Source organism: Cavia porcellus, unplaced genomic scaffold (genome assembly GCF_034190915.1).
Source record: "Cavia porcellus strain 051 isolate PalLab524CR breed Dunkin Hartley unplaced genomic scaffold, mCavPor4.1 scaffold_50, whole genome shotgun sequence".
Taxonomy (NCBI): Eukaryota; Metazoa; Chordata; class Mammalia; order Rodentia; family Caviidae; genus Cavia; species Cavia porcellus.
In genome coordinates, this window is record NW_026947533.1 from 3,671,457 (window position 1) to 3,815,635 (window position 144,179).

General features: G+C 38.2%; 3 protein-coding genes and 2 pseudogenes across 3 annotated transcripts; 3 read left to right on the plus strand and 2 right to left on the minus strand.

Moving 5' to 3' along the window:
- The first annotated feature begins 5,678 nt into the window (after positions 1-5,678).
- LOC134475052 (olfactory receptor 9G19-like) lies at positions 5,679-6,539 on the plus strand. The gene has a single exon (XM_063244421.1). The coding sequence runs from the start codon at positions 5,679-5,681 to the stop codon at positions 6,537-6,539; it is 861 nt and encodes a 286-aa protein (XP_063100491.1).
- A 17,657-nt stretch (positions 6,540-24,196) lies between these two features.
- On the plus strand, positions 24,197-25,132 carry LOC134475053 (olfactory receptor 9G19-like). The gene has a single exon (XM_063244422.1). The coding sequence runs from the start codon at positions 24,197-24,199 to the stop codon at positions 25,130-25,132; it is 936 nt and encodes a 311-aa protein (XP_063100492.1).
- A 9,003-nt stretch (positions 25,133-34,135) lies between these two features.
- Positions 34,136-36,364, plus strand: LOC134475031 (olfactory receptor 9G19-like; annotated as a pseudogene).
- Positions 36,365-42,540: 6,176 nt separating this feature from the next.
- LOC134475032 (olfactory receptor 9G19-like) lies at positions 42,541-92,470 on the minus strand (annotated as a pseudogene).
- A 46,690-nt stretch (positions 92,471-139,160) lies between these two features.
- LOC134475061 (zinc finger protein 431-like) lies at positions 139,161-139,937 on the minus strand (the record flags this gene model as incomplete). Its single annotated transcript, XM_063244441.1, has 1 exon — positions 139,161-139,937. A coding segment is annotated over one exon (777 nt), but the record flags the coding sequence as incomplete, so codon positions are not given.
- Between the last annotated feature and the right edge of the window lie 4,242 nt (positions 139,938-144,179).

The window sequence follows — 144,179 nt, forward strand, 5'->3', positions numbered from 1 at the left end:
ACCTATTTCTGTACCAGAAGTAAAACAGTAACTAAGAAATCATGAGGACCACCTGTATTTCCTGGGTTATATGAGTAGCGGCTTCCTTCCTGTCTGTTACCTCCAAATGTTGTATTCCCATTACTCTGGGAATCTCCTTGTGCTGCAGCTTTGCTTACCGCCCTCTATGACCAACTTCTGGGGACTCTGCAGATCTCTCTAAAGACTTCAAGGACATCCACAGCAACATATTTCCCATGTCTTTGGAGACGTCTTTGTCCCTGTAGTGCCAGGATGAGCACATGAGAGGATAGGGGAGGTGCTTTTCTGGTAGTGGAGAGCATATTCCACACACAGTGGATGCTGGGCATTTCCTCTGTCTTCTAGTTGTTCCGGGCTTCTTCAGTAATATCACAATTTCGTTTGATGTTTCAGTGTTAAAGATGAGGACTAGGCTCTTTGAGTTTAATATTTAATTAAGCAGTTTAGAAAATCTTTGCTATTTTCCCAGGATTTGAACTATCACATTAAATACCAAATCCTTGCTGATGGGAAACAATGAATGAATTTGGTCATTTAAGACTTATTCTTCCATTCTCCTGAACTCGTTTATAAGAATCCATTCCTATACATGTTCCCCACAAACAGACTGAGGAGGGCCTTTCATTTTATCAGGACCCTATAGGCTTTGTTGATTTTGCAATTGTGTCTGGAACCCAGAAGCACTGTTAGTGGACATTAAGAAGAGCTCTACCAGCAGGTGAGGAGTCTCCCCAGGTGTAGTCAGTGAAGGATCATGCCCCAGGGACGTGTTCACTTTCTCAGACAGGAGGAAGGACCTGGACCGGGATGCAGCTCAGTGCTAGCATGCTTACTTAGCATGTGGGTCGCTGGATTCAATCTTTACTACAGCGGGATAAAAGAAATTACTCGGTTTTGACAAGTGGCTCAGGATGACTTGAGATCCAGAATTCTCCAACTTCATTTTCCGCCCAATTCCCCTTCTTCTGTCTGTATCTTATGATCGTTTCTCTGTTCTTCTGTGAGGGTTCTTATCTTCCTATTAAATACTTACTTGAACTATGATTCTGAAGTGCTAGCAATCAGGCAATGAGACTGGTTTGCAGTGACATTTTCTCAAGATTATAGGAGATGATGCTTTCAAACTCGCAATTCATGCTTTCATCATAAGCCAGCATGATGCATGGATTTATAATCTCTCAATGCACACTCCTGTGCCAGCAAATTAATTTATCAGTTCCTGGGCATCTACTTTTCCTGCCCACCACATTACCATGAGTTATAGCTTAAACTGGATGGCACCTATACTATGTCGTCCCATTTCTTCTTACTACAGATTCTTCACCTCATCTTCATATATGTAAAAATCTGTATCCCTCTTGTGTATTTCTGTCCTGGGGCCAGTTCCATGGTCAACATTGGTTATCCATTTGGTAAGTAACATATGACTCCACATTGGTCAGTTTAACTTGAAGAGACAGCTACAGAGTAATTTGTGTGACGTAGAAGGAAGCCTGTGGTGTGCACAACCAGCACATGTGGGTTGCTGGATTCAATCTTTACTAAAGCAGGGAAAAGAGGAGTTATATGATTTTGACAAGTGGTTCAGGGTGACTTGAGATTTAGAATTTTCTGGTGCAACAGCAAGCAGAAACACCAAAACAGCATTCAGGATTTGGAGGCAGATTTGTTTTATCTTGATGGAACTCATGCAGGTCACTCCCAAAATATCAGGCCCTGATACTTGGTAGTTTGGGGCTTACTTGGGATAAGTGGAAGGAAGTTCAGAAGCAGAGTATTTGACAGTTATTAACTGGTTCTTATAATAAGCATCATAATGCCCAGTTATGCAACTGTCCTTTCTAGGTGATAGAGGTAACAGGAACTTGTAACAGGCATGGTCACCTGGATAACTAACAGACTGGCAAGGTGGGGGCATTTTCTTTTACACAATGACTTCTAGGAGCTGCCATATCTATTTCTGAAGAAAGGAGAAGAGGTGAGGGGCTCTGAGACTGGAGGGACAACTTCAAAGTGGGTCCTTTGCCAAGTCCCAGCCCTGCCATCTCTGCCGGGGTGAAGCTGGGGGACCCTCTTGCTTCACTCTCCTCCTGCCCTTGATAATCATGGCATAAACCCTCTGAGCGGACCGCAAAGAGCCCACTGATGCAGTTGACAAGCATCCAGGAGAAATAGCTGTTTAGAAGGCCATAGAACATATTCGAACAAGTGAAAGAAATACAACACACAACAGAAGTGTTATTACTGATGAAACATATCCTTCCATGTGCAAATAGACTCATCTGATTTTATACATACAGCGTATTTAAAATGTATGTATACACCAGTTTATGATAACCCCTATACACATAGAGCACGAGAAGGAAAATCATGACTGTGTATGTGTTCACCAGGGAATGACAGTTTTAAAAATGTTTTTCCATCTTGTAAAATAGTTGTCAGTTTGTGAACACAATGCTGTATTTCGTTACTTGCTTTGTTAGTTACTTCCCAAGGTATGAAGTCCTGAGGGGTTTCAGAACTCTAAACCCTGGGGGTTTCAAAACTGAATTAAAAGGCTATGGGGAAGATAGGTCTCAATTCTACAGCAACAGTGGTGCTGCTGAAAGTTTAGGTAAGTTTTCAAATTCAAGTATCATAAGTCGATGGAAAATTCTAATTAGTCCACGCAATCTGTCCAACAGCTTCTTACAAGCTAAGGGATGCTGAATGCTGAAGACAGAATCACAGAGGACCTAGGAATCCTCTTCCCATCTTCCTACTACACTTAGAAACTGCTGAGAGGTCATAAAGAGAAGTAGAGTCCCTCACTGCTGGTCAAAAACAGAGAAAAATATGGAAAAATATATGCAGGGAGTGAAAGTTAATTTAGAAGCAAATAAGAAGGCAATCAATAAAATCACTATTGATTTAATAACATTATAAAACCAGGAAATATAAGTATAAAAACAGATGAAAGGAGCAGAGATTATTAGTTTTAGGACCAGAAAAGACTGATAAAGTTTAACTTTCTTGCATGTGAATATTCTTTAAGAATATGCAAATGCACATGATATTTTTGAGAAAATTTCCAGAAAACACAAGCTTATTTTTAGACACAACAGTTATTATTTAATTATTTTGTATGAAAAATGCAGTGTTTTTCCTTGTAGTTAGAAAGCCAAGAAGCACACACAACCAGCCTGAAAAGTCTGCTTTCTCTGATGAGCAAGCTCACCAGGCAGCCCCCAAGGCACTTCTCCTCCCGGTGCAATTAAATGGGCTTCAAGGGAGAGAAAAATGTAAAGTGTGTTCTGTCTGCCCATATGTCTCAGGCTGAATTATGAGCACTTTGCTAGTAAAAAACATTGTACATTTAAAAAATTTGAAAGGGACTGGAACCCACTAAAGTGAATCTAGTCTAAAATAAAAAACTAAGCGCAGAAAAATTAAATGGAAGCATGACCAAGTAAAAGTAATGCACTATTGTACAAATTTAATGATTGCAATGCATTACTTTAAAAAGCAATAGCACTAATTTCCCAAGTGTATAACCTTTTTACTTATTTGGGGTATCTATTTATAAACAGGTAATGTATTAAGCTTTTTAAAAACATTGTCTTCCTTAAATTTCCCCTCAATTGGATAAGGAAATTATTATCCCCCTAAATGGGCAAGAAAGCTGAGATTAATGTAATTTAAGTAAGTTTTCTATAATCAAATTGTGAAAGCTGGCAACAGAATTGAAATCAGATCTGATCTTTTCTTAGGTCATCTTTTAATTTATGTAGCATTGTGTATCATGACTTTACATTACAGAACTGCTTTTTGGAAGCTGGAACATAAAGAGGAATCATACAATAAATAACAGCATTACTAATAAAACTGGAGTCTATTTCAGTAGTTTGCAAACATGATCTTCCTAAACTTTCCTTACAGAGCTTGGACCTCCTTAAGCAAAGCGAGTTCCTGATCACTGCCCCCAACCTGCTGAGCTAGAAACCTTGAGGCAAAACAGAGTTATTTGTATTTTCAAAGTGGTGGTAAGAATCAGTTGTTCGTGGGGTTTTACACCATGCACACACAGGGTGTGGTCCTTACTTCTGTGACTTAGCTTTAAGGAGAGATAAATTATCCTTATCTAACACATGAGGAAACTGAGGCTTTATACTGTAGACTACTGAGGGAGAATTCAGGCTGGTAAGTTGCCTAAAAGTAAAATGCCTTTTCAGTTCTTTATAGTTTAAGCAGAGCTTAGATTTCTAAGGCAACTTTCTGTCCAACGTGCGGCACTCTGGTGCAGACATAGGTTGACAACTTAACTGCATTGCAGAAAGCGACATCTTCAAGCACTGATTTGTCTGATACTCCAACTAGAAGAATCCTATGAAGAATCACAATGTAAAAGGCCGAATTTTGGGATAAAGTTTTCCTAGCCTAAGGTAACATCCTTAAAGAGAGGACAAATCTTTAACTGTGATTTTATCTATTATGATCACAGGGGTAGGTATGACTCCTTAGTTAATATGTAGTAAAATCAGAGGAAAATTCTCTAATGCCATGGAACAATCCTATGTAAAGAAAAGCATTGCATCTCTTATGCAGAACTTTGACAGATGTTTGTGCACTGAGATATTCTTAAATAATGTGAACTATAATTGTATGTTTTACTTAAGTGCATGGTCATGTGTTAAATGTTTCACATATTTATAATTCTACATGGTAAATATATAATTTACATTTATAGAGGCTACATATTAAAAACAGTCTTTGAAAATGCATTGTCTTAGCAAACAAAAATACTGTGTTTTCCAAGGTCAGCAGTATACTATGATATGGAAGAGTAGCATAGTAGTATTCATTTTACTTGGTATAACTTCATGAATTAATTGGTTCATCTCCACTCAGCTGTCACCACAATATACAAGATGATTCTCAGCCTGACACTATGGAATTATGTGACTGAAACCCATGAAGAATAACTGAGGGTCAAACTTCCAATGTTGTGAAGGTAAAATATCACCCCTAGCCAAAGGAGAGGGCTCTCCCCGTGCTTTTAGACTGTGAGCTAGCTGTCCTTTCTAGCTGGAAAATGGAAAGGGGTTTTATTCTCAGTGTCTACAGTTGACCAGTTTCACTTTAAATCAAGCTTTATCCCAAAACATAGTTTTATTACCTACCAGGTTCTAAAATTAACTGAGACCCCGCATCTCTAACTTGGTGATTTATTGGGTATCGGGGTGTCTCTGCCTTCAGGAATGAAGCCTTCACACTGTTAAGGTTTGTTCTATCATTTCTTTATTTTTTTTTTTTGTCTTTTTCGTTTTTATCAGTACCAGGGATTGAACTCACGACTGCCTGCTTGTAAGGCAGGCGTTTATGCCGCTGAGCTAAATCCCAGCCGCTGTTCTAGCATTTCCACTGCTTCAGTACATACTGGGCACTGGAAACATTAGAAATGAATACATCTCTTTATAGAATTACAGCTTTCTGATTAATGAGTTCATTTTACTGAAATAAAAGAGCAGAGCTTTAAAAAATACACATTACTTACAACAGGGAAGTAGGTTTTGTGCTTAGTGTGTTGATCACAGTTCAGGGGCTCAGCTACAGAGTGTCCTCACTTGGTGTCCATTGGTGTACTAAACTGCTCCATCCATAGGGGAACTCTGGGAGCCATGGAGAGGAGCAACCTCACAGTGACCAAGTTCATCTTGCTGGGCTTCACGACAGACCCCGTGATGCAGCTGGTCTTGTTTGTAGTGTTCCTGGGTGTGTACTCTGTGACACTCCTGGGAAACAACATACTCATCAAGCTGATCTGTAACGATGCCCGGCTCCACACACCCATGTACTTTTTCATTGGAAATCTGTCCTTCCTGGACCTTTGGTATTCCTCAGTCTACACTCCAAAGATCCTAGTGATCTGTATCTCTGAAGACAAAAGCATCTCCTTTGCAGGCTGTGTGGCCCAGTCCTTCTTCTCTGCAGGGCTGGGATCCAGTGAGTGCTACCTTCTGGCTGCCATGGCCTATGACCGCTACGTGGCCATCGCCAACCCCTTGCTCTATGCTCAGGCCATGCCCAGGAGACTGTGCGTCTGTCTCGTGGTATTCTCCTATACTGGAGGCTTCCTCAGTGCAATAATCCTAACCAGCAACACATTCACTTTGGATTTCTGTAGTGACAACTTCATTGATGACTTTTTCTGTGATATCCCACCCCTGGTGAAGTTGGCATGTGATGTGAGAGACAGCTACCAGTGTGTGTTGTACTTCCTGTTGGCCATCAATGTAATTGCCCCCACCCTGCTCATCCTGGCCTCCTACCTCTTCATCATCGCAGTCATCTTGAGAATCCATTCCACCCAGGGCCGCCTCAAGGCCTTCTCCACATGCTCCTCCCATCTCGTCTCTGTTACCTTGTACTATGGCTCCATCCTCTACATCTACTCTCGTCCCAGTTCAAGCTACTCCCTTGTGGGGGACAAGATGGTTTCCATCTTTTATACGGTGCTATTCCCCATGTTGAACCCCTGATCTACAGTCTGAGGAATAAAGATGTGAAAGAAGCTCTGAAGAAACTCTTCAGGCTAGCACAATCTGGTGCCTGATTTGATATACATTCCCCAAACCAGTGCTGACTAATAAAAATAAGCATCAAGGGATGGTTGGGGAAATGGTTTAAATTTTTTTCAGTTGAATTAAATCAATAGAAAAATCCTGTTTCTTTGTTCACCTTTAATCATTGGACTAGAGACATCATTCCAATCACAGACTTGATGCAATGGGAGTAATATCTTTTAAAAAATGTATCCAGGCTTAAAACATTTGAGATAAAAAATTAAATATCATTTTGATTTCTGACCTAATATTGGCCTTTACAGCTGCTCCTCAATTTAAAGTTAGATTTATGCAGATAAGAAGAATACAATATAAGGAATACATCCTAAATCCTTCTAGTTAGTATAAGCAAAGCTTGATTGGTGATATGAAAAAGGAATATTCAGAATTTTTTTGAAAAAAGAGATTATATCATTGCATGAGAAAATAAATTTAAGTGAAAGGAAGCAAAAAAATCTCAAAGATAACACTAACAGTGAAATGTGTACTGCTTTTTCTCCTATACTTTTAAGTGTGCAGTTTAAGAGCGATTATTCCAGAAATAACTATAATAATTTAGTAACAAAGTTCTTAACAGTAAGAAGCAAAATACTGGTTTGTACAATGTAATTTTGAATCCTTAAATCTTGGTGTTGTAGAGTTATTAAATAAATCTGCCATGTGCTGAAACATGAACAGTAGGTTTCATTGTAGTTCGAATATTTTACAAAAGGAAATGCTATTTGTTCTAGAACATCCTGAGGTTTCATTCTACTCTACTTTGTGTGATCTTTGCCTCTTGGTGTTTATATTGTGTAATCTGAGACAGAAAAGAATGGTGTACTCACTTTTTGTGAGAGAGAAAACTTTTATGTTAACATCCTAAAACACATCCATCTTCATGAATTTAGAAAGTAAGATTTTTTAATCTGAACAAGTGGAACATGTTGCCTATGATTAATTAATACATAAATCAAAATATTTACAAAAACATTTTCTGTATACCTCACTCAATCTTTATAAATGAATCTGGAGGACATACCCTATGGAAATAAATATTATTAATATTGTGTGCAAATTTTTAAAGATCATCTAATCATTGCACATCATTCCCTCATCCAATAAAGATGACTTGTCAAATTTCAAAGTCAAATTATCCACCAAAAAACTACTATTCACTCTTTTCATATTAAGACCTCCCTAAAACAAGAAATAAAATGAGTTCTATAAAAAACCTAGTATTGTGACTTGAGCAACTATCTCTAAGATGATAATGTGTAATATATTAACTGGTAATTTCTTACTTTTTTTTGTAGTTCTGTATTACTTGTACCCTTACACCGCTTTGTTTTGTTTTGTTTTTTCTCTTTTTCCTTTTAAATAAAATTAAAAAAAAACCTAGTATCGCAAAAAAGCAAAATACTAAATTATAGAACTGGTGAAAACTCAGTATTATAGGAATGTGTTTGTCTTACACCAAAATAGAAATAGTAGTTCCAGTGTGGTTTGATGAAAATCGTATTGTTTTATGTATAACTTGGAGAATTCAGTTGAAATCTAGAATTGCATGAAAATTGCATACGAGTATGACCATAATCCAAAAACTTGGAAAATGGAACAACAATACTCAGCAAAACCCTCATGCTGTGTCTGTATACTCTGTGTCACTTTCCTGACATACACTTTGACATCTTCAGTAATACAGTGGTGCTTTGGCTGATGAACTCAGTCTCTGATGCTGGGGAAGATGGCTGTGATCCTGTTCATCACTTGTTGCAGTTTGCAAAGGGAAGCAGAATTTGCGAATTCAGCTCACAAACAGAAGACTTCACAAAGTTTGACTCGGTGATGGGTGACACACACAAACACGGCCAGATTACCCTAATTCATAGAAAGAATTCAATTCTTGAAACCAGGAACTACTGTATGTTCCTTAAATACCAGATGAGATGGTTGAGCAGCAGGTTTGGGACCATGTTGAGTAGGACAGCCTCTTTGCCTCTCTTCTGCCATAGAAAAGAAGCAAAATATTCAAAAAATGATTTTCTTTATTTTGCTGTAATAGAAATTATTTTATGCCTACAATATTTGATGGTTTACATTTCTCCAGTCAGGTTTCTGACTCTTTGCACTACTAGATTTTTTTCATAGGATTCATCTTTTTTGTTGACTGGGGAGGTGTCAAAAGAGAAAAAAATTAATAGGATGTTTTTCAAAATACAATTTGATTTTGACATTTTATGGCCAAACTTATTGGATCATGAAATGAGAGAGGTGACATCAAAGCAAATTTGTGCAAGATACAAACAAATATTCATTGCAGGAAAACATTTTTGCTCTAAAAAATTAATATGTGTAAATATATATAAAGTTATATAGGTAAAGATCATGTCTTCTGTGTTAACTTAGTAACAGGTTAAAGTATTCAGGAATCTAACTTTTAAAAAAATCTTTACTTACATAAAAAGAAGTGTACTTTTAACCCAAAAAGCATTCTATCCCACAAAAATTACATACTCAGCCTTCTTGCTTAGGTTAATTTAAACTCCACAAAGGGAATACAATATAAAGTAGAAACATTGTGAAAGGAACAAAAAAAATATCACTAGCATGCCCAGTGACCTTCTTTCAATCCAGGAAATTATGCTGCCAGAGGAGGTGAGTTCCTGCACCCCATCCCAAACCCTAGGGGAGTTTAAGATCATTGCTGCCAGTGGTCAAGGACCTGCCCAGCTTCCAGCCACTCTAGACTGAGCTCTACAGGAATCAGGCCTGCCTGGGTCATGCCCAGTGACCTTCTTTCAATCCGGGGAACTGAGCTACTGGAGGAGGTGAGTTCCTGCACACTGGCAGGGCTCCTGGGAGAGTTTTAAATCATTGTCCCCAGTGGGCAAGGACCCTCCCAGCTGCCAGCCACACTAGAGTAGGCTTGGGAGGTTCTTTGGCTGACTACATTATTCCCAGGGACCTTCTTTTTTTTTTTATTTAAAGAAAAGGAAACGAAAAGAAAAAAAATACATGGAGATAAAAAAAAAAGGGGTAGAAATAATACAAAATTACAGACAAACAAAAGGTAAGAAATTGCTGGTTGATAAGTTACGAATTGTCATCTTCGAAATGGGTGTTCAGGTTATAGAATTAAAGTATTTAGAATGACATTCAAAAAAGTGACCCTACAAACCATTCTGCTCTATGATCGAACAAAAGCTCCGTAATATGATTATCAGTCCCACCTATTTGTTTTACATCTCTAAGAGGGTAAGGTTAACCATATCAAAACAGAACAGAACATTTAAAAAAAAAACAATTTAAAGAAATACAGATTTCAAAGCAAGTCCACTGGAGATCTTCCTTATCTGTCTCTAGCTTCTTACAAATAGTTGTCCCTAACTTCACCCACTTTATATACTTATTGCATATTATAGAACTAATCAAATCATTACAGGATGATGATGTCTTTTAGGTCCTCAAGTTCCAAATTAGGGAAGACAATAGCAGCTACCATCGCATCTCTCATTCTCTTTGTGATAGCCGTCCCCATCTCTGCATATGCTGAAGTTGAGCTGAAGAAACCAGTCCAATGTCATTCTAATCAGCAAACAATAGATTGCTAGAATTTATATTATAATGCTACAAAATAAGCCTCGGGTTTTTCAGGTCTCTTCCTCAGAGTATTTGTTCCTATCCTCTCTGTATTATAGGGAAAACCAAGTCATAACAAGACAGCGAAACAATTTCCTAGAAAAACATGCAATGGATAAGACATATAAAACTATAATATAAATGATCTTCCGTAGCTACTATGTTTTCTCTTGTTATTTTCAATAGATTTGTCCACAACACTGGCTTATTATAGTTAAACATACTATCACCTATTTTTATAAAAACTAAACTTTGACTGCATTGTAGTATTTGAGAGCTGTTACTGATTCATACCAGTATGGATATCCTTTGCATCTTGTCATGCTCAGAGTAGTTTCCTCTACTTTTAGGGTTGATTCTAACATGCATACCGATTTCAAATAGGATCAGTCAAGGCCAACCAATAGTCTTATGATTCAGATACAATTAAGATCAGTCATAGTAAGACAAAGTAAGTAATACAGGATTTCAGCCTAAGTCAATAGGAAAGTAAGGCTAGTTACCATGCTATAACCTGCTATTTTTGGTTCTAGAGGTCTGTGTCCTCAAATCTGACATGAGTGGACAGAACAGAACAAATTTAATTCAATCTAAATATGGCACTAGGACTACTGTGTCTTTTAAATCGTTATACACCATTAGCAATGACCTCTGCTTTTTTTTTTTTTAATATAGTTTCGGAGCTGTCTCTACCAAAGACTAGCTTACCGTCTCTGCCTCATGTCTGCTACTCCACTTTTCTGCTATAATTTGTCCACCTTATTCCCTCATTCCATTGTCTGCCCCGTTCACTGAGGCCTGCCACTGTTGCTGGAATCCTGATATCTCTTCCTCTCTTTCTCTGTAATGTCCTTCAGCGCTCTCTGTAGGGTTGGATTGGTGGCCACGAACTCCCACAGTTCCTCCTTGTCTTGAAAGTATCTTATTTCTTCATTAATTTTTAGAGAGAGTTTTGACGGATATATGAACTTCGGTTGCATATTTTTTTCCTTCAGGACTTGGAATATTTCTCCCCACTCCCTTCTTGACTTAAGAGTTTGTGTTGATAAGTCTGCTGTTATTTTGATAGATTTCCCATTATAGGTAACCTGCATCTTTTCTCTGGCTGCTTTTAATATTCTGTTTTTTTGGTGGATTTCTGGGATCTCGATTATTATATGCCTAGGCGTAGATCTGTTTTGGTTGTAGGTAGCTGGCGTTCTGTATGCTTCTTTTATCTGGATATCATTTCTTTTTGCTATACGTGGAAAATTTTGCTTTAATATTTCTGTGAATATTTTTTGTATTTCATTTTTGGATATTCTTGCTTCCTCACTCACATTCTTTATTCTTAGGTTATGTATCTTTTTGTCATCTTCCAGTTTTAGAATTGCTTCTTTCTGGTTATTATTGTTAAGAGGCTTTTTCTTTCACGTTCATAAGCCCTAAATCTCTCTTCAAGTTTCAGAAGGTTGTCTTTAGTTTCTGTCAAGGCATTTTGCCGATATTCAATGGAGTTTTTAGTGTCCTGATATTCTTTTTGGATCTGTTTCATGTATTCTAAGTTATGCTTAAATTCTTCTTCAGATGCTTCTCTTTCTTTTCTGATTTCCTCAGTTCTTCCGTCTGTGTTCTCTTGGGCGGGGCTTGTCATTTCTTTAATTAATCTCTTTATATCTTGCCTCACTTGGATCAGGAGTACATCTTTAAATTCCTCTATGAGATCATGTAGGTACTTTTTAATTTCGGCTGATGCTGTGTCGCGTAGAGGATGGTTACTGTGTTTGTTCTCTTCAGTGTTTAGTACTCTTGGGCTTATTTTCTCCTGTTGAACAGCTGGAGATTTTTTTTTTTATTTTTATCTCTTGTCATGTTTCTGGTTTCTTTCAGACTGTCCTGGAGTTCTCTGGCCCTCTCCGAATTGCTTAGGGCCTTTCAGGAGCATGCTGGCTTGAGTTTTTGCTGTCCTCCCCAATTTGCTGTTATCTGGGGTAGGCTGGGATGCAGGCGCGGTACAGTTTAGTCTCTAGCCTCTGTGTCAGTTAGTTCATAAATTAGGCTGTACTTTCTGGTTGTCACTGAGTTGTGACTATTTTGTATCCGCTTATTGGGCCTCAAGCAGAGGCTTGGTTTAGCCCCAGTAGCTCCTGCCAGTTCTCTTTGTATCAGAAGCAGCTGAGTAATATCACTATGGCACAGGATTCTGCCCAAGTCCCAGCCGTTCTCTTCCAAACCTCTCTGTAACAGGAGTACCAGAATAGCAGATCTGCCCAAAACTAAGATGGCTCCCACTAAGTTCTCTGTGTGGAGCTGAAGCCAGCAAGTAATCAGGCTCTGCCAGGACTCAAGATGTCTTCCACCAGCCCTCCCTACAAGGGGACCTGGTGATGTCACCAAGCTGCAGTTTCTGCCGCCAGGCTAATATGTCTGCACCAGACTCTGTGTTATTGATTTCCCCGTGGTGGCAGGCCAGCTGTCCTCTGGCCAAACCCAAAAGCCGCGGGGTTCTCGGTACTCACCTGAGTCCGGTGCAAGTCCTTGTTCCAGGGCCGCCGCACACCAAGCTGTCCACTTTTCCCACATTCCCGGCTCAGCGCTGACCGGTCAGTTATCTGTGCACCGTTTAGATTTGAAACGCCAGAGCTTTGTACATCCACTCTGGTGCAACGGTGCAGAGCTGGCTGCTGCTTGGAGTCCCGGGCCGAGTCTCAGTTTCCCGCAGCCCCCAAAAGCAATTCAGCTTTTCGTGCTGGGTCCACGAGTCAGTTTGTTGATTTAAAGGCGCGGGATTTGCAGCCTCCCGTTATCGGCGTTGAAGGTCACAGCACGGCTTTAAATCCTCCAGCTGTACTGTCTTGGTTAATAAGAATCACTATCGATTTGTCTGGACCTCTCCATGCTGTCTTTTTTTAGCTTCGCGTATGAATTCTCTGGAGAGACTCTTCACTCGATCCCCTAGCCCGCCGCCATTTTTCCCCCAGGGACCTTCTTAAGTCAGGGGAGTTGAGGGCACGTCAAGTGAGTTCCAGTGCACTGTTCATTACCCGGGGAGAGCTTTGGGCCATCATCCACAGTAGTTAGGTGTCTGTCCAGCTTCACGGATCGCTGGAGGTGGCATGGGAAGTACTCTGGTCCTGACTGGACCACACTCAATGACTTCCATTAGTTCCCAGGAGCTGAGGTCATAGGAGAAGATCCCCAGAGAAGACTTGGAGCAAAATTTGAAACATAGGAAAATAGGAAATATAGGAAAAAAAGAAATATAGGAAAATGACAAAACAAAAGATCAAAATGCAGTATCAAACCTCTAGCCCATGCAAAGAAAGCCTAGAAACAATGTACATCAAAGAAAATATATGCCATACACCTGAAACACTTGAAATAATAGAAACTGAAATAAAAAAAAAACAACTCTGGGAAGCTTTAAAGGAAGTCAAACTAGAAATAATCTCCCACATAAAAGAAGAAAAAGTAAAGTAATGAAAGAGATGCTGAACACATATAAAGAAGACACAGTTAAAAAATTAGAGGAGCAAAACAGAAAGGTAGAATCTCTGGATGAATGATATAAGAAACAAACAGAATACAAGAAGCAGATTCAAAGAGATATACAGGAAATCAAAAATTCCATTGAAAGTTGTCAAAACCACATCATCGAAAGTGAAGATATAAAACCACATCATCAAAAGTGAAGATAGAAATTCAGACCTAGAGGACAAGATGTCAAGTGAACAGGAAAGGAAAGATCTTTAAAAATAACAATAAATCAGGAAATAACAATTCAACAGCATCAAAATGATGCAAAGAAAACAACGTAAGTTTGATAGGGATAACTGAAAAAGAAGGGGGCAAAGCAAACGATATCAAGAGGCTATTTACAGAAGTAATAGCTGAAAATTTCCCAAACATATGAGTGGAAACTGACATTAGGATTAGTGAAGCATATAGAACTCCAAATAGCCATAACCAAAATAAAATTATACCCAGACATATAGTAATCACCATTTCAGAAATCCAGCATAAGAATAGAATATTAAAAGCTGCTAGAGACAAAAGACAGATCACCAATAGAGGAAAACCTATCAGAATCACAGCAGGCTTCTCAGCACAATGAAGTCAAGAAGAGCATAGAATGAAGTGTTTCAGATCCTAAAGAAAAATGATTTCCAACCTAGACTGATGTACCCTGTAAAACGGTCCTTCAAAATGAATGGAGAAATAATGCACTTCCATGATAACGAACAGTTGAACTTCATGATCACCAAGAAAAAGTGTAGAAATAACACATAATTTCAAAAAAACAGTAAGAAATCACTAGTTGATAAATTACATATTGTCCTCTTGGAAATAGTTGTTCAAGTTACAAAAGTAAAGCATACAAAGTGAACATTCAAACAGTCCTGTTCAATGATCCAAAAAAAAAAAAAACACTTAGTAATATGGTTATCAAACCTACGCACCTCAACATACATGCAGTTATATCCTTTAGAGCACGTATTCTTCCTCTCTTTTTTACAATAGCAATTACACATTTTGGGCTTTATTACTCCTACAGTTCTCAGTACTTTTTATACTAGTGACACAATGTGATGTTTATAAATATGAATCTTATATATTTCACTTATGAGTGTAGATTCAAGTTGTCTCTATATACCTATGAAGGCCTCAAGATCATACTTTTATAGCTGAGTAATATTCCATTATATAAAATACCACATCTTTTCATCCACTCTATGGTTGATGGGCATCTTGATTGTTTCCAAGATTTAGCTATCACAAATTCTGATGCTATGAACATGGATGCACATATATCATTGTGATATGATTTTTCAGGTTTTCTGGGAAAATACCAAGGAAGAGGATAGCTGGATTAAATGGAACTTCTAATCCTAGTCTTCTGAGAATCCTCCATACTGATTTCCAAGGTGGTTGCACCAGCTTACACTGCCACCAACAGTGGGACAGTGTTCCTTTTTCCCCGTGGCCTCACCAACATTTGTTATCAGTTGATTTCTTGATGGCAGCTATTCTTTCTGGAGTGACATGAAATCTCAAAGCTGTTTTAATTTGCATTCTCAAATGAACAATGATGGTGAACATTTCTTCACATATTTATTTTCCACTTGCATATCTTTATCTGAGAACTGTGTGTTTCATCTCAGATGCCCATTTTTGGAGAGGGTCTTAGAATATGGGGGGCTTGATGTTTTTCAATTCTTTATATGTTCTAGATATAAGTTCTCTGTCTGAAGGGTTACTGGCTAAAATTCTTTTCTATTCTGTGGGTTTTCTTTTCACTCTGTTGGTGATTTCTTTTGAAGTGCAGAAACTTTTCAATAATATGAGATCCCAGTTGTTGATTCTTTCAAGTGTTTCCTGTAGAGTTTGAATTTTCTTCATGAATTCTCTGCCTATCCTTAGCTAGGCAGAGATTTAGAAACACTAAGGTAGTCCACCTACCTTGTCTTGAGTAGATTCAATTTTTCTGTTTTAATGTTTACATATTTGATTCATTTAAAATTTAGTTTGTGCATGGTAATAAGCATGGATGTAGTTTCAGTCTTTGGCATGTGGATAGCCAATTTTTCAACCCTGTTTATTAAGGAGGCTGTTCTTCTTCCAGTGAACATGTTTAGCCCCTTTGTCAAATATCATCAGGTGGCTGAGTGTCTTTGTAGTTGTGGTTGCATATTCTAATCTGTTCCATGGATCCTCAGGTCTATTTCTTTGCCATTACCATGCTGATTTTACCCCTGTGGCTTTGTGGTATGGTTTTTTTCTTAAGGAGAAAAAGGAAAAAAAATCAGAAAAGGGTACAAGTTATACAGAATTTCAGAAAAAAAAAATAAACAGTAGGAAATCACTAGTCAATGGATTACATATTGTCATCTTAGAAATATTTGTTCAAGTTACAAGATTAAAGCATATAAAGTGGACATTCAAACAGTGAGACTGCAAACAGTTCTGTTCAATGATCCAACAAAACTCAGTAATATCATTGTCTATCTTATACACTTAAATTTACATGCAGTTATACCATTTAGAGCACTTTCTTTTCCTCTCTTTTGTACAATGACTATTACACATTTTGGGTTTTATTGCTCCCACAGTTCTTATTACTTTTTTTGGAGGAGAGTAAAACCAAATGTGACTTAACAGAACAGAGTCGGTTAAATCAAAAGGGTGGACATAATCGATAATGTAAAAACATAATACAAGGTGATCAACAATGGTTACCATAATGCCTCCCGCTATTTCTAATAGAATTGCCTATATCATCAGTTATAATAAAATTGAACAAAACAGTAAAGAATGAAACCAATAAAACCAAAACATTGGAGACATTACAGGTCTTCAAAAGTAGATAATAGTCAACCAGAATGGGCATCATAATGAATCCCACTATCTTCACAGATGTTGCCTAAGCTTTCGAACCTGGTACTATCAAGCAAAGCAGAATAGAGGAACATCAGTCAAAACAAGATGGTGAGAGCAATGCAGGGCTTCAAATCAAGTTAATAGAATATCAAAGTGGGTTATAATCGATACTGGGAATTGAACTCACGACCACCTGCTTGCAAGGCAGGTGCTTATGCCACTGAGCTAAATCCCCAGCCTGTGGTATGGTTTTAAGTCAGGATTTGAGATGTCTCCTGCCTTGCCTTTGTTGCCCAGAATTGCCAGGTTTCATCTGTTTCCAAATGAATTTTAGGTATATTTTCTCTAGATATGCAAGGTATGTTAATGGTATTTTGATTGGGATTGTGTTAAATCTGTATAACAGTTTTGAGAGTATGGCCATTTTCACAGTGTTGGTTCTTCCTAGCCAAGAGCAAGGAATATCCTTCCATTTTCTAAAATCCTCTTCAAACTTCCTTTTTTAGTAGCATAATTTTCAGCATATTGGTCTTTTACATTCTTAGTCAGGTTTATTCCTAAGTATTTCATTTTTTTAGATGCTATTGTGAAGGGCAATATTTCCATAATTTCTCTGTTGCTGAGGTTTTTGTTTGTGTACAGGAATGGTATTGATTTTTGTGTACAGGAATGCTATTGATTTTCTGTTTTTAGTTTTTTCTCTTTAAATAGATTTTTCAAAAAATTTATATAATTATCCATGTGTACTTATTACTATATATTTACACACAGAAACTTATATATGTTTATATATAAACACAAAAATATTGATTAGCATTTAGTTTGATATATATCAGAGGAGACTCATACTTTCATTTTCTCTTCATTGATCGCCATTTTTCCCATGTTGCACTCTGACCCAAGAGATGAATCTGTGGGAAATTCACCAAGTAATTTTGTCAATATGAGTGAAAACTGAAAGGAAAGGAAGGACCAAGGTTGGAATTCTCATGCCCTGACTCTGCCCCTGCAGGATCACAGAAAGCCACTTTCATCCTTGCATAGCTATCAATGTCGATGTTATTTTCCAGTGGATCTCACCACAGAATCATTCTCCTTCTGGCTTTTCCTGTTACCTGTTCATTCAGAAAGGGTGCCTTCCACTATTCTCATATGTATGTCACAACATTGTAAGCACTCCCTCTAGGCAGTCTCCAGGTTGACTGTGACACTTGTTTCTAGGCACACCTCTCACTGATACAGTCATTTATGGATCAGGAATAACCTTAGACTCACACCCATCATTGAATGGGGTTCATTCATTGAGTTAGACATTGTAAAAATGTATAGATATGAGTGTCTCCAGGGAAGTGGGGCATGGGTCAGAAGTGATATATGCTGGCTTCTTATTTAATCACCACCAGTGATGCCATGGCTGTGGAACAGGCAGAAGGCAAGGCGCTGAAAGATAAGTTGGTTGTAGCATGATTATACTATCCATCAAAATCATGGTCCTAGAAACCAAGAGGGTCTTTTACTTCAAAAATAGTCCTTATTCTACACAAAAGAACATTTAGAGAAATGGACAGAGTTTCTCATCTCTAGCCCTGAAGGAATGCTATGGGGGAGGTTGTGCCCTGGACCTGTTTCTCAGAACTGCAAAGAATCGACAGCAAATGAAATGTTCCATGTTGGTCATGGGTACAGGGCCAGCTAATGGAAATAATGTGGGCAGATTTAGGACTAAACCACATGGAGCAGAGACAGCAGCTTACAAGGTCAAAGGGAAGATAAAATCCCTGTCTGCAGGGCCTATCTCTCCTGCTTACCAGCCCTGCTCTGCAGGGAACCAACTTTCTTCTGGACCAAAGATTTTTAATGACTGCAGTAGGGAAAACCCCCAGGCCAATGTCCATCTTCCTGGCACTCTACATCCTGCTGCTCACTGCCCCCTCAGTGTCAGCTGGGCCAGGGGATGCACACTTGGCATCCCAAAACTAGAGGCTGATGCAGGACAATGACCATGAGTTCAAGGCCAGCCTGTATTGTATAACAAGAGCCTGACTCCAAAAACAAAAACAAAAACAAAAAACCTAGTGGTCACTGCTCACACATGTGGGTTGGATTTTAAGAGTAGTTTTCTGTAAATATAGTAATGGGAATAAAAACTAAGACTTAATCAAACAGATCAGCACAGGTGCGCCCACATAGGATTCAGGTATTTCTCTTGCTTCGTTAATTATCTGGGAGGACCTTAGCACATGGGCACCTCCACTGACAATCTTAATTTGTTTTTCAGTTTATGGAAAGGTGACTGTGTTCCTGTTCCCGTTGGGAAGATAGCTATAGTCATCTTTGTCACCAGATGCACTTTGCAACTGGAAGGAAAATTTTGCTGAATGCTCAAGCTTGTGAGTGTAACTATTTGTAGACAGAGGTATTGGTGAACCAAGGTTTTGGGGTCTGCCACAAGGATGAAACTGCCTGGATTCCATTACAATCAACGTGAAATGTAAACTTCATACCATGACCTAACACCATGCTACTCATATTGTAGATCAAAAAGCAGAATCATAAGCATCAAGTTCAAAAGGTATCTCCTAGGCCTTTCCACAAACCTACTGACTTAGACTCTGGGCTTCATAGGTTGATAGATGATACTGACCTGGTTCATGAAAAAGTGATTATGTTAGTCTGGACCCTCCAAGAAGGAAGCACACAGGTATAATTCAATTGGAAAAAGTTTCATCAAACAAAACACTATGTCTTTGCCAGAGAAAAAGAGCTTGGCTTCCTACCCACCCGTGGTTTAAGAGGCTGTAATGCTCCTTAGGTCAGACAATTACATGAGATTATTTTCCACACCAGGGCCTCATGAGTTACTTTCATCCAAGTGCAAATGAAATGTCTTTTCTACCTGAAATATGGTAGCCTTTAGTGCTTTCCGTCTCCTTGTTCCAAGATAAATGGCCACTGATTTTTCTTCATTGAAAAGACGGTAGATGTTGAGGTATATGTGGATTGTGTCCTGCTACTTGTCTGTCTCCTGCTTCCCTTGCCAAGAAGGAGCCATTTAAGTATATTTACCAGGGTGCTGTTGACACCAGAGGGTGTCACCTCTCAATCCTGTAGTGAAATTGCTGTTCTTGGATCCTGGGATGAGCAAGATGAGAGGTGGAGGGGTGATGGTAGCCCCAGTAGATCCCATCGTGCCCTTCACTGACTGCAGTATCTCTATTTCCTGAACCTTAGGCACTTACCCAGCAATATACTGGATTCACCTGGCATGTGGCCACAATAATTGTGGCCTTTTCCGATTCAATATTCTGCACATGGGCTTAGAAAATTTTTACAGTTTTTCCAAGAATCCAAGCTAATGAAATACATTCTAAATGTACAAAGAACAATAAATGTGGCCACAAGATATCTAGTATTTCACGGTTCTTAGTCTGAGAATCCATGCCTTTTTCCCAAAATAAATTGCCAATTCAAAGTCTGAGTCCAGTAAATATTACCAGATTGATGGTGCCATCTCACCAGGGTGATTCTGAAGTTTTGCTGTAATGGAAAAAGTACTTTGGGGATGTGGGTCATGGGTGAGCAGTACGGAGAATGGTGTCAACCTGAGAGCAGCACAAGCCCAGGTGCACGGAAGTAAATATGTCCATCCAGAGGAAGTCACATTCCATTGGATAATGGGATGAAAGTATTTGTTTTTGAAAAGACCCTTAGGGTAATTTGAAACTCAAAATTCTCACTCTTGCCCTTCCCTGCCCAAATGTCCCCTCTCAAGCTTCAGGGCCTCACACTTTTTCAGATGTGACACTCATCTGATCACTCAAAAAGCTTCACGCTTTGGGACATCACAGACTCTGAACTTTTAAATTACAGATGTTTAAATTATATATTCCAAGTTAAAGCATTTGTTTGGGCTGTGATGCCATGAATTGAACCACAGCACTGTCTTGTAACTTTTCATCCTCAAGGACCTCAGGAGATGGGCAATATTAGGGTGGCCCACTGGAATCTTCAGTTAGTGAGCAATGGGATTATATTTCAGCAGAATCCACTCATCACGTGATATTTATAGCCTGTGTGCACGTGCTGTTATCACAGCTCACTGGTTTCTTAACACCTTCTGCCAGTACTACCTAATATGATGCTACTAATGATGATTCTGGAAAATTTGATGTCATTGTATTTCCCAAGTCACATTGCTCCTTGCTGTGCCTTTCTCCATCTGTTCCTTAAATATATTAATAATCTAACTCCATTCGAGATTAAATTCCTTAAACTCCTACTAGGACCCTTGCCAGTCGTGGACCTGACAGGTTCCTGTGACAGCCTAACTCACTCACATGAGCAGGATAAAGTACACCAACAGTTGCAAAGGAATGTGTGTGGTGCAGGGAATTCCCAAGAGCTGCATGACAATCCCAGGACCAGAAACCTCTAAGTGCTGTTGCCACCTCTTTTCGAGGAGTACGACAAGTGGGAGCAGCTATGGATCCAGGGAAGACATCTGAAGTAGGGAGACTTTGTGGGAGCCATGGGCTATGTGCAGAGATGCAGCCATCTGGGCCCTAGTGAGGGTGACCTGTCCTCAAGCTTCTCCTGGACATTGACTGTCATCAGATAGATTCTGGATTAATACACAAAGAACAAATGAGCCCACTGATGCAGTTAATACAGCTGAGGATTCTGCAGCAAAAGGAGGTGTTTGAGGCTGTGGGATGGATTTGGAGATGTAAATGACAGCCACCATGTCATAGAAATACTGGTATGGACAGACACGTGTGATTCAATATGAAGATATACACCCAAGAACAAAGTGAGCATAGGTAGTATTCCTGTATGCATCCTTTAGTTTAGGTTCTACACAGGAGAGAATGAGAATGTAATTTATGGTTGTGTACTTTTTTCTCAAGGGAAACAGTCTCCAAATTCTCTTCTCTATATTCCTGAACATCACCTGATTTGTCAATACAGTTTTGTTTAATTATCTTGTTAGTGCTTCTACAAACTGTGAGATTCCCAAGGGGCTCCAGTGATCTATAACTTTGGGAATCTGGAAATTGGTATAAAAGGTTCTGGGCTGGCAGGTCTGAATTCTGTGAAGATGTTCTTCTTGGAAATATTAGGTAAGTAGCTTAAATCAAATGCTAAAGATAGAAAATTTATTTGTTCTTCATAATCAGACCTATCGCCCTTTTCTTATTAATATATGGTAAGTGCTAAATAGTTTTTTTCTGAAACAGCTTTATCATCTTCCTATTTTAATTTCTGACAATACCAAGAGATAACATATCACAGAACATCACACTATCTGTGATGAAAAGAAAGAAATCACAAGGAGAAAATAGTCTACATTTTCCAACAAACAACCATCAAGCAGGACCCATTAACCAAGGCAATATTCTTTGTTAACATCTTGAGTGTACTTGTGAGAGGAAGATGAAAATGCAGATATTGTTAGTATATGAGACAACACATATCAAAAATTGTAAAATTTGTTCAGTTTACCATTGTTTAAGAAAGTGGAGGCCTAGGTAGTTTCCTAGGAGACCTCTGACAGTGAAGCTTACTGCTAAGGAGCCAAAGCATCATAATACTTTGCGTGGAAAATTGCTTTTCAGCAATTGTACGTCAGGAGGCTGAGCATGGTGACTGGTTAACATAAACCACCTGATTTTCTTGTTCTGATTAACAAGTTCAGGACTCAGGACTCAAGGTTCCTCCCTGCATGCAGAAGATTGGGGCAGACACCAAGGAAATGCCCAGTCTGTGTGTGTGGTCCAGCTGAGATACAAGCGCTTTTAAAGGTGAAAGTTATATGGTTTTTTATAAGATTCTCTAAGGTACATCACATCAAAAATGTAATCATTTCTCTAAGATGATCACTTCAGCAAAACTCTTCAGTGGAGGCAAGACAGAGATAAAGGGCCAGAGAGGCACTGTAGGCTCCACAGCAGTGCTGTGCGAAGGTGGTCCTGGCTGGGAAGGGAGATGACGTTGATGAAATAATGAAAGAAAATCAAGGGCCAAAGGGCTGCCTTTACTAGAAGTTACAAGAAGGCAATGTCGATGCTTTACTACTGTGTGACCTCAGTGTGGACACAGGACAGATATGTTCTATAATGCTGGACTGAGTACATTAAGTATAATGTCTTCTGTAAGTTTTCCCTCAATCCCTTAAGGAAATGACTGCTATTTCATTAAATAGATTAAAATAATAAGTTTGGAGGACTTGAACGAAGTGCCAAAAAGGTTATAAACTATAGAAATTGTCCACATCAGGACTGAAACATGGAATGGTTTATAGTTCATCTATTGAAAAGCACAATGTTATGAAGCACTTTTTCACCTGCTAATTCCATGAGTCTTTTACAGTGTTTTAATTCTGTCAGAATTAATATTATTAATAATAGAACAAATACTCATTTCCACATTTTTCTTTGTGACCTAGAGAGAAGGCTGAATTGCAAGCTCATGTGTCCTTTTCATGAAAACAGGTTCTTAATGATGCCCACAACCTATAAACTAGAGACTGCTTGGCTTTTTTTTAGCACAAAACAAAATTGTGCCACTTATTACTCCAGAGGTAATAAAAAGCCAGGCTCTGTGTTTAGTCTTTAGTCAGCTGACTCATTTACATTGACACCAAGGAAATGTAAGTCAGTCTTGTCTTATGTTCGAAGTAATGGAAGTGTCCCATTCTAGTGAACTGTGTAAAAAACAGACTGTTTTTCTGCTTTGTGGACCAAACAGGCATCTCTGAGTTATACAGTGTGCTTGCTGTCCCACTCTGTCCTGATGTTATGATGGCATGTTGCACTTTGAGAAAATATTTTCTTGGCAGACATTTAACTTGGGGAAATAAATATTGGGTGACACTGAGTATTTCACAGACTTTTTCCTCATTTTTATCTTTGATGCAAAGATCTGGTGGAAAACTAATTGGAGGTATAATCACAACAGAAAATTTGACCACTTTTTGATATTTTAAAAATATTTTCTACTTTTCATATAATTTCTAGAAGCAATATCTCTGTTTACAGTGTGGAATGTAGTGCTTTGGCCCTGAGCACTGTATCCCATGGTAACCACGTTGGAGAAGATCATTGCAACTGTGTGTTTTCATATTTAACTGTCACTAAGGTTGGGGCACCACTAGATGAACCCTAAAGGGGACAGAGGGAAAGTTCTCTAGATCCATAGGACAGGTAATTCAGGTGTAAAAATGTCCCTCTAAGTACATCAAGACCTAAAAGATACTTGTACTCCAAAAGATATCTTTACACTGAGTGAGTAAAAGATCAATGAATTTTACAAACACTAAAAAAATTCAGGAGTCTGAGACATCATTTGAGGCTGACACATTGCTTGAAAGGAAATGCAACAAACATCCAGAGTGTATTATCATCTGACTGTTATCAAATGCATACCATTGCAATGAGTTTATTGAAGCACAGGAAAGTCTCATACCAACTGCAGCAGTTAGGATTCTCCTTTACCCTTAACTACATCTCAGGACCTAACACAAAGGATATCCTCACTGATCCCGACTGAAGGAATCAATTCCTGTCTATTCCATGCCTAGGAGGATTTCAGGAGCAATGGAGAGGAGAAATCACACAGTGACCAAGTTCATCTTACTGGGCTTCACGACAGACCCCATGATGCAGTTGGTCCTGTTTGTGGTGTTCCTGGGCGTGTACTCTGTGACGCTGCTGGGAAACAACATACTCATCACCCTGATCTGTAATGATTCCCGGCTCCACACACCCATGTACTTTTTCATTGGAAATTTGTCTTTCCTGGACCTTTGGTATTCCTCAGTCTACACCCCAAAGATCCGAGTGACCTGCCTCTCTGAGGACAAAAGCATTTCTTTTGAAGGCTGTGTGACCCAGTTCTTCTTCTCTGCTGGACTGGCCTACAGTGAGTGCTACCTGCTGGCCGCCATGGCCTATGACCGCTACATGGCCATCGCCAACCCCCTGCTCTATGCTCAAGCCATGCCCAGGAGCCTGTGCATCTGTCTGGTGGTGTTCTCCTATATAGGGGGCTTCCTCAATGCAATAATCCTAACCAGCAACACATTCACTCTGGATTTCTGCGGAGACAACATCATTGATGACTTTTTCTGTGATGTACCACCCCTGGTGAAGTTGGCATGTGATGTGAGAGACAGCTACCAGTGTGTGTTGTATTTCCTGCTGGCCTCCAATGTCATTGCCCCCACCCTGCTCATCCTGGCCTCCTACTTCTTCATCACTGCTGCCATCTTGAGGATCTGCTCCACGGAGGGCCGCCTCAAGGCCTTCTCCACATGTTCCTCCCACCTCGTCTCGGTCACCCTGTACTATGGCTCCATCCTCTACATCTACTCTCGCCCCAGTTCCAGCTACTCCCTTGAAAGAGACAAGATGGTTTCCACCTTTTATACAGTGCTATTCCCCATGTTGAACCCTATGATCTATAGCCTGAGGAATAAAGATGTGAAAGAAGCTCTTAAAAAACTCTTTAACTTATCACAAGCTAGTGTCTAATTAGCACCCATTCCTCCTATCATTGATAAATGTTATTACTTTTCACCTGCTACTTCAAAGAAGGCTGTGGAAGTGTATTATCAAAAAAATTCTATTAAATGAAATTCAACCAAAATATTTCCTTTGTGTCAGCGTCATTGTTTTAGTTTAGTTATTGAGTAGTTATGCCATATAGATTCACTTTAATTTTAATAATCTTTAATAAGTAATATCTTAATTTAATATGAACTTAATTTAATAGGGAACTATGTAATAATTCTAGCATCCCAAAAAATTACATTTCATTTTTTTTCTCTCTCCTCTAATACCGACCAATTTATTTTTTCCTACTGCTCTGATGTGATGGGTACAAGTCCTTTAAGGACTGCACTGGGGTGTGTGTGCCTCTCTCCTCCACCTTACCAAAAAATAATGAGTTAAATCCAAGGACAAGAATGCATTAATAATAAAAAATATATAAAAACCTGACAAACTAAAAATGAAAAAGCTTACTAAGGAGTTACAGGCTCTCATCAATACTTATTGTCAACAATCTACAAAACAAACATGGATTGGACTTTAAGTGCAGTAAACTGAGGAGAATGGAAAGTTAAAGATGACTCAGACCACACTGATTAATGTAAGATTCAGAAATTTTTCCTTTCCTTAATCACTTGAGAGGACCTTAATAGTTGAGTTTTCTAGATTGTCTTTTAGTTCTAATCAATACAAAGAGCTGGCATACACTGGTTTGCTTCACCAGGGTACAGTAGAGCCCTCTGTCATCATTGTTATCCATTCATTCCCATTCTGAGAAGAGCTCTCTATTTTGCTAGGACAGCTTGAAGAACACAGTTGCTTATATTTACTAGGTTTGCTCATATCAATAAAATATGAGCCAGCTATATTTAAGTTTCTGCTTATTTGTATATACAAGATAACCATCACTAGCTTATTTAAACCCACTGATCTGGTGAAGACAGCTGAAGATTCTTCAGCAAAAGGAGGTGTTGGCTGTAGAATGGATTCAGAGATGCAAATGACAGCCACCTTGTCATAGAAATGCTGGTATGGACAGCCACATGTGCTTCCACATGCAGATATGTACCTAGGAACATTGTGAACATGTGTAGTGCTTCTATATACATCCTTTACTTTAGCCTCTACACAAGAGAGAATGAGAAAATAATTTTATAGTTGCTTACTTTTTCCACAAGGGAAGCATAGTCTCCAAATTCTCTTCTCCATCTTCCTGAACAGCACCTGATTTGTCAAAAATAGTTTTAATTGTCCTGTTAGCTCCTCTGCAAACTGTGAGATTCTCAAGGGGCTTCAGTAATCTATAACCCTAGGATTCCGGAAATTGGCATAAAAGGTTCTCGGCCAACAGGTTTGAATTCCATGGAGATGCTCTTCATAGAAATATTAGGTAAATTGCTTAATTCAGATGGTATAGATAGAAAATCTGTTTGCTTCTTGCAATCAATCCTGTATCCTCTTATACACTAATAAATGATAAGTGATAAACAAAGCGTCTTTTTTGAACTATCCTTATCACCTTCCTATTTTAATTTCTGAAAATATTAGAAGTACATATATAGGAGAACGTCACACTATTTTTGATAAAAAGAAAAATATACACACGTAATAAGCAGAAAATAGTCTACATTTTCTAATAAGCAAGCAACCATCAGGCTCCACTAACAAAACCACACACTAGTAATATCTCAAGTGAAACTGAAGCATAAGAATGAAGAAGCAGATATTAGTATAATGGACAAAAAATGTCATGAAAAATGTAAATTTCTTTCAGTTTGCTGTTCTTTAAGAAAGTGTGGAGGCATAATTTTTTTGTTTCTGTTTTTGTTTCTTCAGAAGACTTCTGACAAGAAAGTTTATTTCTAAACAGAAAATGAGGTCTTAAAATTTTTTATGAAAATTTCCTTTTTAGCCTATTAATGTTAGCAAGCTGAGCATGTTGACTGATTAACAAATACAGAGCTCAGTATTTTTCCCAGTAGACACAGTAAGTGTCAAGGCAAACACCAAGGAAATGGACACCCTGACTCTGTGTATGTGTGTGTGTGTGTGTGTGTGTGTGTGTGTGCGCGCGCGCGCGCGTGTGTGCATCCCAAGACAAATTGCAAAGCATTTATTTAAGGGAGAAAATGATGAATTTCGTAAGAATCTCAAAGGCACTGGACTGCAGTAAAATTTAATTAGCTGGATGAAATAGTCCTAAGAGGGAAAACCTTGCATGGAGGTAAGACAGGGTCAAAGTGGTGGAGAGTCACTCTGGGTTCAGTAATAGACCCTGAGAGTAATTGCACCTTGGAAGCTAAGATGAAGGTGGCATTAAACACAAATCACATCCACTTTAAAAGTTTTACATTAAAAGTTATTACCATTGCTTTACTCCTGTGTGACATCAGTAGTTACATAGGACAGATAGTTTCTTGTGGTGCTGTGCTATTTATTTTATACATGACATGCTCTAAGATCCCAACTATAGAAACTGCCCACAAAAGACTGAAACACATGTCTGTTCAGGCTCCTGTAATTAAAAAATGAAAACAAGTCGTAAGAGAATGTATTTCAGTATTTCTTATTGTAATCTAGGAACAAGCACGAATCACAAACATGTGCTGCTCTCACCAAAACAGGTTTCTGAGGCATTACATACAACCTGCCAAATTACAAAAACTTGTCCACTAATATAATACAACAAGAAAAATTGAGACTCACTTGTTATTCAACTGTTAACAATTTGCCTGGCACTCTGCTCATCCTTTAGTAGAGCTGACTCCTTTAGAGCAATGTAAGGGAGATACAAATCATTCTTATTTACACAGAAGGAAATGGAGGCTTTACACTGTTGACTAGTGGTAAGCTTAAATCTTGGTTCACTGCATAAAAATCAATTGCTTTTTCAGCGTTCCCTGCACTATACAGACAGCTCTTATTTGCCATATTCTCGGTCTCTGTCACAGTCAGTTGATGATAGGGAAAACACTATCTTTGCACACCTGTTTCATTCTGATAAACAAATATTTGATGGAGTTGATTATTTTGTGGACTAGTTTCTTCTCATTTTTCTTTCTATAGGATCTGCAACAGAAAAAAAAACCTTAGGTTTAATAGTACCAGGAAAAGCATGTAGATTTTTCAAACAAAATTCTGTAGTAGTTTTGGATTTTAAATGGCACCGTGTGAAGCCACTCAGAACATCAGCCCGGTCAAGTTATTTCTCACCTGAGTGAGGTTCTCATGCATTCACTGATCACTCCTTCTCCATCCTGTGTCATGCTCTGTTGTACACACTGGGAATATAAGATGCATAAAACAAACAAAAATCAGTATACTTGGAGTTAATGCAATTGAGAAAGTAAAAATAATAAGTTCTTTCCTTTCTTTTTTTTATTTAAAGAAAAGGAAACGAAAAAAAAATACATGGAGAAAAAGAAAGGGTAGAAATAATACTAAATTACAGACAAACAAAAGGTAAGAAATTGCCGGTTGATAAGTTACAAATTGTCATCTTCGAAATGGCTGTTCAGGTTATAGAATTAAAGTATTTAGAATGACATTCAAAAAAGTGACCCTACAAACCATTCTGCTCTATGATCGAACAAAAGCTCTGTAATATGATTATCAGTCCCACCTATTTGTTTTACATCTCAAAGAGGGTAAGGTTAACCATATCAAAACAGAACAGAACATTTAAAAAAAAATAAAAAACAGTTTAAAGAAATACAGATTTCAAAGCAAGTCCACTGGAGATCTTCCTTATCTAACTGTCTCTAGCTTCTTACAAATAGTTGTCCCTAACTTCACCCACTTTATATACTTATTGCATATTATAGAACTAATCAAATCATTACAGGATGATGAAGTCTTTTTAGGTCCTCAAGTTCCAAATTAGGGAAGACAATAGCAACTACCATCGCATCTCTCATTCTCTTTGTGATAGCCGTCCCCATCTCTGCATATGCTGAAGTTGAGCTGAAGAAACCAGTCCAATGTCATTCTAATCAGCAAACAATAGATTGCTAGAATTTATATTATAATGCTACAAAATAAGCCTCGGGTTTTTCAGGTCTCTTCCTCAGAGTATTTGTTCCTATCCTCTCTGTATTATAGGGAAAACCAAGTCATAACAAGACAGCGAAACAATTTCCTAGAAAAACATGCAATGGATAAGACTTATAAAACTATAATATAAATGATCTTCCGTAGCTACTATGTTTTCTCTTGTTATTTTCAATAGATTTGTCCACAACACTGGCTTATTATAGTTAAACATACTATCACCTATTTTTATAAAAACTTAACCTTGACTGCACTGTAGTATTTGAGAGCTGTTACTGATTCATACCAGTATGGATATCCTTTACATCTTGTCATGCTCAGAGTAGTTTCCTCTACTTTTAGGGTTGATTCTAACATGCATACCGATTTCAAATAGGATCAGTCAAGGCCAACCAATAGTCTTATGATTCAGATACAATTAAGATCAGTCATAGTAAGACAATGTAAGTAATACAGGATTTCAGCCTAAGTCAATAGGAAAGTAAGGATAGTTACCATGCTATAACCTGCTATTTTTGGTTCTAGAGGTCTGTGTCCTCAAATCTGACATGAGTGGACAGACCAGAACAAATTTAATTCAATCTAAATATGGCGCTAGGACTACTGTGTCTTTTAAATCATTATACACCATTAGCAATGACCTCTGCTTTTTTTTTTAAATATAGTTTCAGAGCTGTCTCTACTAAAGACTAGCTTACCGTCTCTGCCTCATGTCTGCTACTCCACTTTTCTGCTATAATTTGTCCACCTTATTCCCTCATTCCATTGTCTGCCCCGTTCACTGAGGCCTCTCTGCCACTGTAGCTGGAATCCTGATATCTCTTCTTCTCTTTCTCTGTAATGTCCTTCAGCGCTCTCTGTAGTGTTGGATTGGTGGCCACGAACTCCCACAGTTCCTCCTTGTCTTGAAAGTATCTTATTTCTTCATTAATTTTTAGAGAGAGTTTTGATGGATATATGAACTTAGTTTGCATATTTTTTTCCTTCAGGACTTGGAATATTTCTCCCCACTCCCTTCTTGACTTAAGAGTTTGTGTTGATAAGTCTGCTGTTATTTTGATAGATTTCCCATTATAGGTAACCTGCATCTTTTCTCTGGCTGCTTTTAATATTCTGTTTTTTTGGTGGATTTCTGGGATCTCGATTATTATATGCCTAGGCGTAGATCTGTTTTGGTTGTAGGTAGCTGGCGTTCTGTATGCTTCTTTTATCTGGATATCATTTCTTTTTGCTATACGTGGGAAATTTTTGCTTTAATATATCTGTGAATATTTTTTGTATTTCATTTTTGGATATTCCTGCTTCCTCACTCACATTCTTTATTCTTAGGTTATGTATCTTTTTATCATCTTCCAGTTTTAGAATTGCTTCTTTCTGGTTGCTTGTTATTTTTAAGAGGCTTTTTCTTTCATGTTCATAAGCCCTAAATCTCTCTTCAAGTTTCAGAAGGTTGTCTTTAGTTTCTGTCAAGGCATTTTGCCAATATTCAATGGAGTTTTTAGTTTCCTGATATTCTCTTTGGATCTGTTTCATGTATTCTAAGTTATGCTTAAATTCTTCTTCAGATGCTTCTCTTTCTTTTCTGATTTCCTCAGTTCTTCCATCTGTGTTCTCTTGGGCGGGGCTTGTCATTTCTTTAATTAATCTCTTTATATCTTGCCTCACTTGGATCAGGAGTACATCTTTAAATTCCTCTATGAGATCATGTAAGTACTTTTTAATTTCAGCTGATGCTGTGTCGAGTAGAGGATGGTTACTGTGTTTGTTCTCTTCAGTGTTTAGTTCTCTTGGGTTTATTTTCTCCTGTTTAACAGCTGGAGATTTTTTTAAATTTTTATCTCTTGTCATGTTTCTGGTTTCTTTCAGACTGTCCTGGAGTTCTCTGGCCCTCTCCGAATTGCTTAGGGCCTTTCAGAAACATGCTGGCTTGAGTTTTTGCTGTCCTCCCCAATTTGCTGTTATCTGGGGTAGGCTGGGATGCAGGGGAGGTACAGTCTAGTCTCTAGCCTCTGTGTCAGTTCGTTCATAAATTAGGCTGTACTTTCTGGTTGTCATTGAGTTGTGACTATTTTGTATCCGCTTATTGGGCCCCAAGCAGAGGCTTGGTTTAGCCCCAGTAGCTCCTGCCAGTTCTCTTTGTATCAGAAGCAGCTGAGTAATGTCACTATGGCACAGGATTCTGCCCAAGTCCCAGCCGTTCTCTTCCAAACCTCTCTGTGACAGGAGCACCAGAATAGCAGATCTGCCCAAAACTAAGATGGCTCCCACTAAGTTCTCTGTGTGGAGCTGAAGCCAGCAAGTAATCTGCTCTGCCAGGACTCAAGATGTCTTCCACCAGCCCTCCCTACAAGGGGACCTGGTGATGTCACCAAGCTGCGGTTTCTGCCGCCAGGCTAATATGTCTGCATCAGACTCTGTGTTATTGATTTCCCCGTGGTGGCGGGCCAGCTGTTCTCTGGCCAAACCCAGCAGCCCCAGGGTTCTCTGTACTCACCAGAGTCCAGTGCAAGTCCTCGTTCCGGGACCGCCGCACACCAAGCTGTCCACTTTTCCCGCACTCCCGGCACAGCGCTGACCGGTCAGATATCTGTGCACCATTTAGATTTGAAACGCCAGAGCTTTGTACATCCACTCTGGTGCAGTGGTGCAGAACTGGCTGCTACTTGGAGTCCCGGTCCGGGTCTCAGTTTCCCGCAGTCACCAAAAGCAACTCAGCTTTTCGTGCTGGGTCCACAAGTCAGTTTGTTGATTTAAGGGAGCGGGATTTGCAGCCTCCCGTTATCAGCGTTGAAGGTCTCAGCACGACTTTAAATCCTCCGGCTGTACTGTCTTGGTTAATAAGAATCGCTATCGATTTGTCTGGCCCTCTCCATGCTGTCTTTTTTTAGCTTCGAGTATGCATTCTCTGGAGAGACTCTTCGCTCGATCCCCTAGCCCGCCGCCATTTTCAGAATCCCAGTTCTTTCCTTTCTTTGACCCCAAAACCAGTAGAAAAAAATAAATGGAGCATATATCACTATATGTAATTTGACGACTTAGTGATATTCTAATATTATTTCCTATCTTTTCACATAATTCCCAGAAATATCTGTAAATATTCACAAATCACTATAAAGCTTTGGATTAGAACATCTTATCACACAACAACAGCCTTGTTGATCACCTTTTGAGTGCATATTGAGATATTTAATTGTCACAAATTTAGAGCCCTACCAGCTACATGCTATGTAATAGACAAGTATGAAAGTACCCAGGATCCACAGGATAGTCAGCTGTGCGTGAAAAGGTGTCCCTCCACCTACATCAAATCCTGGTAGACACTGTGCTCTGTAAAGGTCTAAAATTACAGTAGTACCTCGGTTCATGAACTTCCTTTGCTCCACAGTTCTTGGGACCATAGCTGCATTTATGTGTTCCTGCTGGGAAGTTGTCCACAATTGTGTTCATCACCTAGTGCAGAGTTCTCTAGGGAAGCAAAACTTTGCTGAACACTTGTGTGTGCAAATCAAATTGTTCACAAATTACAGCATTCATGGACTGAAGCGTTACTCCACATGAGTAACCATTCTAAAAACACCATTCTAAAAACACAGGAAAAAATACATTTTGCAAAGTATTCTATGTGCCAATTTATCTAGGGGTTTTCAATTGAAAAAGGACTGCTGTTTTTCTGCTTGAAAATTTATCAAGAGTTGTCCGCCTTGTCAGTAAAAGCATGTTAACAGTGGAAATTCCTCTCGTGATTCAGTCTCCAATAAAATAACGGTGATTCCTCATGTATTATCTACTTCACTATGTGTATATATTCCACTAAATAATTCTCTTTTGGTATTATAATTTAAAATATTTATAAAGAATCATAAGTATGTTATATTGTTAATGCATGGCATGTAATTTTAATTTTTTTGTAAACTGTGTAAGAATTTTGAAATGTGTTTCTGTGACTTTTATATGTGACAATACTCATAGATGACTGTAGGCATACATGACTGTGCACAACTGAATACACTGACATTAAGTTTCATTTCATGATCATAAAGAAAATATTAAAAAGATTTGTCTTAAAAAGAAGATTTCTCAATGTAATGATTCAGAGCTACTGTTAGAAACAAAATCAACTTAGGATAACTGGTTTTAAGACTAATGTCCATGACTAATTGCAGAGATTGGAAAATACAATTAACTCCCAGAGTTTAGACCTCATATATATATACCATGATGTAACTTTTTAAAATCTGACATAAAAAGAAACATTAACTTCTCAGTCACCAGCAAGCATCACCCTTATCCTCCATCAAGTTTGTTCCCTGAGATTTATGACAAAGATGTTCAAGGTTCCTAGTGGAGGGGACAGTGTCTTCTGTAATTGTGGAAATAGACTTAGTCATCACCTCTCAAACTGCGGGCAACTTCCCAGTTTTCATGGGTTCAGAACAACTTGCCCATTACTAGCTGGAAATGGTAAAAGGGAATTTTTTCTCTGGATTTACATTCAACCGGTCCAGTTAAGCATGAGTCTTTCATCAACTTTTACTTTCCAGCAGCACAGAACATTAATATTAACATTATCTGCTGTTACGGTTTTATTTATTTATTAATAAAGTTCTTCCTTGTAGAATAAAGACTCTATAGAATAAGACTTCATCATGTCATCTTTGAAGCTCTATCTCAAGAGTCTAAAATGACACTGGAAGCAGATGCATGCCTTGAGAAAAAAGATGGCCTCCAAAGCCACTTTAACATGCCTGATATTAAATGTGTGCCATGGTAATGAGAACATTAATGCTTAGGCAAGTCCCACACACCAACCATAGGAGGCAGATTCCCCTTTAGCCTTAACTAAATATCAGAGCCTAACAGAGAGCACAACTGCTCTGGCCCTGGAGGTACAATCAAATTCTTGTCTACTCCATCCCTAGGTGAACTGTAGGAGTGATGGAGAGGGGCAGTCACACAGCGACTGAGTTCATCCTGCTGGGCTTCATGACACCCTGTAATGCAGCTGATCCTGTTCATGGTATTCCAGGATGTTTACTCTGTGACACTGCTGGGAAACAACATACTCATCATGCTGATCTGTAATGATGCCCAGCTCCACACACCCATGCACTTTTTCATTGGAAATAGGTCCTTCCTGGATCTTTTGTCTTCTTCCATCTACACCCCAAACATAATAGTAATGTGCTTCTCTGAGGACAAAAGCATCTCGTTTGCAGGCTGTGTGACCCAGTTCTTCTGTGATGAGCTGTGCTACAGTGAATGTTACCTGCTGGCCTATGACCACTATGTGGCCATCGCCAACCCCTTGCTCTATGCTCAGGCCATGCCCAGGAGCCTGTGCATCTGTCTGGTGGTATTCTCCTATGCTGGGGCCTTCCTCAATGCAATATTCCTAACCAGTAACACATTCACTCTGGATTTCTGTGGAGACAACATCATTGATGACTTTTTCTGTGATGTACCACCCCTGGTGAAGTTGGCATGTGATGTGAGAGACAGCTACCAGTGTGTGTTGTATTTCCTGCTGGCCTCCAATGTCATTGCCCCCACCCTGCTCATCCTGGCCTCCTACCTCTTCATCATCGCCACCATATTGAGGATCTGCTCCACCCAGTGCTGCCTCAAGGCCTTTTCCACATGCCCCTCCCATCTTGTCTCTGTCACCCTGCAGATTGTCTCCATCTTCTTCATCTACACTCACCCCAGCTCCCGCTACTCTCTTGTGAGGGACAAGATGGTTGCCACTTTTGATACTGTGATGTTCCCCGTGTTTAACCCCATTATCTACAGTCTGAGGAATAAAGATATGAAACAAGCTCTGAAAAACTCGTTAGCACAGGCTGTGTCTGATTCATATGCATTCTTCCCATCACTGCTAAGTGATATCACACTACTTCAAGAGAAAGGCTGGAAAGTTTATTGTCAAAAAAAATCAATTTCTATTAAATGTAATTTAACCAAAATATTTCTTTTGTATTATTTTATCTATTTTGTTTTAGTGATTAAACTATCATCTCTGGTATATATTGTAGATTCCCTTAATATTGATATAGTTTTCAAAAAATGATTCTGGGTTTAATGTGTATACTGAGTATTTATTTATTTATATATACTTTCAAATGTTTAAATAACTTTTCCTCTAAATATTAACCCATTTTTTTCTACATAATGATTAATATAAGGATGTGATAAAGTCATATACCACAGATCACTGATATTTGGAAAGTGAATCTTAGCTAATCAATTACTGGTAGGTTTCCTATGTGACAGATGAATAGGGCCTGTCAAGATATTTTTGGTAGAAATAAGCAGAACACTTATATATGATAAAATATGAAATTTGAGAAATCTGCAGATAAGACAAGTGGTTCACTGTCCACTATTCTTCTTATGTGGCTTATTTTAACAAATGTTACTAACATTCACTGGTCATTAATTGTGATATTCTTCCAATAATAAAGTTCTAAACTTTGAGCTAAAAACTCTTGACTTGTAAAACTTAATCTTTCACCTGTATTCTTATAAAGGGCATTGTATAATACATTAAAGATATCAGTTGTACTTTGAAAATTGAACAGTAAGTCCTTTTTTCATAGTTAAAATGTTTTGATTTAAAAAACAGCAGCATGGTTCTAGAATGTGTCCCTTACCCTGGAAAGTGTGGTAGAGATTCCCCAAGAGCCATGGCAGAGAAGTCCCCCAGGCAGTACCATAAATCATCCTACCAGGCCCTATTGGGCCTCCAAGATGTGCTAAATGCCAGGGTGAGCAGCCCACAGGATGTATCAGGTTAGCAGTATGTTACTGCGAAGGATAACAAGGCAAGAGATATCCAACCTTGTTTTGTCTGCACTGTGGGGATAGGGGACCCGACCCAGGGAGTTTAAGTGTCAAGGTATCAGTGCCTGGTGATATCTAAAGCTTTGGTTTAGTTCAAGCCCACAGGGAAAAATGCAACACTTTCTGCCATTTGGCCAGGACAGAGGGACTTGCAGAGGAAACATGGGCTCCTACGATGTGAATTTTTTCTTGCTGTTCATAATCTGTTTTATTCAATTCAGTGGTACTGTTTCTCCTCCTAAGGGTTGCACTGCTGTGCTGCCCAAGGGAAAGGACTTGGAAGACATATTCGCCCTTGAGAATACTCCTTGGGGTGACGCGTAATCCAGAGGCACATATGTTCCATGGATTTAAACCATATTTGGTCTTATTACCAGTTGTCATTTTGCAATCCACACCACTCCTGAGCACTCTCCCTAATATCACAGTGATGCAAGAGACACAGGTCTGCAACAATAGCAGTCTTAGTGTAGAACTAACTTTTCCACTTTATTGGATGAATACCTAAAACAATGATTGTTGGACGGTTTGGCAAAACAACTGAACCCCGCATCCAGACAAGGCAATGCACTTATCTTTAGAAACACAACTGACCAGGATTTGGGGAGTGTACACAGAGGTGTACTAGAAGTTCAAGAATGACAGCCTGCCGATGGAAAAGTACATAGGTGTGTGGAGCCGGGAGTTAACCTGGATTAAAACAACCAGGGTCAATTTTCTGACAAGGTTTCCAAGTAGATAGCTAGAATTATCCCAAGGATGATCAGCTGCCAGCAGGGGTCTGCTAAGATGCCCCAGTATGAATTTGGTGAGGAAAGTGCAAATTCCATGTTCACTGAGAAAAACCTGATTATTATCACCACTAGAAAAAAAGCTAACACTAGTTTTTCTATTGATACAAGAAACTTGGTCTACTGGTTAATTAACAATTACTAAAAAGCTTGGGAAATACTATTTGATATTATTTAGCATTATAGAACTTTAAATTGGAACTTGGGAAGATGACAAGATTTAGAGTGATAATGATTTTAAAATTATGGAATCCATTTATCAGCTTTACTGCAGAAAGTCCCTTTTTCTTGTAAGACTGATGAGAAAAATGAAATGACTAACAATTTCCTGACAGATCGTGTGACTGACTAAAGAGCAGATATTGGAAAACTGTAGGCTATCTTTGATTTGTGGTGAGCACTCAGAAAGTTTCCATATCCTTCCATAAACTGAGCATTTCTTGTCTGAAGCTGTGTATAAAATGTAGCATCTTAAGCTTTCTACTAAAACAGGTAGAGAAAAACAGACCTGTCTGATCATCCGTCAGTCTCTATGCTACCCATATTTAATTAACCCACTTAGAGCTCATTACAACTCTGCACCAGAGGACTGAGGGTTACACACTTTATAACAGTGAACGAGAGTGAAGTACAGAGTTCAAGTAAGCAAAGTCACAGGGCTGTTCAGCTATAGACCTGGTACTGGAACTGACTCTATGTAATTATCAATGTGTGCTTCCAAACGGGGTTATAGACAGGAAAGAGCAGCTTCAGCTGTGCTGTTGCATAAAGAGGTGACTGTAGGTTATGACAATCTACTCTGTAGTTCAAAGGGCAAGAAAAAAGGATCTTCAATGTGTTTTTGTAAAAAAATTACAAATATTTGAGGAGATTGATATAATTTAAACATTATACAACACACACGAATAGAAATATCACATGGTAACCCATAAGTGTGTAAATTTTAACATATATATATAATTTAAATTTTAAAATAAATAAATACGAGACAAAAACCCAAGATGATCATAGTAAAATAAAAGTGTTTTAAAACTGATCCCATTACTTGATAAGTCTGTCATCTTAGAAAAATATCTTAACCTGCAACCATACATGTCTTCACGTGCAAAATGGTAAAAAATTGCAATATTGCATAGGTAAAATGCACAGATAGTATAGGGAACAGGTAGTGTAGCTATTAAATGCTAGCTAATTTAAATCTGAGGAAAAAGGAATTTATAAATTCTGAGTTTACACAAAAATAATAAAGTCAAATTTCTACAAATAAGTAATTAAAGTCAGTACAGTGGTATCATTAAGAAGACTATTAAAATCTAGAACCTTAATATTATGTCACCCACTACCATAATACAAAATTAAGACTGGTTTAGAAGTGCAAAGCTTCACTGGCCTGGGGCCAAAGCATGATGTACTTGTTGATTATGAAATTTATCTTCATTCTCAGGAGCATATTTCCCCCAAAATGGTTAGTCCATTTCCCAGTGGCAATCAGTTATGATTCCAGTTAGTTGGCATCTCTGAAACAATTCAGCAGGACACTATAGAGGAACTTTTCTGTTGTAATAAAATGTTCTATAGCAGAGTAAAAATCTCTCTATACCCATGTAGCTTTGGATACATGAGTGTTGTACTAAGATGCTAAAAAAAATCCTAAAATGCAAAGCTAAAAAGATTGTTATTAGCAAAAAGAGCTTTGTCATTCTGTGCTATGCTTATCACCCTAGTAACCATGTAACTGAGCACCAACCACATAGTTATACGTTAACAGAAGCATTGCCTTACTGTTCTGTATGCATCATCACCTTAGTAACCTGTTTGCTGTGTCAATCTTTGTTCCCTTTGTGAGAAACAAATGTTCCTAGAATTAGCAGGCCAAGGGCTGTAAATTAAAGACAAAAAGGGGTAACCACCAACTGTAAAACATCTCTGACCTCAAGCAAAGTGTAACAAAGGCCTTCCCCATTCCTGCCAGCTTATGTATTTTGTGGTTATGTGATTAATGGGCTATAAAAATCTGTCAAAATTCTAACTCAGTTACACAGCTTTGCAAACTCCATCTGCACTCTGTCGCTGGTGCCAGCTTAGATAAAAGCACTCTTTTTCTTTTTAAAAAAAAATCTTGCCCTATATTCTGGATAACATCTTGGGGACTTGTTTTTGGGGTACAACAATGAGAAGCAGCAAAGACAGCTGCATTAGTATTTTCTCCCATTTTTGTTTCCCTAAAAGACGAATCAGTCACTTCTCTAGCCTCTAATTCCTTAATTTCTTCATGTGAAAATAACTAATGACTGAAAGATAAGAAATTACATAGCTCTGTAGGAACTAGTTAAACATAACTCTCCCCAATATCCACACACAATAAGTACACAAAATTTTAGAGGGTTCAAACATTCTCAGCAATTTATCAGTGGATTTTCTGCTTAGGCTTCTTAGATTGAAAAACTGTCATAGAAGATGTCTATCTTCATTTCCAGTGCTAGCAATGCTATTAAGAGATTACGGACAGGTGCAAGTATTTAAACTTCCTATGCTTGGAGCTAAATTGTTAATGTTCACTTTCAAATTTGATCTATGTATTTCTTCTCCCTATCACTTCATGAGATGCTCGCTTTTCTTTCTGAATTCAAAAATTTAGAATCAATTTATTCACATCCTCTAGTGTATACTGTTCATTCTCTCAGAATCAAAACCCTGATGCCTTTTCCTTCATCCTTCCCATGCCTATTACCTGTACGGCTACCACTGTGGCTCCAGCCACTGCCATTTTCACCAAGAGAATTGCAATCACCAGGTAACTGGTCTACACCCTTGTGCCTCTGGTACATGGTGGACAGAGTAGCCAGTATGGTCCAGTAAATCAATGAAGCACTGTGACTCCTGTACTTAAAACCTTGTAAAGATGCCTAATTTATCACACACACACGCACACACACACACACACACACACACACACAAAATGGCCTTGCAATTATCCACAGCTGAGATCTCTCTGAAACACATTATCTCTTAAAACTCAGCCTGCTCTTCTGTCCCTTCATTCTGCTCTTGTATTGGTGATTTTCCCACCTTTTCAAATATGCATTTGTCTTTTAAGCAGTGTATCCCTTCTCTCTGAAATACTATTCTCCAGAAACTTGCATATTTCACCTCCTCTGGGTCTTTGCATATGTCCTTGCTAGGGCTCATACTAATCACTTATTTTTTAAAAGATTCCATTCCCACTTCTCTCCAATAATCCTCATCCATCTGACTATACACAGATCCTGTTCTGTTATGCTCCATTTCTAGCTCTTGCATTCTAATTTGTATCATATGCTAACTCTTATTTTTCACATTTATGACCCATGTCTCCCTACTAGAACACATCATCCACAAGAAAAAAAGTCTGTTTATTTACTGCTGTACTGCAGTATCCCAACCAATGCTTAGCCAGGTAGTAGTACCTCATGCATATTGAGAGGATATCTAATTAATTACTTCTGTATCGTGGACCTGTTTTTCCTGATGTAGTGTCTACTTCTCACATAGCTTAAATTCTCAGAAAAACAAAGTGCACTTTCCTGACACAGTATAAGGTACTGCAATAAGAAGGATGAATACGGACTCCTGAGATCTCCTCTCCACCTAGAGTTTAAACTGTTGATCATATGTGAATATGATAAAAGGCACAGACAACATCACAACCATGCCTACTAAACCTCTGTACACACAGAGCACTGTGCCCTGGAGCATCTTTGTTCCCTGTAACCTTCACTTGGACTCAAAAACCTGTGCAAAGGATGTGTTTCTCCAGCATCTAAAGATGCGCTCTTAGGAGGGAGTGCAGGGTGGGGTAGTAACATGAACAGACAGATCGCAACTCAGTTCTTTGTCCTCAGCTTCTTCTCATTGCTATTGAATGCATGATCTTTTAGCATAAATATCAGACTGAATTTCAAATTGTGTATTAGGAAAAAATATACCCCTGGATGGAATCTGAGTTAGAGTGGAGCCCATGTGTGTGTGTGCGTGTGTGTGTGTGTGTGTGTGTGTGTGTGTGTGCGCGCACATATCTCTGGTGATGACATCACAGTGATCACCTGACAGCCACACCACACTGCATTCCCCTTCTAAGTCCAGCTGCAGGCACAGCAAGGCCAAACCACTCGACTGCCCTCAGTCTTAGATGCTTACCTCTGGTCAGCAGCAATGGTTCCAGGAAGCAGCACTGTCCATCCTTTGTGGTATTTGCTGTACAGCTTGGAGGACACAATATGCATGTTTCTTCAGTAGCCCTTTGAGATCTCTTCCACACAGCACCCAGAAATATGTATCGCTGTCTCCAGGGACACAATTAAGAGTTTGCGTGGAATATGGAGATGCATAACATATTAACTACAATATGATCAAGTGAGCAAGATCTTATTAAAAGTTGACAGAATTTCTCTGAACTGTGCTACTGAGAATTTTCTATAATTTTTTCTGTTATGTGTGCTCTTCCCTTGCCCTGAATGGCCTTCCCTGGCTCCTTCACTGGACAGACCCTATGCTTCCCTGGTGTTAAAGCTGAATCAAGTCTCACTGCAATGTGTGCCCTGAAATCTGTACTCCAGGACATGCAATGTGACTGCAGATGGAGATCAGGCCTGGGGAGATACGGTTAAGCCAAACCCAGCATTTAGTGGGGGCCTAATCCTGCCCAACTTGCCTATTTGCCAAGAAGAATTCAAAGATACAAAGTGTCACTCAGGGTGTGAGGCCACAGAAGAAAGAGCATGCTGGACCCCTGCAGCCAGGCAGCCATCTGTGAGTCAAAGAGAAAAACCTCGAGAGAAGCAGACCCATCAGAGCTTTGAACTTGGACATCTGGCCTGCAGCTGTGGAAATCGAGAAAACTTTTCTTTTTACACCACCTGCCATGCAGCACTGCATTAGGAAAGACCTGCAAACCGGTGTGCTGGGCTGCAGAGCCTCTTTCTGTTTCACAGACTCGTGTTTTACACGCAAAAAGATGACTGTGATTAAGAAATGTGATACTTCATAATGACATATTCTCTTATTTTAAATTTATGCAAAAGACTGAAAGAAAAGAAACAAACATTTGCAGGTCCTTAGTTATTACCAATCCCTGCTTCACCAAGTAAAGACTTCCATTCTGAGTTTCCCCTGCATGTAAAGTTTTTATTCAAGATCACTCATTCTGCCTCTACTCATGAATCTATTCCTGTGTTCACGGTCATTTACATCTTCCTGCCCTTCTCACATCGCTGACCGACTGTTGCTAGGATCTCCTAATTTTTTTTGTGTGTGGGGAAAAGGGGAAGAATGCTCTTTTATTGGGGGTTCACAGTGACTCTAAGTAATATTTTTTCTCTATTTCATTTATTAGATAGGAAACTTGTTGCACTATACAAGAAGAAGAAAGCAGAATATGATTTTTCTCTTATGAGAAACACAGGATATAAATTAAGGAGCAAAATAAAAGAGAGACTGTAGGGAACAGAGAGGCAGACCTCAGAAAGGGAAGGAAATTTGGGACAAACAAGGCATTGTGACTGAAAAAAAGTCAAGAACTCAGTTCTCCAAAATGTAACTATTATGAATCAAACATACATGCAGACTGCTATCTTCACAAAAGGGATTGTTTTCCTTTCTTTTTGTTTTTTCAGAAAGTCCAGGCTAGTGACAAGGATATAGTGTTAAACTGCTGTAATCAAGAACTTGCATTTAAGGAAACTTCGCTCTAATTGGAATTTTCTGCAGGGCCTCCTTGACGTCTTTATTTCTTAAGCTGCAGATCAAGAGATTCAACATGGGGATGACCATGGTGTAGAACACTGACACCATTTTGTCCCACTTCAGGGCATAGCTAGAGCTGGGCCACTAGTAGATGAAGAGGATGGAACTGTAGTACAGGGTGAGAGCTGCCAGTGGGGAGCCACACGTTGAGAAGACCTTGAGGCGTCCAGGGCAGAATGGATCTCCAGGATGGCCAGGAGGATGGAAATGTAGGAGGCCAGGATGAGTACGGCAGGGGCAGTGATGTTGGAGGTCAGGATGAAGTACATCGCAGCCTGGTAGCTTGCCTCTACGTCACGTGCCAACTTGACAAGTGGGGGCAGGTTGCAGAAGAAATCATCGATGACTGTCACCACAGAAGCTCAGGATGAAAGTCTCACTGCTGCTGATAGTGGAGTTTACAAAGCCACCCAAGTAGGAAGTTGTAACAAGACTGACACGTAATTTTGGGGACATGGCTTGGAAATAAAGCAGGGCGTTGGTGATGGCCACATCGTGTCATAGGCCATGGCAGCTAGTAGTTAGCACACAGTGTAGGCCAGTCCAGCAAAGAAGAACTGGGCCACTCAGCCGGCAAAGGAGAACTGTTTGTTGTCAGAGACACAGGTCATCAGGATTTTAGCGGCATAGACAGAAGCATACCAGAGGTCCAGGAAGGATAGGTTTCCAATAAAGAAGTACATGGGTTGTGGAGTTGAGACTCAGTACAGATCAGGGGGGACATCAGGGTGAGATTCCCCAAGAGGCTGAGAAGATAAATGATAAGATGAAAAAGCATCAGCAGGAGCCCCATTCTGTGAACCCTAAAATGATGAACTCCTGTACCTCGGTGGAATTTCTCTTGCCTCTGATTGTGGTTGTCAGAGATCTTTTCTATGAAGAGATTAGAACACACAGCCTGATTTAAGGTATGGCGGTAGGTTGTCCCCACTTTGTCATTCTGTATAATGGAAAATACCCAGGTGATTCATTGAGGCTGTTTACTATGAGATGTGTCTATGCTGAATTGAGCATAATTCCTTTTTGATAGGCAAGAAGCCAGTCCTGAGTTAACTCAGAAGTGCACTATAAAACACGTAACAGTGAGTGTCACCTATCAGTCCAATTTCTCCTCCATTTTGATGAAATGGAGCCTTGTGCATGATCTAATTTTTAAAAATTCTTTAACATTTGAAGACATTTATTGGCACAATTCAGAAATAACTTCTAGGAAAAATCACTTTAGCTTTTCCTGTTATTTGATTAAGAGATAGTGATCTCTTGACCTAGATGAAAAGTATTCTGGAAATAAGGCCGGCCAAAGCACTGTTAACTCTGAGTCTAATGTACTTTAAATACAGAGGACTTCTGAAATTAAAGCAGTTGATGGCAAAATTTGACAAGAATGCAACTTTCTTTTGGTGGTTTACTCTTCCAAGGCAACCAAGGAATGCTTTACAAGTCTGTGCTAGCAATCTTTCCTCTGTGGTTGCTGACTATCTTCCTTGGGCTTCTGCAGCACTACATCCACACGCAAATATCAGCAGATCTTATCCTGGTAATGCTGAGTGATTTGTACTCTCTTACACAAAACACGTACAGTCTGTCTACAGCCATCAAAGCACACACATCACTAGGTTTTGTTACCCTAAAACAGTAAGCCTGAATGCTGGAAGACTGGGAACATGGCCTCCTGCACTGAACTAGGACAGGCTGAGAAAATTCATTAAACACTAACTGAATTAAAGCAGGTTTATTGGCAAGAGTTATCCTTATTCTGTGCCATTATAGGAGGTATAGTTCTTCCCTGTATATCACACTTACTCAGGGATCTGCTGACTTGAGATCTTTTCCCTTTTATTTTCTCTTTCCTGATATTTATTCTGGTTTTGATGAGTATATATTAAATATACATAGTAAGGAACTTTGTGTAATGTTTCAGCAGATACCTAAAATGTATGCTATTCAAATTCAACCTCCCTCTGTACAACCTGTCTCTCCCCAATCTCTTCAAGTCACTGTATTAAATTCAGGTCAATTTGTTTTTAACTTTCACATATGAGAGAAAATTTGCAATATTTGTGTTTCTGTATTTGGATTATTTCATTTAATGTTGTTATTGCTCTAATTTGTCAATTTTGCTGAAAACTGACAGAATTTCATTTTTTTTAAAGAGAAAAACAAAACTAAACGAAGCAAGACAGTAAAAGGCTAGAAGTAATACAGAATTTCAAGAGAAAAAAATATACAGTAAGAGTTCACCAGTTAATAGATCACACATTGTCATCTTTCAAACAGCTGTCCAGATTACAAAATTAAAGCACACAAAGTGGAGATTAATACAGTGAGATTGCAGTCAGTTCTGTTCAATGATCCAAGAAAAGCTCAGCAATATTGTTCTCCATCCTACACATTTAAATAGACTTGCAGTTATATCCTTTAGATCACTTTCCTTCCTCTCTTTTTTATGCTAACAATCACACATTTTAGTTTCCATTACTTCCACAGTTTTTTTTAACTTTTCTTTGAAGAGGAAAAGAAAAAAGATTTTAAAAAGGCCAAAAACCAAAAAACAAAACAAGACGGACCAAAGAAAACCCCAATGTGACAAAGCAAAACAGAGTCAGTTAGATCAGGAGGATGGACATAGCATAAAATGAAACAAAAGTGGGGGGGATTACTAGGTGATCAACAATGGTTACCATTATGCCTCTTGTTGTCCTAAAAAGAGTAGCCTATATCAGCTAGTATAAAAGAACTGAACAAAACTGTACATAAGACCAATAAAACCACATTGGAGAGCTTACAGGATTCCAAAGAAGATAATAGTCAAATAATAACGGGCATCATAGAATATCTGGTTGCCTTCCAAATGGTGCCTATACCCTCAAACTTGATACTATTAAGCGAAATAGAATATAATAAAATCAGTCAGAACAAGATGTGGAGGACACTACAGGGGTTCAAATCAAGTTAATAGGGAAACAAAAAAATTACTATAATCTATCGCACTATTTTTAATTTAGTTTTCCCTTAATTAAAAGATACTAAGAAATAAATTAATTTTTAAAAAAAGGAAAGAAAAAGGGGGGAGACTGAGATAAAAAAGGACATATCAATAGAACAACACCAGTCAGAACCGAAAAATTTAACCATCATTGTGTTTCACCACCAGATAGCTTGACATTAATAGTAGTTACCATAGTGACTCTTTCCTTGAAATATTTGAGTCTAACTTTGTATATTATAGCATCAATTTTATCAAGACAGTTTGAAACCATTCAAGAGAATAAAATTATTGCAGGGTATTTAGAACCAGCTAGCAGAAACCAAACATCAATTTCTATATTATCTCTTTGTCTATAAAAAGCTTGCTTATACTGTCGCATACATTAAGATATAATAAGATACATGTTAGAACCAATGGAAACAAATGAACAACAACTTGATGGGGTTTGAAAACAGGATGATATTAAATCAGCGCTAGCTATTACGCTCTTATTTTCATCAAAATAGTTATTTGTAGTATCAAAGACAATAAAATACAACCACCCAAATTAAAACCATTCCAATTAATGAGTGAAAACATTATATGGCTTCAAACTAGTGTGACTGGGAATCATGATTACCACGTACTTTCATGTAGTCTTATCATTTCTTACACTAGGGAAACTATTCAGTATTTATACAGATGAGTTTGATTTATTTCACTTACGAGTATGGTCTCGAGCTGTGTCCATTTATTTATAAATGTCTCAATGTGATTATTCTTTATAGCTGAGTAATACTCCATTGTATAAAAATACCACAACTTTTTAATCCATTCCTCAGTTGCTGGACACTTAGGTTGTTTCCAAGATCTGGCTATTACAAATTGTGCTACTATAAACATGGGTGCACATATATCACTGTGGTATGATGCTTTCAGTTCTGGGAATATGCCTAGAAGTAGAATAGCTGGGTCAAATGGAGCTTCTAGTCCCAGCTTTCTGAGAAATCTCCAGACTGACCTACACAATGGTTGCACCAGTCTACACTCCCACCAACAGTGCAGGAGAGTTCCTTTTTCCCCAGAGCCTCTCCAGCATTTGTTGGTGGTGGTTTTCTTGATCTTCGCCATTCTTTCAGGAGTGAGATGAAATCTCAGTGTGGTTCTAATTTGCATTTCTCTAATGGCTAGTGATGCTGAACATTTTTTCATGTATTTATTTGCTGTTTGTATTTCTTCATCTGAAAATTGTTTATTCATCTCCGATGCCCATTTTTGGATGGGGTCTTTGAATTTTGGGGGTCTGATTTTTTTTTAATTCTTTGTATGTTTTAGACAGAAGTCCTTTGTCTGATGGACAGTTCACTAGGATTTTTTCCCAGTTTGTGGGTTTTCTTTTCACTATGTTAGAGATTTCTTTCGATGTGCATAACTTTTTAATAAGACATGATCCCAGTTATTGACTCTGGGAAGTATTTCCTGTGTGGTTTGAGTCTTGTTCATGAATTCTCTACCTACCCCTATGTCTTCAAGATTTTTATCCAATTTGTCTTCCAATAGATTTAGTGTTTCTGTTTTAATATTTAGATCTTTGATACATTTAGATTTTATTCTAGTATATGGTGACAGGCATGGGTCTAGTTTTAGTTTTCAGCATATGGAGAGCCAGTTTTTCCAACACTATTTATTGAAGAGACTGTCATTCTTCCAGTGAACCTGTTTGGCCCCTTTATCAAAGATAAGGTGGTTGAGTGTGTTTGTAGTTGTGGTTGTATCTTCTAATCTATTCCATTGGTCTTCAGCTCTGTTTTGATTCCAGTACTATGTTGATTTTACTACAGTTGCTTTGTAGTATAACTTCAAGTCAGGGATTATGATGCCTCCTGTCTTGCCTTTGCTGCTTAGAACTGTCCTTGCTATTCTAGGTCTCTTCTCACTCCAGATGAATTTTAGGATTGATTTCTTGAGATCTATGAGGTATGTTGATGGTATTTTATTGGGATTGCATTGAATCTGTATAACAGTTTTGGGAGAATGGCCATTTTCACAATATTTATTCTTCCTATCCATGAGCAAGGGATGTCTTTCCATTTTCTGAGACCGTCTTCAATTTCATTTTTCAATGTATTATAATTTTCCCTGTATAAGTCTTTCACTTCTTTCGTGAGAGTAATTCCTAAATATTTCATTTTCTTGGTTGCTAGTGTGAAGGGAGTGGCTTCTCTTATTTCTCTCTCTGTGATTTTGTTGTTAGTGTATAGGAGTGCTATTGATTTTTGAGGATTGATTTTGTATCCAGCCACATTGATGAATTTATTTATTATATTTAGGAGTCTTTCAATGGAGTTTTGGGGGTCTTCTATGTAGAGTATCATATCATCTGCAAATAGTGATAATTTAACTTCTTCTTTTCCTATTTTTGCGCCTTTTATTTTTCTTTCATGTCTAATTGCTCTGGCTAGTATTTCCAGTACTATATTAAATAGGAGCGGTGACAGGGGACATCCTTGTCTTGTGCCTGATTTTAAAGTAAAGGCCTTCAATTTTTGGCCATTTAGTATGATACTGGCTGTTGGTTTGTCATAGATGGCCTTTATTATGTTGAGGTAAAGATCATCTATTCCAATTTTCTGTAAGGTTCTTATCATAAATGAATGTTGTATCCTATCAAAAGCTTTTTCTGCATCTATAGAAATGATCATGTGATTCTTACTTTTGACTCTATTGATATGGTGGATTACATTTATTGATTTATGTATATTGAACCATCCCTGCATGCCTGGAATGAATCCACTTGGTCATGGTGTATAATATTCTTAATGACTTGCTGCATCCTATTTGCCAATATTTTATTGAGCATCTTTACATCTGTGTTCATTAGGGAGATTGGTCTGTAGTTCTCTTTTTCAGTTGGGTCTTTCTCAGGTTTTGGTACTAGAGTAATATTTGACTTAGTAGTAATGACTTAGGAAGGATTGCTTCCCTTCCAATTTTATTGAAGAGTTTGAGGAGTGTCAGCATTAGTTCCTCTTTTTATTTCTTGTAGAATCCTGCAGTGAATCCATCTGGGCCTGGGCTCTTCTTTGTAGGTAATGACTTAATTACATTTTTGATTTCATGAATAGAAATTGAGTTATTCAGCAGTTTTACTTCTTCTTGACCTAGCTTTGGTACTTCATATGCTTCTAGAAATCTGTCTATTTCTTCTGTGTTATCAAACCTTTGAGAATAGAGGTTTTTGATTATAGGTGTTGATGATCTTCTGTATTTCTATTGGGTCTGTAGTGATTTCACCTTTTTCATTCCTTATTGCATGAATTTGAGCTTTTTCTTCCCTTTTTAAAATAAGGTTGGCTAGGGGCTTATCAATTATATTTATTCTTTCAAAGAACCAACTCTTTGATTCATTGATTCTTTGTATTGTTTTCTTAGTCTCTATTGCATTGATTTCTGCTCTGATTTTTATTATTTCCTCTCTTCTTTTGGCTTTGGGCTTGACTTGCTCTTCTTTTTCTAGATGTTTGAGGTGTAGCAACAAATTATGTATTTGTATTTGTTCTGTTTTCCTGATGTGGGAACTCAGTGCAATAAATTTCCCTCTGAGGACAGCTTTCATTGCATCAGATTCCGGTAAGTTGTATTTGTGTCTTCATTTATTTGTAGGTATTGTTTAATTTCTTCTTTAATTTCCTCTGTGACCCACTGATTACTCAAGAGTGTGTTATTCAGTTTCCATGTGATTATGGGATTTTTGTCATTAATTATTTTATCATTAATTATTAATTTCATAGCGCTATGATCTGATAACATGCAGGGGATAATTTCAACTCTTTTGCATTTCTTTAAATATGTTCTGTGAGTTAATATATGGTTTATTTTAGAGAATGACCCATGTACTGCTGAGAAAAATGTGTATTCTATTGTTGTTGGGCGGAATACTCTGTATATGTCTATCAATTCCATTTGTTCACACGTGTGATTCAGTTCTTTTATCTCTCTGCTGATTTTCTGTCTTGTTGATCTGTTCATTGGTGTCAATGGTGTGTTAAAAATCTCCTGTTATAATTGTATTACTGCTAATTTGGTTTTTCATTTCTGGTATTACTTGTTTTATATAACTGGGTGGTTTGGAATTTGGTGCATATGTATTTAAGCTAGTTATCTCTTCCTTTTGAAGTTTTCCCCTAACCAGTATGTAGTGACCTGCTTTGTCTCTTCTGATCATTATTGGTTTGAAGTTCACATTGTCTGCAAACAGAATAGCTACCCCAGCTTTTTTTTTTTTTTTTTTTTTGGTTCCTGTTGCATGAAGTATTGTTTTCCATCCTTTGACTTTCAATCTGTGAGTATCCTTTTGGGTTAGATGGGTTTCTTGTAGACAGCATATGGTTGGATTTTGTTTCTTGATTTATTCTGCCAGTCTATTTCTTTTAATTAGTGCATTGAGACCATTTATGTTAATGGTTATAACTGTTATATATTGGTTTATTGGTGACATGTTATATTTCTGCTGTTGCATCTTTATCTTTCTGTTCTGTTTAATTGTCTGCTTTGTTAAGTGGCTTTTTCCTTAAGTGTATCTAGACTGTCTTTCAGTATTCTTTGCAGGATTGGCTTGGTGATCATGAATTTCTTCAGCTGTTCTTTGTCGTGGAAGTATCTTATTTCTCCATCAATTTTGAAGGACAGTTCTGCAGGGTACATCAGTCTAGGTTGGAAATCATTTTCCTTTAGTGTCTGAAATACTTCACTCCATGCTCTTCTTGCCTTTATTGTTTGTGTTGAGAAGTCTGTTGTGATTCTGATAGGTTTTCCTTTATAGGTGATCTGTCTTTTCTCTCTGACAGCTTTTAATATTCTATTCTTTTGTTCGATTTCTGGAATGGTGATTATTATATGTCTGGGTGTAGTTTTATTTTGGTTATGGCTATTTGGAGTTCTATATGCCTCATTGATCCTGTTATCAGTTTCCAATTTCATATTTGGGAAGTTTTCAGCAATTACTTCTCTAAATATCCTCTTGACATTCTTTGTATTGTCGCCTTCTTTTTCATTTATCCCTATCAACCTTATGTTGTTTTTCTTTGCATCATCTTGCAGGTGTTGAATTGTTATTTCTTGATTTCTTGTTATTTTTAAAAGATCTTTCCTTTCCTGTTCACTGGCTGCAATCTTGTCTTCAAGGTCTGAAATTCTATCTTCACATTCATTCAGGTGGTTTTTACAACTTTCAGTGGAGCTTTTGATTTCCTGTATATCTCTTTGCATCTGTTTTATATATTCTGTTTGTTTCTTATGTTGTTCATCCAGAGATTCTATCCTTTTGTGTAGTTCCTCCAATTTTTTAGCTCTGTCTTCTTTAGATATGTTCAGCATCTCCTTCATTTCTTTTATTATTTCTTCTTTTACCTGATAGATTATTTGTAGTTTGAATTCCTTCAAAGCTTCCTGGAGCTGCTTCTTTATCTGTTACTATTGTTTCAGGTATTTCAGGTATATGGCATGTATTTTCTTCTATGTACATGGCTCCTAGTCTTTCTTGGGATGGGTTGGATGTTTGAGATTGCATTTTGGTCTTTCATTTTGTCATTTTCCTATATTACTGTGTTTCAAGTGTTGTTCCAGAGTTTCCCCTGGTTGTGTTGTAAATTCACTCTTATGTCCTGGGCTCTTGGGACTCCTCTGGTAGTAGCTCCCTCCTTGGGCAGCGGAGCCCCTGGATTAAAAGAGGCTTGCCAGGCTCCTCTCAGGTAGACCTAAAGCCTCCTCAATTTGCACAGTTTCCCCTTCTGGTAGCAAAGATCCCCTGAGGGATAGAAGGCCACCTGGTGTGGTCCAGGCAATACAAAATCCTGTTAAGTCCAGTATAGTGTGGCTGCAAGCCCATTGGACCCCCAACCCCTTAGAGCAAGGATCTCATAATCTCCCAGGGTTTGGATGTTTTTTAACAATCCAGCTTTTTGGATGGCAAAGCTCCCCAGGCTTATCGAAGGTTCCTTTATGGCCTAAGTAGGCCTCAAACCTCCTCAGCAGGACTGCCCCTTCCTCCAAGCAGTGGAAGCAGTGCTGGTGCTCTCCAGATCATAAGAAGGTCACAAGTGAGGTCAGAGCAGGTTTCAGCAGCTTGGCCTAGCTCCCTCCTTCCGGCCAGTAGCTGTGGCGTGCTCCTTGGCCAGAGGAGGTGGCAGGCGGACCTGAGTCTCCTCCGCTGAGCTAGGCCCTCTCCTTCTGGCTGGCAGCAGTCATAGGGGACCATGTGGGAGAGGCGGCAGGCAGGGCCGAACCGGAGTCGTCTCCGCTTGGCTGGGCACTCACCTTCCGGTCCGCAGCGGTGGTAGTATGGGCCCCAGGTGGGAGAGGCGGCAGGCAGCCAGAATTTTATTATTGTTGCTGAACAGTATTCCACTGTGTATATATTCCATATTTGCTTTATGCATTCATCTATTGATGGTATCTAGGTTGGTCCTTTACCTTAGCTGTAGTGAATGGGGCCACAACAAAAGTGAGAATAATGTCCCTTTTGTGTGCTGATTTCACTTCGCTCCAGTTAAAATGGCTATTGTAAAAAATAATTTTAAAATAATGATGAAGAAAAACAAATCTTATGCGTCTTAATTTTGGTTCAGTGACATTCAGTCTGGATTTTTGAACCCCAAATCTCCAGAGAATAGATTTTAATATGTTTTCGAGGGGCTGATTTTGCAGTAGTTTGCTAAAAGAGCAGTGGTAAACTTAACCAGGAGGAGATGGGTCCCAACCTCAGTGCCCTCCTTCCTGTGAAGAATGAAGCCTGATAGGGCTGTGGCCAGCAGAGGGGAGGTACATAGTCCTGCAAAGACTTGTACTGCAACCTACCTCATTCAAAGAGAGGCTCAAACTAGGATGGCCAGAGCTCTAGATGGACAAGGATAGATTTTTTTTTCTGGTAAGTACCAATGATAAAATTATTTTTTGCTTAAAAATACAACTTAGTCTTAGCAATTCTTTTAGAATACGGCCTTAAAACTGAGCTGGAATTAAAAAAAACCTATAAAGAATGACACAATTTCTTTACACTGGAATTGAAGAATCCACAGAGGTACATTTTTTTTTTTACTTAAACATATATTGATGCTAGCACTTTGTCCAATGAAATGGTTGTACAATAAACTAAGAAGAGTACAATCAGTGACATTTGGTTTTTCCCTACATCAAGACTGTGAGTCTCCTAGGCTGTTTTCAACTAAGCATTTTCCTGGAAGCTGGGGATCATGAGACAGCAATTCCAAGTTCTGAGCTCAGCTGGCTGCTGCCTACTTAAAATAACATAATTACCTCCAGAAGTCTATTTTTGTGCCTGCCTCTATCTGTTCAACAAGACTTCATTACATCACAAATGTGAGAATAAATTTTGAAAGACCCTGTCTAATCTCTAAATTCCTTGATGTTCTGACTTGGTCCCCACCCCTCAGACACATGGATTTACCTCCCAAGGAGTTTCACCTGTGCCCATCCTGTGACTGCCCTGATGACCTGCTGTCTTCACAGTGAAAGCACCCCTAGTGGCCACGTGGGCTTAACACAAGTTGTGTCACTGCCAGCTTTACCCAAGAAACTTCAGGCAGGAATGAAAATTGCAAGAGACATTTGTTCCCCAACCTCTCTTAGTTCTTCTACAGTTTTTAAAAGTATAAATATATGAATATGAACATGACCAAACACACCTGAATATGTACACCAGTGAGTTTCCAAACAAAATGAACAGAAGCAGGCTTGGTGTGAGGCGTAAGGCACACTAAGACACTTTCCATATATTTGCAGGCAGACTGCAGAAAGGAAGAATGGTAAAGAGGAAAACCTGACATAAAGTGGAGACAGAGTTAAACCTATATCATACCCCAGGCCCACCCCCTGCTCTTTGTGGGCCACACGTATCACCAGAAAACATCTAGCAGCCCATATGTACATATATTATGGTGCAATGACCTGACAATAAACCAAAGATTCAAGCAAGATGTTACCACTCCTGACATTAACTTTGAAATCAGATCTCCCAAAGTTCCTTGTAAATAGAAGAGTGAAGTATAATGCATCATATATTAAATGGTATAAGTATGAGTACAGAGGTAGACAGATGATGATGATAGATAGATAGATAGATAGATAGATAGATAGATAGATAAGAAGATGCCTACATAGATTTTCCTAAAGCTATTTTTCATTGCCATTCAACCATAGACTCAAAGCTTGCCATGTGTATTTTGGATACAGAAGGAGCTCATGGAATTTCTCTCCACAAGTTCTCTCATCTCCAGCAATCAAACAGCTCCCTGCATCAAGAGAATCCTTGAAGAACTAGATGCCTCTGGAACTGGATGCACTTGTCTATGGCCACACCCCCTTCACACACTCAGACTTGGTCACAGCAAAGATATCATACCTCTTAGCAATATCTCTGTCCTCCTCAAACTTTTTTTACCCAATGGCTGCACAAAGCAGTTCGGTATTTTATTAGATAGTTCTCCAGGTATATATTAATTGTAAATGTTTGACAGGATACCAAGATAGATGAATAGATGCTTTCCTATCAAGAAGTTTTATCATGAGCTAGCTATTGAAAAAGAAAAACAATTTAAATTCATGAAAATGCTAACTCTTTTTAATTTTTATGCATGTTGACATGCTCTGAGTATTAAAATGATTCCTGCTGCATAGCAGGAGGGGAAGCAGAGAGTAGAAGCTACAGAGAGCTTACAAGAATGAAGACACCTGTTAGACATACGTCTAACTGCCTATTTCCTGAAAAGCAATCCTTCCTAGAGATTCCTGGGGACACTTCAGCTTTCTTCATTAAATATAATCATAGAATAAGAGAACCTTATTCTCTTTCATGAAATAGAATTGAACCATGATTTGCTTACATTAACAATCATTTTAATTTTTTTATATTGTGATTTACTGGACTTCTACTCCCTTTGGTTAAGTAAATAGAACACTTATCCCTATGATTGTAAATAGGCACTTCCACTGAATTTGCACTGAAATTCAGATTCTGCCTCATCATCTAATGTGAAAGTTTCTTCTACTCATAGAAATCCTCTTCCCAGGGATAACAACACTGGGATATTATACAAGATTAGCGTCCTTTCGAGATGTGCTGGTGAACCTCAGATCATCACATGCTGTTCTGGTGCCAAGTAACCAGTTACGAGGCTCAGGCATCATCCTGGAATGCAGATGGGAGCAGTCAGTCATCATGCATACTCATGACACAATTAATCTAGACAAGGTTTGGTATATGAGTCTTATTTACTAATTTGATATAAAAGGAAACTGACATGGACAATTAACCTACAGAATAGTCTGAAAAAATGGAAATTTCTGAAATTATTGTAGTCCATAATAAAAATGATAAAAATAATGAAAATGAAAAGATCTCAAGTTCTAGATCTGCAATATGTTGACCCTGTAATCATTCATCAGGAAATGTCATCTTGACCAAAGGAAGAACAGTAGCACACACCTCTAGGTGGGACACAAACATGTGACCTTGGGGGCACTATATATGGTCCCTAGAACTCTCCTTGGCACTGTCTCCTGCTTGGCTTCCCTCACCTCCATGAAGTGAGAAACCTTCCTGCTTTGAAGAACATCAACCACGGACTGAACCCTCTGAAACTGCTATCCCTTCCACATGAAAAATAGGTAATAAAAGCATCATTTTAAAAAGTTGCTCTATTGATAGACAATTATACTGAGAGGAGAAAATTAATAATTACCCCAAAAGTTAGAGCAGCCTTTATTTCTACGTCTGCCCATCAATGTATGGATTTATTTAAAATAAATATGACAATTCATATGAGATTGACAGTGAGGTAGATATCAGGAGAAATTCACCTATAGGACAAAGTAATGTCTTGAGTGAGTTTATTAATGGCTAAGAGACAGAATGAAAATGGAAATAGCATGGAATGAATTCCAGATCTATAATCCACCTGTTAGACAACCAAGAGTAACATATTTAAAACCATTAAACTGAGAAATGGATAAAAAGTTGTGGTATTTTTATACAATGGAGTACTACTCAGCTATAAAGAATGATCACATTGAGATATTTATAAATAAATGGACGCAGCTTGAGACCATATGCATAAGTCAAATAAATCAAAATCACATGTGTAAATACCGAATAGTTTCCCTAGTATAAGAAATGATAAGAATACATAAAAGTATGTGGTAATCATGATTCCCAATCATGTTGGTTTGAATCCACATAACGTTATCACTCATTAATTGCAATGGTTTTAACCTGGGTTGTTTGATTTTAGTGTGGGTGATAGTACGAATAGCTCTTCTGAAGAAAACAACACATCATAAAAGCTAGTGCTGATTTAATATCATCTTGTTTTGAACTACCATCAAGCTGTTGTACACCTGTTTCCACTGGTTTTAACATGGGATATCTTACTATATGTTACTATATGCAATAGTATAAACAAAAATTTTTATAGGCAAAGAGATAATATAGAAACCATGGTTCATTTTCTGTTAACTGGTTCTAAAAACCTTATAATTTCTTCATTCTCTTGAACAGCTTCAAACTGACTTGATATGCTTGATGCTGTAGTATACGAAGTTATACTCAAATAATTCAAGGAAGGAGGCACTATGGTGACTATTATTATGTTAGATTATCTGGGGGTGAAACACAATGATGCTTAAACTGTTCGGTTCTGACCTGTGTTGTTCTAATACAATGTCCTCTGTTACCTCAATCCCACCCTTTTTTTAAATAAAATTAATCTACGTTTTTCTTACATTTTTTTCAATTAAGGGAAAACTAAATTAAAAAATAGTGGGATATATTATAGTAACTTTTTTGTTTTCCTATTAAAGTGATATGAACCCCAGTATTGCTCTCCCCATCTTGTTCTGGCAGATTTTACTATATTCTATTTTGTTTGATAGTATCAAGTTTGAGGGTATAGGCAACCACTTTGAAGACAATAAGATTCACTAAGATGCCCATTATGGTTTGATTATTATCTTCTTTTGAAATCCTGTAAGGTCTCCAGTGTAGGTTTTATTGGTCTTGTTCTGTACTGTTTTGATCAACTCTATTATACCTGAGGATATAGGCAACTTTTTAAAAAATAGCAAGAGGCACAATGGTAATCATTTTAGATCACCTGATATTCTACTTTTGCATCATGTACTATGCCCATCCTTTTGTTCTAACCGACTCTGTTTTGTTTAGCCACATTAGATTTTATTCTCTCCAAAAAAATAATAAGAATTGTGGGAGTAAAAAAACCCAAAATATGTAAATGTTATTAAAAAGAGGAAAGGAAGGTGGTCTAAGGGATATAATTGCATGTATGTTTGAGTGTGTAGGATGGAAATCTATATTACTGAACTTTTGTTGGATCATTGATCAGCACTGTCTTCAATCTCATTGTATGAATGTTCACTTTACATGCTTTAATTTTATAATTTGGACAACTATTTCAAAGATGACAATATGTAACCTATTAACTAGTGATATCTTACTGTATTTTTTCCTTGCAATTCTGTATTATTTGTACCCTTTTACTGCTTTGTTTTTTAATTATTTATTTCCTTTCTTTTTTCTCTTTAAATAAAAAAAATGCAAAAAAATAAAAACATTAAAGCTTCATTTCATATCTATAAAAGAGTAACCTGTTAAGAGTAAATGAAGTAATAATTGTAAAGTCAAAAAGAAAAATAACTTTAAAATAAAGTTAAATTTTATATAAATTAAATTGTGTAATTTTCAACTACAATGAAAATAATGTGCACATGTGAGCAATGCATATATACATATAGAATCTCCCCGCATAAAGCTTGTAACCGAGAAGACAGTCAAGCAACTCTGAGCATCCTTAATTATAATGATGACTATTATGTGAACTGAACAGGGTGACATAAGGCTGCACTACAAGAATGACATCAGGGGGTGATTCATCTGCACAGGTCACATCTGACCTGAGGACCACAGATAACTGCAGTGAACCAGTTGGATTTGGGAGTGAAAATAGGGATTTCAGACTGCAGAGCAGTGCACTAAGAGAAGTGAAGGAAATCAGAAGTGAAGGGACCCAGAGATGTAAAGAGAGCAGTGTTAGGTTTAATGAGAAAAACTGCAAGGCTGGACCCCATGGGAATCAGGCAGCCCATCTCGGTGATTCTGAAGGGTGGTCTAAGTACAGTGGAGAGCGTTTGGTGTGTTTTACTCAGATTCAAGGTACAGTCAACTGTAATAAAAAATGTAAAATTAAAGAAATTAAAAACCTCTCCATAGTATCCAAAAAGCAGACAGCAAAGGCAGAGGCAATGTTTGAGATGACTCTTACAAATGTCCAAGTGAGATTGGCTAGCATTCAGATGGATTAATAACAAAGGGTTTGGTGAGAAGTAAACCAATCAGAGAGCTACCTGGGAAGTAAGATTTTGCTTGTCATTTTTACTGTTCATGGAAATCAGTTCTTTTCCTCTATTGAGGGTAAAATAAGACTCGTAGTGCCTGTCTAGGGTAGGATTGTGACGAATGCCAATGCTTCCTGTGTCTCTAACCTTGTCATCTTTCTTTGCATCCAGATGAGAGAGAAGCATGTCCCAGTGTGACCCAGATGGGAATCCACAAACTTCTCTAAAAATACAGGAGCACCAAGAAGGGCAGGGCCTTGCTATTTGTCACTCCAGGTACTCGGGAGAATACCAGGTGTGAATGCTGAGAGAATTAAACAAAGGTTAATGAGTGATGAATAGTCCAATAGAAAAACATAACACATACAGTTGAAATACAGGACCATCCATTACGTATGCTGAAAGAGGGAATACAAAAGCATGAAGAGATAATGTTGGGTGGGTCAATTATGAGCAATCTATTTAATTATCAAATAAACCCATGAGCTTCAAAGATTTTGATTGCAGCACACCTTATATATTCAGAGTCTACCAAAAATATGCATGCACATGTCAGGAAAATAAAAATTTATGTAAACATTTTACTACTAAATTTAGTCAGACTTCATGAGATTAAAACGAGTTAACTTTGGTCTCCACAATCACAAGAGGTGCTCAAAGTGGAGGCTATTAGCTTCTAGATATTTATTAGGCAATTTGCTCCTTAGGTAACCTTGGTTCTTGAAACTATTACTCATTCATATTCAGCTTATTGTCTAAAGACCAGCAGTGCAGTAGGTTTTCTGTGCTGTATGACATCCTCCAGGGCCCCCCACATGAGATTAACAGTATCTGTTGAAAAAATATCATATTGCTTGGTGGACTCTGTATTATTAAATATCTCTAAAAGACTGTGCTATGTGAGCTATAGCTGTCAAAATTTTTTATATCATAAATAAATCTAAATATTTTAATGTTTTATACTTCGTTAAAAACAATAATAAACTACGAGGATTTCGCTCAGTAGCATAAGTGCCTGCCTGTCAAGTGTGAGTTTGTGAGTTTGATCCCTGGTACCAAAAAACCTTCTTAAAAAGATAAAAAAACCCATTACACATTAGCATAAATAAAAGATTAACAAATTACATAACTATATGTTGAAACCAAAACATATAATGACCATAGTGATACCGGTTAATAGGTTTGCAATTTTTAAAATATCTGGCTTAATACACAATGGATGAAATTCTCACATGTCCTTGTGCATTCAGTTTACTGAGGTTGTTTTGGTTTAAATATATAAATAAACTTCATCCTGAAAGTGAACAATTAGAAAAGGAGAAAACATGTAAATAATATTTACAGATGCTTGAAATACTCTTCCATCATAAACCACCTCTCACCAAACGGTATTCACAAAATATAAAGCTTATTTCAGTAGAGCAGTTTTGGTCATATAGACCCTTCAAAGATGTCTTGGGCATCACAAATTTCCTTAGCTGCCCTCTGCACCACTGCCATGCACAGTTCCTTCAGGGAGCCTGAAGGACATTCCTTTGCCCAAGGAGAAAACTATACATTTCTGAGCCTATTACAATTCTCACGGTGACTGTCCACCATACAGTAATAATTACCAACATTTCCTGAAGAATTTTGGCCAGTGTAGCAATAAAATTATCAGGGATAAGGCATAATACTATTACACCACGACACAGGAATGTTTCACTGCCATGATAATTGAGGACTAGAAATGGTTACGCATAAATTGGGCTACGTCACACTGATAGTGATCTGTAGAGATATGTAAGGCTTGAACCTAGGTTTCCCCAACTCTAAAGCATATTTTCTCAACTACCACTTTGAATTTCAATTTAGGCAAACACTGCTCAGTAATGTCAGTTCCTGGGAAATGAATGAGAGCTAAGGCATGGATGGCCTCTGTCTTCAAGGAAAAGTAGTCTGGCAGAAAAATCAATAATTATGATCACAAAGGTAGACAAAAAATATGACAAGGGACAAAACCCCTTCCATGTTTCATGAGAATATGTGTCTCCTGTCTGTTTACCCCACAGATCAACCATAAACCACGTACATGTGTGCCAAGGCTGCATTGCCAGATTTCTAGATGCCTGCACACTGACCACGACCTTTCCTCCAGCTCCTTCCACAGCTCCATTCCAAACTCAGTAGCAGTGGTTCATGGATGAGTATTTGAGTAAGAGAAATCATTTTTAGAAATATGGATAATCCAGATCCCACTTAGCATACATGTCAAATATTCATTGAAAAATGACTACGAATAATTCATCTGATTATGCATCAATCATCAGAAACACAGCACAAAATAAGTAGAAACAGCCCTGGTCCTTGTGCTGATTTTAGTTTAGTTTGTCATAAACATGAAGTAAAGCAATTGCCTAGAGTAATTGGGAGAGGATCTATGTTTTGTTGAAGGTCACTAAGCATGTTAAGGGCTGACTCAGTATAATCAAAACTCCTTTTGGTGCATTTTGTGTGCCTCAGATGCTCCAGCACTTGGCCCTATTATCTGTACCATTACTCTAAAATTCTCATTGGTTTCTGTAACTCTACTTGGGCAGGAATGTTCAGTTTGGGCCCAGAGACCACTGGGAAGATGGAGATGGGCCTCAAGAAATTCAAGATTCCCCCAGAATGTGTCTGGGAAGTCTTATTAATGCGCTCATCTGTGGAAGAGTCAATCAGGGTGCAGGGTTCAAAGCCAATGTGTCACAGGGTTTAGATTTCCACCACCCAGTGGGAAGGATTCTAGGGATATGCTAAAAGCCTTGGAAATGAACTGTACTGATACAAACTGAGTAATAATGGGAAAATTAAACACATTTCCTCCACATGGTCTTGGATTTCTGACCTTCTAGATTTTGCTAATTAATTTAAATACTTGACAGAGGTGCATTAGTGTTGTTCATTATGCTATAATTTAAACAAAGTTGCAAGAGGAAATTTTGCTAAAATCATATGAAAATACTCCAAAAAAGAGGACGCAGGGTTATATGGATGTTTAATTGTAGACACTGTGAGTGGATAAAGGGGATAAGTTCTAAGAAAAGTTATTCCTTTCATATAAAAATTTTCAAATCAAATTACATGATTTAAACCTTGTGATATGAACAACAACTTCTAAAATAACAATATGCAAAATATGAACTACTGTTAATATTTTAATTTTTTAAATTCTGTATTGTTTCTATCCTTTTCTTGCTTTGTTTTTCTTTTAAAAGAAAAAGGAATTATGAAATAATTTCATATAAGAACAGAATGACTGTGGATCACAAGTGTGAAGAATCGCATCAGTGAAAGGGAAGATTTGTAGGACAAGTGTACGCATGCTCAAGGGTCTCACCTGGTACCGAGTGGCACAGAGGGGTGAGATTTTCCTCAAGCACAGGTGTAGTCAGTCTTTGGGCACACAGGAAAACTGCATTTCCCAGGAGCTTTGTAATTAAAGTCTGGGTCATGTGTTCACGTTCTGGCCAATCGACATGGCCAGAGGCAAGGACACTGTAACTCTCTAGGCATGGTACCTCAGACTGGGCTATCCAGCCTCCGCTTCAGCTGCTGCCAAACCTTGCTCGCCACAGTGATAATGGCACCACCCAAAGAAAGAACCAACACGGATTTGAGTGTCTGCCCACTGCAAAGATGAAACTTCTACAGAACTAGCACTGAAAACTAGTCTAGCCTACACTTAGCAAAAATAGGTGGAGGTCATTCAGTTAACTATCAACTATGGAAAGCCCAAGATGACAGGCTTTGGGACTGTTAGCCATACAAATCAGAGAGAAACACAGGCCCCTCAAGGAAGAGAGTTTAGGAATGGAAAATATATAACTGAAACCAAGTTATCATAATAAAATGTTATAGGAAAATGTAAAGGAAAAGAATCTGGTAAAAGCGATTGTCTTTTTGTATTTTCCATTCAATTCTGTAGGACATCTAAAACTTTCTTAACCTACCGGGTGTGGTAGCACATGCTTGTACTCCCAGCACTCTGGAGGCTGAGGCAGGAGGATTGCTGTGAGTTTGAGACCAGCCTGGGCCAGATATCAAGACCCTATCTCAAAGAAAAAAATATTATCATGAAAAGGAAGAAAAAGGACAGAAAGAAATGAAGGGATGAAAATCAAGGAAGACTTTTCTTCTTAAATTTTTATTACACATACTTGCAGTGCATACTGGTCACATTCCTTTTTATCTTAATCACATCTTATCTTAATTTTGTTGCCATATCTTCTCTCTCCCCCTCAATGTCCTGATCCTCTTCCCATTTGAGAAAGCTCTCTCTCCCCACTTTCTAGAACTTATCTTTTACACTGCACTACCTTTCTATGTTGGGTTTCTCATAACAAGAGAAACTACAAGACATTTACACTTGTGTGACTGGTTTATTTCACCAAATATTAAGGTCTCCAGCTGTGTCCACTATGCTACAATGACTCAAGTCGATCTTTTTTAGAGAGTGCATAACAAACTGTATATTCTGGTGTGTAAATACCACATTTTCTTTGTCCAGAAGTCTGTTTTAAACAGAGAGAGGGAGATAGCCCATGGAATGAAATTTGAATTTGAAGGGAGCCATATATGAATTAGAAAGGTGAATGAGGTGTTGCTATTTATTCTCTATATAGTTCATGGTGTTTTACCTTTTTAATCACGACATATCACTTTTATAACTAAAGCAAAGGAGAATTTAAAAATTGGTCCCACTAGTGTCTTTAAATACATATAATATTAATTTATTAAAAACAATATGTTAATTTTTTATGTAACTTTTTATGTGCAGCCAGTTAAAGAACAGATTGCAGCTTCAACGGGTCAGCGGAAGTCCGTTCCCAGAGAGCTGTCGCCCTCTAGAGGTGAATGGAAGCATTGACCAAACACTTCAGCTGAAACTGCAGCGCCAGCCTCTGAAGCACCTGCCACCTGGCGTCTCTATGGTGCAGCACTGCTGGAAGACTGGCATTAGCCCCAGACCTAAAGCCTTGAGAAAGGCTTTGTCCCCTGGTGTGTATGCCTCCCTGCGCTGGCACCACCCCTGCACAGCCGCTGGGAACACAGCCCTGGATAAATGTTAGGAGATGAAGCCATTGGTGAATGTTTCTGTGCCACCTCCGAGGTGCACAGTATTTTCCAGCTGAAAGAAGGAAATCACTGAAGGACACATGCAGAACCTTTCCATTGCCTTAGTGTATGTACTAGAAAATTATTACTATATACACCTGCTAGCCAATAAAAATGCTTTAGAAGAAATCACAGAAACTCACGGTGCTTACTATTACACAGGGAAACCAGAGCTCTTTGCTATGAGATTCCTTAGTTCTTATTATCTCCTTACAGTAGTGGAAGATTATTGTGAAAATACAATATTTTCAATACAAGAGCACAGCACCAAAGAACATAGGATAAGCATTGCCAAACCGAGGCAGCAAAGCATTCGTATTTGCACGAGTTGTTAAAGAGAGAAAACAAACTTCCTCATGCCTTGATATCACAACCCTTACGTTTTAACTTTTAATTTATTTTATTTTAATTTTTAAACATACATAACATTTCATGTTTTTAGGACACAATAAGATTTTTAAATAGATTTATTAATGATTAAATCCATCTTGTTAATCCAGTCATTCTGTTACACAGTAGACCTCTCAGAGTCCTTGTGTCTACCTGAGTGTAACTGTCACATGACCTTATCCTCTTTGTCACCCCAGCCTCTGAGAGATGCCAGACTGACCGCTCCACTCAGGAGAGCGACATGTGGGGCCCAGAGGCAGGTGTGCTCTTGCAGGCTCTACTTTTTCACACCACGATGATTTCCCTGAACACAGTTGCCCCAGGTTCATCTAAGTGGTCTCAAGTGTCTGCATTACATCCTTTTTATGGCTGAATAGTGCTCCTTTGTGTACCTCCACTACGTTTTGTTTATGCCTTCATCCACTGGTCGACTCTTACACTGATTCTGTACCTGGGATGTTGAGAACAATGCAGCCACAAGCAAGGGTACAGACTTCTTGCCAACAAGCTGATTTTCTTGTCTTTCAATATGTATCTATAAGTGTCATCCCTGGATTATACAGCAGTGCCATTATATTTTATATGTCATGTTTATTTTATTATTTTATATTTTTAATTTTAGATATTGAATCCACATGCTAACCAAGTGCTCTAGTACCATGGATTTTAAATCCACGAGTGCATCCTGTCTGGAAACGACAGCTTATATCCACACCAGCATGGGCAGGGATGTGGTCTCTTTTCAGTACATTTTTATCAACATTTGTCTTGCACCCTCTTTTTCATAATCGTCATCCTAACTAGAATGAATTGACATCTTCCTGTTATTAGAATTTGCATTCCATGATGTTTAGTGATATTGAGAATTCTTTCCATGCTTGATGGCGATTTATAGGACTTCTCTTGAGGAAATGTCTAAATAGACATTTAGGGTTTTCCCCATTCTTGAACCAGGTTATTTATTTGCTTTGTATGTTTTTTTTTTCTTTATTTATTTCCTACTAATTTGTTTGTGTTCCTTGTGCAAGCACAGCCACTTCACTACTTCTCTTCAGGATAGTACTAGAAGTTCTAGCTAATGCAAATGGGCAAGGAAAAAGTGAGGAAAAGTTATCTAGATTGGATAGGAGGAACTTAATTGCTCCCATTTGTAGAGAAGATGATCTCACATCTGGAAAATTCTTAATCATCCCCAAAGCACAGAACAAATCAGCAAATTCAGTGGAGTTTCAGGATACAAAATCAACATTTAAAAATGGGTATCATTTCTCAACATAAAATAGCAAACCAACTGAATGAAAAATCAACAAAATAATCCACTTCCAGTAGCTTCAAAAAGTAAAACAAATACTAGAAATACATTAATCCAAGGAGGTGAAAGAGCTTTATAATAAAAAGTATAAAATACTGATGAAATAAATTGAAGAAGATGCAATAAGTAGAAAAATATCTATACTAATATAGTGGAAGAATTAGTATTATTAAAACGTCTGTGCTAGTCAAAGCAATCTATACAGGCAAATCAGTCCCTATTGAATTACTAATAGTGTGCTTCACAGGAAAGCAAAAAGAAAAGATCCTTAACTTTGTATAAAATAATAAAAGATATCAGTTAGTCAAAAACAATCTTAACCAGAAAGAACAAAGCAGGAGCTATCACACTACCTCAGTCTGGAATATGCTAAAAGCTATAGTAACCAAAGTAGTATGCTATTGGCATAAAAAAGGAGACATATAGATCAGTGGGATAGAGTGGACTGCCCAGCTTACTGGCTTCCAAGCACATCCATTGTGGAGCTAAAATGGAGGACACTGGGATGAATTGGGATCCTTACTGAATACAAAATTCAACTTAAGATGCATTAAAGATTTAACTCAAAGTCTTAACATAATGAAACCACTAGAATGTGTAACAGAAATATTTCAGGCCAATGACAGACAAGGATTTTGTTTTGTAGTTACTGCCTCAAAAGCACAAGCAACAGAAACTGAAATGGATCAGTGAGGAGATCAAAATTAATGGCTTCTGCACGGCAAAGGAAATAGCACAGCAAAGAGATGACACAGAGAACTGGAGAAAATATTCCACACCAAACACTTGACAAGGGGCTAACACCCTCACACTTAATCTCAACACTGCATCTAATTATTTGAACTCAGCATTGCAAATCCTCCTTCCCAGGTAAAGTATTTGCTCTATGGTATGTGTATGGGCACACAGAGGTTTCACATTTAACAAATAAAATATTATTATGTACATAAATACATGTGTAGCTGATGTTTATGTTGTATGCAGATGCATAAGCAAGATCATATGGGTCTGCACCTATTTGTATAGCTACTATTCAGCTTGTTTTCAACATTTCTCAGAGGAAAATCTAAGGGAATTTAAAAATAAACTTAACTAGCAAAGAAGAAAAAGCAGAAGAAAAGAGGAGGGCAAGCTGTGTGGTCAGAGGTATTTTTATTCCTCAATGGCTTCATCCAAAATTACCAGACAGTACTGACTCTCAAGCTGGAAAAACTCCCTTCATTGCCCTCTCAGAGATTCAAAAGACGTGACAAGAGCATCATGCTTTCAGTGTCCTTCTTTCACAGCGGCAGTTCCTTTGGGAAGAATCATGAGTGAAGCATAAAATGGTGAATGTTTTCCTTTTCAGCATGACAATTACTTGAGCTTTCTTTGCTTTCTTCATCTATATTCTCCTTTTTTTGTCCCCTTTCCTTTCTCTCCCTTTGAGACAGTACCCTGTCACACTACACGCAATCACTGACTGATAAGCAGATCTAGCTCCAAGCCACTTTATGTTTCTTTCTTTCTTTCTTTCTTTTTTTTTTTTTGCAGTAGCACTGCAGGTTCTAACTGAGTTTTTAAATTTATTTTATTTTTTATTTAAAGAAAAGGAAACAAAAAATACATGGAGATAAAAAAGGGTAGAAATAATACAAAATTACAGAAAAATAAACGGTAAGAAATTGCTAGTTGGTAAGTCATCTTAGAAATAGCTGTTCAGATTACAAAATTAAAGTATGTATAATGACATTCAAAAAGTGACACTGCAAACAGTTCTGCTCAATGATCGAACAAATAACTCAGTAATATGGTTAGCAGTCCTATACAGTTGTTTTATATCTCAAAGAGGGTAAGATTAAACATATCAAAACAGAACAAAACAGTTAAAAAACAATTTAAAGAAATACAGCCTTCATCATCCTGTAATGATCTGATTAGTTCTATAATATGCAATATGTATTTAATGTGTGTGAAGATGGGGACAACTATTTGTAAGAAACTAGAGACAATTAGATAAACAGTGAAGATCTCCAGTGGACTTGCTTTGAAATCAGTTTATGTTTCTAACCGAGTGAACATGAACCAATTAATTTCCATTGTTTCTAGTTCCCTCACTTAATGAAGGAGTTCGCCCCAGGCTCATTTAAGTAATTTGGGTAATTTTCTGCTCTTACACTCCTGTGACTCAAAAACAAGAGTCTGGAGCCCAGCAAAGAGTACTTAACTCTTTAGATACTGCAGCAAGTTAGTAGCTTGACGTACCCACACCAGTGTGAGGCTAGCACTCCAAGGCCCAACAGTTCTACAGATCTTCTTTCTAACAAAGTCCCAGGGGTACCATTATGGGTTAATTGCGTGTTCAGAGATCTCCAGTTCCAAAAGATAAGTGCTCTACCTCACTTCTAAACAAGTTTCAGAGGGACTAATTAATCAGGGAAATTTTAAGTGAGAAAACTTCCTAGATGATCACTGACATTCAGCTCCAAAAGTTATCCCCACAGCAAAGAGCATACAGCGTTAAGACGAGAATGGATTTGGCTAGCTGGTGTTCTGTCTTCTTTGGGTTTGATCCTCTTGGCTGCAAAATCAAATAAAGCAAACTGAACCAAATGCACTCCAATTTAGCAAAATTCAGCAAATTAACTTGTGAAAATGAAAAGCTTGAGGAAAAGCTACAATGTAAACCCTATTAATATGGAAGACCATGGGTCTTTCAGAAGGAACTTCTAAGGTTAGAACACCAGCTTTTGACATGGAGCAAGATATTTCAAACTCTTGGGTCTCACTTCCCTCAGATGTGAAAAGCGGCTAAGAAGGGCAGTGCAAGGGAGCATGCTGTGAGCTTTGCACACTTACTGGAACATAGTAAGGACCCAGCTGCTGCTCAGCTCAGCCATCACTGTGACTGTCACCCAAGCTACTACATCAGACTCAGGTTAAAATCAATAAAAGGAGATTCATGTCACTTGAAAAGGACAGGCAAAAATCAGATGAAGCTACTGAGGGGACTTCCTTGGCAATCTGTAGCAAACATTTTAAAGAGTGTAATCATTTTTAAAAGTCTAAGCAATGCACAGAATTTTTATTTTGGGGCTTTTGGTGGTGGGGGGTGTTGGGTTGCTTTGTTTTGTTTTGGTTGGTTTTTTTGGTTCCAGGGATCAAACACATGACCTCACGCTTGCCAGGGAGGCTCTTATGCCACTGAGCTAACTCCCCAGTCCCACAGAATATTTTTAAATGTTATGTGCATTTGTCTCACACAACCACTAAGTGATGTGATTTATTTCTAGCTTTATTGCTGTTCTTTGTCTTTGTTTTGGTTTTGATTTTCCTGTCTGTGCAGAGATTTTAGAATGTGTATATAATGTTTTATTTTCTCACTAAGCAAGAAAATAGGTAATATATTTGTGATTCTACACAAATGTGGTAAAGAGTAATAATAGCTGAACAGTACTTTTGATAAAGACCGCAGTGCTGTCATTCACTTCTCTTAAATGCTTGACAGAGAATAATAATTGTTTTCAGTAACCGACCATTCTGTCTATAGCCAACGTCACTTGGGATATAGCATTTTTGTTTTGAAAGAAAGTTGTAAAAACATCATTTTTGAACTAGTATTCATTTTTCTGTATTAAATGCTTACTTCTTTCATGCAGAAGTCTTTCCATTATTCTATGCAAATTCTGATAGATTTTTGTACATGTGGAGAGAAACACATTAGCCATTTCAGCCATTTTCAACAGCTGATTAACCGTAAAGTGTTGTAAAAGGTTAATTCAGTATCACTTCTACATCATTAATTCAATATATTAACACATCATTAAAACCCAAGCAACAGAAATATTCACCTTCTCGAAGAGAAATTATATAGACATTAAACCATTGCACCATGGCTTCCCAAACTCTCAGCCTCCCTTGGCCAGCATTCTATTTTCTGTCTCCATGAATTAAAGTACCCTGGATGCTTCCTAAAAGTGGCCTAGCCCATGCAGGTCCTTTTGCATCTGGCATCTTTCACTTAGTACAGTAATTTGAAGATTCATCCATCTGCAGCCTATGTCACAATGTCATTTCTTTTTAAATCTGAATAATACCCCCTTTTTGGTAAATTATGTTTCATTTGTCCATTCATACACTGATGGACATGTGTGATGTTTCTTTCTTTAAGATATGGCAAAGCATACTGTGATGAATATCAGTCAGCACTGAAACTATGCAAAGCCAAAATAAATATTTCTTGCTGAGATGAAAATGATAATTATGATACTGACCAGTTTACATAAGAAGGTCCATTTAACAAGTGTAACTAAGCAACTGCGGAAGGACCAGTGGTGCTCAGAGATTTTCCCTGGGGGTGTAGCTCAGTTGTAAAACACATGCCCAGCATGTGCAGGACCTTACTTTTGATCTCTAGTATGTAGAAAGTGAATTTCTCAATCAGCATGCAAAATATAGGTGTGCCAAGAAATCTGGGGAGTTGCTGGAGGCTGTTGAAACTGTTTGAAATTGAAGCAGTTGAAGCTGTTGAAGCTGTTGAAATTGACCACACATGCATGGCATGGCCTAGGCATGCCCTTCCCCAAAACAAGCCATGCCCACATCAGCCAGGTGAAGAAGCTGCTTCATCCAGGAAAACACCAGGCCCCTAGATAATTCCAGCAATGGCACCTGAGCTGAAAATGACATCGTCTTCCTGAGCATATAAATAAGTGTGTCACAGTGGTTGAGAAAGTCATTTCCTCCCATCTGGAGAGTAAACGCTCCACCTGACCCCAGTTTTGTCTCTTCTTTTTCTCATCCTCTCATGGGCCTTCACCCCAGAAACCTCAAGAGACTGATGGGTCACAGTGGGCCTAAAATGGAGCTGTTGGTCACTGGGCAGGCAGGGCCATGGGCAGCCTTGGGCACCACCTAGAAAGGAGCACTCAGAGCAGGTCCAAGCTGTGCCCCGTGGCCCCTAGAGTCCAGATCCAGCACCCACCCACCACTCTACTCTCTCGTTTGCTGTGACAGCTTCATTTGGGCCAAGTCGACCTCTGGAACATTTGGCCCAGAGGGTTCCTGTGGGTGAGCAAGGAGGACCTCTGCCAAGCATTCGTGGAACGGTGGCCATGCAGCAGTGGGTGGACATTCCTAAATTGAAAGGGCGCCCCCTTTCTGCCCCCATTATTTCTGTAAGATAAATTTCCTTAAGATAAATAATTTTATCTGAAATGAAATTATTTAGCCAAACTATAGGAACATATTAGAGTCTCCGGATAACTTTTTGGGAATTCTTTTACCTTTTACAACAAATCCCACCTTCCTTATCATACTGAGAGATACTTTCTCATCTCAAGCTAAGCATAGAGAGCTCACTTTCTCTGGATAATATGTGCAGAATTGTATCCTCTCTACCTAGTGGTCTCCAAAAAAATATATAACAAAAATTTTAAATACATATCTATCTTTTTCACATTTTTAAAATGGAGTTTTTAATTTTTGATACATGTAAGTTTTGTGAAATATGATCATATCTCTCTATTGGGCTTTTCCTACACCTTTTAACATAAAAAAATGCAGTCACCACCTTTACTGGGTTTCCTGACATCATTATTTGTATTTACTGGTCATAATCTAAGACAACTTTCAAAGCAAAGATGAACCCCCCAAAATTTCTTTCCTCAGGCCCTTCTGATTTTTTTTCTAGTGAAGCAAAGAAAAGTCACAACTAAAGAAAAGTGGTTAATTGCTCTGTCAATTCTTTATTTTATCTGAAGTCAAGGTCTATATTCCCACCCTAGTCTTTCTTCCCTTGCAAGACAAAACTACAGTCTTCTTCACAGTATCTTAGTGTGAATTTTCTTCTGTCTTTAGAAATAAGTCACACATTTTTGGAAGATCCATCAGGTGGGTTCTTCTTCAAGAAAATCCCTCACTATCTGTGTCTCTCCTTCCTTCCAACTCAGGCACATGGAGCACCGAATTCCAGCATCAGCAGGCAGTACAGTGGGGTGTTGCCTATAAGCAGGGTGTCCCCACAGCTCACGGGTTTGGGATTAGCAGACATAACCCTACATGGTTAACCAAAGAGTAACCATCTCACTTGTTTGCCTGAATCTCACTGAAGTCCATTTAGGAAGTGTGGTCACATCGTAAGAAGCCATCCACACTAAAACCAAGAAAATCAGAAAAAGTAATACACAGATGTAGGGTGTGGGATGGTGCAATATTGTCAATAATGATAATGAAATGCAACAATGTTGATAACAATATAAATTCATGCTTTCGGTGCTATTATTTCTCAGGAGATAGATACAATACTTCACGCACTCTTACCATTTTACGTTTTAACCGTGTTCTACCCCAATTATTGTTTCATTATAGTATGTTGTTCTCTGCACCAAAAGAATCTTTTATGGAACACATTGCTCTGAAATCTTCTTCGAAAATACAAGAAAAAGGGCTGGGGGTGTTGCTCAGTAGCTCAAGCACTTGCCTGGTAAGTGCAAGGTTTGATCCCCAGTACCCTCCCAGCTAAAAGAAAAGAAAAATGACCTTGCCATTATCAACACTCTAAGACAAATATTATTTCTATGTGCAAGAACAGATTTAAAGTTAAAATTGTATGAATAATTAAGGCTTCAGCATCCTTGTTCTGACCTGAATCAGTACATAACTGAAGAAGTTTGTAAGTCATTGCGAGCATCATTTTTCCCTACAGTTTGAAAGCATTCTTTATAAAAGAAAGATATAAATACTGTTTAAATTTTGACACAGTTTTTAGTAAAGTAATTTGCCCAATGACTCGTAACATTTTTCCTACAAAGAAAAAAATAAGGTTTGCATGCTTTAATTGATTACTGCAGGACATATATTTTTAAGTATATTTTCTTAGTTCTGAGAAACTCACAGTAAACTGAAGAGTTAGAAAGGACTTTCAAAGGATGCATGATGAAGTATTTGGTGATAATAACATAAATTATTCTGTATCTAGCACCATTCAGCAACTTCCACAGGTCAAACAACTTAGTCAAAGTCACAATGATAGAAATAGCTCTCCTGGAAGCAGCACCATGCACGGAGCTCTGCCAAACCGAAACAGCCAAACCCCAGCCTCTCCCAGTGAGTGAGTGCCATTGATGGATCAGTGGTAGAGAAAACAAAGGACACATCAGCAAGCAAACTCAGCCTGGGAACCAGCGTCATGAGCAGACCCCTTCTGGACTAGAAAAGCCAGACCCCAGCCTCTTCCAGTACACAGGCTGGCAAACAAGAAGTTTGTTTTCCACCACAGGCCACCATCCCTCCACTCCCTGCCCCACAACTCCCCACCCCTCGCCGCTGTAAGTGATCAGCTTATCCAGAGAAACACAGGCTGTGATGATAGCTATGGAAGTGAAATGCAGTTGGATGCCTGTGGTGCTTTGATGCTTCACTGACATTGCAGGTTTAGGATCTGTGATCTGATCGTAAGTTCTGAGGATGGCACTACACACTATGATAGCTAGGGGTGGATTTCCTTCTGAGGGTTGTAGCAATTGTTGATTCCCTTTGGTCTTGTTTTGGAAGTCCGATGTCATTTCCATTGTTTTGTCAGGTTGGGTTTATTTTCTTTTGTTTTGCTTAATTATGTCAAATCTGTTGGCAGGAGCAGCTGTTTCAAAGATAGGAAGATATGCTATGGTAGCATTTTTGGAATTGTTATAGGCTTGTTTTGAAATCCTTTATTTCATTCATTGTCTTGTTTTTATTGTCTCTATTCTATTATGTTCTGTTTGATTTTTACTGTGTCTGAAGTTATGTGAAGCAATTTTGAAGACATCAAAAGACATTATTGTAAATTTTGTTGATTTTATATTTTAGGCCTATATCTCTTACAATGGTTTGTTTTGATTTTTGTTATTGTTTTATTCTCTTTAAAATTAAAAAAAACGAAAACAAGAAATAGCTCCATTTTTAAGCATTTAGTATAACTAGGCACAAAACTAGGTACCTAAGTTTCAGTGGAGTGATAAATATTGCCTCAGAGTTTCAGCAAAGGTCCCTAAATCAAGGGTAAACTTAGATGTCTGAACTCTTTGAAACCTATGTGTGACACCCGAAAAACAACAACCTAGTGAGGAGAAAAAGAAGAAAAGCCTCAGGAATTAATAAAGAGCTGAGAGGAAAGAAAGAAATCACAGAGAAACTAGAGAAATGGAAGACAGGGTAGAAAAAAGAAGGAGCAGGCTGGAACTGGAGGCTGAATGCCGGGGAGGGGATGGGTCTCAAAATCACAAACTAAACCTGGGTGGGCTGGCAGCCCCGGGGGAAGCAATGGCTTGGCTGGAAAGCACCAAAGCAGCATGGGATACCATAAAGTGACTCCCTCCACCTGGCAGGCCAGCCTGGGAGAAGAAAGAAGTCTGGTGGAGCACGCAGCATGTTGAGAGGGTTTAATCTGGAGCCACTGGGGAAGGGGTTCATTGTTTAAGCCTGAGCTACTCCAGGAATCAGAATCCACAGAACCACAGCACAGCTGCCTTTCAGGGTTTCTGGAGTTACCCTCCCACCATGACTGTGAGAGACAGCCACTAGTGAAAGTCACAGGGAGGACGCACGTTCTGCATGGATTCCTTGAGATCAGCCCTGCGAGCTCAGGCAGGATTGCACCAGGAGTCCCAACCTGTATGGTGAGAGACTGGTTCAGGCATATGTTCTTCCCAGGAGGCCTGCTCTGAGAGCGCTGGAAAGAAGCCCAGTGCACTCCTGGACCCCCATACATCCACGGCCTGCCTGTGTCCAGCGTGAGCTGCCTAGTCTGTGTGGCTCCCATCTTAGTGTTGACTATGGGTCTCCTCGGGCTCCCACACCTGCCACACCATGGGTTGCATGAAGTCTCTGATGTCTAAAGCAGGCTGTGGGCAACCACTTGTCTGGAGCAGGGAGTATCCCCTGCTATTTCCTCCTTGTTTGCAAACTGAGCTGGTTAAGCCTCCCGGAGAGGGAGCTGGGAGTAGAGGAGAAGAGAACTAACTGCCTATGTTCCACTGAACATCTGAACCCCACGTCAGCCTACAGTCTTCCACAGAGTTGCATTTCTGGGAGATGCTTGTGTACCCAGAGTAGGGTGGAACAGGGGGTATCTGTGCTCCCTGGGACCCAGAAGTAGATTTCCTGGTAGGCAGAAGGTTCTAGATCCTCTTGGAAGGGAACTCTCTCAGGTCTGCCTTGTGGATAAGTGAAGGGATCCCAGGACAGAAAACAAGCCAGAAGTCCTGAAGGAGCTACTGGGGGCAACTGCAAGCACTCACCCAGGGCTGGAAGGGCCTTCCAGGACCTGAAGCACTGAACTCAAGAGGCAAATGCTGGAGAGACAGGGAGTTTCGGCCCTGAAGAACCCATGACAGTGTCCTCCCAGAGCCAGCAATCATGCAGCTCTTCTTAAAATTTGTCCACACAAGCTCCCTGCTCTTCCAGGCATTGTTGTCAGTGTGGGAAAGAAAAATACTATCTTTTTTTCTTAAATTTTATTTAAAAGGAAAAGGAGAAAAAACAAAACAAAGCGGTGTAAGGGTACAAGTAATACAGAACTACACACACACACACACAAAAACAAAACAGTAAGAAATTACCAGTTAATAGATCACACATTATCATCTTAGAGATAGTTGCTCAAGTCACAGTATCAAAGCATACAAAGTGGACATTCAAACAGTGAGACTGCAAACAGTTGTACTCAATGATCCAACCAAAAACATTAATATGGTCAGCTATTTAACACCCCCAAACACACTTGCTGTTGTATCCCTTAGAGCACTTTTTTTCCTTGTCTTTTTTACAACAAAATTTATACATTTTGGGTTTTATTACTCTTTAGTTCTTATTACTTTTTGTGTGGGGGGGGAGAATAAAGTCAAATATGGCAAAACAAAGCTGTCAGTCAAAAACAAGGATAGACATAGTACATGATGTAAAACAGAGTACAAGGTTATCAACAGTGGTTACCATAAAGTCTCTTGTTTCCTTAAAAAGAATTGTCTATCTCATTAGGTATTATAAAGTTGAACAAAACAGTAGAGAACAAGACCAATAAAACTTAAGCATTGTAAACATTACAGGACTTCCAAAGGGGACAATAGTCAAACCAGAATGGGCATCTTAGTGAATCTTCTTGCCTTCAAAGTAGTTGCCTACACCCTCAAACTTGATACTATCATACAGAATAGAACAGAGTCTAATCAGTCAAAACAAGATAATGCGAGTATTACAGGACTTCAAAACAAGTTAATAGGAAATCAAAAAAGTTACTATTATATATCTGGCTAATTTTTAAAAATTTTCCCCTTAATTAAAAAAGCATAAGAAATAACTAAATAATTTTTTAATGAATAAGGGAGAGATTGAGATAAAACAGGACATAACAATATAACAATACAGGTCAAAGCATGACTGTTTCATCAACCTAGTGCTTCACCACAAAATAACCTGACTTAATAGTAGTTACCATAGTGTCTGTCTTTTTACTTGAACTATTTGAATAAAACTTCATATACCATCACTTCAAATATTTCCATATCAAGAAGCCCAAAATAAAGCCTTTCCAATTAATAAGTCAAAACTTTATAAGGCTTCAAGGCCACATAATGGGGAATCATGATTGCCACATATTTTTATATATTTGAATCATTACTTATATTAGGGAGACGATTCGGTATTCACACATGCGAGATTGATTTATTTCACTTATGAGTATGGTCTCAAGCTGCGCCCATTTATTGATAAATATCTCAATGTGATCCTTCATTATAGCTGAGTAATACTTCATTGTATAGAAATACCACAACTTTTTTATCCATTCCTCAGTTGATGGACACTTGGGTTGTTTCCAAGATCTGGCAATTACAAATGGTGCTGCTATAAACATAGGTGCACATATATCACTGTGGTATGATGCTTTCAGTTCTTCTGGGAATATGCCTAGAAGTGGAATAGCTGGAATAAATGGCACTTCCAATCCCAGATTTTTGAGAAATCTCCAGACCTCCACAAATGTTGTACCAGTCTACACTCCCACCAACAGTGGAGGAGAGTTCCTTTTTTCCCACAGCCTCTCCAGCATTTGTTGTTGTTGGTTTTCTTGATCCTGGCCATTCTTTCAGGAGTGAGATGGAATCTCAGTGTGGTTTTAATTTGCATTTCTCTAATGACCAATGATGATGAACATTTTTCCATGTATTTATTTGCCATTTGTATTTCTTCATCTGAGAAGTGTATATTCATCTCAGATGCCCATTTTTGGATTGGAACTTTGAATTTTGGGGGTCTGAGTTTTTTTTTTAAATTCTTTATATGTTTTAGACAAGAGTCCCTTGTCTGAGAGAGAGTTCACTAAAATCTTTTCCCAGTTTGTGGGTTTTCTTTTCACTATGCTGGAGATTTCTTTTGACATGCAGAAACATTTTAATAAGAAGTGGTCCCAGTTATTGATTCTGGGAAGTATTTCCCGTGCAGTTTGAATCCTGTTCATGAATTCTCTACCTACTACTATGTCTTCAAGGTTTCTACTCAATTTGTCTTCCAATAGATTTAGTGTTTCTGTTTTATATTCAGATCTTTGACCCATTTAGATTTTAGTTTAGTACATGGTGAAGACATGGGTCTAGCTTTAGTTTTTGGCAAATGGAGAGCCAGTTTTTCCAGCACCATTTATTAAAGAGACTGTCATTCTTCCAGTGAAACTGCTTGGCTCCTTTATCAAAGATAAGGTGGTTGAGTGTGTTTGTAGTTGTGGTTGTATCTTCTAATCTATTCCCTTGATCTTTGGCTCTGTTTTGATTCCAATACCATGTTGATTTTACTACTGTTGCTTTGTAGTATAACTTCAAGTCAGGGATTGTGACGCCTCCTGCCTTCCCTTTGCTGCTTAGAATTGCCTTTGCTATTCTAGGTCTCTTCTGGTTCCAGATGAATTTTAGGAGTGATTTCTCTAGATATATAACGTATGTTGATGGCATTTTTATTGGGATTGCATTGAATCTGTATAACAATTTTGGGAGAATCGCCATTTTCACAATGTTTGTTCTTCCTATCCATGAGCAAGGGATGTTTTTCCATTTCTGAGATCATCTTCAGTTTCTTTTTTCAATGTATTATAATTTTCCTTGTATAGGTCTTTCACTACTTTTGTAAGAGTAATTCCTAAATATTTCATTTTTTTGCTAGCTAATGTGAAGAGTGTGGTTTCTCTTATTTCCCTCTCTGTGATTTTGTTGTTTGTGTATAGGATGCTATTGATTTCTGAGTATTGATTTTGTATCCAGCCACATTACAGAATTTATTTTTTGTATCTAAGAGTCTTTCAAGAGTTTAGGGGGTCTCCTATGTACAGTATCATGTCATCTGCAAACAATGATAATTTAACTTCTTCTTTTCCTATCTTTACCCCATTTATTTCTTTCTCTTGCCTAATTGCTCTGGCTAGTACTTCCAGTACTATATTAAATAGGAGTGGTGATAAAGGACATCCTTGTCTTGTGCCTGATTTTAAAGTAAAGGCTTTCAATTTTTCGCCTTTTAGTGTGATGTTGGCTGTTGTTTTGTCATAAATGGCCTTTATTATATTGAGGTAAAGACCATCTATTCCAATTTTCTGTAAAGTTCTTATCATGAATGAATGTTGGACCTTATCGAAGGCTTTTTCTGCATCTATAGAAATGATCATGTGATTCTTACTTTTGGCTTTATTGATATGGTGGATTACATTTATTGATTTACATATGTTGAACCATCCTTGCATTCCTGGGATGAATCCCACTTGTATGATGTATAATCATCTGGATGATTTGCTGCATTCTGTTTGCCAATATTTTATTGAGGATTTTTGCATCTGTGTTCATTAGGGAGATCGGTCTATAGTTCTCTTTTTTAGTTGGGTCTTTCTCAGGTTTTGGTACTAGAGTAATATCTGCTTCCAGGAATGACTTAGGAAGGATTGCTTCTCTTTCAATTTCATTAAATAGTTTGAGGAGTGTCGGCATTAGGTCTTCTTTGTATTTCTTGTAGAATTCTGCAGTGCATCCATCTGGGCCTGGGCTCTTCTTTGTAGGTAAGGACTTAATTACATTTTCAATTTTGTTAACAGGGATTGGGTTTTACATCAACAGTTTTACATCCTCTTGATCTAGCTTTGGTACTTCTTATGTTTCTAAGAATCTGCCTATTTCTTCTGTGTTATCAAACCTTTGAGAGTAGAGGTTTTCAAAATAGGTGTTGATGATCTTCTGTATTTCTATTGGGTCTGTAGTGATTTCTCCTTTTTCATTTCTTATTGAATGAATTTGAGCTTTTTTCCCCCTTTTTTAAAATAAGGTTGCCTAGGGGCTTATAGATTTTATTTGTTCTTTCAAAGAACCAACTCTTTGATTCATTGATTCTTTGTATTGTTTTCTTAGTCTCTATTGCATTGATTTCTGCTCTGATTTTTATAATTTCCTCTCTTCTTTTGCCTTTGGGCTTGACTTGCTCTTCTTTTTCTAGCTGCTTGAGGTGTAGCATCATGTTATTTGTTTGTATTCGTTCTGATTTCCTGATGTGGAAACTCAGTGCAATAAATTTTCCTCTGAGGATGGCTTTCATTGCATCCCATCAATTCCGGTAAGTTGTATCTGCATTTTCATTTTATTTTAGGTATTTTTTAATTTCTTCTGTGACCCACTGATTACTCAACAGTGTGTTATTCAGTTTTCATGTGTTTGCAGGATTTTTGCAGTATCTTTTATCATTAATTTCTAATTTCAGAGCGCTATGATCTGATAACATGCAAGGGATGATTTCAACTCTTTTGCATTTGTTTAAATATGTTCTGTAAGTTAATGTATGGCCTATTTTAGAGAATGATCCATGTACTGCTGAGAAGAATGTGTATTCTGATTTTGTTGGCTGGAACATTCTGTATATGTCTATAAAATCCATTTGTTCGCAGGTGTGATTCAGTTCTGTTATTTCTTTGCTCATTTTCTGTCTGGTTAATCTGTGCCTTGGTGTCAATAGCGTATTAAGGTCTCCTGTTACAATTGTGTTACTGATAATTTGAGTTTTCATTTCTGTTAATAGTTGTTTTATATAACCTGGTGCTCTGTAGTTTGGTTCATATATATTTAAGATAGTTATCTCTTCCTCTTGGAGTTTTCCCCTAATGAGTATGTAGTGACCTTCTTTGTCCTTTATGGTCATTGTTAGTTTAAAGTTCACATTGTCTGCAAACAGAATGCCTACTCCTGCTATTTTTTGGGTTCCTGCTGCATGAAGTATTGTTTTCCATCTTTGACTTTCAGTCTGTGAGTATCCTTATGGGTTAGATGGGTTTCCTGTAAAGAGCATATGGTTGGATTTTGTTTCTTGATGCATTCTGCTAGTCTGTTTCTTTTGATTGGTGCATTGAGACCATTTAAATTCATGGTTATTACTGTTAAATGCTGGTTTATTGTTGAAATGTTATGTCTCTGCTGTTGCATCTTTATCTTTTTGTTCGGTTTAATTATCTGCTTTGCTTAGTGGTTTTTTCCTTTGTGTATCTAAACTGTCTTTCAATATTTTTTGCAGGGTTGGTTTGGTGTTCATGAAGTTCTTCAGCTGTTCTTTGTCATGGAAGTATCATATTTCACCATCAATTTTGAATGATAGTTTTGCAGGATACATCAGTCTAGGTTGGAAATCATTTTGCTTTAGGATCTGGAATACTTCACTCCATACTCTTCTTGACTTTATTGTTTGTGCTGAGAAGTCTGCTATGATTCTGATAGGTTTTCCTTTATAAGTGATCTGTCTTTTCTCTCTGACAGCTTTTAATAATCTATTCTTGTGTTGGATTTCTGGGATGGTGATTATTATATGTCTGGGTGTAGTTTTATTTTGGTTATGACTATTTGAAGTTCTATATGCTTCACTGATCCTGATGTCAGTTTCTGATCTCATGCTTGGGAAATTTTCAGCGATTACTTCTCTAAATGTCCTCTTGACATCCTTTATGTTGTCTCCGTCTTTTTCATTAACCCCTATCATTTTAATGTTATTTTTCTTTGCATCATCTTGCAGTTGTTGAATTGTTATTTCCTGATTCCTTGTTATTTTTAAAAGATCTTTCCTTTCCTGTTCACTAGCTGCAATCCTGTCTTCAAGGTCTGAAATTCTATCTTCACTTTCATTGAGGAGGTTTTTACAACTTTCAATGGAGTTTTTTATTTTCTGTATATCTCTGCGCATCTGCATTATGTATTCTGTTTGTTTCTTATATTGCTCATCTAGGGATTCTATCTTTTTGTTTAGTTCCTCCAATTTTTTAACTGTGTTTTCTTTAGATATATTCAGAATCTCTTTCATTTCTTTTATCATTTCTTCTTTTACCTGGGAGATTATTTCCAGTTTGAATTTCTTTAAGGCTTCCTGGAGTTGCTTGTTAATTTCAGTAGCTATTGTGTCCGATATTTGAGGTGAATGGCATATATTTTCTTCTATATACATTGCTCCTAAGGTTTCTTGAGATGGGCTGGAGGTTTGAGGTTGTAATTTGGTCTTTCGTTTTGTCATTTTCCTATATTTCTATGTTTCTAGTGTTATTTGAAAGCTTCCTCAAAGTCTTTGGAAGTCCCCTTCTGTGTTTGCAGCTCCTGAGGCTCTGGTACCCCGTTACCCCAAGCCACTGGGCCTGTAGAACCAATGGCCCTCTTCTGCCTGTTTAGAACTCCGTAGTTCTAGATAAGCTGGGCTTCAGGCACACTGTGCGCCCACCTGCTTGTTGGAACCTCCACAGTTCTCCAAGCACAGCAGGGATGGGGAGGAGGATGTAGATGCCTCAAACCCATTTATCCTCTTCACTGCACCCGGAAGCCTGGAGGGTCCCGAACAGTCTGGGCTTTGGGCAGAGTGCGCTGAGCACTTACCGCAGGCTGTGGGGCCTCTGGAACTGCGATGTTCCCCTGCTTGCTGAGTTAGCCACAGTCTTCCAGACACACGGGGAGGCTGTTGCAGGTGCCCCAGATTCGCCCAGCCCCTCCTCTGCACACCGATGGTGAGGTGCAGGAGTCCCAAATAGGCTGGGCTCTGGGGATAGAATGCACCTGCCTACTTGTTGGAAGCTCCACAGTTCTCCAAATGCAGCCGGGATGGGGAGGCAGATGTAGATGCCTCAAACTCACTTATTCACTTCACTGCACCATGCAGCGTGGAGGGTCCCGAACAGTCTGGGCTTTGGGCAGAGTGTGCTGAGCACTTACTACAGGCCACGGGGCCTCTGGAACCTGTGATGTTCCCCTGCTTGCTGAGTTATCCACAGTCCTCCAGACACACGGGGAGGCGGATGCAGGCACCCCAGATCTGCCCAGCCCCTCCTCTGTACACCGATGGTGAGCTGCAGGAGTCCCAAATAGGCTGGGCTCCAGGGGTAGCATGTGCCTGCCTACTTGTTGGAAGCTCCACAGTTCTCCAAGCACCGAAAAATACTATCTAGTCTGCCATTTACCACTTCTGTGCTCGAGGGCCTGAGATCGTGAAGTGAAGATCTTTTAATTTGGAGAAGGCTGTATATTGTGACATTGCTGGGGACTTGACTATTATTTCTTTAACTTAGAAAAGGAAATCATTTCGTGCTTAAATAAGGAAGATATGAGTGAGTAGTAGGATGTTGGAGATTTATGGCATTTTGAAGAAGCAGTGATGAAAGTAATTGTTTTTTTCTTGCTTACAGTCTAAAAAGTTCACTTCCTTCAAAAAACTAGCCACACTTATGCTTTCATTGTTTGTTTGATCGTTTTTTTAGTCCCTAAATCTTGTCACCTGAACAACTACTTTGAAGATAACAATATGCAATATACCAAGTAGTATAAATGTCCTATTATTTTGTTTTGAAATTCTGCAGCATCATTTTTATTCATTTTTGTCATTGTTGTTGTCATTTTGCTTTTAAAATTAAAAAAACACAGCCAGTAACCTAAAGTAGTAAAAAAGCAATTTCAACCTAGAAAGAAAGAAAGGAAGGAAGGAAGGCCTGGGGTGGGGGCTCAGTGGTAAGAGCTTACCCAGCATGCATCAGGCCCTGGGGCTGAGCCAGGCATAGTGGCTCACTTCTGAAATCCCAGTTTTGGGAGGCTGAGGCAGAAAGATTGCCACGAATTTGACACTACCCTGGGTTTCATAGTCAGTTGAAGCTCAGCCTGAAAACCAGAACAAGACTCTGTCTCAAAAGCAAACACAACACCCTGTGTTTGACTCCCCGACTCTGCAAAAAAAACCCCAAACACCCCAACCCTAAATTCACAACACTTATATAGTGGATTCAGTTTGAGAACTTAAGTGACTCATTCCAAAACACCAGAGCGCCTTGCTGTGCAGAACTGCTTCTCACTTTCCTGTGTATTTGTGCAGCCCACAAACCTGCCACAAAATCAATCCTGGAAAATTTCACACACAGGGTGAGGTCCTGGCTCCACACATTTGCTTATTACACTGAAAACTTTTTATTATGAAGTAGTAACTCTGTTATGGCTCATGAAATTATTTACCTGAAAGCTAATTTAATCTTCACATGCAATGCCCCTGAAAGACAGTTTCTCTACTTATATCTCTCTCATACTGGTCTTGACCTACCCATCAAACCTTGAGTCACTGGAAGTGTGTTTCGGCTCTGCTCCTGTGAATTGTGCCAGGTCAGGGATGATATTTGTTTGCTTTATTGCTGTACAGAGTAACAGGATCAGTGCCTGGCACATAAAAATTCAACAATTACATGTTAAATCAATGGATGTATGTGGCCTTTTGGTTTTAATTCCATACTTGGAATTGTGAAACATGCTCAAACATCCTGAATCAGACTTCTATAAGGATTACGTCTTTCAAAATTACATTTTAATTGTATAAATGATTTCAAAGTTATAAAAAATTCACTTGAGCTGAGTATGACAGTGCATGCCTGTAATCCTAGCACTCAGGAGGCTGAGGCAGGAGGATTGTTGCAAATTCAAGGCCAGCATGGGCTACAAAGTGAGTTTAAGGCCAATCTGAACTGCAGGATGAGGCCATATCTCAAAAAAAATCATTGACCAGAAAATATATTAACAAAATTCCTAAAATTAAAAGTGAGCCCAAAAGACCAGACATACTGAATAACACACTTTCAAGTAAATGTTAGAGCAAGGAGATACTGACACCAAAAAAAAAAAAAAGATTGATAAAAGTATTTCCTAATAATAACAGACATGAGAAGTCAGACAGTTGAATAAAAAAGGAGAAAGAGTTTTAGCAGAGAAGAATTTAATTTGGCCTCTGAGTCTGCCATCTCTTTCCATGGAGTTTCAGGAAGCTTGTGATGCTTCTATGACTTAGCTTCTCTTTCCTCCTTTCCAGAGTAATCTGGAAATAGAATTATCTCTGTAAGGGTGTGCTGTCATCTGTTACACCGTATAACAGCACTTGTTCCTAAAGAGTATCTCAGAAGCTTGGTGGACATTAACATTCTGTAACTACCATTGCTATTCGTGGGTGAGTATTCTTTCGTGAAGAGGAAGATAACACTTTAGGTTTCTAAAAATTTCTGCAAATTAAAGGATAAATATAAAATAGGAATACAAAAGACTTTTTGCCAAACATGCTAATCCATGAACAGTGTTCAAAAATGAAAACAGTATTAAAAACAACAGCGATTTTCATTTATTTTGAGAGCAGCAAAGGACATAACATGAAAAGTATTGGCACTTGATGGAACACAGCCCTCTTATTTTATTACTGCTTTGCTTACTTAAGGAACATTGGTGACTCAAAACTCCAAACTGTCTACTTCTAAATCATGTCACAATGAAGGTTTTTTCCCTTTGTAATTTCTCCTCAAACCATCAAAAGTGAAAATGTAACCATATGGGCCGGGGATTTAGCTTAGCGGCATAAGCGCCTGCCTGGCAAGCGCAAAGCCATGAGTTCAATCCCCGGTACCACAAAAAAAAAAAAAAAAAAAAAAGAAAGAAAGAAAGAAATGTTACCATAGATGCTTGATTTAACATTTTTATGTGGTGTGAACTTTAAAGAATCCAATAAAAATTCCAGTCCTTTACCATGGACTAAATGTGCATAGTGTCATGGTTTATGTTGGTGGCCTCCGGGCCTCATGCACTTGCATTGTGCATTTGTGATTGGTTCATTGTCTAGTGCTTGGATTGATGATGTCAGTGCTACACCCACCTAGGGGTGGAGCCAGCATACAATGTAATGGCTAGAAAATGGCCATTCTCTTGCCAGTTTCCACCTTGCTGAGCACATCTGGCATGAACTGCAGCCTCTCCATATCATCCTGCCTTGGAGCCAACTGAGTATGGACTAAAACCTCCAAAGACTGTTAAAAAATTAATCTTTCCTTTCCCAACTTTGAGCACCTAGTATTTTGTCTCAGCAACAAGTAAAAAGTAACTAAAACAGAATTTGGTACCAGGAGTGATGTCATTGTTGGGACTAAAACTCACCATGTTTTTCAAGAGGCTTTAAAAATGGCTTGTGGTTAAAATTTAAAAAGGTTCAGACATGTCTCCTAGGTACATAGATATGGAGCATTTTCAGCTGCTCTGTAGAAGAGATTATGGTCAGAGCTCAGGAAACCAAAAGGCTAGTGAAAAGGCTGATGGTAAAGACCAGGCTTGGCAGGTTTCTGCTAAAAAAAAAAAAAAAAGGACTGCATTCATTGTTGGACTCCCCACCATGTGTATTATGGCTTGACAAAAATTTTGTCTGCATTTTGCTCATGCCCAGAGACTTGGCCTGAAACTGAGATTAAGGGCAATAGACTACTTAATCTGGCAAAGAAAATTTCAAAGCAGTCAAATGCTGAGGCTGTGGCATGGCTATTGTTGGGGGATTTTAGCCAGATATATGTTAAAAAACAAGAGCAAACAGCCCAAAAGGATAATTTAAAACACTGTGAGTTTGGCCAGAAAAAAAACTCCAGTAAAGCTGTGGATTGTAAAGCTGAAACTGAGACTTTGATTGCTTAGAAGAAACAGAGATAAAAAAAGATGGCCACAGGGCATTCCATTAAATAGCGGGTCTCCACCCTTTATAGCCTCAAAACTGCAAAAGTGAAAAATTTGCTCAGAGGGGAAAGCTGCAGAGCACCATACTCCAAAAAGGCAACAGAGGCCACATGAAGTTCTGAAATGGTGGCAACATAAAAGGATTTTCTTTATAATTAGGTTCACAGAGCCCTTCGATCCAGGCAGTCAACCCCTATAGCCAAGAGAAAAGAATATCTGGCTACTGCTCCAACTGACAGCAAACATTGGTGGCATCCACATGGTGCTGATTTTAAGTGCAAAAGAAATACAAATTCTGAGGATAAGATGGCTTTCACCTCAATTACAAAGGGCCTGGGAGGCCAAACAGTGTGTCCCTGAGAAGACAACATTAAAAGATATAAAGGTAAAGCCAAAGGTCTCCAGATGGAGAATCCAAAAGTTTAATAAAGCCAAAAACATAGATAATCCAAAAAAAGCTAAAAAAGTAAACAGAGAGGGTTTATAAAAAAAAGGTACAAGAGCTAAAATCCTAAAAATGCCATGGAGATAAAATCACCCAAACCTTTTAGAGCTTTCAAACAGATTGCTTCAATGCTGAGCATAGAACTCTAGGACTTAATGTTCATCCTGCTGAATGCTAGACTTGCTTTATTTCCAATGCTTTATATCCCCCTGTGTGTAACCTTTAAAATGATGTTTATCTTGTGCCTTTACATTTTAAAACTGTTTAACCTCATTTCATTTATATAAGGGGTTACAGTTAAAAGCTTGCCATAGATCTTAAAAGAGACTTAATACTTAGGCTTTTCAGCAATGCTAAAACTATTAAGACTTTAACAACTCTTGGAGATAAACTAAATGTCTTTTATATAAAGAATGCGCATGAGTCTTGGAGGCCAGGGTTAAAGTGTCATGGTTTATGTCAATGGCCTCCAGGCCTCATGTGCTTACATTGTGCATTTGTGATTGGTTCATTGCCCAACACTTAGATTTTTGGTGTAAATGCTACCCCCATCTAGGGGTAAAGCCAACATACAATATAATGGCTAAAAAGGCATGTCTCTCTCTCTCTCTTGCCAGTTTCTGCCTTGCTGTTTACAATCACCATAAACTATAGCTCCACAATGCCACCCTGCCTTGGAGCCAACTAAATATAGACTAAAACTTCCAAAAACTATAAAAAATAAACCTTTCCTTTCCCAACTTTGAGCATCAGGTATTTTGTCTCATCAATGAATAAAAAATAACCAACACACAGAAGAACAATAACTCAAAATGTGTGTACAATTTCACAATCTATAAAATGTATTCCTAGCTTGGGAAGTTGTTTCCAAGCCTGTCTTCCAGCATGCTTGGATTATCAAAAACACCATTAGGGGACATTTTCTGTGTTTGTTAATCTCACACTTCCATCTAGTGGCAACCTTTGATAAGACCTGAAGAGGACCAGTGGATGGTCTCATTCCAAAGTAGCATATTTAGGACTAGGTTTCTAAGGGATGACTTCACTCCTTCCTGTAGCCATAGTAACGAGCATAAACAGAGCTGTGATATCTGCATTTTTAAGTTTCTTCTCTCCACTTTTCTTCCTCTATCCCTTTCATTTTCTTTCTTCCTCTCTCACATATACACACATCATACCTGAATCTAAAAGCATAAAAATGAATGTTTAAACCAACTTTGTACCAATGGTTTCTGCAATCAGCAAAGGAAACAGTGAACCCAGCACACTGCTTCCACTCTTTCTCCAGACATCTGGGTCACATCATCATCTTTTTCTTCCCAAATTCATCCCAAATGTGTGCTGCCCCAGTAGAGGCCCAGTTCCTTCTTCTGGCTACAGAGCCACTGGCTGGGGAAGCCACCTCCTCCTCACCTGGGCCTGATCCCTGAGGCCTGTGCCTCACCAGCTGATGGCAGTGCCCCTGATGGGGGAGAGGAAATCAGTGTCAGAGACAATGACTCGGCCAATGCAGCTGCAGACAGGATGGAAATTGGGCCGCATGGAATCTTTTTCCTATTAAGATATAAAATCCTAGCAGGGAAAGCAAGTTCAAACCTTTTCCTGACTGTATTCTCTTCCAGTGGACTGCAGCTGAGAGAGAGCTAATAGCCTAGATTTTGCCTCAGGGGTCCTGAGTAAGCAACTCAGCCTCACCAGGCTTTTAGCTGCATCACTGCACTGCCAACCTCAGACACAACCCCGGGCTTCCCTGGGGTTTTGCAGGACCTGAGCTCCACTGGTTTCACCTTGCATCCACCCCCACCTCCCCCTCACACCCAGGGAGCCCAGCCCATCCGGGAGCAGCATGTGCACCACTAGACCCTTGGAGCATGAGAACAGAGCTGCAGGCAAACAGTTGCCCCTAGGAGACTCAAAACATGAAGATCATTTTATCTGGAAAGGCTCCTTTTTGAAAAACACCAAATGGAATGTAACTTACATTCTTCTAGAATCAGCTGGGGATGTAGCTTAGTGGCATTGTTCCTGCTTGGCAAGCCTGAGGTCATGAGTTTGATCCCTGTTTCCAAATAAAATAAAATAAAATGGCCAGAATTATAATTCACTTTAAATCAACTTAGTATATGATATTATCTTGCTGTCAACATAGCACATATACACACACACAGAAAATGCCAGAGGATGATAAGCAATAACTTTGGTCTAATTGCAAGAAAAGAAAACAAAAAAGAACCCATGATGAGTGAAGCAGACATCCTGAGCTAACCACAGCTACTTCATTCAATAAAGCTACATTTTGTTCTCTGCCACTAAACTCAGCTGGATCATATGGTTTATCATTGAGTTAAAACTTCTGTGCTGCAAATAACCTGTTACATACAACTATGCTCGCTCCACAGTGTACTCACTGTTCATGGCCTTCAGCAAAGCTTATCTTATTTCCGCAACTTCCGTTTGCAAACTTACAAACTTTAAACCTCACATCAGACTTTGGAGATTACTTTTCTGAGGTTTATTAGGGTCAATAAAATTTCCTTTTTTCTGTTAAGCTTCTGTTGATTCAGTTTTACCCACAATGTAAGGACACACTTTGTTTTCAAAATTCCACTGTCCTATAAAATAGATTATTAAATTAATATTCCTAGATTTCACATGTATTTTAGAAAAATGTTTAAACTAAATAGAGTAGGCAAGTTCTTGCTTGTGATAGTGGAATTGTACAAGATTTGAGCATCTTTGTGTTCTATTTTCCAAATGTTCCATGATACTTTGAAGACTCCCCTCCCCAAAGATGAGCATTCATTGCTTTTCCTAGGCAATACTGATGACCAATAGACCTAAGTATGTTTAAAGATTTTTCTGAAATCAAAACTACTGCCTGACATTTTCATTTTACTTTAATTGATTAAATTTATTTTAAACACATGATTATCATTTAAACACATGATTTAAATGCATTTTAAACACATGATTATCACTCTCATGACGGGGGCTTTGTGCCTGTATGGACTTATCTCAGTTCCCTTTTTCCCATTCCCTTTTCCTGCCTCCTACTTCTTTTCCTCTCCTTATTTCCAAAGCTTTGTTTCATTTTTTCACTCTGTTCTCGTTTTTTCTTTTCCTTTTCTTTATTGCCCCTCCTCTTCCCGAGTTCCTCTTCCGGGTTGAACATTTTCTTCCTATTTCATAATATCTAGAACACATTTTGATCCTAATTTAGAATTTTGGATTCTCACATCAGAGAAACAGTGTAAGATCTGCAAGTGTGTGTTTGATTTGCTTCACTTACAATGAACGGCGCCAAGGTGTATCCATTTACCTAAAGGTGTGTCCTGCATTAAGGCAGAGTAGTGCTCCTTGAGAAAGATTTAAAAATAGATATTCCTGGGTCTCTGGGAGAGAAACACATCTCTCCCAGCCTCTCTGGAGTCTCTGGCTGCTCTCTGAAGAATGAAGAAATCTTGCTTCAAAAACCTCCAAATATCCCTGGCCATGGCCTTGCCCGGCAGAGCTTTGGAGAAGCAGTTGCTGGACTTTGTCCAGAGCAAAGGCAGGACCCTCTCCTTCCAAACTGCCTGAGGCTCTGCTCCTGGGTGGGAACCCCACATAGCACATAAGGGCTCAGTGGTCCAGGTGTGTGACACTAGGGGTTTCAAGGCGTCTGGAACAGAACCCCTTTCCAGGCCAGAACTCCTCCTGACATGGTTAGGGAAACTTCCCTCCTTTGCAAGGGCATGAATTGTGATGGTGCCTACTGTGGCATCCTCGGTGGAAGTACTGGATGCTGTCAGCCAATGAAGACTCTGGGGCCTAACTCACTCCTGGCTCCCTTGTGCTCCAGAGGTCCCTGTCAGGGTCAAGGATTCAGGGCTGGGGGGGGACACTGGAGTCATGTCCGGCCCTTTCCTGGGGACTTCACATCCTCTCATATTGCTCCCTAACCTTGGGGTGCCATGGGGGCCCCAGGTGGAACCACGGCTTGCCTGGAATCCAAGGACCAGCACAGAAATCCAACTGCCTGCTGCTCAGTCTTCCGAGCAAGTGGAAACATTTGTTTTGTTCTGTTTGTTGACTGTTCTAATGATGCACATCCTTTCTAAAGCAAATTCACTGGAATCTGACACCAGCATTGTGAGTGCTGCAGGCCTGGAGCGAGCACCCAGCCATGGGCCTCCCTCTGCTGCCAGCCTTTTAGCCTGGAAACAAGGACCACAATGGGTGATAGATATTGGGAAAGGGGAAGGAAACATTCAGATGGGGAGAGGCACAGGACAGGGAGGGGGAACGAAAGGAAGGGGAAAGAAAAGAAATAAAAAATGGAAACAGCTTTTGTAAATAAGGAGTGGAAGAGGGGTTAAAGGGAGGGGAGGGGAATGGGGAAAAAGAAGAATAAAGATATATCAGGTACAAATAGAAATTTCCTATGGTCAATGTGATCATTATGTGCACTTGAAATGTACCAATATAATAAATTATTTTTTAAAAAAGAAGTGTTAAGGGGCTGGGGATTTAGCTCAGCGGCATAAGCGCCTGCCTTGCAAGCAGGCAGTCGTGAGTTCGATCCCCGGTACCGATAAAAAGGAAAAAGACAAAAAAAAAAAAAAAAAAAGAAGTGTTAAACATTAACCAAAAGAGCTTCATTATGCTTGTGTTATGTTTGCCAAGCTTTATGACCAAATTACCTGTTAATTCCTTTGCAAACACAACTATTTTATACAACCTGTAGTACAGTCATACTGTTCCGTATGTGCGGTCTTTCTGGGTGACCTGATTGATATGTTAACCATTGCTAACCCCTGCAAAGGACAGATGTTATCTAAAATTAAGTGCTAAAATTAGTTAACAAAAGATTGTAAATTCCTGTGAGACCTCTCTGTCCTCTGCAAAGGGAAACAAAGGTCTTCCTCATTCCTTAGAGGATCAAGGATTTTCTCATTTCCTGATCCACGCCCATAAGCCATTCACTTTGTAATTGCTCTTTCTAAAAAAAGTCTGTGAAAGTTTTAAGTGAGTTACACAGCTTTGCAAACTCCAACCCCACTGTGTCCCTAGTACCAGTAAAATAAATAAATGCTGCTTTTTCTTCAAAAACATGTCTTGCCCCATTTTTGGACACCAACTTGGGGGGCTCATTTTTGAGCTACAAGAGAAAGAATTAGGGTATATTATGCATATTACCAATTCTCCACATGGAATGTAAAAGGTATACAAGATGCATATGTACTAGTAAAAATAATGATACAAAAATGACCAAAAAATCTTGAACATGCACGTACACACACACACCCCCACACACACTCATGTACACTCTGCAGTTTGAGGGAAATTTGGCCTCTGACATCTACAAATTCTGCAGTTCCAGGACCATGCTGGACCTCCCTGGAGAAGAGTGCAGAGACAAGGTGTCTGGTTCAGAAACATAGTGAGCACAGGTCCTGGAAAGTCAGGCTTGACTCACCAGGAGTGAGATTTGGACTCTTATTTTCATTCTCTGAAGAAGGGAGGGGATAGGCCTGGTCACCAAAATGCTACAAAAGAAAATCGTGGTCAGATAGTTGCCCCCATGTCCCTGGATTTGGAAGGATTGCTGAGCCGCCCACGCTCATAGGCAGGTGCCCAGTCAATTGCTTTGCCAGGAAGCTCCTTTTCTTTTCCATTTCCCATCCTGCACAGGAATTCAGCTGCTCTGTTTAAAGGGAATTCCACGGATGGGGGGACTTACTACCCCTCATCCCAGGACAGCACACTGGCTCTGTGTACATAATTAATACATGCGAAGGGGATTCTCATTCAGGATGGAGCTCAGGCATCACAAAAGTCTGAGGATTCTCAGCACTTAAAAGTAGCAAAATCACTCCTTACAATGACCATGAAATGGAAATGAGGAATAGCCAGAAGTTTAGGCCACAGAAGCTTATTGTAACCCCCGATTAACCCCACAGGTAAGGAACACCAACCCAGACAGTGAAGATATAAAAATCCACTATGCTTTGTTGCTACTTTATATAGGTAATAGTTCTAAGTGATACTCTGTTGAATGAGGTAAGTAGTGAAGCATTAGAAATCAACAGATATCACAAATTCCAATGGCATTCATGAGTCCAGTGCACAGCAATGACCTGGTGTGGTGACATGGCCTCTTCATAACAGAGCAGGAACACCGAACACTGCACTCCAGCTGATGTGTGCATTCCATGCCTGACAAGAGGATCCCTTTTGGGACACAGCCAAAACCTTCATAATCTTCCTCACTGGAGAAAAACTTACAAAATTTTTAAAAAGGAGCCTCTGAGTTGAGCTCTGAGTATCACACATGTTCATATCTGAGACATCTCCTTCTAGAATCACATCATTTGCCAGACAATGGATGGAACTACAGATCATCATACCATGCTCAGTCAGCCAGACCCAAAAAAGCAGGTGTATGCTGACTCTCACCTTTAGAATTCAGGGAGGTGCAGAGAGAATATGAAAATAGAGGAGTGACTATTATGGGATAGAGTCTGGAGGGGAAGTTCTGGGGGACATATAGAGGGGTCAGATCAGATAAAAGCATCTTACATGTGTGCATGATAATGTCACAATGAAACCTGTTATTCTGTATAACTCACATGCATTAATAAATTTTAAAGGTCAAAAAAGCACGCAGCAAAATAATAGGAAGCAAACATGCCACTCCTCAAATTCTATAAAGGCTTCAACAACTTTGCATAGCATCCTTGTAGCCTAACTCTGTGTAAGAGTGGCTCCTCTAACATGTATTCTGTCCTGGATGAAGAGCTTGCTCTTGCTGATGGTTCTGCCAGGGCTGCATGCACCTCCTTGTTCTGCAGGCTGTAGATGAGAGGGTTCAGCATGGGGATGACCATGGCATAGAACACAGACACCACCTTGTTGAGGTCCAGAGAAGAAATAGCACTGGGCCACACATAGATGAAAAAGAGCATCCCATAGGAGATGGAGATGGTCGTGAGGTGGAAAGAGCAGGTGGAGAAGGCTTTGTGCTTCCCATCAGCAGAGCAGATCCTCAAGATGGTGGTGAAGATGAAAGAGTAGGAGGTGACAATGGTCAGGCTACTGATGGCCAGGATAGCACTGACCACAATGAAATCCAGCAATGTGTTATTCCAAGTGTCAGTGCACACTAGGGAGAGAAGAGGAGGCATGTCACAGTAGAAATGGTTAATGTAAAAATGTAGATTATGAAACTTTTATTGGAACAGAGAAGTGAGTAAAGGAATGAAAAGTCACGTACAAAATGCATATATCAAGAAAAGAGAAACTTGCATAAGTATGGTAATACTAAATTTATTGAGACTGATACAAATTATCTTTGCCATCTACAATTACAAGAGGTCATCAACATGGTGACCATGAGAGTCCAGACATTTAGTAGTACAGCTAACTGTTGAAGGGCCTTTACATTTTTTGGCTCACTTTGTGTGTCTTAGGATCAAAAGACTCAACTCATCTCTCTTGACCCTCTTTCCGTTCTCCAAGCTGGAGTAGCAGAGACACATAAAGCCACTGTGTGGTTACTGGGAAAGAATATTTCTCCCATGAGTTCACTGCTGCTGTAACGTTCCCTCACAGCACTTCCCTCTGATTGGCTACTTACTGCTTCCTTATTCCATGAGAAATCCTTTTTCTAAAGTAATATGGTATCTAAATTTTTTGACTTGAAATAACATCTGGAACAGCTGTGGCACTTTTACATAGTGAAACAGGCCCAGTTCTCAGCACTACTACAAGGATGCCAGGTAAGGAGTGGCAGGCATTCATCCCCCTGACTTTGTGGTTTCCAAGGAAACAGAGTCCTGGGTCTGCTTTGCTGTTTGGAACCACTGTGGACTCTTTTACATACACATTTTTACATATTGCTTTGCTGTCAGCTTCACAATATTTTCCCTGACAAAGACCTCACCTAAAGTCAACCCTCCTTGTGGCTCTGATGATGACACTGTTCCTGTTTTTCAAGATGTTCATGCATTCGAGGGTGTGAGGTCTGTTTCCTGCCATGAGTCACTCAGCTGATTTGGTTAGAGAGCTGGCTTGCTCCTATCTTACTTAGGCAAGTTAGTTTATTGTGCTTATCAAATTATTTGGTAAGCAATTCCATTCCAGCCATACTTTTAAAATGTTTTAATGAAATGACTCAAACTAAAATTTGCAAAAAAGAAAAATGCTGCAAACGAGCCAGGAGAATTTTGAAAAGGAAAACAAGGACATTTCTAATCTAGATATCAATGTAGATCATAAATCTATCATCATTAAACCAAACAGCAACATGTTGTCCCCATAGAAAAGTTCGGAGCACTGTGAGTTGACTTATTCACATATATCCAGTGACCATGAATAAAGATTTCTTTAAAAATAAGGAAATAAAAGTGATCTCACCATAAAAATGTACTACAGTATCTTAAGGAATTTGAAAAAAATAAATGATTTTGAAATTTTACCCAAGACTACTTTAACTAAAAATGCCCTAACTGTAAAAGTATGTCAAGAAATAGTAAAGAATAAAATGATGATTTTGCTGTAAGAATGGTATTCTTTAACAAAACTTACAAATCAATAATGGTAAGGAAAATGAGATAAATTGTATTACACACTAGTTTAAATGTATGTGTGCCAACATTCACTCTTTTATTAAACATGAACTCTTACACAAAATTTTTTCATTCAGACAGGAGAAATGGTACACCATACATTACATGGGGTTAAAATCAGAACATACAGACAATGCCAACAACCACTGAATTAACACAGCAGATACTCACTGGATTGCAAGGTAGAAGATACATAACACCAAGCAGGAAGAGAGGAATCTCACAGCTCTGTGTACTGCCAGATGCCCAATCTCTCTAACAATCACAGAAACCAAGCTGAAACATGAAGATGTAAGAAATATGAATATCAAATGCTAAAACAGCACAAGCCCAAGGGAAGGGCCTCTATTTGACACTTTTCCACTAATTTCCACTGAAAATTGTTACAGTCTAATGATTCAGAAAATTCTTTATTTCTATCCTTAAGAAACACAGAAGGGAGTAACGATAATGTCCATTTCACTACTGTCTACAATGAAGAAAAACTATACTTCAAATAAATTCATTCCAAAAGAGGAAGAGTAATGTAAATTTTCTAGTAGTCTAAGAAACACTGTGCAGAAGTTTAAAATTTAAGTAATTTTATAGGTATAAACACAGTTTATTTGCCAGGATATCTTCAAAAGAATAAAGGTAGCATAATGAGCACCACATAGGATTAGGAATGTTTTTCATGACTTCAGTATTCTCCTTGATTTTACTTTTGTAAATTCATACATAAAAAAATAAAAACAATCTGGAAGAATATACACCAAATAACCCGTCACTATCTCTGATAACAATGGGCCAAGAAATACAGTTAGTTGCATAATCAAATGGATTTCTAACTTCATCTGCAGTTTTAGCTTCACTTGCAATTTTAAGGTTTTGAAACAAGGAGAGAGTATACCTATATTATCCTCACTGCTTAAATATCTGAAAGCTATCTAAAAATAGCAGTAAAATAAAATAATTTATTAATGTATTTCAGCACTGAAAAATATCAAAGAAAATAGCTGATATTAGTCTAGGACAGGAAAAGAGGAAGGAAGAAATGTGCCAGCCACAGGAGGTAGAAATTGTGAATCCACTGCATTCAGAGCTCTAGATGTCTTTACTACCAAGAAGTGAGAAATCTATCCCCAATTTCACCTTTAAGAAAACTAAGTCTCCACACTGCCTAACAGATAACCATGGTGCAAGGTCTGAGGGACTCTTCAGAGGGTGTAAAGACCCAGTGAGCTTTGAGGGGATGGAAAATGTGGGCTCCAGTGCGATTGTAGCCCTTGGCTTTACACTTGTTTCTGTGTAAGCTACTGACCCTGATCAGTTCCCCTTCAAATAGTATCTTTACCAAACAAGCTGCTCTGGGAAATTCTGCTGTAGCTCACAAGACCAAAGTCCTGGCAACAAACCCAATACTGGTTCAATTACATTACATTTAACTTTCATCCGTGCCCTTGTAGGGAGTATCAGATCACCCCTCTTTTACAGAGTAGGCTGTCAAGACTGTAAGAGTGTTATGGGATGCAGAATGCTCTGTCCAATTTCACAGCACCTATTCCTTCAATAACACCACCCTCCCAGGGGAAAACTCAGATCCCCCAATATCCCAACTGAAGTGAATCTTTTTTTTTTTTAACAAAATCAGTCAATGTCAAAAGCACAGTAAACAATGAAGGAGTCCATGATGGGGAAGAAAGCAGTGAGCTACTAGAGCAATCCTGTATTTGATGGAAATTTGCTCTGATATAAGGGCTCACAAACATCTGGCAATGATGCTGCCATGAGAGGCCCTCTTACCTTCCCTGTGTCATGTGGCCAGTGTGATCAGATACTGTCCAGGGCAGTATTCCATACTAATGGCCCTGATATGGGGGCCCAACATCTCTCTCTTTGGGGCACAGTCATGCTAGACACGTGCAGTAGAGGGAGTGATATTCGCTGTACCTTAAAATGGATTCATTTATCAAAACCACTTTTTTGTAATTACAGTCATTCACAGTAATACTTGCTATATTTTATTACACTGTTTTAAGCGATATTCTTCTACAAAAGGGAGATTAGAATACACCATACAGTTCCTGGCTGTGTTTGGAGGACTGTGGAGTTCTAAGCAAGCAGGTGGGCACCCACTTTCCCCCAAATCCAGCTTGTTTGGGACACTAGTGCCTTCTGGGTGCACTGGAAAAGCTCAGTGGGTCTGGGGCACCTGCATCCACCTCCACGTTCTGAGCTGTGCTTGGAGGAATGTGGAATTCTAAGCAAGCAGGCGAGCACCACCGGTTCCAGAGGCCTGGCGGCCTGCAGTAAGTGCTCCATGCACTCCCCCCCTCCCCTGAGTCCAGCTTGTTTGGGACCCTCACAGCTTCTGGGTGCACTTGAACAGCTCGGCGGGTCTGGGGCACCTGCATCCGCCTCCCCATTCCTGGCTGTGCTTGGAGGACTGTAGAGTTCTAAGCCAGCAGGTGAACGCCACTGATTCCAGAGGCCCAGTGGCCTGGGATAAATGCCCCACACACTTTCCCCTGAGCCCAGCTAGTTTGGGACCCTCTCTGAGCCCAGCCAGGGAACCCCATGGCTTCCGGGGGCACTAGAACAGTGCAGCAGGTCCCAGGAGCAGGCATCAGCCTCCCCTCTATGGGTTGCACTTAGCAGACTGTGGAGTGCTAAGCAAGTAGGCAGGCACTATAGGTTCCAGAGACTGGGCTTGAGCTGGCCTGCTCCACTCCCAGCGACCCTCTATCAATCCAGGGAACTAGGTGGCAGAGTCCCAGGAGCTGATGACATAGAAGAGGATTTCCAACAGACCCTGAGGAAGCCTTAGAATAACACTTGAAACACTTGAAACACAGAAATATAGGAAAATGACAAAATGAAAGACCAAATTACAATCTCAAACCTTCAGCCTATCCAAAGAAACCTTAGGAGTGATGTATATAGAAGAAAATATGCCATATACCTCAAATGTCAGACATAATAGCAACTGAAATAAACAAGCAACTCTGGGAAGCTTTAAAGGAATTGAAACTAGAAATAAAAAGTAATAAGAAATGTGGGAGTAATAAAACCCAAAATGTGTAATTGTCATTGTACAAAAGAAAGGAAAAGAAAGTTCTCTAAAAGATATAACTGCATATATATTTAAGTGTATGAGATAGATAACCATATTACTGAGTTTTGTTGGATCATTGAACAAAACTGTTTGCAGTCTCACTGTTTGAAAGTCCCCTCTATATGCTTTAATTTTGTAACTTCAGCAACTATTTCTAAGATGACAATATGTAATTAACTAGTGATTTCCTACTGTTTATTTTTTCTGAAATTCTGTATAGCTTGTACCCTTTTTCTGTTTTTTTCTTCTTTTTTCTCCTTAAATAAAATTTAAAAAAAGAAACTAGAAATAATCTCCCAGGTAAAAAAAGAAATGATAAAAGAAATGAAAGACATGCTGAGTATATCTAAAGAAAATACAGTTAAAAATTGGAGGAACTAAACAAAAAATAGAATCCCTAGATGAGCAATATAAAACAAATAGAATACATAGAGCAGATGCACAGAGATATACAGGAAATCAAAAATTCCACTGAAAGCTGTAAAAACCACCTCAATGAAAGTGAAGGTAGAATTTCAGACCTTGAAGACAAGATTGCAGCTAATGAACAGGAAAGTAAAGATCTTTTAAAAATAACAAAGAATCAGGAAATAACAATTCAACAACTGCAAGATGACACAGAAAAAACAACATAAGATTGATAGGGATTAATGAAAAAGAAGGGGAAAACATAAAGGATGTCAAGAGGATATTTAGAGAAGTAATAGCTAAAAATTTCCCAAACATGAGATCAGAAACTTCAGGATCAGTGAAGTATATAGAACTCCAAATAGTCATCACCAAAATAAAACTACAACCAGACATATAATAATCACCATCCCAGAAATCCAACAAAAGAATAGAATATTAAAAGCTGTCAGAGAGAAAAGACAGATCACTTATAAAGGAAAACCTGTCAGAATCACAGCAAACTTCTCAGCACAAACAATAAAGTCAAGAAGACCATGGAGTGAAGTATTCCAGATCCTAAAGCAAAATGATTTCCAACCTAGACTGATGTACCCTGAAAAACTGTCCTTCAAAATCGATGGTGAAATAAGATACTTCTGTGACAAAGAATAGCTGCAGAACTTCATGATCACCAAGCCAATCCTGCAAAAATTATTGAAAGACAGTTTAGATACACTTAGGAAAAAAACCACTAAGCAAAGCAGATAATTAAACAGAACAGAAAGATGAAGATGCAACAGCAGAAAGATAACATGTCAACAACAAACCAACATATAACAGTTATATGTAAATCATCTCAATTCATCAATTAAAAGAATCAGACTGGCAGAAAGGATCAAGAAACAACATCTAACCATATGTTGTCTACAAGAAACCTATCTAACCCAAAAGGAAACTCACAGACTGAAAGTCAAAGGATGAAAAACAATACTTCACGCAACAGGAAGCAAAAGAAAAAAAAGCGGGAGTAGCCATTCTGTTTGCAGACAATGTGAACTTTAAACCAATAATGATCAGAAGAGACAAAGAAGGCCAGTACATACTTGTTAGGGGAAAAATTCAAGAGGAAGAGATAACTATCTTAAATATATATGCACCAAATTCCAGAGCACTCAGTTATATAATGTAAGTATTAAATAAATTATCAGTAGTACAACTGTAGCAGGAGAACTTAACACACCATTGACACCAAGGGACAAATCAACCAGACAGAAAAGCAGCAAATAAATAACAATTGAATCACACATGTGAACAAATGGACTTGATAGATATATACAGAGTGTTACATCCAACTGCCTCAGAATACACATTCTTCTCAGCAGTACATGGATTATTCTCTAAAATACACCATATATTAGCTCATAGAACATATTGAAATAAATGCAAAAGAGTTGAAATTATCCCTTCAATGTTATAGGATCATAGTATTTTGAAATTAGAAATTAATGATAAAGATACTGCAAAAATCCCACAAACACATGGAAACTGAATAACACACTCTTGAGTAAACAGTGGAAATTAAATAAAAAATTAACAATACCTACAAGAAAATGAAAATACAAATACCGGAATCTGTGGGATTCAGTGAAAGCCGTCCTCCAAGGAAAATTTATTGCACTGAGTTCCCACATCGGGAAAACAAAATCAATACAAATAAATGACCTTATGTTACACCTCAAACATCTAGAAAAGAAGGGCATGTTAAGCTCAAAACAAAGAAAAGAGGAAATTATAAAAATCAGAGCACAAATCAATGCAACAGAGACTAAGAAAACAATCCAAAGAATCAATGAATCAAAGAGTTGGTCCTTTGAAAGAATAAACAAAATTTATAAGCCCCTAGCCAACCTTATTTAAAAAAGGGAAGAAAAGCTCAAGTTCATGCAATAAGAAATGAAAAAGGTGAAATCACTACAGACTCTATAGAAATACAGACGATCATCAACACCTATTTTGAAAACCTCTATTCTCAAAGGTTTGATTAAACAGAAGAAATAGATTTCTAGAAACATATGAAGTACCAAAGCTAGGTCAAGAGGATGTAAAACTGCTGAATAACCCAATTTCTATTAATGAAATCAAAAACATAATCAAGTCCTTACCTACAAAGAAGAGCCCATGCCCAGACAGATTCACTGAAGAATTCTACAAGAAATAAAGAAGAGCTAATGCCCAAACTGCTCAAACTCTTTAATGAAACTGAAAGGGAAGAAATCCTTCTTAAGTCATTCCTGGAAGCAAATATTACTCTAGTACCAAAGCCTGATAAAGACTACTAAAAAAGAGAACTATAGACCAATCACCTTATTGAACACAGATGAAAAAATCCTCAATAAAATATTGACAAATAGATGCAGCAAATCATCAAGAAAATTATACACCATGACCAAGGGGGATTCATCCCAGGCATTCAGGGATGGTTCAACATACGTAAATGAATAAATGTAATCCATAGTATCAATAAAGCCAAAATTAAGAATCACACGATCATTTTGATAGATGCAGAAAAAGCTTTTGATAAGGTCAACATTCATTCATGATAAGAACTTTACAGAAAATTGGAATAGATGGTCTTTGCCTTAATATAATAAAGGCCATCTATGACAAAGAAACAGCCAGTATCATACTAAATGGTCAAAAATTGAAGGCCTTAACTTTAAAATCAGGCACAAGACAAGGATGTCCTTTATCACCACACCTATTTAATATAGTACTGGAAATGCTAGCCAAAGCAATTAGACAAGAGAGAGAAATAAAAGGAGTAAAGACACGAAAAGAAAAAGTTAAATTATCATTGTTTGCAGATGACATGATACTCTACATAGAAGACCCCCTAAACTCCATTGAAAGATGCTTAGATATAATAAATAAATTCAGTAATGTAGCTGGATACAAAATCAATACTCAAAAATTGATAGCATTCCTCTACACTAGCAAGAAAATCATAGAGAGAGAAATAAGAGAAGCCATACCCTTCACACTAGCAAGCAAAAAAATGAAATATTTAGGAATTACTCTTACAAAAGTAGTGAAAGCCCTATACAGGGAAAATTATAATAAACTGAAAAACGAAATTGAAGAGGATCTCAGAAAATGGAAAGACGTCCCTTGCTCATGGATAGGAAGAATAAATATTGTGAGAATGGCCATGCTCCCAAAACTCTTATACAGATTCAAAGCAATCCAAATAAAAATACCATCAACATACCTCATAGATCTAGAGAAATCACTCCTAAAATCATCTGGAGCAAGAATAGACCTAAAATAGCAATGACAGTTCTAAGCAACAAAGGTAAGGCAGGAGGCATCACAATCCCTGACTTGAAGTTATACTACAAAGCAACTGTAGTAAAATCAACATGGTACTGAAATCAAAACTGATCCAATGATCAATGGAATAGATTAGAAGATACAACGACAACTACAAACACACTTAACCACCTTATCTTTGATAAAGGAGCCAAACAGGTTCACTGGAAGAATGACAATCTCTTTAATAAATGGTGTTGTAAAAACTGGCTCTCCATATGCGGAAAACTAAAACTAGACCCATGCATATCACCATGTACGAAATTAAAATCTACTGATTACTTTTTTTTTCTATTGGTACCAGGGATCGAACTCAGGACTGCCTGCTTGCAAGGCAGGTGCTTATGCCACTGAGCTCAATCCCCAGCCCCTTAAATTAAAATTTAAATGGTTTAAAGATCTGAATATTAAAACAGAAACTCTAAATCTATGGAAAGACAAACTGGGTAGAAACCTTGATGACAAAGGGGTAGGTACAGAAGTAATGTACAGGACTCAAACTGCATGGGAAATCCTTCCCAGAATCAATACCTGGAGCCACCTCTTATTTAAAAGTTTCTGCATGTCAAAAGAAATCTCCATCATAGTGAAAAGAAAACCCACAAACTGGGAAAACATCTTAGTGAACTGTCCCTCTGACAAAGGACTCTTGTCTAAAACATATGAAGAATTTTTAAAAAATCAGACCCCCCAAATTCAATGATCCAATCCAAAAATGGGCATCTGAGATGAATATACACTTCTCAGATGAAGAAATACAAATGGAAAATAAATACATGAAAAAATGTTCATCATCATTAGTCACTAGAGAAATGCAAATTAAAACCACACTGAGATTTCATCCTGAAAGAATGGCCAGGATCAAGAAAATCACCAGCAACAGATGCTGGAGAGGCTGTGGGGGAAAAGGAACTCTCCTGCACTGTTGGTGGGAGTGTAGACTGGTGCAACCATTATGGAGGTCAGTCTGGAGATTTCTCAAAAAGCTGGGATTGGAAGTTCCATTTGTTCCAGCTATTCCACTTCTAGGCTTATTCCCAGAAGAACTGAAAGCATCATAATACAGTGATATACGTGCACCCATGTTTATAGCAGCACAATTTGTAATAGCCAGATCTTGGAAACAACCCAAGTGTCCATCAACTGAGGAATGGATAAAAAAGTTGTGGTATTTCTATACAATGGAGTACTACTCAGCTATAAAGAAGGATCATATTAAGATATTTATAAATAAATAGATGCAGCTTGAGACCATACTCATAAGTGAAATAAATAAAATTCACATGTATGAATACCAAATAGTTTCCCCATTGGAAGAAATGATTCAAATATATAAAAGTATGTGGTAATCATGAACCCCCATTATGTAGCTTTGAAGGTTTATAAAGTTTTCACTCATTAATTGGAATGGCTTTATTCTGGGCTGTTTGATATTATTGCCTGTGATGATATGAACAGCTATTTTGAAGAAAACAAGACATAATATTAACTAGTGCTGATTTAATGTCATCTTGTTTTAAGTCCCACCAAACTTATGCTGCTGAGGTAAATCCCCAGGCCCCCCCCCCCCCAGAAAACATTTAAATATTTAATGGAGAAACAAGATACTTCTATGACAAAGAACAACTAAAGAAATTCACGTTCACCAAACCAACCCTAGAAAGGTTATTGAAAGACATACTAGACAGAGATAAAAATGACCCACAATCTCCAGAACAACAACAGAAAGAAGCCACCAGGTAGGACCAGCAGTTAAACAAGGGAGATATGCAGAAAGCAAACAACTGGAACATAACATGGCAGAATCAAGTCAGTACATATCAGTGATATCCAAAAACATAAATGGCCTCAATTCACCTATCAAAAGAAATAAGTTGACAGAATGGATCAAGAAACATGATCCCACAATATGCTGTATACAAGAAACACATGTGACCCAAAAGGAAACTTATAGATTAAAAGTCAAAGGATGAAAAACAGTATTCCAAGCAACAGGAACCCAGAAAAAAGCTGGGGTAACTATTCTATTTGCAGACAACGTGAACTTCAAACCTAAAAATGATTAAAAGAGATAAAGAGAGTACTCATTAGTGGAAAAATTCAAGAGGAAGAACTAACAATTATAAATATATATATATCAAATACAGGAGCACCCAACTATATAACATGAATACTAATGGACATGAAAAACCAAATTCACAAGAACACAATTATAACAGGGGAACTTAACAGCCCATTGTCACAAACAGATACATTAACTAGACAAAAAGTCAGCAAAGAAATAATAGAACTGAATCATACCTGAGAGAAACTGGTCTTAGTAGATGTTTACATAGTGTTCCAACCAAGCACATCAGAATGTACATTCTTCCCACCTGTGCATGGGACATTCTCCAAAATAGACCATATATATATATGGTATATATATATATATATATATATATATCCCATAAAACATTCTTAAGTAACTAAAAAGGTTTTGAAATTAACCCATGTGTAATATCTGACCATAGGACACTGAAATTGGAAATTAATGACAAAAGAAATTGTAAAACCTGCATAAAAACATGGAAATTAAATAACAATATTTTAAACAACCAGTGGGCTACAGGAGAAAATAAATAAAAAATAAAGCAATTATCTAGTGTAAAAGTAATAAGAACTATAGGAGTAATAAAACCCAAATTGTGGAATTCTATTATAAAAAAGAGAAGAAAAGAAAGGATATAACTGCATATATATTTAAGTGTGTAGGTTTTGTAAACAGATTACTAAGTTTTTATTGGATCATTGAACAGAACTGTTTGCAGTCTTGCTGTTTGAGTGTACACTTTGTATGCTTTACTTTTGTAACTTGAACAACTATTTATAATAAGAGGAAAATATGTAATTTATCAACTAGTGGTTTCTTACTGTTTACTTTTTTGAAATTATATATTATTCTAACCTTTTTCTGTTTTGTATTTTTTCTCTTTAAATAAATTTTTTAAAAAGCCATTGATATAAAAAGTAAAACAGTGCCATAAATCCTATTCACCATCTCTTCCTCTTGACTTAGAACACATGTATCGATCATTCCTGCCACTTTCCGAAGCTGTTCCGGAAGTCCTCTTTCATGAAGGTCTTCATGAGGTAATCAAAACTGGTTTGAAAAACCTCACGCTAAGTGCCCTCAATGGAAGAGGGAGGCCAAAAACACATTACGGTGTGTCCTAACCCACCTTCTCACTTTATCTGGTATCTTGTGGCTTCTAAATTTTCCACAGTTAAAATGAAGATGGGTGACAAATATTTTGAAACCATTTATGTTCTGGGACAGCCACATGGCATAGCTAAAAACATTCATGAGAGAATGCAGAAATGCTTCCAAAAGATATTTGAAACTAAAAGGAGTATTTTGAGGGGTAGGGTGAATGCCTGTGTGTCTTTTACTGTAATAATTTTTATTTAAACACTCACTATACTTTCTACCACACTTTGTATGTCACTGTTTAAATGCCAGCCACATTTATTCTCTCAGAATAAAGAGACAAAAATGAAGTTTCAGTATGATATAAAATTACATTCTGATGAATTATTTTCTTCTTTTAAGGTGACACAAAGAACTAAAACAAAATTGGAATCAGTGTGAACTGCATTCCTTTCCAGGGTGCCATCTATCTCCTGCCCAGCTAGTGCACCTACATAGAAAAAAGTCAGGTTTTTCCAGGAGTTTTATGGTTTTATTCTTAATTTTAATCTCTGGAATATTAAGATTCCACTTTGGAACAAATTAACTATCTTCTTCAGTTACATAAACATTCTCCCAGGTTGTTATGTCATTTCTACATTGGAAGCTACATGTCCCCAAAGTAACCCATGCCTTGGGGAATTTATTGAAAGGGAACTAAAGTATTCTGTCTTTAATCTTTGGAAAATCCACTGGGATTGGTTTGTTTTCTGTGCTTGATTGAAATTTTTTCTTTCATTTTATCTCTTTTATAGGCAAATGCATATTTACTGAGTAAAATTTCGGTAGTGATGGAACAAATGCTGAGTTTCCCCAAGTGAAGAAGTACCATAAAAATTCTGTAGCCATACTAAGAGCACTAGGCCCAAGTACCTTGTAGTGAAAAACTGGCCCCACCATGTGTGCCTCATGCCCCAAGCCTGTACCTAATGGAACTCTGACACCAAAAGAAATGAAGGTAGACAGAGATGCTTACCTAGAAAGGGACTCACATTGTAATGCCAAAATAAAGGCAAATGAATTATTATGGGGTTGTTACAGGTTACTGGTACACCTGGATCCCTTCCAGGCCCTAGGTCAAATAATGGGACAGATGAAGACTATAAGTGATTGTACATTTATGAAGGGTTAAAGTGGGGAGAAAAAGAAGGAAGAAGAAATGTTCTGAAGGAAAAGAAGTGCTCCAAAAAGTGAGAGTGGAAAAGAAAATACATCCTGTAGGCAGACAGGGACAGTTCTAGAGAAACAAGACAGTGACCTTGAGGCCAATGGCCTCCATCTTTATATCCCACTCTGACATCAGACTCAGGCCCTGTGCAGGGCAGGTCAATGTTTTGCACACATTTTCTGGCCTGTGATTAAAAGGTCTTTGTGATTGAAAGGTCACAGCTAATTGTTCAGCTGCTTCACCACACTCTAATCTGCTGCCTCAGATTCTCTAACCTTTCCAGTCTTCACTACTAAAAACTACACGAATACATTCACTGAATCTTTTGAAGAGGCTATGTCAGTAAGAAGTTCACTCAGACACATCATTTCCATAAACACAAAGGCACCAAATGTAGGATGTCACTGGGTCTTCATCTATCCTCATTTTCTCCTCCATTTCAGTGCAGGAAACACACGTGTGCACATGAGCAAAATGTTCACTCAAATTTTTCCTTTAGTTAACTTCAACATTACTTTTTCTTTCAATTCAGTATGTTTTTCTTTCACAGATTATAATACATTGTTTCACAGGATATGGTTTTTTAGAATCCTTGAGTGAGAATACTAGACACCATGTGATTATTTGGTGATTGTGTATCAGAGTAAAAGATATGGTAACACCAATCACCCTCAAATTATTCCCCCTTGCTTCAAATACATGTACCCTGCTACTCCTACAAGTTTTTAAAGAACTGCTGGAAGTCCTCTTTCCTGAGTGTCTCTACAAAATGAGATACAAACAAACAAACAAAGGCAGGATGAATAGTGCTGCGAAGTACTTTTCAGTGGAAAGGGAGGCTACAGTGTGTGATCATCCATCTAATGCCCTGGAATTGGTACTATGTGACTTCTGACTTCTAGGTAAAGGATCTGGGAGGAAGATGCTGGAATGTGACCAGTCATATAGAGACTGAGTCATGCCCATCCTTGGGGAATCCCAACTCCTCCCACAATGTTGGCTCATTTCAGGACATCATGGGGCTTACACAGGTTCTGTGGTGGAAAAGGATCTCCCTGGACCCCAGTATCCAGCATGCAAATTGGGTTGGGTGTTGCTCAGCCATCTGAGGTGAAGGAAGCTTTGGTTTTGTTTCATTTGCTTGTTGATTGTGTTAATGTTGCATATCTTTCTGATCTGATATCATAGAAATTGACAAGATTTACAAGTGCTTTAGACCATATAGGCAAGAGTACCAACACTGGGACATGAACTTGTATTAGTCTACAACATGTTAGGCACAAGGTACCTAGGAAAAGGTGAGCAGTGGACAGAATAGTGAAGCTCATCTGTAGCTGCTGCACATCACAGGCATCTCCACTCAAGTGCCGCCTCCTGTCACATCAGTTGTGGTGTTAGTTTTTCATAGGAAACTGAAACTTGGTAAAAACTACACAGGAGGCAGCTTTAGATTGTACTGTCCTTTAAATCATCCAGAAAAGAAACATATACTCCACTGCCATTTCTGGAAAAGTTGTCTTCCAGGAAAATGGTCCCTCATTCCAAAAGAGTTTGGAGACCACTTCCCTGTAGCACTAAACTTAGAGATTAGAAAGTACTGCACAGGAGCAGCTGTCACAGGGAATGGCAGAAGAATCAAGAACTAAACCATGACTTCCTGTGAGCCAGAGCAGCCTCCAAGGAGAATGGAAGAAAATCAAGAAGCCAAAACATCCCTTCCCATGAGCCAGTCAGTGTGCAGGCTGGGAGACAAGAAGAGCAACATCCCCACCTCCTCCACCCACCACCCCCATAAGCAATGGACTGATTCAGAGGAAGCCTGGCTGAGATGCTAGCAACTGAAGTAAAAGCAATAATAATAACATAATGCTTGTATTGTTTTATTGACTTTACAGGCCTAAAACTGGTAGTCTGAGCATCTCCTTGGAAGATAACAATACACATTACAGCAACTGTCAGGCATTTCTTTCTGTCTGGTTTCTGAAATCCAATGTTTTGTTCCTTTTATTGTTTTGTTGCATTCCTGTACCTAGTAAACTGAGAAACTGTTTTTAAAAAGACAATATGCAATGTAACAACCATTGTTAAGTTCTTATCATCTTGTTTTGAAAACCTACATAGCTGCTATTATCATTCTTTGTTGTGGTTGTTGTTTTGCTTTTTTATTGTTTTTTATGTATTTTATGTATTTTTGCTTCTTGATTTTTTTGTTATTTCTTTTTTCTCTGTAAAAAGAAAGAAAAGAAACTACAGTGAATGCACATGGGGTGGGAGGAGGCAGCTGGTAAGGGGGTGCTCTAAACCTTCCTTGGGTAAAGAGACCCAAGAATGCAGCCTGGAAAGAATGTATGAGGTTCCAAGTCACAATGAACTCAGGCTCTGTGAAGCAGGGTTTGATATCCCCTACACAAGATGTGAATGCTTATTTTCATTATATCAGGAAAAAAGGAAACAGTTCTGCTCCCCAAAATTGTGGAAATACAAATCTTTTTTTTTAATTTTAAAAAGAATACAAACAAGCAAAATAAAACAGAGCAAAGCCAATCATAAAAAAACCAGTATGAGTGACACAGGACTTCAAAACAATATGAAATCAACAATGGTTACCATAATGCCTCCTGTTGTCTTCAAAATAGCTGTAGATATCTTCAGATATAGTAGAAATCCAACAAAACTGAACAGAATAGAAACAATAAAAGCAAAATAATGAATGCAATAAATGACTTCAAAATAAGCCAATAGCTACGATAGTATATCTTGTTATCTTGGAAATAGCTGTCCATGCCATTGGATATAACAAAATTAAACAAAACAAAACAGAATAAAACTCAACCCAACAAAGCAAAGAAACTGATACAGGACCTCAAAACAAGATAATTGAAAGTTAATAATGGTTACTGCATTCAGAAGGAGATCCCCCCATAGATGTCACACTGTGTACTGTGATCCTCTGAATAGATGATCAGACCACCAGCCCTAGACCTCCAGAGTCAGTGAAACACCAAACACCACAAGCATCAACTTTCATTTCACAAGAATACCTATCATCACAGCCTGTGTTTCTCTAGATCAGCAAATTGCTTACTGAGATGAAGAGAGTTGGCTTTTTTGTTTTAAAGCTTCTGGTTTATTTCTTGTTCTTTCCCCCTACAGTCCATGAATGGCTCTGACTCACAGGAAAATGCTGGAGTCTGGCTGTCCCCCAGGAATCAGTGACCTGTGCATGGAGCTGGATCGTGGTAGAGGCTTATTTCTTGTTCATTTCTTGTACTCTTCCTCCCATCGCCCACAGTCAGTGAATGGTATTGACTCAGGTAAAAACACAAACCTTGCTCGGGCAGCTATTCCTGTGTCCCTTAATTCAGAAGCATTGCTAAGCACAAGGGTCTATTCTAAGTTCATGTTTATTTTGCCAGGAAATTCTAATAACTCAGACCCTGGAACAAAATCCAAGGAAGCAAGAGACTGAAATTTGGGGAGCAAAGGCTTTATTTAGGCCAGGCCTGGTGATGAGTCTCCAGGAGACAATTTGGAGACTGCGTGCCAGAGACTGAAGGAAGGGCTTTAAAAAGAGGCCAGAGGAAAAGGTGTGTGTGTGGGGGGGAATGACAAAGAAACCCACAGAGCCATCAAACTTGTTGATCCGAATCTGGAAACTGTATAGCTGTTCACTTAGTTATGACAACCTCAGGAGCCTTTGGTGCCTCTGAAGTTACTCCCATCCTGCAGATAAACATTATCTTAGAATAGCACATCTGCAATAACATTTGGAGAAGAAAGTAGAAAGTTAATTATCTCAGGACAGCTCGTTAACACTAACAGGTGGGAAGGGGTTGAAAGTTACAAGAAGCTGAAACTTAAGTTTTCACAAGGCTTTGGAACTTAAACCTTTTGGTGTATTAGGGTTAAGCCATAACATTTTTCTGTAATTACTTTGAAGCTAAGGCACATTTTATGACAGACCATCACTGGGTTGGGAAGGGGTCACCAGAAACCCAAAGTCTTTATGGCCTTTCAGGAAATTGAAACTTAGCCTAGATATATATGTAGGGGAAAGTGGAGGCAGTACGGCACTTTACAGAACAGAAGATATGGCCAGATTACATTTCTTGGGGAGAGCAAGGTCAGGTAAGGGTTGTGCTAACAAGAAAGTCTCCCTTGCATACAAGCAAGTTACTTCAAACAAGTTTAAATCAGGGAAACATCCTGGTTTTCCTCAGCAGAGAATGGGAAATCCTAGGAGTAATTAACAACTCTTGTTAGCTTATCTTAGCACCACATCTGTTTGTAGAGGGCAACAGTGGTTAACATATCAATTAGGTAAGGTTTTACAATTCTTTACAGAGAAGAGCATTGATTAACATACCAACTAGGTCATCCAGAGGGAAAAAGAAAACACATACAGTACGCCATGTTATAGGTTTCATTATAATACACATATAATGAAGCTTTTTTTCCCCTAGAGTACAACATTCCCCACTGATTTTAGTCAGTGAGTCAAATCATTGACTCATTGGTATCTGTTTATAACATTGCATGTGTCTTTAAAATCATAAGCTTTTAAGATCTTTGATATAGTTTATCAACTTGTTTACAATACAAGGCCCAGTAAGAGGATTAGCAAAGGTCTTGCAGCTGTCATTAAAGCTGTTAACCAAAAGGAGAAAGAAAACCAACATTTAAATTTACTCTGTTTTATCATACAAGTAACATTTTTAAGTCAGACAGAGGCCTCCTCGGGGTCTCTACCAAGGAGGAGAACACAAAATTATCAGTTACATTAGACAATCTTGAACTTTAAAGTGTCCTTGGAAGAAATGACAGTTCCTTTATCTGCAGGCTGATTGTCTTTTGAAGCCCGGACCTGCTTGCAGTAGGAACAATGAATCCAGGCAGGCTTTCAGCTACTTTGACAGTCCATTGCGGCTCAAGAGATTCACAGTGAGGTCGCTTTATCTAGGTGCCTAGGCTCTCCAGCTCGAAGTGGGCAGCAGCGAAATAACCAGTGGATGCAAGTCAGAGCTAGCTGAAAATTCTGGGGGGGGGGACTTAATAAGATCTTGATTAGTTAAATCAGCTAATTTTTTTAGAAACCTTTAAGTATAAGAGGAAGGTCTCTCATATAAAACCTCAAAAGAGGAAATATCTGCAACATAGGGGGTACATCATGCACGCAAAAGGGGCAAAAGGAAAAGAGACCCAGTTTTCACCAGTTTTTAAGGCCATTTATAATTATGGTCTTTAAAATCTGACTTATCTTTTTACCTCTCCTGAACTCTGAGGCAGGTAAGCCCAATGGAGTTTTTTAATTGATCTGCAAATCTTAGGTTAATTTGAGTTACTAGGCTATAAAAGCCAGGCCATTGTCAGACCCCATGGATAAAAAGGGAGACCAAATCAGGGAAACTGCTATCAGAGCTGACTCAGACTAAGTAGAAAACGCTTTTACCCATCTAGTGAAAGTATCAACCATCATAAGTAAACACTTATATCCTTGAAATTCAGGCCTTTTATTTTTGCAAAATCTATTTTCCAGTGTTTTCTAGGCATAGTCCCACAATAACCAGTGGTTTCTATTTGTCACAGTTCTTTTGGATTTACCAATTGGCACTGAGGGCATCTAAAGCTCACAGACTGGGCTAGCTTGATATTAGCCCCCACCTGGGGACTTCTCTCAGAAGTTGAGCTACCAGATGCTAGTCTTTTCAAGGGCAAATAGGCTCTGACAAAGAAAGTAGGTGGGATCAGCAGTGATGTCAAGCTTATCTCAATCCCCACTGATTTTGGGGCTTTCTGGCTGTCTTTTAGAAGGTGGCATTTGCCAAATTATTTTCCCATATAACAAGATCATCTTCTGCCCAATGGGTCATACAGCAGATAGTAGCCACTCTCCTTGGCATCTAGATGGCAGCCAACAAGTTCAAATTTGGGGAGCATTTTCAATCTTTTGACCCCAGAAGACAATAAACACCATTTTTGATAAAGACAACTTGGGGCCTCAGTGTGGGCAATGAGTTTAGCCCACTATGCTGATGTCTCTGGCTCTAAGATTTGTTCCCATAGAACCTGAGAGTGTATAACAGCAGCTCCTGCAACCCACTTACCTTGATAGACACGTAACTGCTTCTATCAGAGAAGTAGCATGGAACTCCAGATAGTGGCTTATCCACTAGATCAGGTCAAAGTCCCGTGAGGTGATTGATGACCTCAGTACAATTGTGGTGAGGCAACGAGGGGTCGTCCTCAGGCAGCAAAGTAGCCAAGTTTGAAGCAGCTGTTTCCAGAAGTAGTGCCTGATGATGTATGGCTCAGAAGTTAGACATCCATCGGTCTGGTGGGGCCTTGATGAGAGTCTCCAGTGAATAGGAGGAAACAATTTTTGTCTAAAAGTCAATTTTTAAGCCTCCTTTATGAGGGGGCCACTGAGGAAATCACCACAGACAGGGTGGCCATCTGGCTACCACAGAATCAAGTCTCTTGGAAAGATAGGCAACAGGCCTTTGCCAGGGTCCCAAACTCTGGATCAGTCCTGTGGCTCCTAGAAATTTTGCACTTGCCTTTTAGTCACAGGGGACTAGAATCGGTTGGATGGCTCACAACAATGCTCACAAGAATGACTGCAGTGCAATCATTCTTTGTGTAGACTGGTTCTGACAAGGTTGGAGGGACTAGCATCAGAGCAATTACTTTTTTGGTTGGCTCCTCTGATATGGTTGCTACTTTTTGAGCATCCTGATCTGCCTAATTGTTTCCTAGCATGAATAACAGCAACCCACCGAGGCAACCAGAATGCTGCCAGCAAGTCTAGGATCTGTGGAGCATTTTTTTTTATCTTAGTCCCAGCTGAGGTTAAGAGACCTCGCTCCTAATAGATGGCTCCATGTACATGTATAGTAGCAAAAGCATATCTACTATCAGTATAAATGTTTACCCTCTTTCCCATGGCTAGTTTTAGTACCTCAGTCAAAACAATGAGTTCTACCTTTTGGGCAGAGGTGCCAGGCTCTAACTGCTTAACCCAGAGTACCTCCTTTTCAGTGGTCGCTGCTGCTCTGGCCACTCATCTGCCGTTCTGGATGAAGCTGATTCCATCTGTGAAATTCCTCAGGTCATTGTCAGGCATAAGGGTGGCTGGGTTTAAAGCTGAAGAAGTCTTGAAAACTACCAACTCTGGGGCTGGAGATTTAGCTCAGCGGCATAAGTGCCTGCCTTGCAAGCAGGCAGTTGTGAGTTCGATCCCTGGTACCAATAAAAACGAAAAAGACCAAAAAAAAAAAAAAAAAAAAAAGAAAAAAAGAAAACTACCAACTCTGGGTATAGGAGCAGGGCCTAATAGTGTGAAATTCTAGTGTTTGAAAGCCATTTTTCAGGAGGGGTTTTGATAAGAGTCTCTAAACTATGGGAGGTCACTACAGAAATCTTCTGTCCAAAAGTGAGTTTCTTAGCCTCTTTTAGTAACATTGCCATAGCGGCCAGAATTTTTAGGCATGGAGGCCACCCTTTTGCCACTGGATCTAGTCTTTTAGAAAGATAGGCTATAGGCCTCTTCAAGGGCCAATGTCCTGGGTTAGGACTCCTTTGGCAATGCCCCTGAGTTTATCTATGAACAAGGTGAGTGGCTTGGTAACATCAAGGAGTCCCAGGGCTGGGGCCTCTGTCAAGGCCCATTTGAGCTGCTGCAAGGTCCGTTCACATTTATCAGTCCAGTTAAGTGAGTTTTTCCCTTAAGGGAGTCATATAGGAGGTGAGCTGTTTCAGTAAAATTTGGAATCCACAGCCTGGAGTATCTGACAGCTCCCAGAAATTCGAGCACCTGTTTGTTAGTTTCTGGGGATGGCATCTACAACATAGCCTGGACTCTTTTTTTAGACAAAGTCCTCTTTTTTTCTGCAATTTGTAGCCCAGATAAGTCACAGCCTGACAGCACAATTGGGCCTTTTTAGCCACGACTTTATAGCCCAATCACCCCAAAGTCCTTAACAGTTCCTCAGTTGCCTCTCACAAGGTAACAAGCTTCTGAGGGGGGGTCGAGGCTATTAACAAGTCATCCACAAACTGGAGGAGCACTATCTCAGGGTGTTCTTCCCTAAATTCCAAAAGATCTCTTGCTAATGCCTCATCAAAAAGAGTGGGAGAGTTCTTGTAACCCTGAGGTAAATGTGTCCATGTCAGCTGTTCTTTTACCCCTGTATCTGGGTCAGTCCATTTGAAGGCAAAAAAGGGTTGACTCACCAGAGCAAGAGGCAAAGTGAAGAAAGCATCTTTCAGGTCCAGAACAGAGTACCAGGTGTTCTCAGGATTTGGCACTGTTTGGTGTAGACTCAGAACTCATCTATTAACCTCTCTCAGATCCTGTACAGGGTGATAGTTATTTGTTCCTGGCTTCTGTACTGGAAGCAAGGGCATGTTCCAGGGAGAGACACAAGGAATGAGAATATCATTGTCTCTTAGCCTCTGTATGTGGACTTTAATCCCTTTCTGGGCCTGCAGGCTTATCGGGTATTGCCACAAGCAGATGGGGCACGCTTTGGGTAAGAGTTCCACCACAAGGGGAACCTGGTTAATTGCTAGCCCTGGAGGATTGTCTTCTGCCCAGACTTTTGGAATCTCCTGTTTTTATTTACTTAACAGTTTTAACTTTAAGTCAGTTTGTGATGACTCTGGTACACCAGACAAATTTCCCAGTAGATGGTAATTTTTTCTTGTTTTAAAAGATCTTTTGTGCTATCTCTATTAACTGGCTGAGGGGCATTTTCTCAAAACTCTCAAACCTTTGTAATTTTTGTCTAACATGTCGGGCCGACTGAGTTGCAAAGAGAACAACTGGCAATACTGGGGAAACCTCCTTACCTCTGGATGTCCAGTGGGGTGGGACAAAAGGAAAACATGGTTTTGGCATTCCAGATCAGAGAGCAGGCTTTATCTGGATGGCACACCACCTTTTGTCCCAGGGTGCCACATGGCAGGCCATCATTTTACTGAAATTACATACTTAACGAAAAGAGGCTTTTTCATAGGTAACAAAATTGTGCTGTATAATCTCCCAGATGTTCACAGCACATGCAAGAACTTGCATCTTATCTCTATTATCACCTATAATCTCATATTAATGGAAACACTTTGCAGCAAAGGTTTACCAATCTTATAAATAAATCTACCAAAACTGATCTAATACTGTCAAATTTTGAACAGATTTACTTCTTGTTAAACCTGTTATTTGCAGTACTATAAACCAAGACAAATAAAATTTACATCATCTTGAGCTTTCTATAACTTACAATATACCTCCAAGTTTTATCTTTTTTCACATTCTGGCACAGCCAGATAATTTTACTTGAAGACAAACCACTTTTTATGTCCCTCTTTTTACTATTACCAGTCAATTACCTTTCCTCTCATTTCTTAGACAACATTAAAACTCTCAACAAAACTCTTGAAGTCACCTTTTAGTAGTCTAAAACATATTTAATTGTTTTATGTCTTTTTACCACATTAAAATGCTGTATTTAAAAAAAACTGAAACCTTTTAACTAGCTCAATTACAGTATGACCTGGTTTTTACTTGGTAAAGTTGATATGATTCTTAAAAGCCACATATATACAAATATGTGCACATATGTTTACATTTTAACCAGAAAGAAAAATACTCTTTTTAAAAGGCATGCTGAGGTTGCAAGTAATCAGTTGAGGACTAAGACATTAAACAAGGTGCCACAACATTAAATACAAAAACAAAGGTTGCTTTGTGCACAGTTTGGTGAGCTAAAGAAAATAATCTTTTTATTATTATGAACCTTGAGTCTAATAAGCCATATGGATCCTGCAACAGAAATGGGCAGCAATCCCCTAAGTTAGTAACAAATTTAAACTGGCAAACAATTCAAAGTACAGAAACACTGCACATCAATATCTAAATCCCTTTGTCCATTTTGGGCTCGTTAAAAGGGGTTCCTAGGAGAGAACGTTCATTAGATTTGGGGTAACCAAAAGGAGAATAATTAGAACAAATGGACACACACACAGACATACAAAACAAGACAAGCTGCAGCAAAATGGCCTTTGCTCGAAAATTAGTCCAGTTTTGGGATCTGGGGGAATTAACAAATTAACCAACAGAGCAGTTTCCCCACCTGGGGCAGAGTCACAAACGGATGGAGGTTCGTCCCCAAAACCAAAACCAATTGACTCTGTCTTCAGGAGGTTCCCACTCCCCAAATTGAGGGCGTCCCCTTCCCAATGGAGCGGTTCCCCACCCGGGGCAGGGTCACAAATGGACGGAAGTCATCTGAAAAACCAATTGACTCTGTGCTCGGGAGGTTCCCACTCCCCAAATTGAGGGCATCCCCTCAAAATTACAAATTGACTGGGGCCCAAACAAACCCTCCAGAGTACTTACTTTCAAATGTTCAGAAATGAGTCTGGGGTCTTGCTCCCATCCAGGGCAAGCCCCCAAATGTAATAACTCGGACCCTGGTATAAAATCCAAGGAAGCAAGAGACTGAAATTTGGGAATCAAAGGCTTTATTTTCAGGCCTGGTAATGAGTCTCTGGAAGCCAATTTGGAGACTGCGTGCCAGAGACTGAAGGGAGGACTTTAAAAAGAGGCTGGAGGAAAAGGGGGGGGGGAAACAAAGAAGCCTGCAGAGCCATCAAACTTGTTGACCCGAATCTGGAAACTGTATAGCAGTCCACTTAGTTCTGACAACCTTGGGAGCCTTTGGCACCTTTTGAGTTACACCCATCTTGCAGATAAGAATTATCTGCAATAACATTTGAAGAAGAAAGTAGAAAGCTAATAATCTCAGGACAGCTCATTAACACAAACAGGTGGGAAGGAGTTGAAAGTTACAAGAAACTGAAACTTAAACCTTCACAAGGATTTGGAACTTAACCCTTTTGGTGCATTAGGGTTAAGCCACAACATTTTCCTGTAATTTCTCTGAAGCTAAGGCACATTTTATGACAGACCACTACTGGGTCAGGAAGAGGCCACCAGAAACCCAAAATCTTTATGGCCTAGCCTAGATAGACAGGTAAGGGGAGAGGGAGGCAATAAGGTGCCATGCAGAACAGAAAACGGCAGTTATGTTTTTCTTTTTTTCTGGGGAGGGGGATCAAGGTCAGGTAAAGGGTTATGCTAATAAGCAAATCTCCCTGCACACAAGCAAGTTACTTCAAACAAGTGTAAATTAGAGGGCCATCCTAGTTTTCTTTAGCTCTTTAGCAGAGAAGAGAGGCGCCTAAGAGTGATTAACAACCCTTGTTAGCTTGTTTTAGCACAACTTCTGTAGTTTGTAGAGGGCAACAATGGCTAACATATCAATTAGGTAAGGTTTTACAATTCTTTACAGAGAAGAGCATTGTTTAACAAATCAATTAGGTCATCCAAAGACATAAGAAGGAAAAAACAAACAATAAGCCCCTGTTACAGGTTTTGTTATAATACACATACAAGGAAGCTATTTTCTTAGAGTACAACATGAATAGCAGTTTGTGTTCTATAATGTTGATCTCACCTCTTCAAGGAAACTCTCATTGAAGGCCTTTATGCCTGCATTTAAGTGCTGCTTCTGTTTTCTGAAAGTAAACTGATCTGTAATTTTGGTTATGGTGTCTACAATTTATTAAGGATATGACTCAAAATATTTCTTGTTAATGGTTTATCACCAGCCTTAGAGGAAGACACATAGCAAAACTTCTTAATTTTTGTTTTGTCATTCAAACTGAGGGATGTACCTGAAAGAGTTTTGCCCTAGAATGAGTTACAGGACCTCCTGGTGGTAGTTCAAAATGGTGGAAGGCCCATTCAGGGATGCTAACCATATGGCCACTCCCTCTTTTTCCCTGATTACAACTTCCTCATTCCTTTCCCAGGGGCCTGAGGAAAATTCCAATCAGCTTCCCACATGTGGAGCTGCAGGGAGTGGGAGAAATGTCTGTTCCAATTTCCACATCCAGGTAAAAGTCACATATACCCCTAACCCCATAGTCAGTCAAAAAAAATCCCTTGGTTTTTTTGGGCTCCTCCTCACATTCCTTAAATAGAAAAGCCACTTTTACTTTTTCTAATATTCTGCTTCTCTATTGCAACGGAAAATATTAACAATACTGATTCTTGTCTATGCATGTAGCTAATTTACCTTCTCAGTAATTCATATGATCAATGCCAAGAATATCCAATTGAAATTAATGTAGTGGGCTGTTGCTTCACTCCATCAGTGTCAATGCAGTGAGATTTATCCTAAGGTAAAAATAAATCTTCATATAAACTTCAGTGAAGAAAAAGCATCAAAATATAAACAGGGTCCTACAGGCATACAGACTTCTTTCAATAACATAATGAAGCCTTCTAGAAAAAGGAAAAAATACACAGTTTATGTATCTTAAAATTGTTGAAGCAGCCAGTAATGTGGAAATTGTTCTGACAATTTCAGGTGAACCTTCACTTTTATATGAGGTAACGTATGCCATGACAATATCTAGTTCTTGCTAAATTATACACTCAAACTAAGTATTTTACACTTATAATGACTGATGTATACAACTTTATACATTGCCAGGAATACAACCACTGTGAGTTGTATTGATCACTTAAAACTGCAAGAAAAGTGAAAATCATTCAGACAGATCATAAAGACATTTATGTTAATTTGGCTCGTGTTAATGATACAGGGGAATGAAACTCCTGACCTACTATATGTCTGGTATGAGTTTGTGTTCTCTAAAATAGAAGAATAAAGTTCAGGAATGATGGAGTTTAAGAATGGATTATATTTATCGAGAGAAAGAAAGCTTCTGTCTGAGAGACAGAAGGGGTCCTGAGTGGGTTGCCAAAGACTCTGTATTTTGAAGAGCATTTATAGAGTAAACACGGGAGGCTAAATGGGTCAAAAGAGGGGAAAAATGGGAATTTGCAAAGTGAGCATAAGGCGGGATAGAACTGTGTTCAACCAATAAGGTCAATTGCTCAGGTAAAATTGATTCAGTTAGGAACAAATGGGGGACTATGTCACATAATAAGTGGGCTTGCTTAACAGCAGAGACTCTTCCTGTAGGGAGTTGGGATGATGACTCTTGACTTCTTCAGGGTGATATAGAATTATTTGGACTATTGGTCCTTAGCACTTGGTTGTATTTCTGTTGGCTTTTGTCTTGAGATTTGGCCCAGAGCAGGAGGTGATTGTCTCTTCCAAGGCTATAAGCAATCTGAATTTATCCTCTTGCTCCTTTGAGGTCCCAGCCCTGTTGTTACAGGCAGTTGACTTAGATAGAAATATATAGGCAGTGAGACAGGACTAGGTCCTAGAAGTGGCCAATGCAGAAGCCCAGATACCTTGCAACCATGGGGGAGATGGATACCTCCTGTTGTGGGTCAGGCCACAAGACAAAACATCAAGCAAATGCATCCCTATCCTAAGTTCTGAGCCAGTGCTGACAGACAGGCTTGGATTGGCTCTGACCTGGCTGCTGCCCCAGTCTCAGCCCCATTGCTGGTCTCATTGTTCTGTTGCCCCCTGCATCATAGAAGCTTTTTTTTTCTAGAAAATATCTGGTGGGTCCTAGCACAAGGAATCCAAAGGGAATTTATAATTATCTCTTAACTGTAGCTGTTAAACATCCAGAAGATTAATACTATACAGTGCAAGGACAAGCAGTAAACTTAATATAGAACATTAAATGGAACTGTTATTTTCTATTAACCATGGGTGTTTTAACATTTGAGCACTGAAGAAATGTGTGACATATTTTGGACTGCTCACTATTACATTACATAAATTTGTGTTAAAAATTATTATTTGACTGGTGACCATGTATTGTTCTGATCTAAATCAACAAGCTGGAACACAAGAAAAAGGCATAAGACATCTAGATATGAAAGAAAACATTTGTCATCATAAACAATCACAATTTTATATTTGAAGGCATGAATATACCATGAGATCAGCAAAATGAATTGTCTTAGTAATATGAACTTTACTTGAGCTTTCTCCCATAAGGCTATAGGGTGTATTTGCACCTCCAATCAGTGAAGCTGACCTGGTTAAAGTTACCTGGTTGTTCATGTGTAAATACCATATAGTCTCCCTAGTGTGAGAAATGGTAAGAGTACATAAGAGTTTGTGGTAATCCTGCTTCCCCATTACATTGCTTTGGAGCCTTATAATATTCCCATTCATTACTCAGAATGGTTTCATCCTGGGTTGTTTGATTTTATTATCTATGATTATTTGAATAGCTATTTTGAAGAAAACAAAACATTCTAATAGTCAGTGCTGATTTAATATCATCTTGTTTTGAAGTGCAAACATGCTTTTAGTCTTCTGTTTCCATTGGTTCTATTTTGTTGCATCATATTGGATTGTATTTTGTGTGATAGTATAAACAAATATTTTTATGGGCAATGAGATAATATAGTAACCATTGCTCATTTTGTGTTATTTGGTTCTGAATAATCTGTAATAATTTCATGCTCTTTAATGGTTTTATAATATTTTGTTATGTTTGATACTATTGTGTATGAAGATATACTCAACTACTTCGAGGAAAGAGACACTATGGTAGCTACTGATATGTCAGGTTGTATTGTGTTGAAATACTGTATTGATTAAACTGTTGTGCTCCAATCATGTTTGTTAGGTGCTCTTTTACTTTAATCTCTTTAAAATTAAAAAAAAATTTTAAAAAGTTACCAGGTGCCACTTTCTTGTCTATCAATTAAAGTGCTGTCTGATTTTGCCTCACACCAATGGATTTTGTTTAACCACTTTTAGCATCATTTTGACCAGCTGGCAACTTAGGTGGAAGCATGTCTTTTAAATCTGTTACCCAAATAAACCTTTATTACATGATCTGAAAATATAAATGTTGAGGAAAAAGTTGTCGAGCTCAAATAAAAAGAAAAAGCTGCTAACAAAGCAGACAATTGGACAAATGGATAACAGATATATATGAACTGACAATCATCTTATAAAATTAGAATGCCCTCAAATATATTTGGCCAACTTGAACTATAATAGAGTGAACCTTCTTATAGATCAATTAATAGAGATCTCGTGAAAAAAGAATACCAGAAAAGGACCCTAATTGATGGTTAACCTGAGGTAGCTCAGAAAGTTAAAAAGAGGGAACACAAATATTAGTTAATCTTTTAGGTCCAGCCTGTTCCCAAAGCAGCAGTAGAGATGAGCCCAGCAGGTGGATGTGCATAATCAACATGGTTGCTGGCAACCATGTGGCCTTCCAGAAGGCTGCAATGCCTGAGACCCAGTAGGGTGGGCAGGCAGAGAAAATGGCGATACAGGGGAAAGAGAAAAAGAACCCTCAGACAGGACAGACAGCAACAGGAGGGGGACTGAGAAGTCAGAGCCTGGTGAGAAATTCTAGGGGGAGGATTAGAGACCCTAGGGGAAGGATTGGAGATCCTAGGGGGAGGATTGGAGACCCTTGGGAGTGAAGGAGGAGGAGCAGATGATGCAGGGGGTATAGAAACCTTTGGCTGAGAAAGCTGCACGATTTGGTATGAGAGATATGGGGAGAAGCTGCAAAGACAGAAGCTGCATCATAAGTGAGGGGAAGGGAGAAATCCTGGTGGAGCAGAGTGAGCCAGGAGTACTTGGGCCATCACAGAAGACAGAGTGAGAGAAAACCATGTCCTTAAAGTGAAGAAGGCCTAAAGATGAAGGGTTTTGTCAACCTGTCACCATTGTGACAAAAGCATAAATAAAAGATCAACTTTTTGGTTGTTGTAGCCTTTTAGAGGCCAAAAGCACCAAGGTTATGAACCAGGCACCACAGAGGTGTGTTTTGTGGAGGACAGGAAGTGGTCCCCATGACTGAATTATAAGGGAGCTGAGAGAATAATTTCACCTCAGGAACTAAGAGCTGTAGCTCCCCCAAGGAACGTGGAAGCTGTGCTCAGTCACACACAACATAAGAGATCATAATCTATTTTGAAAGTGTGACAGGCAAAGTCCCAGCACCCATTCTTCTTGGCAGGTAACCATGAGAGCAGGGCGGGATCTCAGCACACAAAAATCTCAGTGTTACCTCTAGCCATGTGGCCTAAGGAGTGTGGAAACTAGTAACCCCAAGCTGGCTAATGAACAGAAACAAACAACAACAACAACAACAACAAAAAAACCCAGACGGTGTCTCATCCATGTTCAGTGAGTAAGGCTGCAGTTGTATGCAGATTAGCAGTGGCAAGCAAACTGTCCCAGAGGAAGAAACAGGTGGTTTTAAGGCAGAGGAACTCAAAATGGGAGGGATTCCCAGGAACCACTCAATCGGCCTTAGTGGTCAGGGAACCAAATGATAGGATTTTTGGCGTGGTAAAAGAGAGAATACAAAGTAAAAATGTCATGTGCGGGCATACATATAGTTTTCCATTGAGGTGGTACTTAAAAGTGGCATTGCTGATGTGCAAGTAGCTGATTGGGACTCTTTTCATGCCACTGGTAAGTTGCATAGGAGAAGGGAAAGACTTGGAGAACTGTGGAGCTTCCAACAGGTTGGCAGGCCCACACTATCCCCAGAGGCCAGCCTGTTTGGGACTCGCGCACCTCGCCATCGGTGTGCAGAGGAGGGGCTGGGTGGATCTGGGGCACCTGCATCAGCCTCCCCGTGTGTCTGGAGGACTGTGGATATCTCAGCAAGCAGGGTAGGATCGCAGGTTCTAGAGGCACCTTGGCCTGTGGTGAGTGCTCAGTGCACTCTGCCCAAATCCCAGACTGTTCAGGACCCTCCCAGCTTCTGGGTGCAGTGAAGTGGAGAAGTGGGTTTGAGGCCTCTACATCCACCTCCCCATCCTGGCTGCACTTGGAGATCTGCTGAGCTTCCAGCGGATGGGCGGGCCCACGCTATCCCCAGAGCCAGACTGTTTGGGACTCCCGCACTTCGCCATCGGTGTGCAGAGAAGGGGCTGGGTGGATTTGGGGCGCCTGCATCAGCCTCCCAGTGTGTGTGGAGGACTGTGGATGTCTAAGCGGGCAGTGGAGCATTGCAGGTTCCAGAGGCCCTGCAGCCTGTGGTGAGTGCTCAGCGCACTCTGCCCAAAGCCCAGGCTGTTTGGGTCCCTCCAGGCTTCCCGGTGCAGTGAAGTGGAGAGGTGGGTTTGAGGCATCTACATCCACCTCCACATCCCAGCTGCACTTGGATAGCTGTGGAGCTTCCAACAGGCAGGTGGGTGCACAGTGTCCCTGAGGCCCAGTTTATCTGGAACTGCAGAGTTCTGAACAGGCAGAGGAGGGCCATTGGTTCTGAAGGCCCAGTGGCTTGGGGTAAGGTGGTGCCAGAGTCTCAGTAGCTGCAAACATAGAAGGGGGTTTCCAACAGATCCTGAGGAAGCTTTCAAACAACACTTGAAACACAGAAATATAGGAAAATGACAAAACGAAAGACAAAATTACAACCTCAAACCTCCAGCCCATCTCAAGAAACCCTAGGAGCAATGTATATAGAAGAAAATATATGCCATTCACCTCAAATATCAGCCATTCACAATAGCTACTGAAATTAACAAGCAACTCCAGGAAACTTTAAAGAAATTCAAACTCAAAATAATCTCCCAGGTAAAAGAAGAAATGATAAAAGAAATGAAAGAGATTCTGAATATATCTAAAGAAAACACAGTTAAAAAATTGGAGGAACTAAACAAAAAGATAGAATCCCTAGACGAGCAATATAAGAAACAAACAGAATACATAATGCAGATGCACAGAGATATACAGGAAATAAAAAACTCCACTGAAAGTTGTAAAAACCGCTTTAATGAAAGTGAAGATAGAATTTCAGACCTTGAAGACAGGATTGCAGCTAGTGAACAGGAAAGGAAAGATCTTTTAAAAATAACAAGGAATCAGGAAACAACAATTCAATAACTGAAAGAAGATGAAAAGAAAAATAACATAAGAATGATAGGGATGAATGAAAAAGAAGGAGACAACATAAAGGACGTCAAGAGGGTATTTAGAGAAGTAATAGCTGAAAATTTCCCAAGCATGAGATCAGAAACCGATATCAGGATCAGTGAAGCATATAGGAATCCAAATGGTCATAGCCAAAATAAAACTATACCCAGACATATAATAATCACCATCCCAGAAATCCAACACAAGAATAGAATATTAAAATCTGTCAGAGAGAAAAGACAGATCACTTATAAAGGAAAACCTATTAGAATCACAGCAGACTTCTCAGCACAAACAATAAAGTCAAGAAGAGTATGGAGTGAAGTATTCCAGATCCTAAAGCAAAATGATTTCCAACCTAGACTGATGTATCCTGCAAAACTATCATTCAAAACTGATGGTGAAATACGATACTTCCATGACAAAGAACAGCTGAAGAACTTCATGAACAACAAACCAACCCTGCAAAAAATATTGAAAGACAGTTTAGATACACAAAGGAAAAAACCACTAAGCAAAGCAGATAATTAAACAGAACAGAAAGATAAAGATGCAACAGCAGAGAGTTAATATGTGAACAATAAACCAGCATTTGACAGTAATAATCATTAATGTAAATGGTCTCAATGCACCAATCAAAAAAACAGACTAGCAGAATGGATCAAGAAACAAAATCCAACCATATGCTGTTTACAGGAAACCCATTTAACCCAGAAGGATACTCACAGACTGAAAGTGAAAGGATGGAAAACAATACTTCATGCAGCAGGAATCAAAAAAAAGGCAAGAGTAGCCATTCTGTTTGCAGACAATGTGAACTTTAAACCAACAATGACCATAAAGGACAAAGAAGGTCACTACATACTCGTAAGGGGAAAACTTCAAGAGGGAGAGATACTATCTTAAATATACATGCACCAAACTCCAGAGCATCCAGTTATATAAAACAACTATTAACAGAAATGAAAACTCAAATTATCAATAACACAATTGTAACAGGAGACCTTAATACGCCATTGATACCAAGGGACAGATCAACCAGACAGAAAATGAGCAAAGAAATAACAGAACTGAATCACACCTGCGAACAAATGGATTTGATAGACATGTACAGAATGTTCCACCGAACAACATCAGAATACACATTCTTCTCAGCAGTACATGGATCATTTTCTAAAATAGACCATATATTAGCTCACAGAACATATTGAAATAAATGTAAAAGAGTTGAAATCATCCCTTGCATGTTATCGGATCATAGCACTCTGAAATTAGAAATTAATGATAAAAGATACTGCAAAAATCCTGCAAAAACGTGGAAACTGAATAACACACTCTTGAGTAATCAGTGGGTCACAGAAGAAATTAAAGAAGAAATTAAACAATACCTAAAAGAAAATAAAAATGCAGATACAACTTACCGGAATTTGTGGGATGCAATGAAAGCCGTCCTGAGAGGAAAATTTATTGCACTGAATTCCCACATCAGGAATACAGAACGAATACAAATAAATAACTTGATGCTGCACCTCAAATAGCTAGAAAAAGAAGAGCAAGGCAAGCCCAATGCCAAAAGAAGAGAGGAAATTATAAAAATCAGAGTAGAAATCAATGCAATAGAGACTAAGAAAAAATCCAAAGAATCAACAAATCAAAGATTTGGTTCTTTGAAAGAATAAATAAAATCAATAAGCCCCTAGCCAACCTTATCAAAAAAAGGGAAGAAAAAGCTCAAATTCATGCAATAAGAAATGAAAACGGTGAAATCACTACAGACCCAATAGAAATACGGAAGATCATCAACACCTATTTTGAAAACCTCTACTCTCAAAAGTTTGATAACACAGAAGAAATAGACAGATTCTTAGAAACATGTGAGGTACCAAAGCTAGATGAAGAGGATGTTAAACTGTTGAATAACCCAATCTCTGTTAATGAAATTGAAAATTTAATTAACTCCTTACCTACAAAGAAGAGCCCAGGCTCAGACGGATTGACTGCAGAATTCTACAAGAAATACAAAGGAGACCTAATGCCGACACTCTTTAAACTATTCAATGAAATTGAAAGGGAAGCAATCCTTCCTAAGTCATTCCTGGAAGCAAATATTACTCTAGTACCAAAACCTGAGAAAGACCCAACTAAAAAAGAGAACTATAGACCAATCTCCCTAATGAACACAGATGCAAAAATCCTCAATAAAATATTGGCAAATAGGATGCAGCAAATCATCAAGAAGATTATACACCATGACCAAGTGGGATTCATCCCAGGAATGCAAGGATGGTTCAACATATGTAAATAAATAAATGTAATCCACCATATCAATAAAGCCAAAAATAAGAATCACATGATCATTTCTATAGATGCAGAAAAAGCCTTCGATAAGGTCCAACATGTATTCATGATAAGAAGTTTACAGAAAATTGAAATAGATGGTCTTTACCTCAATATAATAAAGGCCATTTATGACAAACCAACAGCCAGCATCATACTAAATGGCCAAAAATTGAAAGCCTTTACTTTAAAGTCAGGCACAAGTCAAGGATGTCCTTTATCCCCACTCCTGTTTAATATAGTACTGGAAGTACTAGCCAGAGCAATTAGGCAAGAGAGAGAAATAAAAGGGGTAAAGATAGGAAAAGGAGAAGTTAAATTATCATTGTTTGCAGATGACATGATACTCTACATAGAAGTCCCCCTAAACTCCATTGAAAGACTCTTAGATACAATAAATAAATTCAGTAATGTGGCTAGATACAAAATCAATACTCAAAAATCAATAGCATTCTTATACACGAACAACAAAATCACAGAGAGGAAAATAAGAGAAACTGGACTTTTCACATTAGCAAGCAAAAAAATGAAATATTTAGGAATTACTCTTACAAGAGAAGTAAAAGACTTATACAGTGAAAATTATAATACACTGAAAAAGGAAATTGAAGATGATCTCAGAAAATGGAAAGACATCCCTTGCTCATGGATAGGAAGAACAAACATTGTGAAAATGGCCATTCTCCCAAAACTGTTATCCAGATTCAATGCAATCCGAATAAAAATACCATCAACATAACTTATAGATCTGGAGAAATCACTGCTAAATTTCATCTGGAACCAGAAGACACCCAGAATAGCAAAGGCAATTCTAAGCAGCAAAGACAAAGCAGGAGGCATCACAATCCCTGACTTGATGTTATACCACAAAGCAACAGTAGTAAAATCAACATGGTATTGGAATCAAAACAGAGCCAAAGATCAAGGGAATAGATTAGAAGATACAACCACAACTACAAACACACTCAACCACCTTATCTTTGATAAAGGAGCCAAGCAGGTTCACTGGAAGAACGACAGTCTCTTTAATAAATGGTGCTGGAAAAACTGGCTCTCCATTTGCTGAAAACTAAAGCTAGACCCATGTTTGTCACCATGTACTAAATTAAAATCTAAATGGGTTAAAGTTCTGAATATTAAAACAGAAACACTAAATCTATTGGAAGACAAATTGGGTAGAAACCTTGGAGACGTAGGAGTAGGTAGAGAATTCATGAACAGGACTCAAACCGCACAGGAAATACTTCCCAGAATCAATAACTGGGACCACTTCTTATTAAAAAGTTTCTGCATGTCAAAAGAAATCTCCAGCATAGTGAACAGAAAACCCACAAACTGGGAAAAGATTTTAGTGAACTCTCTCTCAGACAAGGGACTCTTGTCTAAAACATATAAAGAATTAAAAATCTCAGACCTCCAAAATTCAAAGATCCAATCCAAAAATGGGCATTTGAGATGAATACGCAATTCTAAGATGAAGAAATGCAAATGGCAAATAAATACATGAAAAAATGCTCATCATCATTGGTCACTAGAGAAATGCAAATTAAAACCACACTGAGATACCATCTCACTCCTGAAAGAATGGCCAGGATCAAGAAAACCAACAGAAAAAATGCTGAAGAGGCTGTGGGTACAAAGGAATTCTCCTGCACAGTTGGTGGGAGTGTAGACTGGTACAGCCTTTGTGGAGGTCTGTCTGGATATTTTTCAAAAAGTTGGGATTGGAAATCCCATTTATTCCAGCTATTCCACTTCTAGGCATATTCCCAGTAGAACTGAAAGCATCATACCACAGTGATATATGTGCACCTATGTTTATAGCAGCACAATTTGTAATCGCCCAATCTTGGAAACAACCCAAGTGTCCATCAACTGAGGGATGGATAAAAAAGTTGTGGTATTTCTATACAATGGAGCATTATTCAGCTATAAAGAAGGATCACATTGAGATATTTATCAATAAATGGGCACAGCTTGAAACCATTCTCATAAGTGAAATAAATCAATCTCGTATGTGTGAATACCGAATAGTTTCCCTAATGTAAGTAATGATTCAAATATATAAAAATATGTGGTAATCATGATTCCCCATTATGTGGCCTTGAAGCCTTATAAAGTTTTCACTTATTAATTAGAAAGGCTTTATTCTGGGCTTCTTGATATGGAAATATTTGAAGCTATAGTATATGAAGTTTTATCCAAATATTTCAAGGAAAAAGATAGACACTATGGTAACTACTATTAAGTCAGGTTATTTGGCGGTGAAGCACTAGGTTGCTGAAACAGTCATGCTTTGACCTCTATTGTTATATTGTTATGTCTTGTTTTATCTCAATCTCTCCCTTATTCTTTAAAAAAATATTTAGTTATTTCTTATGTTTGTTTTAATTAAGGGGAAAATTGTAAAAAATTAGGATATATAATAGTAACTCTTTTTGATTTCCTATTAACGTGTTTTGAAGTCCTGTAATACTCCCACGATCTTGTTTTGACTGATTAGACTCTGTTCCATTCTGTATGATAGTATCAATTTGAGGGTATAGGCAACTATTTGAAGGCAATAAGATTCACTAAGATGCCCATTCTGGTTTGACTATTGTCTCCTTTGGAAGTCCTTTAATGTTTACAATGCCTAAGTTTTATTGGTCTTGTTCTCTACTGTTTTATCCAACTTTATAATATCTAATGAGATAGACAATTCTTTTTAAGAAAACAAGAGACAACGTTGATAACCATTGTTGATAACCTTGTACTCTGTTCTACATCATGTGCTATGTCTATCCTTGGTTTTGACTGACAGCTTTGTTTTGCCATATTTGACTTTATTCTCTTCCCCCCCCCAAAAAAAGTAATAAGAACTAAGGAGCAATAAAACCCAAAATGTGTAAATTTTGTTGTAAAAAAGAGAGGGGAAAAAAAAGAGGTCTAACGGATATAACAGCAAGTGTGTTTGGGGGTGTTAAATGGCTGACTATATTACTGTTTTTGGATAATTGAATGCAGGTGTTTGCAGTCTCTCTGTTTGAATGTCCAATTTGTATTCTTTGAAACTGTGATTTGAGCAACTATTTCCAAGATGATTATATGTATGTAATCTATTATCAGGTAATGTAATGATATGTAATCTATTAACAGGTGATTTCTTACTGTTATTTTTTTTTTGTAGTTCTGTATTACGTGTACCCTTACACCGCTTTGTTTTGTTTTGTGTTTTTCTTTTTTTCCTCTAAAATAAAATTAAAAAAAAGTTTGAGGGTATAGGCAACTACTTTGAAGGCAATAAGATTCACTAAGTTGCCCATTCTGGTTTGACTATTGTCTCCTTTGGAAGTCCTGTAATGTTTACAATGCTTAAGTTTTATTGCTCTTGTTCTCTACTGTTTTGTTCAACTTTATAATATCTAATGAGATAGATAATTCTTTTTAAGGAAACAAGAGATATTGTTGACAACATTGTTGATAACCTTGTACTCTGTTTTACATCATGTGCTATGTCTATCCTTGGTTTTGACTGACAGCTTTGTTTTGCTGTATTTGACTTTATTTTCTCCCCCCCCCAAAAGTAATAAGAACTAAGGAGTAATAAATGTGTAATTTTTTTTGTAAGAAAGAGAGGGAAAAAAAGAGCTCTAAAGGATACAACAGCAAGTGTGTTTAGGGGTGTTAAATAGCTGACCATGTTAATGTTTTTGGTTGGATCATTGAACACAACTGTTTGCAGTCTTACTGTTTGAATGTCCACTTTGTATGCTTTGATACTGTGATTTGAGCAACTATCTCTAAGATGATAATATGTAATCTATTAACTGGTGATTTCTTACTGTTTTTTTTTTGTAGTTCTGTATTACTTGTACCTTTACACTGCTTTGTTTTGCTCTTTTTCCTTTTAAATAAAATTAAAAAAAAGAGAAGGGAAAGTGACCTCAAGGTAAATGTCCCCTGATTCCACCTCCAGTGCTGAAATACCCCATCTGGAGCAAAATCTTCTCAATTTTTTTCTCTCAAAAAATATATTCTGCTCTTACCTCCATTGTGCTTAATTATTCATTCTTCAATTTTGGAAAACCTAAACTGATACATAGAAGGTCAGGAGTTTCATTCCCCTATATCACTGACTGCCTATATTTCTAACTAACTCATCTGCCTATAAATTTAAGAATCATTTATCAACTTTTCTTAGCATAATTGTAGCAAATAAAATGTACTTAATAGATATAGTGAAATATATGATTAAAATGAAAAACTAATTATCACAGTTTCTCTACCTAGCATCACCAAACATTTTCAGCTTTCAAGTATGTGGAAAAATAAAAACTAAAACAACTCTCAGCAAATACCCATAGTATAGAGGACAGTATAAGATTCACTGCGTTTATCATGTTATCTGTAGATATTTTGTAGACCACAAAAGAAAAATTGAGCCATTGAATGAACAACTATCAATTTCAATAATTATGCTCATAGCATACATCGTTGAGCATTGTAGAAAATTTTTTTTGGTTCCAGGGATTGAACACATGACCTTGTGCTTGCCTGGATGGTACTTGTTCCACTGAGCTCAATCCCCAGCCTGAACAACCTTAGATTCTAAATATGACTATTACCACTGTTTAATTTGCCATTGACAGATTTAATTGAAATTTGTTCATCTACATCTTCACAAATGAAATTATTTGCTTTCCTTGCAGTTTAAATCACTTTTTTTAGGTACTTGGGATCAAACTCACAACTTGGCACTTGCCATGCAGGTACTTCTGTCTGCTGTGGTAAAACCCAGGGCCCTATTAAATAATATTTTATTAAACATATAATGCATTAATAGCATCAAGAAATAAAATAAAGGCATTTGCATGATACATCCAATAACAACCTTTTAAACCAAAACAACTCCACAGTTAAGAAAAATTGATTTCAAATTATGGTTACTCATAAATCATGCCAAATTTTATAATTTCTGGAGATATTGATATATATATATATTGTGATGTGCTATTGGAGACAAGTTATGATGCTGTCAGTATAGCACAATCAGAAATTCACAGCAGTATGGTTTACATTTGGTACATGTGGGGAAACCTTGCTATCAAATAAAGATGTAATATAAACATAACAAGTAAAATTCTGATGGTTAGAAAAACAAAGGTTCACTTAAATGACAAATTTTGACTCCACTGAGAAACAAAATCAGGCAACATAATTTACATGTTATGATATCCAGTGATGTTAGGAAATCAGCAGATGTCTTGTCACAACTTGGAAAACACAACATTCATTAATGTACAAATTATGTGAAAAGAACACAACTTTGTCAAAAACACATACTTCAAGCCTCTACAAATGTATATCTTAATGCCAAATATTGCATCAACTTCATAAACATCATTTATGAAAGAGAAAATGAAGCATGTGCATCAAAAGATTAAAGCAATGCCATGTTAAAATTACAATTCCCCAAAAAATAAGAGACTAGACTAATATCACTCTGAACAGTGAATAATAGTATTACTCAATTTTATATGATAATGTTACAGAATTAGCATTGGGTTTCTTAGTGTCACTTCGTCTTCAGAGTATCTGTTCATTACATTATGCATTATATTATTTGTTCCAATAAATAGGTTAGAAGTTCTTCCCATGTGTGACTCTCTATCTGTATATCTATGCTTTCTGTGTTATGGGGGAAAACAGCTCAAAATAAGACAACAAAACAAATTCCTAGAAAATCATGATATGAAAGTGATATATAAGACCACAATATCAGGTGATATACAGTACTTACTATGCTTTCTCTTATAATTTTCAGTAGAATTGTCCACCTCATCAGGGACTATATAATTAAGCATAACATTATATAGCTATTTTTATAAAAACACAGCTTTGAAGACATTATAGGATGTGAAAGCAGTTAATAATCAAACCTGATGTAGAGCCCGTGGTTTCCTGCCAGGACCAGCAAGTTGGGCCGAGGCACACAATCCCATCCCAGTCTGGGGGGACTCCCTTCCTCACCTGGGGACCAGCCCATGGTTTCCCACTGGGACCAGTGATTTGGGACCAGCGAGTCAGAACCAGGGAGTTGGGCCAAGGCACAGAATCCTTTCCCAGTCTGGGGTAACTCTTCCTCACCTGGGGACCAGCCTGCGGATTCCTGCTGGGACCAGCTAGTGGGGCTGAGGTACAGATTCCAATTCCAGTAAGGGGGAACTCCCTACTTGCCAGCAAGTTTGGCCAAGGCATGGAATCCCGGGGGAACTCGCTCCCTCACTTGGAACAACACTTGAATCTTGAAAATACAGCAAAATGACAAAACGATAGTCCAAAATGCAATCTCAAACATCCATGCAATCCCAAAAAAAGCCTAGGAGCTATGTGCATAGAAGAAAACACATTCCACATAACTGAAATACCTGAAATAATAGTAACTGAAATAAAGAAGCAACTTTGGGAAGCATTAAAGAAATTCAAACTAGAAATAATCTCATAGGTAAAAGAAGAAACGTTAAAAGAAATGAAGGATATTCTGAACATATCTAAAGAAGACACAGTTAAAAAATTGGAGGAACTAAACAAAAAGATAGAATCCCTGGATGAACTCTATAAGAAACAAACAGAATACATAAAGCAGATGCAAACTGATATACAGGAAATCAAAAACTCCATTGAAACTTGTAAAAACTGCCTCAATGAATGTGAAGATAGAATCTCAGACCTCGAAGACAAGATTGCAGCCAGTGAACAGGAAAGGAAAGATCTTTTAAAAATAACACAAGAAATCAGGAAATAACTATTCAACACCTGCAAGATGATGCAAAGCAGAACAACATAAGGTTGATAGGGATAAATGAAAAAGAAGGACAACATAAAGGATGTCAAGAGGATATTTAGAGAAGTAATAGCTGAAAATTTCCCAAACACGAGATTGGAAACTGATATCAAGATCAATGAAGCATATAGAACTCCAAATAGCCATAACCAAAATAAATCTACACCCAGACATATAACAATGACCATCACAGAAACTGAACAAAAGAATAGAATATTAAAGCTGTCAGAGAGAAGAGACAGATCACCTATAATGGAAAACCTATCAGAATCACAGTAGACTTCTCAGCACAAACAATAAAGTCAAGAAGAGCATGGAGTGAAGTATTTCAGATTGTAAAGGAAAATTATTTCCAAACTAGGCTGATGTACCCTGCAGAACTGTCCTTCAAAATTGATGGAGAAATAAGATACTTCCATGACAAAGAACAGCTGAAAAACTTCATGATCATCAAGCCAACCCTGCAAAGAATACTGAAAGACAGCCTAGATACATTTAGGAAAAAGCCATTAACAAAGCAGACAATTAAACAGAGCAGAAAGATAAAGTTGCAACAGCAGAAAGATAACATGACAACAATAAACCAATATACAACAGTTCTAACCATTAATGTAAATGGTTTCAATGCACCAATTAAAAGAAACAGACTGGCAGAATAGATCAGGGAACAAAATGCATTGATATGCTGTCTCCAAGAACCCCATCTAATGCAAAAGGATATTCACAGACTAAAAGTCAGAGGATAGAAAACAATACTTCATGCAACAGGAACCCCACAAAAAGCAGGGGTAGCTATTCCATTAGCAGACAATATAAACTTCAAGCCAGTAATGATCAGAAGGGATACAGAAGGTCACTACACACTGGTTAGGGGAAAACTCCAAGAGGAAGAGACTGTTATCTTAAATATATATGCACCAAACTCCAGAGCACCCAGTTATATAAAACAAGTACTAACAGAAATGAAAAACCAAATTAGCAGTAACACAATTTTAACAGGAGACCTTAACACACCATTGATATCAATGGACAGATCAACCAGACAGAAAATCAACAAAGAAATAAAAGAACTGAATCGCACCTTTGAACAAATGGACTTAATAGACATATACTGAGTATTCCACCCAACAATAACAGAATACACATTCTTCTCAGCAGTACATGGATCATTCTTTAAAATAGACCATATATTAACTCATAGGACATATTTAAAATACAAAAGTGTCAAAATTATTCCTTGCATGCTATTGGACCATAGCGCTATGAAATTAGAAATTAATAGTGAAAGATACTGCAAAAATCCCACAAACACATGGAAACTGAATAACACACTCTTGCATAATCAGTGCATCACAGAGGAAATTAAAGAAGAAATTAAACAATACCTACAAACAAATGGAAACACAAATGCAACTTACTGAAATCTGTGGGATGCAATGAAAGCTGTTCTCAGAGGAAAATTTATTGTACTGAGTTCCCACATTAGGAAAACAGAATGAATATAAATAAATAACCTGATGTCACACCTCAAACATCTAGAAAAAGAAGAGCAAGTCAAGCACAATGCCAAAAGAAGAGAAGAAATGATAAAAATCAGGGCATAAATCAATGCAATAGAGACTAAAAAACAATTCAAAAAATCAACAAATCAAAGAGCTGGTTCTTTGAAAGAATAAATAAAATCGATAAACCCCTAGCTAACCTTATTTTAAAAAGGGAAGAAAAAGCTCAAAGTGATGCAATAAAGAATGAAAGAGGTGAAATTACTACAGACCCTAAAGAAATACAGAAGATCATCAACACCTATTTCGAAAACCTCTACTCTCAAAGGTTTGATAACACAGAGAAAATAGACAGATTCCTAGAAGCATACGAAGTACCAAAGCTAGGTAATGAAGATGTAAAACCACTGAATAAACCAATTTCTATTAATGAAATTGAAGATGAAATTAAATCTTTACCTACAAAGAAGAGCCCAGGCCCAGATGTATTCACTGCAGAATTCTACAAGAAATACAAAGAAGACCTAATGCCAACACTCCTCAAAATCTTCAATGAAATTGAAAGGGAAGCAATTCTTCCTAAATTGTTCCTAGAAGCAAATATTACTCTAGTACCAAAACCAGAGAAGGACCCAACTGAAAAAGAGAACTACAGACCAATCTCCTTAATGAACACAGATGCAAAAATCCTCAGTGAAATATTGGCAAACAGGATGCAGCAAATCAAAAAGATCATACACCACGACCAAGTGGGAATCATCCCAGGCATGCAGGGATGGTTTAATATATGTAAATCAATAAATGTAATAAACTATAGCAATAGAGCCAAAAGTAAGAATCACATGATCATTTCTACAGATACAGAAAAAGCTTTTGATAAGGTTCAACATTCGTTTATGATAAGAACCTTACAGAAAATTGGAATAGATGGTCTTTACCTCAATATGCTTAGGGCTGCCTATGACAAATCGACAGTCAATATCATACTAAATGGCCAAAAATTGAAGACATTTACTTTAAAATCAGGGACAATACAAGGAGGTCCCTTATCACCACTCCTATTTAATATAGTACTGAATATACTGGCCAGAGCAATTAGACGAGAGAGAGAAATAAAATGCATATAGGAAAAGAAGAAGTTAAATTATCACTATTTGCAGATGACATGATACTCTCCATAGAAGATCCCCAAAACTCCATTGAAAGACCCCTAGATAGAACACAGAAATTCAGTAATGTAGCTGGATACCAAATCAATATTCAAAAATCAATACATTCCTATACACTAACAGCAAAGTTACAGAGAGACAAATAAGAGAGATCACACCCTTCACACTAGCAACCAAAAAAATGAAATATTTAGGAATTACTCTCATGAAAGAAGTAAAAAAACCTATACAGGGAAAATTATAACACCTTGAAAGATGAAACTGAAGATGATCTCAGAAAATGGAAAGACATCCCTTGCTCATGGATAGGAAGAATAAATATTGTGAAAATGGCCATTCTCCCAAAAATTTTATACAGATTCAATGCAATCCTGATAAAAAAATAAACATACTCATTAAGTGCAATGGTTTTAACCTGGGTTGTTTGATTTTAGTGTCAGTGATAGTATGAATAGCTATTCTGAAGAAAACAACACATCCTAAAAGCTAGTGATTTAATATCGTCTTGTTTCGAAGTCCCATCAAGCAGTTGTACATCTGTTTCCACTGGTTTTAACATGTTGTATCTTACAATAGTTTACTATATGTGATAATATAAGCAAAATTTTTATAGGCAAAGAGATAATATAGAAACCATTTTTCATTTTCTGTTAACTGGTTCTAAATACCCTGTAATTCTTTCATTCTCTTGAATGGCTTCACACTGTCTTGATATGCTTGATGCTACAGTATACAAAGTTATATTCAAATAATTCAAGGAATGAGGCACTATGGTGACTAATATTATGTTAGATTATTTGGGGGGTGAAACACAATGATGCTTAAATAGTTCGGTTCTGACCAGTGTTGTTCTATTACAATGTCCTCTTTTATCTGAATCTCCACTCTTTTTCAAAAATCAATCTATGTTTTCTTAATTTTTTTTCAATTAAGGGAAAACTAAATTTAAAAATAGCGGCATATATTATAGTAACATTTTTGTTTTCTTATTAACCTGATTTGAACCCCACTATTGCTCTCCTCATCTTTTTCTGTCTGATTTTACTGAATTCTATATTGTTTGATAGTATCAAGTTTGAAGGTATAGGCAACCACTTTGAAGGCAATAAGATTTACTATCATGCCCATTATGGTTTGATTATTATCTTGTTTTGAAATACTGTAAGGTCTCCAGTGTAGGTTTTATTGGTCTTGTTCTGTACTGTTTTGATCAATTCTATTATACCTGATGAGATGGGCAACTCTTTTTAAAAATAGCAAGAGGCACACTCTTAACCATTTTTGATCACCTGATATTCTATTTTTGCATCATGTACTACGCCCATCCTTCTGTTCTAACCGAATCTTTTATTTTTTAGTCATGTTAGGTTTTATTCTCTTCAAAAAAAGTAATTAGAACTGTGGCAGTAAAAAAACACAAAAAGTGTAATTGTTATTGTAAAAAAGAGAGGAAATGAAGGTGGTATAAGGGATATAACTGCATGTTTGAGTGTGTAGGATGGAAAGCCATATTACTGAGCTTTTGTTGGATCATTGAATGGAACTGTCTGCAATCTCACTGTATGAATGTCCACTTTATACGCTTTAATTCTATAATTTGGACAACTGATTCTAAGATGAAAATATGTAACTTATTAACCAGTGATTTCTTACTGTATTATTTTTCTTGAAATTCTGTATTATTTATACACTTTTAATGCTTTGTTTTTTATTTCCTTTCTTTTTTCTCTTTAAATAAAAAAATAATCAAACCTGGAATGGATATCTTTTATTAAATTATTTTTGGTACTGGAGATCAAACTCACAACATCACACTTGCCAGGCAGGTTCTTAAGCCACTGAGCTAAATCCCCTGCTCCCCAAAGTACATATGTTACATCTTGTCATCTTCACAGTAGTTGCCTCTGCTCTTGGACTTGGTACAAGCAAGCATACCAAATGTGAATAAAATCAGTCAAGGCCAAATAACATTCAAACAAACCAGCTTCAAAGAAGATCAGTCATAGAAGACAATATAAGTAATACAGGGTTTCATTTTAAGTTAATAGGTAATTAAGGATAGTTACCATGTTATAACCTGCTATTTTTTGTATTATCTCTCTGTGCCCTCAAATCTAATGTGAGTAGACAGGCTGGAACAAAATATAATCAAACTAACCAGAGCAATAAGTCTACGGTAACTTTTAAATCCTGATACACTTTTAACAATGCCCTCTGCCTTCTTTTTTTTTAGGCAATTCCTCACCTTTCTCCTTCTCAGGATGCTATTTTTCACGGTTGAGAGTGATATTAGTCTATTCTCTTATGTTCAATTTCAGCATACACAAAGATAAAGACAGCTACTATGAAGAGAATGACAGACATTGTGGTAGTTATTATCGACTTCCCCAAAATCAGTTTGAAGACTGAAAAAGCCTACATCATCCTGTAATTATTTGATTAGTTCTATAACCTTCAGTATATATTCAATGCATTCTAGATGGGAACAACTATTTGGAAGAAAACTAGAGACAGTAAGATAGACAGTGAACATCTCCAGTGGACTTGCTTTGAAATCTGTGTTTCCTTAACTTGTTTACTTATGAACTGTTCTGTTCTGTTTTGTCATGTTTAATCTTACCCTCTTTAAGAAATAAAACAAGTGTGAAGGACAGATAAGCATATTAATAAGTTTTTGTTTGATCATTGAGGTGAACTGTTCGCAGTGTCATTATTTGAATATCACTTTGTATGCTTTATTTTGTAACTTGAACAACTACTCCTAAGATGACAATATGTAACTAATCAACTAGTGATTTCTTATTGTTAATTTTTCTGAAATTCTGTATTATTTCTACACTTTTTTCTGTTTTATCTCTTTAAATAAACATTGCAATTTACCAAAAAACATAAAAATTCAATTTTAAAGACAAAATATTAAGTACATAGACACTATCCATACTTGAAAGTTAAAAGCCCATTTCAGTTTACCATGTTTAATTACAAGATGCCATGTTGAAGCACAAAGACATTTTAAAAAATCTAAAGAGGTACAAGTGGTTAACTGACAACCATACAACATGTGCACTCCAGTAGAGCTCCACCACAGATTTGTCATTTCTGGAAAATTTGTGAAGAAATATTCATATCAAACTTCTGTATTGGTTATTTCTTCAGGTCTCCTTGGGATTTTTAAAGTAAACTTAGATCTAAACTGTCTGAGGAGCGATGCTTTTTCTATGTATTTAACAACAAACATGGATTGCCATATTTCTCACATAGTTAATCCACATAGGATCTCTACCCAGTGAGTTCTTTCAGATATGTAACAATGATCATGTGTGCTGAGAGTATTCCCATAACACATAGGATTTATCTCTAGTGTGAGTTTTTTCATGTATTTCACTTACAATCTGGCTGCTGAGAGTGTCTCCATTTGCTTACATAGCCAGTGGTTCTTCCCAGAGTGAATTCTTTCATGTGTTTTGCAATGACTGTATGCAGTAAAAGCTTTGCCACGTTGTTATATACATTGGGTTTCTCACCAGCGTGAAGTCATTGATGTATTTTACAGTATCCATGTGTGATGAAAGCTTTCCCACATTCTTCACATACACAGGCTTCCTCAACAGTGTAAATTTTTTCATGTATTGGACAATGAGCATTTCTGCTGAAACCTTTCCCACATTACTTACATATATAAGTTTTCTGCCAAGTGTGAAGATTTTCATGCATTATGAAATATGTATGTGTGCTCAAATCATTCTCATGATGCTTATATACATTGGTTTTCTCTTGAATGTGAACTTTCATGTTGCTTACAATGTCAATGTAGGGTAAAATCTTTCCCACATTGCTTATACATATGTTTTCTCTCCAGTGTGAATTCTTTCATGTTTCTTACAATATCTATGTGTGGTAAAATATTTCCCACATTGCTTATACATACGTTTTCTCTCCAGTGTGAATTCTTTCATGTTTCTTACAATATCTATGTGTGGTAAAAGCTTTCCCACATTGCTTACATACATATGGTCTCTCTCCAGTGTGAATTCTTTCATGAACCTTACAATATCTATGTGTGGTAAAAGCTTTCCCACATTGCTTACATACATAGGGTTTCTCTCCAGTATGAAGCCTTTCATGTTTTTTACAACCTGCCCATGTGTTAAAAGCTTTCCCACATTGCTGACATACATATGGTTTCTCTCCAGTGTGAATTCTTTCATGTTTCTTACAATCTCCCTGTGTTTTAAAAGCTTTCCCACATTGCTGACATACATATGGTTTCTCTCCAGTGTGAATTCTTTCATGTTTCTTACAATCTCCCTGTGTTTTAAAAGCTTTCCCACATTGCTTACATACATATGGTTTCTCTGCACTGTGAATTCTTTCATGTCGCTTACAATGTCTATGTTGGGTAAAAGCTTTCCCACATTGCTTACATACATATGGTTTCTCACCAGTGTGAATTCTTTCATGTTCCTTACAATGTCCGTGTTTGGTAAAAGCTTTCCCACATTGCTTACATACATAAGGTTTCTCGCCAGTGTGAATTCTCTCATGTTCCTTACAATTTCCTTGTGTCATAAAAGCTTTCCCACATTGCTTACATACATAGGGTTTCTCTCCAGTGTGAATTCTTTCATGCTTCTTACAATTTCCCCGTGTGTTAAAACCTTTCCCACATTGCTTACATACATAGGGTTTCTCTCCAGTGTGAATTCTTTCATGCTTCTCACAATTTCCCCGTGTGTTAAAACCTTTCCCACATTGCTTACATACATAGGGTTTCTCTCCAGTGTGAATTCTTTCATGAATCCTACAATGTGCACGTGTGTTAAAAGCTTTCCCACATTCCTTACATACATATAGTTTCTCTCCAGTGTGAATTCTATCATGTTTCTTAAAATATCCCTGTGTGTTAAAAGCTTTCCCACATTGCTGACATACAAAAGGTTTCTCTCCAGTGTGAATCCTTTCATGAACCTTACAATATCTATGTGTGGTAAAAGCTTTCCCACATTGCTTACATACATAAGGTTTCTCACCAGTGTGAATTCTCTTATGTTCCTTACAATGTCCTTGTGTCATAAAAGCTTTCCCACATTGCTTACATACATAAGGTTTCTCTCCAGTGTGAATTCTTTCATGCTTCTCACAATTTCCCCATGTGTTAAAACCTTTCCCACATTTCTTACATACATAGGGGTTCCCTCCACTGCAATATTTTTCATGGGTCTGAACATTGGGGTGTGTTTCTGTTTCTTTCACATTCACATTACCTCCTGCAGTACAAAGGAATACTTCTTTACACAGATTCCAAGATGTATGTCCATAGAATTTCCCTAGCTTGTCATTTCTGTAAAGAAAAAAATCATATATCAGATTGATAACCATATTACTAAGTTTTGTTGGAGAGTTGAATAAAACTGTTTGCAGTCTTGCTTTTTGAATCCCTATTTCATATGTTTCACTTTTGTATTTGATTAACTATTTCTATGAGCAGCATATGTAATCATCGTCTTGTGATTTCTTACTGTTCATTTTCACTTTAAATGTAGTATTATTTCTACTTACTTTGTTTTATTTAATCTTTCCTTACATTAAATTAAAAAAAAAAGAAAAATTCACAGTGAAATGGGTCTCAGTTTAATGACTGCATTAATGTCAAGTTCTGTTTTTAATGCCTAAGAAATTCTGACCATGAAGCAACAGAATGGCCTTGTAAGATATGTTGAAAACAGCCATTCCCAAAAGACTGGTACACATTTAGAAATCTTAAAAGGTGGTACCTTATGAAATGCAGAATATTTAGCTTCTCTTTGGGCATGGGCACTTACGTGTATCACAGACAGATCATTCTGATATGGTTCCCCATCACAATCTTGCTTCTGTCCTTAACTTGTAGTTCCCTTTTTCATATGGTCAGTCTTACTTTTCTCTATTAATTCTCTTTTGCTTCATTCCACAATTTTTATTTTGGTTTCTTATCTAAAAGAAACCCTGTGACCTTTTAGGTTTTATAGCTGAGCTATTTCTCTCAAATGCTGGGGGAAAGGCCCATCTGTTTCTTATGGCAAATGACATTATATTATTTATTTTTTGACATTATGTAAAACATTTTTTTCTTTTCCAGGCTGGAAATGAACAACAGGTATTAGCATAATATCTATAGCTTTTTAAAATCTGTTTTAAGAGACTTTCATTGATCATTAAGCTTTGAAGTTTGAACTTGAATTTGCCATTCTGCAAAATGTGATTCATAGTGTGCTGGGTTTATAAGAATGCACAATCACAGAGAGTCTATTAACATTTTCCTTCTCCACCAATATAGGGATAGACAGCCTAGCTTCATGGTCTGATCTGTTATAACTTGATCTGTTTTGTATGTGAGTAAGCATGTATCAGTATTTTATGTGGATTTTGAGATTTTAAAAATATCCAGGACAAGTATGAGGGGATCAATTTCTAAAGACAACTGCATACTGATATTCAAAATGAGTGCATTAACATTCCACCAGCCTACTAAGAATTTTAATTAGAATGGCTGATTCTCTAGAACATGGCTTGGAAACACGAGCACTCAGTTTTATTTCAAATCTATTGCAATCTTAGCAATTTATAGATAATGAATGTGTTGCATTCACATGTATATATTGGTACAAAAATTGTTAGATAATGAATGTGTTGCATTCACATGTATATATGTGTACAAAAACTGAAGACAGAATGTCATAACTCAAAGTGTATGCCTTTTGTATACATCTATATGCAATGTCATACATTTCCATGATTTAATTCACTCATTATACATACCCTAGCTTACATATCTTCAGAGAATATTATTGACATTAAATTGAATGGTGGTCATTTTTCTATTGACTCATAATTACTCAGGAACATTCCTTGTCCTTGTGAATGTGGATTACCTTAAGTATCTCCAGTAAATTTTGCATTCTTTTTCAGCTTCCTGGATATTCCCAAGTCCTCCTGAATTGTAGACATAGAAATACCAGGACTCATTAGAGTAATATATACAAATTAATACGTTTTGTTTAGATATATGATATAACGTGTCCAGATTTGAGGTAGTTTTAAAAATATTTTCATGTTCTTTTTAATGAAACAGCATTGATGAGCAACAAACAATATTCTGACAGCGTGAGTGACAAAAAGATTTCATCCTTACCTATCGCAATCATGTTGCTAACAGTTTCGCCCATCACATCTCTGTAGAGGTTCTTTTGGAATGGACTCAGCAAAGTCCACTCTTCATTGCTGAAGTTCACGACCACATCCTCAAAGATCACTGCGTCCTAAAGGATCATACATATATTTCTCAAAGGAAGATTGAGACCCCAGTTTTGGGATATCTTAAACTCTCTCCTACAAATCTGAATCAAAAGCAAAGTGTGTTGGTGCATATATATAATCCCAGCACTCAAAAGACTGAGCCAGGATGGTTTTGCTGAGGTCAGGGCAATTCTAGGCTCCATAGGATATTCAAATCCAGCTGATATACATACAGAAAGCTTTTCTCAATAAAACAAAACTAAACTAATAAAATGAAAAAAACAGCTGAATGAAGACTGATTTCTTCAAATTAAATCCATGTCTTTGTCATTAATTTTGTGTATATACACATTTTTGAAGACAGCAAAGTTGATGCTAGATTTTAACTCACTGCTAATGTAACAGGCAAATAGGAGCACTGATTCTTGTGCTGAGTCACTGCAAGATTCCCTGTGCACTGTCTCTAAAGTACAGCTCACAGTGAGAAGCCTGCAAGACCAGCAACCACAAAGCACAGAGACAAATAAATATCTCATCAATCAACTGGGAAGCCAAGCAAGCAATTCCTCTCCCTGGTCAGCGGTGGTGGTTTGGCAGACTGCAGCCCTTCCAGGGTGAAAACCAGCAGCAGCTCCTGAGATCCATGCAATATTGGAACTTAGGACACTGGGAAGCCAAGCAAGCACCACCACTCCCTGGTAAGTGGTGGCGGTTTGGCCGACTGCAGCCCTTCCAGGGGGAGAACCAGCTGCAGCTCCTGAGATCCATGCCATGTTGGAACTTAGGACACTGGGAAGCCAGGCAAGCATCTGCCCTCCCTGGTGAGCAGTGGCAGTCTCCAAACTGCAGTCCTTCCAGGGGGATAACCAGCAGCAGCTCCTGAGATACATGCAATATTGAAACTTAGGATGCTGTGAAACCAAACACCATCCTGTCTCTCTACTAAGCAATAGTGAACCTACTGATGCACCACCTAGAGTCAAATATTCCATTTCCCCTACCCCTCTACTCCTGTCACTCCCCTACCCCCCCAACCCCGTTAGCAAATGAACCAGAAATCTGAGCGTCTCCTGGAAGTTGACCATAGCAAATAAGGGGGACTTTCTTCTACTATCTCTTTGAAGGCAAATATTTTTATTACTGTTTGGCTCTATACTGATTAATGGTACTGCTCTATTCAATATTCTGTTTTGATAAGTTCTATAATGTTCTGTATTTCATCTCATTTTGATATACATGTTTGAAAGAAAAACTATTATAAAGATAATGAAATATACTGTGATACCTACTACTGTTATCCCAGTAACCTGTTGTGAAGTTGTGTACCAATTTCACTGTATGATCTTAGTTGGGCTTATTCTGCCTTCTTCTGTTGTATTTTATCTATTTCAAAATTTAAAAAAAGAAAAAAAGTCTCATCAATCACTTTGATAGACTATGGAAGATGTATCTTCAAATCTCATTTAGGCCAGTGAGTACTTTGTTCTTAATATAGTTAAGCAGCATTTTGAAATATGAATTTGGTTTCATAGAACAAAACATATATAACATCAAATATGGTACATAAATAATAACTCAAATGTTAGTGGAAAACAGCTATATTTTAAAAATATGTATATAAAATGAAAACAGGCCCAAGCTGTAAATTATAGCTCACTGTCACCAAGTGATCACTTTCAATTCAGATATAAGAATTATATGTTGGGAGGCTGGTGATGGAGTTCTTCCTTGAACTTGCGGCTATCCTAAAGTTACAGAGCTGTCTAAAATAGACAAACCCTGACTGAGATACCCCACAAACAATGTGAAATCTAAAAAGTGATTACATAAAACAGCTTTGGTTTGTTTTAAAAAAATTATAGCCATACAATACAGAAAAACTCCAACAATACTCAACACTTTCTGAGAAACAATGTGGATATCTTTCATACTACACAGAAAATATGTTCATAGTTGAGTATTTAGCTCACTGGCATGACCGCCTGCCTGGAAAGCATA

What these genes read in the sequence shown, in the direction of transcription:
- LOC134475052 (XM_063244421.1), top strand. Translation starts at nt 5,679, where the DNA reads ATGGAGAGGAGCAACCTCACAGTGACCAAGTTCATCTTGCTGGGCTTC.
- LOC134475053 (XM_063244422.1), top strand. Translation starts at nt 24,197, where the DNA reads ATGGAGAGGAGAAATCACACAGTGACCAAGTTCATCTTACTGGGCTTC.